This window comes from Tachysurus vachellii, chromosome 5, assembly GCF_030014155.1.
Source record: "Tachysurus vachellii isolate PV-2020 chromosome 5, HZAU_Pvac_v1, whole genome shotgun sequence".
Lineage (NCBI taxonomy): Eukaryota > Metazoa > Chordata > Actinopteri > Siluriformes > Bagridae > Tachysurus > Tachysurus vachellii.
The window spans coordinates 6,011,540-6,145,000 of NC_083464.1; the positions used below are offsets into that span (position 1 = coordinate 6,011,540).

Genomic DNA, 133,461 nt, shown 5'->3' on the forward strand with positions numbered 1-133,461 from the left:
CTGTATACAATCACGTGAAAAAATTAGGACACTCCATTAAATATTAAGTTCTTTATTAGAAATGTTAACCTGTCAGTTTTTTCTGATCTTGTTTTAATTTGTACCTGTAGATGAAAGATCTAGATCTGGGCTTTGACTTGGTCACTCCAGAATCCTCTGTTTTTTACTGTTCAGTCAGTCCTTGGTGGATTTACTGGGATGTTTTTGTCATGTTTCAGGGCCCAGTTCTGCTACAGCAGTTGTAAATATGATTTTATATGTTTAATTATATTACTCCGCCCCCGAATGAGAGTGTGTGTGCCCTGCGATGGGTTGGCACTCCGTCCAGGGTGTATCCTGCCTTGATGCCCGATGACACCTGAGATCAACCCCGTGACCCGAGGTGGTTCGGATAAGCGGTAGAAGATGAATGAATGAATTATATTACTTGCAATATTGTTAAAATGAAGATAATTGCCCATATGTTTAACTATAAAGAAATAAAATAATTTATATACATATATATATATATATATATATATATATATATATATATATATATATATAGATAGATAGATAGATAGATAGATAGATATAGATATATACTATATAATAAAATCTGTAAAAATGTAAAAATTTGTAATATAACGTTATAATATTACTAACAATAGACCATATGAACGACTGATAACGTATAGAAATAAATATAGCTATAAGGGTAATGCCTTAAATAAATAAATGTATAAAAATAGCAATGCATCTAATGACTTATGAATGTTTGTTGCCTATGTTTTATCTGTTTTTATAATCCAGGTAGGCGGCGCTTGTTGTCACACATATTAATCTCTCATATTTATCAGGATTGATGCACTACAGTAAATATCAAATAAAAGTGTAATGTTTCACACACATTGTATGTTCATATTTAATTTCAGTATGGAGATATATGCAAATTTGTATTTTTTTGTTTGTTTGTTTAAAGAATAAAGCATTTGCATGTGTCAAATGCCATAACTGTAAATATAATATTTGAATATATTGATTATATAAAGAATAGAAAGCTTTATGAATGCATTATAACATGAAATGAATGTGTTGTAAATATGACTTTTGTAGAACGTCTTAAATGTTTGAAAGTGAGGAAAAAGGACGAAAACAATAAAATTTGTTTATGTAATGAGCAAAAAATAGTGACATGAATACAGTAATATGCTGTACTCTGATATTTTAATAACCTGGGGTAATTAAGTGTTACTGAGTGGTGAGAATAAAGCTGATGTTAACAAGAGATAACTAAACAAAACAGAGATATTAATAAAATAAAAGACTGATAAAAGTGTTTCAAAAATAAAAAAGATTTTGTAGTTTAATCAGGATATTTTAATCACCTGAGGTGTTATTGAGAAATGCCCATATCAGTGTACAGTGGTGTGAATTACAATAGCAGCAAAAAAAAATAATTAACAAAACACAGTAATGTTAACAAAAATAAAAAAAAGTGTTATGTGGATGATAGGGATCAGGAGCATTTCTGTATTTCAGTTTGGATATTTTAATTATTTGAGGCATTATTCGTCGGTGTGAATATTAATACTAATACTAGAAACCACTTCTGCTTGGTTACAAGATGTAGAGTGTGCAGGGGTGGATGAGGCGACTATATATTTTGCCAGTCTGCGTACACTTGCTGTATTTACTATTCACTAGAAACAGACTTGATGCCTAACAATTTATGTTAGCTGCAGGAATTGATGCTAGTGCTAAGACTCTGGCACTAGCAAAGAAAAAATGCTATCTGAGCTCAATCCAGCCTGCTAATAGTACCAAATTATGCTTTTATGAATGAAATAGGTCTTTACTTACTCCAGTGTATTGAAATATTTCACAGAGGTAGAGCACTAATCCTTGAGCTCAATACTCAATCTGATGGATTATCTATCTTCTAAAACACAAGAGTTCTGTAGCATAAGAAGGTGCTGATCATGAAAGCTTGTTTCTAAATTGATATACATGATTCAATGCTAAATCAAACCAATTTAATATATGTAGCGTATAGCCAGTGGCTACGTTCTATTGAGATCATTCATTTTCAATGAGCGCTGGTGAAATAATTAAAGCAAAAGGATCCCCTTCCAAGTATTGAATACATTTACAGTAAATGAACATACTTACATACATACATGAACATACATACAAATGGCCAACAATTCACTAAAAATGTATTTTTAATGGTCTTATGAAGTATTACATTTTTTGAGCTAGTGAATTTAATAGTAAATAGAATAGAAATAGTGTTTTGTTAATAAAAGTTTTTGTTAAATATGAGCCAAAATCATCACAATTAAATAAACCAAAGACTTAAACTACTTCATTCTGTGTGTACTGAATTTATATAATACACAAGTTTCACTATTTGAGTTGAATCACTAAAATAAATGAAATTTTCCACGACATTCTAATTTATTGAGCTGCACCTGTATCTATCTATCTATCTATCTATCTATCTATCTATCTATCTATCTATCTACCTATATACATATACTGTGTATATATATATATATAATAGATAAGAATATAATAGACATTATTTCTGTGGTAACAAGTAGCAGAAACGTCTACTGCCGACTTCATGGTCCATCAATGGGAGACTTGTGGAGAAAAAATCACTGTGTGAAAGCAGCATAAGAGATATAAAAAAAACTTGGGGATTTCTAGCTAGTAATACAGTAGACAGTCTAGATAAAAATGTAAAAACATTTCTTGAAGATGCAGTTAAGTCAAAATATAAGTATTTATACTGTAGCCCTCAAGTAAAGTATAAATATGGCAAAAAAAAAAGTATTTAATAACATCTGTTTGAGCTTTGCATCAAGAAATTAATCACAATACATCTTTACGAGCATGGAAATTTGTTGACTACAACATCTGCTACTTATTGCTTTTCAATTGTTTATTACATCAGCATTCAGATGAGTGACTGTTCTTCAGGCGCTTCTCTGCATGTCCATAATGGATATCCAATGATCTTAATTTACATTAATTACTTCATATTTTCCAAGCTATCCTCAAAGGTACCATATTAGATTTGATTAGATTACATTAGACAGATTAATGAATGAATGGTGGCAGAATGAATCCTGAACCCTGCATCCAGCTGCAGTTTCTGCCGTAGATGTAACGTAAAATAAGGTGTGATATTTGTATTTCGGGAGATTATGATGGAAAATGTCCTGCATTGTACCTGAATGTATCAACAGCAAAAAAAAAATAATAAAAAAATCCAAATACATAACTATATATAGTGAATAATAAAATATTCTGATTGATATATGTATGATATGATATTAAAATTATAATAATCTCATTTACATGGACTCCTCTGCCACCCTAGGCCGATTATTGAGCCTCCTGCTTGAAAATGACATTCTCAAAATAAAAAGAGTATATGTCAAAAACTACAAGGTGTTTTTGAATAATTCTGGTACCAAAATACTGTAAAGTGAACACGTTAACACGTGAAATTAAAATAAGTAAATATAATATCAGGTCAGAGTAAGGAAAGATGGAAGACAGAGAAAAAAATTAAACCAACAAAAAAAAAAACGCCTGAAGAAATTTAACAGTTTTAGAGAGTATAGCTCTGTGAATTTGTTTAGACGAAGCCTAAAAACTTAAGAAATGTATTTTATAACATCTCACCATTAACTATTTAGATGTGCTGTGGGTTTAAAAACAAAATAAATTTTTTTTGTCAAAAAATCCACCTCTTCTCATGTCGTATACACAGTGTATTACGTTTTCCACCCGTTTTCAATATTAAAAAAAAAAAAAAAAACGTGATTAATTCTGTAGATAACTGCGTGTTGAATTTAAAGGTCCAAAAAATTTTAATGGGATTTAAATGTTTTTTTTTCTCCAAAAACCATTTGCTCAAGATCCCCTTGACCGAGTGTTTGACCCACCTATGGAAAGGTTTCAGCTTATACAGTAGATTCGAATGAAAAGCCCCAAATTTGCATCATTCAAAACCTAATATAATAGTAATTTTCCCACCTGTGTCTTGTTATGCCTAATGTGCTCCTCTATTTGTACCTGCCCTGTTGTATCAGTCTTTGTTTGTCATTGTTGTATATTACACTTGCGTGTCATTGTCCAGGATTATGATGTGTAGCGTTTATGCTTTTATATTATGTTGAACAGGATTTGAAGATCATCAGGAAGACGTGACAGGGAATAGCGTAAACCCCAGAAGTTTATATATATATATAATATATATATATATATATATATATATATATATATATATATATATATATATATATATATATATATATATATGTATATGTATATGTTTATATTTTTTTAATAGAGATTATGTTCTGTGACAAATTTTGCACACGTATAAAACTCAAGCATACTGTATGTACATACACTGTGTTTGATTGTATTCTTTCTAATATTTTTATTATTTCTATTTATATTATACTATTTTTTTCCTCTAACAAATATGTATAGAAATATCAAGGATATTCCATGTGCATATATTATTATTATTTTGATAGAACATTTAGAACATCACTATTTTAATGATTCTTATTTTATTGTCTGGTATTCTATTATAATGTCTATTATAGTTTTTCCTTTTCCCTTCTTTTGTAATAGAATATAAATGGTCTCTATCATTTTTACTATTTCTATTTATCTTACACTATTTTTATTTTATACTATGCTTGATGTACAGGTTTCTTTGATATACCTATTCTTATTGTGCTGCTCTACCAACTTGACTTTCCTGAACAGGGGATTAATAAATATATATCTCTAACATTTATAGATTTACAACATTTAGCAGACACCCTTATCCAGAATGACTAACAATTTATTTAACTGAGGGTTAAGGGCCTTGCACAGAGGCCCAGCAATGGCAGCTTGGTGGACCTGGGATTCAAACTCATGTCCTTCTGTTCAGTAGTCCACACCTTAACCACTAGGCTACTACATCCCCCATTTATACCTAATGATCAAGCCTGAGGTGATGGTGGTGAGGAAAAACTCCCTGAGATGATATGAGGAAGAAACCTTGAGAGGAACCAGACTCAGAAGTGAACCTCATCCTCATTTGGGTGACACTGGACACGAAATGATGTTGATTATAAATGATGTCATTTCTACAACAGTTTATAGTCGAGTGGAATTAAGCAACCAAGAGCTCCTGATGAACTAACATCATACTTCCTGCCGTAGTTTTTAAATGTTCACTGATGAAGACCTGAGCACAAAGCTGACCAAGTTCTAAATGTCCAGAATCAAAGGACAGTCTCTTGTGAGAATAAAAACCTCCTGCTCTTACCCATCTAACCAACAATCTTACAATGCCACTGTTCCTCAACTACAACACTTATGAGTAGATAATTATTTGTCATTTATCCTGTGTCTGCTATTATAGCCTGTTCCTAACCTGTTTCCTTGCCACAGTTCCTATGAACCTGGTCTTGAGGTGAAAGATTCTGTTTGTCCGTACTTAACTAAATGAGACAGTAGATGATGCAGGACATTGCGTCTCTGATGAGTGATAGCCACGTTTCTCCTCCCATCCTGTCACAGGCCATCAGCCCAAATCCAGGAGAGTTGCGTTCCAGCACAGAAATTTCAAGATTGATTGCTGTTCTTAATATTTTCTAATTTCCAATTCACTCAGGGATTTAACTGGAGCTAGACATTTTTTTCCTGAGCACCAACCGGACGCCTTTTATTTCTGCTGAGGCTAAATGGGTAGAATCTCACAGGCCATTAAGCAGCCAGGCTGTGCTGTAGAAGTGCTGGGTGGAGGAGACTCTCTCTCTCTCTCTCTCTCTCTCTCTTTCTCTCTCTCTCTCCAGTCCTCTCTCCTGCCCCCTTGTCCTAACCAACGCTCCATCTCTTATACTCTCTCTCTCTCTCTCTCTCTCTCTCTCCAGTCCTCTCTCCTTCCCCCTTGTCCTAACCATCGCTCCATCTCTTACACAACTCTCTCTCTCTCTCTCTCTCTCTCTCTCTCTCTCTCTCTCTCTCTCTCTTCTCCCTCTGTTTTTCACAGTTCTTCATTTCCAGGTCTCAGGTGTAACTCCAGCCTGTAGGTTTATCCATAATTATAAAACACTCAAGTTTCGCTTCATTGTTTCAAGCTGTGCTGATTTTCAGCGTAACAGCGCTGCTTTAAACTTCTGCCCACATGTTATTGAGAGATAATGCATTCCAAATTATTCTCATCCAAACAGCAAACAAATTTCAGCCCTTTGGGCTCCACAGTAGTGTTTATCGTGCTGAGCTAACGCCTTTATTTCTGGAGTCACTGGATGAGATTTGAAAGACTCTGAAACAAAAGTAATGGATGAAAGTAATAGATGGATAATTGTGGAAGTTAGAAGAATTTTTTTTCCCATGATTTATTTTTTTATCTTATGAAAAGCTTTATTACTAAATTGCTAAATTTCCCATTTAAGTACGTAAAGCAGCTTCACTGGATTCCACATTGAAATGTTTGATTGTTCAGCATATAAAGGAAGCATGGTCTAGTTTCCCCTTCCCCTTCTTATATACATAGTTTATATATTACATTATTATCATGCATAGATAGGTTGATATCAGAGATGGGGGACTCGAGTCATATGACTTGACTCGAGTCGAACAGTTGAGACTTGAGACTTGCTTGACAAATATTAAAAAAAGACTCGACTTGACTTTGACGTGACATTCATGACTTGAGACTTGACTCGGACTTGAGTTAAATGACTCGAAATAACTTGTTTTTCGTTTTTGTTTTTTCTTTTTTGTCTATTTTCTTTTTAAATCTGTTTTTAAACGCACACAAGAGCGTAATCTAACCACGTGACGCAGCAGACAAGCAGAGGGAGCGCGCACACTAACTACCTTAACAGTCATGACGAAACATGGAAGGCGCTACACCAAAAATAATTAAGTTCAGGTACCGAGATTTTGTGCAAGATGAGAAGAGAAAAACAGCAGAATGCGACCACATCGCTCACAATGAAGTGACAAAGTTCTATCAAATTAAAATTTTTTTGCAATCGCAATGTAGTGTAAATGGTTGGTCACTGTTTATGTGGAAATGTCAGCTTTTTTGCAATAGCACTTATAATTGGTCTTCAGTGTTAGGCTTTGAGTGAAAAGCGTATGGATCGTTTATGGGGATGCACATATATATAAAAAACATAAATATAAATATAAAAATAAAAAAATTCAGAGTTGCAAGCAGAGATATATTCTTGTCTCACATGCACACGCACACACATTCAATTTAAAGGGATAGTTCACCCAAAAATAAAAAAAAATATTTTATCCAAACCATTCATGAGCCCCATTCACTTCTATAGTATTCTTTTTCCCCACTATAGAAGTGAATGGGGCTCATGAATGGTTTGGTTACAAACAGTCCTCAAAATATCTACGTGTGTGTTCATCAAAACAAAGAAATTTATACAGGTTTGTAACATCATGAGGGTGAGAAAAAGATGACAGAATTTTCATTTTTAGGTGAACTATCCATTTAATTAATAAATTACGCTCACTCCAATCATCTCTCTCTCTCTCTCTCTCTCTCTCTCTCTCTCTCTCTCTCTCTCTCTCTCTCTCCCCTCCCATAGTTAATTCACTTCAAGGTTTGTGGGATTCAATAATTTACATTTTTTGATGTATTTTCGACTGTTATTTTCGACTAATTTAAGACTGTGTTCATGTCCCATTAAAAGGGAATGCCTGTTCAAAAAATGCCATTTGGTTGCATAGAAGCCGTTGTACTTTTATATATATATATATACTTTTCCATGGTCTTCTGCCATGTTTGAGGCATATTGAAACTTTTCATGCTTTTATGTTGGCCTTATTTTAGTTACATTTACATCTTATTCTTTGTAGTTTTGATTTTTATTCATTTTTAGATTTTTATTGTATTTACAGCAATGGACACTTATAAATGCAATAAATGCATATAATCATTTTTTTGTTGCAAATAAAACTCATAGTCCAGAAATACTGTAGATTTAACTTTGTTTAATACAGTATATACATTTAGTTAAATCATAAAAACATCTGTATGACTTGCCAGTGACTTGCTTGACTCAAGCTACGACTTGACTTGACTTGCTTGACATAAAGCAGTGACTTGACTTGACTTGACTTGACTTGACTTGACTCTCACAAAAAATGACTCGGACTTGCTTGAGACTTGGAGGTTAAGACTTGAGACTTACTTGTGACTTGCACATGTGTGACTTACTCCCACCTCTGGTTGATATGCTGTATAGACTGATGCTGAATAGAAAAATTAAAATGAATGAATTCAATACTTTAAATATTTTTCTACCTTGACTTGGGTCAGAAGGGGGGCACGGTGGCTTAGTGGTTAGCACGTTCGCCTCACACCTCCAGGGTCGGGGTTCGATTCCCGCCTCCACCTTGTGTGTGTGGAGTTTGCATGTTCTCCCCGTGCCTCGGGGGTTTCCTGCCTTGATGCCCAATGACGCCTGAGATAGGCACAGGCTCCCCGTGACCCGAGGTAGTTCGGATAAGCGGTAGAAGATGAATGAATGAATGACCTGGGTCAACTAAAATATTTGAGAGAGAGAGAGGACTGGAGAGGGATAGAGAGGAGAAAAGAGAGAGAGAGAGAGAGGGATGGAGAGGAGAAGACAGATAGATAGAGAGAGAGAGAGAAGAGGATGGGAGATAGCTGGAGAAGAGAGAGAGAGAGAGAGATGGAGAGGAGAAGGGAGAGAGGACTTGAGAGAGAGAGTAGAAGGGAGAGACACAGAGGAGGGGCAGGAGAGAGAGAGAAAGAGAGAGAGAGAGGGAACATTCTCTAGACCATTGCAAACCATCATGGAGACAAACATTCTTTTTTGGCCCAAATGCACCATGTATGTAGTAAGACTTTATTTTAAGAAACACATATAAACGGCTTTTTTCCATGTTATTTGTCACATGATCCTAAGTACAAAATAGACAATTAAGACATTTTATTTTATTGCGTTATTTTAATCTCACTAGTTCGCATTGCATTGCAAGGTTTTATCTTAGTCGTTTATTGTACATTATCAAAGCTAATAATGCACTTATTAGTTACATTTACGTACATAACACATCTCCAGTTTTAAAGCAGTACATCTTTACGGTCTCCATGAATAAAGATTAATGACTGACTAGTGAATAAAGCAATTATCTTTGATGCTTATAAACCTGACAGACTGAGTCATAGCATTCAACTCAGAGCGGGCTGAAGATACATACTTACAAAGCTAGCTGCTGAAAAGAAATAGTAATTAATAGTAAAGATATATTATAGCAATAGTAAAAAATAAAGCTAATATAGTCATTTATATTCTATCAATCATTTTACAGATAAAGAAATAGAGATAGATAGATACTTTATTGATCCCATCAGATCTACCAGCACTGCTCGACTGGTCCCACCACCATCTCTCAGGGTAAGAGGAAGGTATACATCAAGACTCTTTTCTGTTCTGGCACCGAGGTGGTGGAATAAACTTCCTCTAGATGTCCAAACAACTGAGTCACATTCTATATTCAAAAGATGGGTAAAGACCTGAAACACTTCAACTAGCACTTTTATGCTAGTTCTTCAAACTCTTTTTTTTTTTTTTTTTTTTTTTTATGTGTTAATCAATAGAGACTTAAAAGCAACGTTGTACGTCACTCTGATTAAGGACGTCTACCAAATGCCGATAACGTAAATGTAAATATGTGACGTAGCGATAATGTCAGTTCAGGATATCAGGGTTTTAAATCCTTTAGGTTCAACTTCATGTTTTCGTCTGACAATAAACCGATTAAAACGATTTGAGATACTATTCAAATAAATGAAGAAATAAATGAATAAAACATCCATGCAAATTGTGTATTCAAAATTTCTAAAACGATCCAGTGATTTCTTTTTTTTTGTTGTTTTTTTAGTCACTCTGATCTTCACCTTTAATACAGTAGGAAAGATGCATAATTTTGCATTGAATAATTATAGCAGCGTGTTTCTAGAGCTTTGGGTTTGGATCATATTCGAGTTCAAAGATTTAGTGATTTCCAGCAGGCTTGTTTATAGCGGAGGCAGGATCGACTCATCGACTCAGACAATTTAAATTCACTTTGAAGAAAAGTCCAACTCTTGGATTCGAGCCCTTGGATAGTGTAAAGTGCATGTTCACCCACTACACTGAACATGCTGTGCTGTAGGAGTGCTGGGTGTAGGAGAGTCTCTCTCTCTCTCTCTCTCTCTCTCTCTCTCTCTCTCTCTCTCTCTCTCTCTCTCTCTCTCTCTCTCTCTCTCTCTCTCTCTCTCTCTCTCTCACTTACAACAACGCTGATCTTTCCTTAAGTCACATTTCCATGGACTCCTCTTTTATTTGGCTCGGTGTAAATGAGGCATGAAGCCAGTTTTAAGTCACGCCAGGCTGAGTTGGTTTTCACCTCATTTACACTCATTTGAAATTATGATAACCTTCATTTCGTATGCTCATAGGTCCTAATCACAGAACCTCCTCATTACCATCTGTTAAAAATACATACAAAAACTTAATTACAATATTTCAAGGTTTATTAATTCAATAGTGAGTAATATTTCATTTATTGTAATTGTCTAATTGTTCTGATCCTGGTCATATACAGTACAACATACAGAGAAACAATACGGTTACAAACAAAGAGTGAGTACAGTATAAATAAAAATGAGCGTTTTGTTATTATTATTATTATTTTTAATCAATTCATATACACAGTTGTATCATGATTTACCAGATCCTGAATTCAAGACTAATTGAATTAGTAATTCAATTGAACTAGTAATATTTAGGCAATGCAAGACAGGCAATGCATATATGAGGCTTGTTAAATAAAACAAACAATACATTATTAAGCCATATTTCAAGTGGGACAAAATGAAAAATGGAGGAATGACAATTCTGGCTCATTTCTGTGTGCCGTTGTCTCCATCTGCTGTTCTGGAAATTGAGTAGCATACAAGAACAACTGCAAAACAGATATCGAGTCTATACACATATACAGTATATTCATTCATTCATTTTCTACCGCTTATCCGAACTACCTCGGGTCACGGGGGGCCTGTGCCTATCTCAGGCGTCATCGGGCATCAAGGCAGGATACACCCTGGACGGAGTGCCAACCCATCGCAGGGCACACACACACTCTCATTCACTCACGCAATGACACACTACGGGCAATTTTCCAGAGATGCCAATCAACCTACCATGCATGTCTTTGGACCGGGGGAGGAAACCGGAGTACCCGGAGGAAACCCCCGAGGCACGGGGAGAACATGCAAACTCCACACACACAAGGCGGAGGCGGGAATCGAACCCCCAACCCTGTGCATGTTAGTGCAGAGTAAAAGTGCGGATGTATGTTAGTGTCCACCGAGTTACCATTAATGTTCAAATGTTAAGTAAAATGAGTAAACACAAAGACAGTCAGACGAATCGAGACATGGATCAGGTGCAACGAGACCGAGGACAGAAGACAAAACTTGATCTGAGAGCTGCACGAGACGTGACTTACATACTAGTACTAATTAACATGAACACAGCTGTGTGAGGTGAGGGTCGTGATCTTGCGTTGTGCAAAAATATCATGAGAATTCATGAGAAAGCTTATATTAAGAATTTAGCATGTCTATTATATTCGTTATACTTATGTTCTTAGGCAGTAGCGGCTCAAGCAGTTAAGGCTCTGGGTTGGTGTTTGGTGGATCGGGGTTGAAGCCCCAGCACTGCCAAGCTGCCTCTGTTGGGCCCCTAAACAAGGCCCTTAAACTTTAAACTTTATTCTGTTTTTTTACTTATGTAAAGCTTTGAGACAATGTGCGTTGTTAAAAGTGAATTAAAAGTGAATAAAACCTCTTCATTACACTCGACCAGAGCGTAACATTAATTTCGCTTCCTGTCCACGTTGACAAATCAGGTGCACGCATGAACTTATTCCATTTTCCAGCTAATAGAAGAATTCAAATTATTTGCATGTCACATATATATTACAGCACGGGAAAAGGCTTTCTCAACATATCCCAACTTTGGGGTCAGAGCACAGGGTCAGCCATGACACAGCACCCTTGGAGCAGAGAGGGTTAAATTTTAAAATGAAGTTACTATGTACAGTACTGTGCAAAATTTTAGGCAGGTGTGAAAAAATGCTGTCAACAAAGAATGCTTTCAAAAATGGACGTGTTAAACATTTATTTTCATAAATGAACAAAATGCAGTGAATGAACAAAAGAGAAATCTAAATCAAATCAATATTTGCTGTGACCAGCCTTTGCCTTCAAAACAGCAGCAATTCTTCTAGGTACACTTGCATACGGTTTTTGAAGGAACTCGGTTGGTAGGTTGTTCCAAACATCTTGGAGAACTAACCACAGATCTTCTGTGGATGTAGGCTTTCTCACATCCTTCTGTCTCTTCATGTAATCCCAGACACACTGGATGATGTTGAGATCAGGGCTCTGTGGGGGTCGTGCCATCACTTCATGCTGGTTTGAAGGTAAAAGGTAGTAACACCAAATATTGATTTGATTTAGATTTTTCTTTTTTTTGCTCACTTTGCATTTTGTAAATTGACAGAAATAAACACTCATTATTTATATTTCTGAAAGCATTCTTTGTTTACAGCATTTTTTCACACCTGCCTAAAATTTTTTCACAGTACTGTGTCTCTAATATCTATTCCTAATGAACAAGCCAGAAGTGACGAGGAAAAACTCCCTAAGATGATCTGAGGAAGAAACCTTGAGAGGAACCAGACTCAGAAGGTAACCTCATCCTCATCAGTGACACTGGACAGGAAATAATGTCAATGTAAATAACTACAACAGTTTGTTTGTAGTTGAGTGGAATTAAGCAACCAAGAGCTCCTGAGGAACTAACCGATCAGTGTAATTTCTGAGTTCACCACAAACACAACACTAATTCCTTCCTGACGATTTCTTCAAACGATCGCTGACGAAGACCCTACCACAAAGCTGACCAACGCAAAAGTAGCTCAACTTTACTTTTCCAGTCAAGGGGCCAATAAAAGGTTTTCTGCTTCGATCGTTCTTTTAAATCCGCCGTACAAGTCATTGTCTAAGTTGTTACTACGGAAACAACCAAGAAAACACATTCTGACCAATCAGAATCGAGAATTCAGCGGCGTCAAGGTATAAAAAGCATATATTAACTGACAGGTTAACAGGCAGCTAAAAGATTTAACATAATATATATAGACAGAGGTTAACATGCAGGTCAGACAGCATGTAAAAATAAACAAGACTCAGATAATCATGTAGTGAGAGATGTTCACAGACAGGCTGTGGAGTGTGAGTGTGACCAGCACCTAATAAAGAATGAATAAAAAAAGATGTTCAATTATCACAGAGTGTGAAAAAAAGTTTTTAATAATGCTGTTATTTTTCTTTATTAGTGAAGACTCTTTTTTTATCTGCAACAAAAGTGAGGTTTTATATTAGAATATTTTAAACAGTAATAATTTTATACGTAATAATTTATAGAGATTTATATAAGATTGTGTCATATAAATTCAAATGTGATCATCTGATGAATGTGAACATACACACAGACACATACACACATATACACACACACAGCGATGAGACACACTGATGGTGTCACACACTTCTCATTACCAAAGGGCTAATAGTTTATTTAATGGGCCAGCAAGTTCTCGTGGCTGGCTGGTCAAGCCGCACGCTGCTCATTAACCAAACAAATGTTAAATTACAATGCATCATAAAGCCTGCATTATTTGTAAGGTGCTAAATACATTAGTCTTAGGAGATTTAATTTTGCACAACAATAATACATCATGTGATTAAGCTGCTCACTACGAGCACCGCTGTTGACTGCTCTTAAAGAAAAACAGAAAGAAAAATTCTGACCCGAGTTCTGCAACAAATAAATGGAACATGAGTCATTGGTCATGCTAAATGGCTTACAACGCATAATCATCGAACTAATAACGGGTCTGCCATTAGACTGGGAGAGACGGATGGTGCAAGGAAATGTAACGACTCAGGAGTGAAGAGAGAGAGAAAATCAACTACCGCCCTGTTCTAAAACCCTTAGACAAAAACGAATATTCACAAGTATATTGTCGCGGTGAGACAAAGGCGAGTGAGGATCCAAATGCAGCTCAATCTTTTATTAAGCCAAAGCAAGAAACAGGCAAACAGACGGGCAGGCAAAACACTGAGCAAACGGGAAACAGGAACATAGACACAAACATTCAACAACGACCAACACCAGGGATGTGAACAAACAGAGTAGATATAGCAAACAGGAACCAATCACAACGCAGAGACAATCAGAGACTAAGACGATACACCTGGGGGGGAGATAGAGTGCAATTAGTGTCCATGGTAACAAATGAGTGGGCGGAGCAAACAATTAACAGCAAGGCAGACAGCAGACAGAAACAGGGCAAAACACAGACAAACTCATGACATATATAGAGTTTATTGTAATAACAGATATCATCCCGAGATCAATTCATCAGGACATCCCAGAATGATCTGCTCTTGCTCTGAACAATCCCATGTATTTATACACTACCTGATTTTTTAAAATCTCCTGCTTGAAAAATTTCCCATTATGTTCAAGTTTACCTGAACTTTTTTATTTCCCGTTATTTTTGTTTTTATCATTTTTAATTCCCATTAGTTTCAGCTTTATGGCCTCTATTGTTTCCATTATTTTCTTCTCCACCACTTTTGGCATATAAAAAATCCCTCCCCAGGTAATTTACCCAACATTTTCTCTTCAGACATCGACGTGTTCACATCCTTTCTGAGCTATTCTACTTTTTTTAAATTATTTTATAATGTGTATGTATTACTTTTCTCTGTTATTCATTATTTTTGTTCAGTTTGCTGATTAAACTAATGTATCTGCATGCTTTCTGTGTTTTACCCACTGAGCTGTGTGTGTGTGAGTGTGGCCACGCATCATGTCCTGTCCTATTTATTTCTATTGAGAGATAACAATAATGTGTGTACTGTTAATGTAATCACATTTTATACTTCATATATTGTATGGCCACGTTCACACTGCAAGTCTTAATGCTCAATTCGGATATTTTGCTCAGATCTGATTTTTTTGTTTGGCTGTTCACATTGCCTTTAAAATGTGGCCTACTGTATATCAGATACCAGTGTGAACTGTTTGCTGTTTCGAACTGACCCGCATACGCAAACGAACAATAACAATGACGTCACACGCAGCGAGGTTATGGAGGAAGTAAGCATTTTCGCTTTTCTTTCTAAATGTTTGTGTAATGGCAGCACAGAGACGCAGTGTTTTGAAAATTTTTTGGATGTCGAGGGCAACTTTTGATTATTTGATCCATTTTGTAGGCGTAGTCACGTTTGTGTGCGTACTCGCCGGCGCATAATTGTGACGAACGTCGATGTAGATTGACGTAAAAGTCGCATCAAATCCGCCTCGGTTGTTCACACTGCGGCCACATTGGAAAACATCAGATTTGGGTCTGATTCAGGACCACATATGGAAGTGGTCTGAATCTGATTTGAAAAAATCAGATCTGGGCTAGATTTGAGTGTTCACACTACTCCTGAAGAAGTCTGACCTGGTCACTTGACCCCAAAAAAATCAGATTTGGGCCACTTTTACCTGCAGTGTGAACGTGGCCTATATGTCTGTTCTTTTGCAGCTTCTGTCCCTGGGTCTCTTCCTGTAGGCACAGTCATCCTGTGCTTTACAGCATTTGGCAGAGACCCTTATCCAGATCAACTTACATTTCTCAATTATACAGCTGAACTGTTAAAGGTTAAGGGCCTTGCTCAGGGACCCAGCAGTGGCAGCTTTGGCGACCCTGTGGTTTGAACTCATGACATTCCAATCAGTAGCCCAACACCTTACCCGCTGAGATACCACCTCCCAGAACAGCTTCCTGTCTATATCTACACTTTATGTTTGTCCTCTTCCTCCGTTCTTCCTCATCCTGTCCTATCCTTTCACTCTGGCCATTATCCACACATTCAGCCTGAGCAGCTCCAGCCAGGACCAAGCCACCTATTTTTTTATTAAACTGGACAAATTCTGTGTTAAGTGTTTTTATTTCCAATTTTTCATTCCCACATTAGAAGACATTTTTTAGTGTCAATAAAATCACCAAATAACAGCAATGTGATCTACTCATGGGGTTAAGTGGTTTTGTTGGCTTGCTGTTAAGACAAAGTGCAATCATTCATTCATTCATTCATCTTCTACCACTTATCCGAACTACCTCGGGTGACGGGGAGCCTATGCCTATCAAGGCAGGATACACCCTGGACGGAGTGCCAACCCATCACAGGGCACACACACACTCTCATTCACTCACACAATCACACACTACGGACAATTTTCCAGAGATGCCAATCAACCTACCATGCATGTCTTTGGACCAGGGGAGGAAACCAGAGTACCCGGAGGAAACCCCCGAGGCACGGGGAGAACATGCAAACTCCACACACACAAGGTGGAGGCGGGAATCGAACCCTGACCCTGGAGGTGTGAGGCGAACGTGCTAACCACTAAGCCACCGTGCCCCCCTAAGTGCAATCATGATTATTATAAATAAATATTCATATATACACCACAGTGCTGTTCTGTTGAGGTCTCATTGGTCAGATGTTGTACGTTTTCCCTAACAACAGCTCTAAGAGGGCAGTAATGGAGAACAAGGTGGAAGCTTCAATGCTATAGTTTTAAAAACAGGTTAACAAAATGACAAAGCAGCAAACTACAGTAGTAGCATGTGGAAAGTGAAGCAACAAAGAAACAGTGGAAAGCAGGAACTTAAATTGTGTGACTAATTAAGCAACATAAAACAAGTGAGCAAAATCAAGAGGAGAAAATGGAAAAGAAGTGCAAATGCTGCACAACGTTGCCCTCTGGTGGTTTCTAATGACAATTATTTTACAGAGATGGAAAATGAGTCATATAACAAATAAAAATGCACAAATGTTGATCTGGCATTCATAGATTTTCTGTGAAGATCCACTTGTTATGTATGCTTAGTTTGGAAGAAATATGCTCTATAATAATAATAATAATAATAATAATAATAATACCACAGACAATGCAATGCTAATAGTAACAGTATAGAAACAACCAAAACAACCAAACGATTCTATACTATATTATATAGCATAATATTGTCTCTCTCGGTTGAGGACAGTTTAGGTGGCTGAAAGACATTAGAATAGAGTTTTTAAGGGTTACCTTGTTGTTACCTTGGAGCTCCTACACCAGTGTCCAAGGCATCCAGGTCCACAGCAAAGGGGAGTGTTTGTAGGTGCTTGAGAACAAGGAGTTGATGTGAACCTCAATTCCACAGGCCAATTTACACGATAGAACTCCATCTTCTTTGGTAGGGGAAGTAAAGGTGGTGCAGAGGTTTCAAATGAAGCTGGAAAATCCTTAAAAGGTTGTAGTTCCTTGATGGTCTTGAGATTCAGGTAGATAGACAGATGGCTGGCGGAACATGTACTGTATCTCTCTGCATGTCAAACCCTGAACAGTGTCATTAACGTACACTATTACCTGTTTATCCAGAATGTAAATGAACATATAGAATACAGCTGTGTAGGCGGGAACCTGTACACACAGTATGGCAATAAATAGTTCCCTCTTCTATTGGAAAAACTTGTTTACCATTCATCACATAGATTACATTTATGGCATTTGGCAGAACATACAGAAAGCATTTGGAGGTTAAGGACCTTGCTCAGGGGCCAAGGAGTGGCAGCTTAGTGGCCCTGGGATTTAAACTCATGACCTTCTAAGTAGTAGTCTAACACCTTAACCACTGAGCTACCACTTGGATCATGTTATATGCACTACTTAATCACCCAGTGGCTGAACAACATGAGGAGCAAGCATTTTATTAAAACCGCAATAACCTATGCAAGGACTCAAGCTCCCCTTGTTCATTCTTAACCAAAAACAAAAAACGAAAACTAGTGAATTAGATAGTGAGAATAAAGATGTATATATCTATTCCTCCATAAGCTAATTTTCTTCCCATGATGGGGGATAACTATGATTGTGAGGTGGAGTGGTGCTCTTTTAGAAGCTCTATGGTGGTATCTGCCATCTGAAAAACATAGGGAATGTCATGGATATGAGCAGTATGTAACATATTATTGGCCTATAATGAGCAGACCATGTGGGGATCCGCCTTAACTGCTAGCCTGTAGTGTTGTAACCAAGGCAACCAAGGTAAGAGCTACACTATATGATTAATGTTAATGCGATTATGAGAAAGGAAACCATGTCATGGTGAACGGAGACTAATGGTAATATCTTGGATCAGTGATGTGTGTAATGGGATCTTTCCCAATAGGCTGACCGTCTATGGCTTGGACAAAGATGAAGGTTATAAGACAGTTAGTTCGTACCTTTAACTGCTTAACCAAATCTGCTGCAAGGAGGTTTAGTCATTTCACAGAAGAGAGAGATAAGGAAAAAAAAGGAAATGTTTGATTATTTGTATAATCAAATATTACCATGTGCCATATTCATTCATTTTCTACCATTTTATCAGAAGTTCTCGGGTCACGGGGAGCCTGTGCCTATATCAGGTGTCATCGGGCATCAAGGCAGGATACACCCTGGACGGAGTGCCAACCCATTGCAGGGCACACACACACTCTCATTCACTCACGCAATCACACACTATTTTCCAGAGATGCCAATCAACCAACCATGCATGTCTTTGCACCGGGGAAGGAAACCGGAGTACCCAGAGGAAACCCCAGAGGCACGGGGAGAACATGCAAACTCCACACACACAAGGTGGAGGCGGGAATCGAACCCCCAACCCTGGAGGTGTGAGGCGAACGTGCTAACCACTAAGCCACAGTGCCCCCAATGTGCCAAATTACCATTACTATTACAATAGTCAATACAGACAATTACTCTGGTGCTGAATTATAAACCATCTAATTATACAGTGGCTAAAATTATATGCAGAAACTTCAGAATCCTACAAGATGATCTGGAAACCTTTCTTATTTTAAAACCTTTAACTAAATTGTGTTTGGTTATAAAATTGAATGACTAGCACCATCGTTCTTTGCTTGTAAAACAGTCTGAATGCTAAGGCTTCTGTCTTCACCCCAAATACAGTATACAACCATGCACAGTACAAAACATAATGTAATTTTTTTAATATAGTAAAAATATGTGTCTAGTTGGGAGAGCTAATTAAGTTATTTTATACAGACGTGGATATATAAATATTTGTTCTGTTCTTCATAAATTTTTGAATACGATTGACAACTTAATCGTGCTGTTCCACACTCACGCTGTGATTTGGTAAAATTTGGGAAATGTGGTTTTCTGCCAACAATTTTTTATGTTCAGCTTGATTACTATTTTAACATTAAGTTCTTTAGTTATGGATATTTATTCGAACAATTTTCCTGTTATGCATCATACAAAATATTTTTTTTTTTTGTTCCCCAAAAATGCTCTATTCAACACAATTCAATTCTGTTCAATTTGATATTCATTCATTCATCTTCTATCGCTTATCTGAAGTACCTCGGGTCACGGGGAGCCTGTGCCTATCTCAGGCGTCATCGGGCATCAAGGCAGGATACACCCTGGACGGAGTGCCAACCCATCGCAGGGCACACACACACACTCTCATTCACTCACGCACTCACACACTACGGACAATTTTCCAGAGATGCCAATCAACCTACAATGCATGTCTTTGGACCGGGGGAAGAAACCGGAGTACCCGGAGGAAACCCCCGAGGCACGGGGAGAACATGCAAACTCCACACACACAAGGCGGAGGCGGGAATCGAACCCCGACCCTGGAGGTGTGAGGCAAACGTGCTAACCACTAAGCCACCGTGCCCCCCTCAATTTGATATTATTAAGTCTTAATGAAAATTCATAGCAGTGCAAGACAGCTCGGTGTTCCAGACACCCACTTAGCATCAGCACACATCATGAGAACCTACCCACAATGTAGAAACATTACTTTCAGGAACAAGGAAATAAGGAAATTCAATGTATATGCAAAGAGGTGAAAAACACCCCGGTGTGGACAGGAATTGTCAGGATGAACACCATAATGAAAGTACAGTACATGCATAAAAACGAAAGCAACAAAAATACCTTTTCACTCTGCACACATAAATGGACATGTGCCAAAAACTTGTACAAAGTTATCCATGCAACAAATAACTTGCTGAACTTGTAAAAGCATTGAAAATCATTTCATTCGTTGTATTTTATTTTATAATTTATTTTATCATTTGAAGGGGGCACGGTGGCTTAGTGGTTAGCACGTTCGCCTCACACCTCCAGGTACTCCGGTTTCCTCCCCCGGTCCAAAGACATGCATGGTAGGTTGATTGACACCTCTGGAAAATTGTCCGTAATGTGTGTGAGTGCGTGAGTGAATGAGAGTGTGTGTGTGCCCTGTGATGGGTTGGCACGCCGTCCAGGGTGTATCCTGCCTTGATGCCCAATGACGCCTGAGATAGGCACAGGCTCCCCGTGACCCGAGGTAGTTCGGATAAGCGGTAGAAAATGAATGAATGAATTTTATAATTTGAATATTATTTAAGGTTTAGCAATTTCCGCAACATTTTAGACAACAAGACAACACACTTAAGAGAATACGGATAATATACTTCTAAAAGGTAGGTTAGTATATACGTTAAAGTGTCCAGTGTTTGGAGCTGCAGCAATGATCAAGAGTTCAGGATTCTGGTGTCTTGGGATAAGAAGATCCTCCTTTGCTACTTAGTCCTGGCCATATGGTTGCAGTCTGGAAATCACCTCCACGGCCACATGGCTGGGACTGAGAGGCTAAAGAGGATATTCTTACCCCAAGCCATCAGAATACTGAACTCCTGATCCTAAAGCGTTTATTGTAGGTGTGTGGTACCTGCTGATGCCTTCCGCAGAGCTCACCAACATCTACAGTCATAGGCAATGCAGTTCCTGTAGCTGCAGATTTCCCCAGTAACGATGCACTGTATAGTGACCGTGTAAAAGTTCTGCATAGCTGAAGAGATCATAAAGATGTTGTCTCATATTCCTAATTGCAGTTGAACTTTGTTGAATTGTCTTGATGTTTATTTGTACATCAAGGTATAGGAACCTGCTGACTCCTCGACTCTTGTGCATTCCACAACATTTAACCCTCTGGAGTCGATGAACTCGTATACGCGTTTTGTGGCATAATCTCCAGTTAAGGCCGAAAAGAACTTAATTTACACTTTCAGTTTCGATCGTACAGACAAGTAATAACAACAAAACACTGTGCTTTTGTAGAATAAAGAAAATAAACAGAGTGTGTTCTCTGCCATCTCGGTCTCGGTCACCACTCTTCACACACACATAAATAAAACAACCCGAATCTCAGCGAATACTTGCCTCAAATACAAGATAAACATATGCAGAGAAAGCTTGAAATTTCTACATTTAAATAAACAAATTCAAGTCAAATACAAATAATCAATTTTTTTTTGCATTGTTTAATTCTATTTCGCTTTTTTATTTCTCCTGTCTTAATATAATTTTTTTTTTTTTCTATGTATTTTTTTTTTATTTTTTTTTTTTTATTAACACTTGTTATTGTACAGCACTTTGGTCAGTCCTGTGGCTGTTTTAAATGTGCTTTATAAATAAAGTGAACTGAACTAATCTATTTTTATGTAATCCGTATGACAGTAAGGAAAGTTTTCAAAAGTCTTGTGAACCGATGTTCTGTATGTGTTTTATGGCCTTATTCAAATGATTTAAAATATTTCATTTTTCACTAACCACGCATAAACATTGTTTTCTCAAAAACACAATCATGTACATACACGCTGCTCTCATATTATTGTAGTCCAGTTTGTGCTGATTACAGTGATATTAGACTTTAGCCATTTATGTCTTTATAAGTATCTGAAAAAAGCACAAATGTCAGGGTATGACAAAACTTCTCCAGGCCCTAAAAATACCCTCAGACTCCAGAGGGTTAACTGAATAACGTCCCGTCATGGATTATTTTAACATTACCACGCTACGCAGTCTGTTATGTGTTATTCAACATTCATTCATTCATTTTCTACTGCATATCCGAACTATCTCGGGTCACGGGGAGCCTGTGCCTATCTCAGGCGTCATCGGGCATCAAGGCAGGATACACCCTGGACGGAGTGCCAACCCATCGCAGGGCACACACACACTCTCATTCACTCACACAATCACACACTATGGACAATTTTCCAGAGATGCCAATCAACCTACCATGCATGTCTTTGGACCAGGGGAGGAAACCGGAGTACCCGGAGGAAACCCCCGAGGCACGGGGAGAACATGCAAACTCCACACACACAAGGCGGAGGCGGGAATTCGAACCCCGACCCTGGAGGTATGAGGCGAACGTGCTAACCACTAAGCCATAACAGCCCTGTTTGTATCACTCTGAAATTCTGTGCAGCAAAAACATAGAAAAGTAGTTACGGTAATAGTTTGTTAAAATGAAACTGTTATTTCGCTTTCTACAAGCTATCAGGAAGTCAGTTACTCAATAATACAGTTTCTTTTTCATGGAGCAATTACACAAAAGCAATATCACACTCCCAGTTGTGTTGTGTTACTGTGCTTCAGCATGGCTGTGAGTACGTGTTATTAGCAACATGGAGATCTTCAGTACAACAGCACTATTAGGTATGTGGATTCATAAAGTAATACATTAATCATCCAATACAAATGTGTTAAAAGTGTTTAACATATTACATTACAATACATTTTAATGCATTGTCATTTTTAATGAGAACATTATCATTGATAAACACATTCTTGGGTAAACTGAATTCCCATAAACACAGTTTCTCACACTTTCATTTTCACGTACTAGCTCTGGGCGATAAGCTTATAACAAAAAGAAATATGTATCCCAGTTGACAGCGACAACATACCCATCCCGGTTCTTTCTTTTGTTGCTGTATGCAAATTCTAACGTGTGCAAGCCAGTAATTCTACATTTCTAAATACATGCACGTGTCTGTCCTTCAGTCACACATACACACACACACACACACACATTCACACACACACAGACATATACACACACACACACACACACACAGACACATTCACACACACACAGACACATTCACACACACACACACACACACATTCACACACACACAGACATACACACACACACACAGACACATTCACACACACACAGACACATTCACACACACACACACACATTCACACACACACATACACACACATTCACACACACACACACACCTGCATGACTGATTTGATATTTTGCCAAGTTTACATCATTCTTTACTCTTCATGTCATGTTGTGTTATGTAGTGTGTCTGTTGAAAGCACAAAACCATGATAGTACTTTTGTTTCTGAAGAGATGTTATCTGATTATGTGAAAGAATTTGTTTTTTTTCATCTTGAAACTGCAAAACGAGTTCTTCACAAAAAAATCTAGGCTTTATGCTTTATTTCCTGTTGCTATGAAAAAACAAAACAAAACAACACACACACAAACAAACAAGTAATAAAATGCAGATAATTGATCTCATTATATTGTTACAATGGAACCTGTCAAGGATTCAGGGGTCAAATTGTGACGGCTAGACGACTGGGAAGTAGACGACTGGGAAGTTCTGGGTGTATATATATATATATATATATATATATATATATATATATATATATATATACATACTGAACAACATTACAAATGCAACACTTTTGTTTTTGCCCCCATTGTTCATGAGCTTAACTCAAAGATCTAAGACCTTTTCTATGTATACAAAAGGACAATCTCTCTCAAATACTATTCACAAATCTGTCTAAATCTGTGTTTGACGAGATAATCCATCCACCTCACAGGTGTGGCATAATCAAGATGCTGATTAGACAGCATGATTATTGCACAGGTCTGCCTTAGGCTGGCCACAATAAAAGGCCACACTAAAAAGTGCAGTTTTTATTACACAGCACAATCCCACAGATGTCAAAAGTTTTAAGGAAGCGTGCAATTGGCATGCTGACTGCAGAAATGTCCACCAGACCTGTTGCCCATGAATTGAATGTTCATTTCTCTACCATAAGCCATCTGTTTAACTTCTTAACTTGGCCTCCAAATTCCCATAGATCTCAATCCGATCAAGCATCCACAGAGGCTCCACTTCGCAACTTATAGGACTTAAAGGATCTGCTGCTAACATCTTGGTGCCAGATACTGTACCACAGCGCACCATCAGGGGTCTAGTGGAGTCCATGTCTCGACGGTTCAAGGCTGTTTTGGGAGAAAAAGTGGGATCAACACAATATTAGAAGGGTGGTCATGATGTTATGCCTGATCGGTGTATATGGAGCTGTGTAGCTGCAGAGCGGTCAGAATTCCAATCTTGCCAAAAGCACCAACAATGGGCACATGGCATGGGCATCAGAACTTGACCATGGAGCAATGGATGAAGGTGGCCTGGTCTGTTGAAACATTAATTAGTTATTATTATTATTTTTATTATTAAAAGATTTTATTATATTATCTACTAATACTGTAATTGGCCCAGTTCCAGGAACCCCAGTTTGATTCTGAGCCTGGGTTACTGTTCTGCATCCATGCATCTTCCCTTAGAGGTTTTCTGGTTTCCTCTTATCCCTCAAAATCATGCCACAAATGAGTGTACAAACACACAGACACACACAAACACACACACACACACACACACACACACACACACACACACACACACACACACACACACACACACACACTATGAACTGATAATGGACCCCTTTGATTTCCCACTGTACACAGTAAACCCAATAAACACCAGTCCAGCAGAATGCAGTACATTGAGGCATTCAATGTTAAAAATATATTATGCATATTACTGTGGATATTAATTAGCTTTAGGATTTCATCTTAATTAAACTGAATACATAATACAAAAGCATACATAACAGAATCAAAGAAAAATAAAAAAAATGCATAAGGATAAAAATACACAGACTTAACCACTACATCTTTGCTCTTGATTCAACATGATAACCTAAAACATAAAACTGCCTCTGGCAACACCGTTGAGAGATTTTATCTGTTTGCCTCCAGTGAATTATTCTCATACCATTTCTTTTAAAGTAACCATTACTCTATAGTAGTTCCTATGAATGCCAATGTAGATGTGCTTACAGGAATCACACACATTTATTCTGTAATAGGTGTGTCAGGGTTTTTTCCTATACGCCTTTAACAATTAGATTATGATTAGATGTGCAGACCGACACTGATTTTTATGTTTTGACCACTTGTTTAAAAAATGGAATTTATTTGGCATCCCCTGCTGAAAGACAATGAGAATAAAAAAAAGCAACATTAATCAGAAACATTCATTCATTCATTCATTTTCTACCACTTATCTGAACTACCTCGGGTCACGGGGAGCCTGTGCCTATCTCAGGCATCATCGGGCATCAAGGCAGGATACACCCTGGACGGAGTGCCAACCCATCGCAGGGCACACACACACTCTCATTCACACACGCAATCACACACTACGGACAATTTTCCAGAGATGCCAATCAACCTACCATGCATGTCTTTGGAGCACGTTCGCCTCACACCTCCAGGGTTGGGGGTTTGATTCCCGCCTCCGCCTTGTGAGTGTGGAGTTTGCATGTTCTCCCCGTGCCTTGGGGGTTTCCTCCGGGTACTCTGGTTTCCTCAGACAGACATGCATTTCCAGACATTTCCAAAGACATGCATGGTAGGTTGATTGGCATCTCGGGAAAATTGTCTGTAGTGTGTGATTGCGTGAGTGAATGAGAGTGTGTGTGCCCTGCGATGGGTTGGCACTCCGTCCAGGGTGTATCCTGCCTTGATGCCTGATGACGCCTAGGAGCCTAGAAGCACAGGCTCCCCGTGACCCGAGGTAGTTCAGATAAGCGGTAGAAAATGAATGAATGACTGTGGTGGGTCTCATCAGCAAGAATGAGGAGTCAGCATACAGAGAGGAGGTACAACTGCTAAATGCCTGGTGTAGAGCCAACAACCTATCTCTGACTGTATAGACCCCAACTGTATAGACTGCACTGACCTACACCAAATACATATTCTTCTGATATATATACATCCATGTACACAGAACCACCCATATTAAACTTTTACATGCTGTTTTTCCACACTGTTTTTGCTATCTTTGCACATGCTGTCTTGCACATTTCAGTCAACTGCTGTTTTGCACAATTCATTACAATAACTGATATAACTGCTGATATTATATTAAGTGGGCCCACCACCTGCAGGAGAAAACGTAAGGGGCTGGTGCAATGTGGATTGGGTGGCAGTCGAAGGCGGGAGCCTCGGCGACCCAATCCCCGGACACGGAATCTGGCTCTAGGGACATGGAATGTCACCTCGCTGGGGGGGAAGGAGCCTGAGCTGGTGCGGGAGGTCGAGAGATACCGACTAGATATAGTTGGGCTCACCTCCACGCACGGCTTGGGCTCTGGAACCCAACTCCTTGAGAGAGGCTGGGCTCTCTACTACTCTGGAGTTGCCCGCGGTGAGAGGCGGCGGGCTGGTGTGGGCTTGCTCATAGCCCCCCAGCTCAGCAGCCATGTGTTGGAGTTCACCCCGGTGAACGAGAGGGTCGTTTCCCTACGCCTTCGGGTCGGGGAGAGGTCTCTCACTGTTATTTGTGCTTACGGGCCAAATGGCAGTGTAGAGTACCCGACCTTCTTGGAGTCTCTGGGAGGGGTGCTGGAAAGTGCTCCGACCGGGGACTCCGTCATTCTACTGGGGGACTTCAACGCTCACGTGGGCAGCGACAGTGACACCTGGAGGGGCGTGATTGGGAGGAACGGCCCCCCCCGACCTGAACCCGAGTGGTGTTCTGTTATTGGACTTCTGTGCTAGTCACAGTTTGTCCATAATGAACACCATGTTCAAGCATAAGGGTGTCCATCAGTACACATGGCATCAGGACACCCTAGGTCGGAGGTCGATGATCGACTTTGTGGTTGTTTCATCTGACCTCCGGCCGTATGTCTTGGACACTCGGGTAAAGAGAGGGGCGGAGCTGTCAACTGATCACCACCTGGTGGTGAGTTGGATCCGATGGCCGGGGAGGAAGTTGGACAGACTTGGCAGACCCAAACGTACTGTGAGGGTCCGCTGGGAACGTTTGGCAGAGTCTCCGGTCAGAGAGATCTTCAACTCCCACCTCCGGCAGAGCTTCAACCAGATCCCGAGGGAGGTTGGAGACGTTGAGTCTGAGTGGACCATGTTCTCCACCTCCATTGTCGACGCGGCCGCGCGGAGCTGTGGCCGTAAGGTCTCTGGTGCCTGTCGTGGCGGCAATCCCCGAACCCGGTGGTGGACACCGGAAGTAAGGGATGCCGTCAAGCTGAAGAAGGAGTCCTATCGAGCCTGGTTGGCTCGGGGGACTCCGGAGGCAGCTGATAGGTACCGGAGGGCCAAGCGAGCTTCAGCCCGGGTGGTTGCAGAGGCAAAAACTCGGGTCTGGGAAGAGTTCGGTGAGGCCATGGAGAAGGACTATAGGTTGGCCTCGAAGAAATTCTGGCAAACCGTCCGGCGCCTCAGGAAGGGGAAGCAGTGCCCTGCTCACACTGTTTACAGTGAGAGTGGGAATCTGCTGACTTCCACTGGGGACATTCTCGGACGGTGGAAGGAGTACTTCGAGGATCTCCTCAACCCCACCGACATGTCTTCCACTGAGGAAGCAGAGGCAGAGGGCTCAGTTGAGGACTCATCGATCCCCCAAGCTGAGGTCACTGAGGTGGTTGAGAAGCTCCTCAGTGGCAAGGCACCGGGGGTGGATGAGATCCGCCCTGAGTACCTCAAGTCTCTGGATGTTGTGGGGCTGTCTTGGTTGACACGCCTCTGCAACATCGCGTGGCGGCTGGGGACAGTGCCTCTGGACTGGCAGACTGGGGTGGTGGTCCCTCTGTTTAAGAAGGGGGACCGGAGGGTGTGTTCCAACTACAGGGGTATCACACTCCTCAGCCTCCCCGGAAAAGTCTATGCCAGGGTACTGGAGAGGAGAATTCGGCCGATAGTCGAACCTCGGATTCAGGAGGAACAATGTGGGTTTTGTCCCGGTCGTGGAACACTGGACCATCTCTATACCCTCACCAGGTTGCTGGAGGGTTCATGGGAGTTTGCCCAACCAGTCCACATGTGCTTTGTGGATCTGGAGAAGGCATTCGACTGTGTCCCTCGTGGTGATCTGTGGGGGGTGCTCTGGGAGTATGGGGTCCGGGGCCCTCTGCTAAGGGCTGTTCGGTCCCTATATGACCGGAGCAGGAGTTTGGTTCGCATTGCCGGCAGTAAGTCAGACTTGTTCCCGGTGCATGTTGGACTCCGGCAGGGCTGCCCTTTGTCACCGTCCTGTTCATTATTTATATGGACAGGATTTCTAGGCGCAGTCAGGGGCCGGAGGGAGTCCGGTTTGGGGACCACGGGATTTCGTCTCTGCTTTTTGCAGATGATGTTGTCCTGTTGGCTTCTTCAAATCAGGACCTTCAGCGTGCACTGGGACGGTTTGCAGCCGAGTGTGAAGCGGCAGGGATGAGAATCAGCACCTCCAAGTCCGAGGCCATGGTTCTCAGCCGGAAAAGGGTGGCTTGTCCCCTTCGGGTTGGTGGAAAGCTCCTGCCTCAAGTGGAGGAGTTTAAGTATCTTGGGGTCTTGTTCACGAGTGAGGGAAGGATGGAGCGGGAGATCGACAGGCGGATCGGTGTATCTTCTGCAGTGATGCGGTCGATATACCGGTCTGTTGTGGTGAAGAAAGAGCTGAGCCGCAAGGCGAAGCTCTCTATTTACCAGTCGATCTACGTTCCTACCCTTACCTATGGTCATGAGCTTTGGGTCATGACCGAAAGGACAAGATCCCGGATACAGGCGGCTGAAATGAGTTTCCTCCGCAGGGTGGCTGGGCGCTCCCTTAGAGATAGGGTGAGGAGCTCGGTCACTCGGGAGGAGCTCAGAGTAGAGCCGCTGCTCCTCCACATCGAGAGGAGTCAGCTGAGGTGGCTCGGGCATCTGTTCAGGATGCCTCCTGGACGCCTCCCTGGGGAGGTGTTCCGGGCATGTCCAACCGGGAGGAGGCCCCGGGGAAGACCTAGGACACGCTGGAGGGACTATGTCTCTCGGCTGGCCTGGGAACGCCTCGGTATTCCCCCGGAGGAGCTGGAGGAAGTGTCTGGGGAGAGGGAAGTCTGGGTGTCCCTGCTCAGACTGCTGCCCCCGCGACCCGGCCCCGGATAAGCGGTAGAAGATGGATGGATGGATGGATGGATATAACTGCTGATATTATATTAAGTGTTCATTTCAATATTTTGAATAATCCACAATAAGTGACACTGAACCCACTCTGCCTTTCTTGACAGCAATCACACTCACTGTGTTGCAGTGTGTTACTGTTCCTGCTCTATCTGGACCACAACAGCATTTATGTCTGTTAAGGCATCTCAATTATGCAGAATATACATATCCTCTATAAAGAGTCAGCCAACTTCACTGATGCTAGTTCACCCGACCTTGTGAATGATCCCCTTTTTCTAACATTTTATGCTGGTGCATTGTTTTGTTGAGTGTGACGCATGCCACGAGTGTGGCAACAGCAACTGGAGTACTGGTGGGTTACACCAGGCTTCAGGGTACCTGTCTATTGTTGGCCAATGCTTCTACCAGGGTTTGCTCCATGCACAGGTCGCGGACAGCCTGCAGATAATTGATAATTTAATTTACACCATTCAGCACAGTAACAATAACAGCTGAGCTCCTATGATTTTCATGCATAACAGCCACTAAAGGTTTACAGTAACCAAACATTGTGTGATAGTTCTGCAGAATGAAATGCCTTGTTGATGACATAGGTCAGAGGAGTATGGCCGGACTTAGGGCAAGCTGTCGAGACAGGTATGGTATCTGAAACAGCAGAAAAGCATCTCAGAGAGGGCTCATCGCTATTGAAATCTTAACTCTGTAAATGGTTTATTGCTATCTAAACTAAAATTAACACCAGGAAATTCTTCCCTGAAATGATATAAGGAAGAAACATTGAGAGGAACCAGGCTCAGAAGGGAACCCATCCTCATTTGGGTGACACTGGACAAGAAATAATGTAAATGTAAATAATGTCATTTCTACAACAGTTTATAATCCGAACGCTCCTGAGGAACTAATTAAACGTTAGATTTTAGTTCAACATTCAACACAATCGTCCCTCAGCACCTGATTGAGAAGCTGAGCCTGCTGGGACTGAACACCTCCCTCTGCAATTGGATCCTGGACTTCCTGACTGGGAGACCTCAGTCATTCCGGATTGGGAACAGCATCTCCAGCACCACCACACTTAGCACTGGAGCCCCTCGGGGTGTTTATAGTTTTTTGTTTAGCTCAGACAAGTTAGTGTCTAAATAGTGAACCTTGGGTGACAACTCAATGCAGCTAGCAGACGATCGGATTAGCCTGCTTGTCTGCTCCCTGGCCCTGGCACTGGATTGTCACAGATTAACTAGGTCTGTTCTATGTGCTATGCCACAAGAAATTAGAGCAGCACCTTTCCGAGGTGGATCGGCACCGTTCCATCCTAACAGACCAGCCTTGCCCTCAAAAGTGCTCCAATTATCTATGAAGCCCACATTGTTTTCAAAGCACCCCCTGTACATTCAGCAGTTTAGCAACCATAACCAACCGTGACCGACCTGAGATCTAACTAAAATACACTTATCACAAGTAAAATGAACGCTAATGACAGAGGAAGAATTAATAAACACGCTGCAGCTCACATACTGGACAAGCTGAAAGTTTGCCATACTTAAGGATTACCTAACTTTGACGAATCAGATCGGAATATTCAATAGATCCGAAGAGCGTTTCCTCCGCTAGCTGTTTGAAACAATACAAGAAACAAAAAAGCATCTCCCGAAGAAGTTGAATAAAATTAACTGCAATGGAAAAGTAAAGAATTTAATAAAAACGAAAGCGACAATGTATTCAAGCAATTGGTATTCAAGCAATGCAATGAGGTAATAAAGTATGTGACGTCAAGGATTTCTAAACAACACCCTTTTCCTGGCATGTTCTATCTAAATGTTTCATTTCTTGGGCAACACCCACATGGTAAAGTCTGTCTATTTCCTATAACCTGGAGTGTTATTATAAACTGATGCAACAGAAAATTGTACAAAGGAACCACATTATTTTTATTAATTCACTTAGATTTTATAATTAGTTAATATAGTATTGTGCAGCTTTGCACTTCTACATAGACATCAATGTACTTCTTTATCTTACAAGAGATTTACAAAAGTTAGTGTTTTGATGCCTAGGAGAAATGAGGCAGCATTACTGCCTGCTGCTTAAATACTAAAACTATATTTTAAGCCAGTTTTCATGAGCAAATAATATTTAATTTGTAATGTATTTTGTTAAATAGAATATTTAATCTGTGAAAGTACATAGAAATGTTATAATTTCTATAAATGTGTATTTGTTTTTAATGCATTATGTTAGATTATATTATAAAAGGATTCCCTATTTGCTACAGTGATGTAACTCAGGAATAATAGCGACTTACGACAGCAACATTAATTACCTAATGAGCTGCTTCCAGTTTCATTTTCCTCCACAGAACCTCCTGACCTCTGTTGCTCTCTGGCCTTGTATCAGAATAACATCATTAAGGAAGAATGTGGGGTTTACCTGCAGTGCCTGAAGGCAGATGTAATACCTGAATTATTAGTGTAACAAAGATCTGGTCCAGCAGGAAACCACAATAATTCACAGAGACGGGTGACTCTTATGGAAATTTACATCTAAAATCTTGACTTGACTTGACTTGACTTAACTGACTCTTATATGAATGATAGATTGAATAAAGAAAGAACAAAACGAACAAATAAATTTGCAGAAAAAAAAGAATGAGAGTGAATTATGTCCTTTTACTCACCACTTATACACAAAGGAAACTCATTTATTCATGCTTTATCATAGTCTTGATGGATCATGAGCCTGTCCTGGGAATATTAGGTATAAAGTAGGAATACATCCTAGGTGGGATACAGGTGCAACATTCACAGTTTTGAGCAAATTAATCCAACCAGTTTACCTACCATGGTTGTTTTTGGAAGGCCAGAGTAAACCATGTGCAAATCTGCACAGACAGTAATCTGAATTCAAGATCAAACTGTGGACCATGGAAACTGGGGACCATGGAATCAGTAGCGTTACATGCTGCACCGGCATGTGATCAGGCATGAAGACAATGCTACAGGAAAGCCTTGAATTTAAGGCAGCTTAAGACTTTGAAAGCCTTTAACTATTGAAACATATAACACACCTTTAACTCTTTTCTCCCTGTATACTCACTCTCTTGGTGAAGTTATTTCCTCACATGGGTTCTCTTACCACTGCTATGCTGATGATACACAACTTATCTTCTCTTTCCCACCCTCAGATGTCACAGTTTCTGACCAGATCTCAGCATGTCTGGCAGAAATTTCATCATGGATGACTGCTCATCAGTTAAAGCTCAATCCTAGCAAAACTGAGCTGCTCTTCATCCCAGGTGATTCATCCCCAGGTCATGATCTTGCTATATCCTTGCACAGCGATCTGATCTCCCCTTCAGCCACAGCTCGCAACCTTGGGGTAACCATGGACAATCAACTGTCCTTTTCCTCTCATGTTGCTAATGTGACTCGCTCATGTCGGTTTCTGCTCTACAACATTAGAAGGATTCGGCCATTTCTGTCCACACAGGCTGCTCAGGTACTTGTTCAGTCTCTTGTCATTTATAGACTGGATTACTGCAATGCACTGCTGGCAGGTCTACATATGAACGCAATCCGTCCTCTGCAAATGATCCAAAATGCAGCTGCCGGGCTTGTTTTCAACCTGCCAAAGTTCTCACACACACTCCCGCTTCTGTGATCCCTCCACTGGCTTCCGGTAGCTGCACGCATCAGATTCAAAACACTGATGCTGGCCTACAAAGCCAAAAATGGACCAGCTCCCTCTTTCCTCAAAGCCCTCATAACTCCTCGCACTGCACCCCGCACCCTCCGATCTACCAGCACTGCTCGACTGGTTCCACCATCTCTCAGGGTAAGAGACAAGTATACTACAAGACTCTTCTCTGTACTGGCACCGAGGTGGTGGAACGAACTTCCCCTAGAGGTCCGGACAGCTGAGTCACTGGATATTTTCAAGCGGCGGTTGAAGACCTACTTATTCAGGAAACACTTCAACTAGCACTTCTTTCCTTATCTTTTGCATTAAAAAAAAAAAAAAAAAAAAACACCTTTGACACTTTTTCATTGTAACTCTGAACAAATGTTTTAAACTCATGGTATCTTAAGTATGTAACTTAGTGATCCAGCATTAATGTATTCAATGTTAGAGATTTAAGCACTTATGTACGTCGCTCTGGATAAGGGCTTCTGCCAAATGCTGTAAATGTAAATGTTTAACCATTTCATTGTGAGCTTTTGAAAAGGTTACCTCCGGTGTTGGAACAGTAACAAATAGGCGTGTTTTCCTGTCCCAGGACTGCAAACTGCCTTACTTCCTCTCAAGGCAAGGCGTCAAAAGGCAGTTCACGTAAGCAATTAATACACCTCCACACTTTCTACTCACGGGGACTCCCACATGGTAAACTGGAATGTGGCAAGGGAATCATCTGGTTTCATTTTGGGTAAGAAGGACAGGTGTGGTGTAACCTGCTGCAGCATCCTTTCACTATAAAAGCACTACTGCAAGGCACAGCATCACACTTTCATCTTTTACACACAGCATAGTACAAGACACCACTCCACCAAAGGTAAGCCAAAAAAAAAAATACAACTTTTAACTTTCATCTCTGAGGATTGATTTCTATGGTATCAGTGAGAGCTTTTTACAGAATATTATCTTTAAAATCAAAAGCGGTAAACTCTTCAATTCTTACTCGAGATGGCTGGACCAAACAAACGAGTTTAGTGACAGATAATACAATAACAACTACTTATAAATGAGTTCCTTTATAAGCTTTTATTTGAAAGATGTACTGGGACACCTACAAAAAAACATTTCTTTAATTCGTTCTCTTTATAAAGAGTTCTAAAAAATTCTGCCCTGATTCTGTTATTGCAAGATCATCTGACATGATATCTGATATTATCATCTATTGTTACTTTTTATTACTTACATGCAAGCATTAGATTTAAAGCTATTTGGTAAAAGTAATATTTGGAAATCTAAAATGACTTTTATTTTTTTACTGATGCACACATCATAAACATCATAGACTTTTGCACAGTGCTGCATATACACAAGGGATTGCACAATTATTCACTCTTTTGAACTGGGATTATTTTCATGATGTTATGTACTTAAAATTGAAGTTTTTGGTTGGAAACGTTTGCAAAACATAAAAAAAGTTTTCAAAATAATGTTTTGTTTATGAATAAAACTGTGTAAAAGTCGTGATTTATCTCCTGTTACTATAAAACACCTAATCACATTGTTTAGGTAAGAGACATATGTACAGCGTCAACTTGTACAGGTTCAATTGAAGATTCTTGCTATAAATTGCCCCCTAGTGGAACAACAAAGACTAGCACTTATTAATATTTACATATACATTTACGGACTTTGGCAGACGCCCTTATTCAGAGCAACGTACACAAGTGCTTTGAAATCTCTGTCAGTGAATACATTAACACTGGTTCACAAGGTCACAGATTTACCACCTAAAACTTTGTTCAGGGATATTTTCTTTTTAAATATACGCATACAACAAATAGGGAAAATGTGCTAGTTCAAGTGTTTCAGGAAGCGTTAGGTCTTCATCCGTCATTTGAAGATAGCCAGTGACTCAGCTATTCAGACATCTAGGGGAAGTTCATACTGTACCACCACCTCGGTGCCAGAACAGAAAAGAGTTGATGTATACTTGCCTCTTACCCTGAGAGATGGTGGGACCAGTCGAGCAGTGCTGGTAGTTCTGAGGGTGCGAGGTGCAGGGCGAGGAGTGATAAGGGCTTTGGGGTGAGAGGGAGATGGTCCATTTTTGGCTTTGTAGGCAAGCATCAGTGTTTTGAATCTGATTCATACAGCTAGAGGAAGCCAGTGGAGGGATCGTAGCAGTGGGGTGGTGTGAGAGAACTTAGGCAGGTCGAAAACAAGTCGTGCAGCTGCATTTTGGATCATTTGTAGAGGATGAATTACGTTCATAGGTAGACCTGACAGTAGTGAGTTGCAGTAGTCGAGTCTGACAAGAGACTGAACAAGTACCTGAGCAGCCTGTGTGAGATGAAACCGACATGAGTGTGTCACATTAGAAACAGGCTAGGAAAAGGACAGTTGATTGTCCAGGTTTACCCCAAGGTTGCAAGCTGTGACCTAAGGGGAGATCAAATAATTATGTAGAGATATTGCAGTATCCTTACCTGGGGATGAATAAACTGGGATGATCAGTTCATATCCATTGATAATTCAGAAAATGATTTTAATTGACAACAAATTATTTTGTTAGACTGGATAAAACCATCAACAGGCTGTGTGTTCAACCTGTGATCTGTCATGTAAAGCTACAGTATTTAAAATAATTCCCAATTCCACAGTGGCATCGAAGATGATCTGGATCCGGTTGTTCATCGTGAGCAGCTTGCTGGCTTTAGTACAAACTCATAAACACTGCACGCAGCTGATTAAATGGGGCAACCTCCTTCAGGCCTTAAACAGCATGGTGAATAAACACTTTTTTATGTTTGAAGATGACTTTCATTCTGAAATAGTCTGGTTTACAAAAGAATTAACCTTATGTGTGGATTTGTGTGTGTTTAACAGAGCAGCGGGATATCTGAAACATGTGCTCATCACTATAACAAGAACAGACTTTGTGATCCATCGCAACTGCTACATCAGGTAAAGTATTAACACTAGTTCTTCATAAATCTGGAGCTTAAATCATTCACATTTACATTTATGGTATTTGGCAGACATCCTTATCCAGAGCGATTTAAATTTATCTCAATTATACAGCTGAGCAATTAAGGGTTAGGAGCCTTGCTCAGGGGCCCAGGAGCGGCAGCTTAGTGGCCCTGGGATTTGAACTCACAATCTTCCAATCAGTAGTCCTTAACCACTGAGCTACCACATCCCAAAATAAAAAAATATGGTACCTGAAATTAAATTAAATTAAATTAAATTACTAAATTAATCCTACTAACAGAACGTTATATAATTTAGTACTGTACATGTTCCAAAAACAATGTGCCTGCAACATTCTTAAAACATTTGATTCTGAATCATTTGCTTCAGTAACGGTATGAAGACATGAGTGTTAATACAGCTACATTTAAAAAAATGTTGTAGCAATGTTGCTGGAATGTTTACATGGCAACATGATGAAGAAAACAACAAGAACAAAAACAGGAAACCAAAATTCCATAGTACCCAATGTTCAGAAATTAGTCTTTTTATCTATATTATTATAACTTACAAAAAGCACCGGCATATTCAGCACAAAGATCTTTCCAAATAATATAGTAAAATATTTAAAATTTTAAATACATTTCAATTAATTATACAATCAAAAGGTTCTCAAGGAAGACAACAAAAACTCACATTTAAATGTGTAGATTTCTTTATGAGTTTGTGTTATTTGTTATTAATTAATTTATATAATCTGTATATTTGCTATCACTTTTATGATATATATATATATATATATATATATATATATATATATATATATATATATATATATATATATATATATATATATGTCACTTTTACTCTGGGGAGTATTTACTATATATTTATTACAAACATGTTTTTATTTATTTATTTATTTATTTATTTATTTATTTATTGTAAATATACACAGTAAATACCCCCTAAAGTGACATACCACACTATATGCATATTTTAAAGGCATGCATACTTTTAATTAATTTCTTTTTATTTAGTTAATTGGTTAGAAAAATGTTGCATGAGGAGAAAAGCTAAATCAAAAAGTTTCATTAAAATATCCAGCTGATGTATTGAATGATTTTGATGAACCCAGGTGGAGCTCAATGCCATGCTGCTGTCTGAAGTCATGAAGGAAGCAGAATTCATTTACAGTGAAAATCCAAACCCTGAGCACTTCATCCACCTGCTTCAACACGCACAACTCACTCTAACCCCATGTGTAAGTTAACATGAACCTCAGAGTATGTGCATTTCAACACACACCAAAAAATAACCAACCCAAACTAACTAACTAACTAACTAACTAAATAAATAAACCAATAAATAATAAAACAGTCCATATTAACTGACTGATTAATATTGGCAAACAGGTATATAGATAGATAGATAGATAGATAGATAGATAGATAGATAGATAGATAGATAGATAGATAGATAGATAGATAGATTTTCATAAACAAAGTACTGTATATAGCATGTGAAAAGAATTTGAATTCTCAAATCTGATTGGTCAAAGGGTTTAGGACTAACAACTAATAAGACTAACAAACAAATAAAAAAAATGTATATAATCATTGATTTGGTAATTATTTAGTTGTTGGTTGTTGTTGTTGATGTTGAAGGCCATTTATTTAACATTTATGGAAAGAGCCTCAGGTTCTTTATAACAGTTATGGTGCTGTTTATGATTTTTGAGGCATCTCAGCAAAATGGGTGAATTTCTGTCTGAAACAGAGAGAGAGACAGAGAGAGAGAGAGAGAGAGAGAGAGAGAGAGAGAGAGAGAGAGAGATAAGAGAAGTAACATACTGTAACATAAGGTGTTCAAATGTTCCACGACATTAAATCTAAGTATATTCCATTAAAAATTAAAATGTATGATAAATCAAGTATTAATAAATGAAACATTGTAGAACAAATGGGTTATTTGTTCTATATCTGCCCTGGCTGGAATCTGTTATTCCTCAATTTATTATATTATATTATATTATATTATATTATATTATATTATATTATATTATATTATATTATATTATATTATATTCAGGACTTATAGGGTTTTATTTCTGACCTCTTTCCTACAAGGATCCATGTAAAGCTTCGAAACACTAAACAAGTTCTGCCGTTTTGTGAAATGTGTCCGTACAATATGTATTAACATTAATAATACTGTTATACATACGCTGTTTTCCAGACTCATCACTCCAGGAACATCGATCACAAGCCTGTAGCTAGGTGCTTTAACAAACTGAATGCTTTTATTCAGGAAAATATGGTAATCCTTTTCATATATTAGAAATGATTAATGACACATGATTGAACAGCCTCTAACTTCATCATGTTAAATAATAGAACGTGTTGGAACGCAGCATGCTCAATCTCTCTTCTTCTCTCTCTTTGTTTTCAGTCTCATAAGAGCTGCGCGTGGGAGATAGTAAATGTGACAATGAGGGAAATCCTTCAGCGACTGGAGAAGCGCATGCACCACAAACGACGCTGAGCTCATATGTTATCTTTCTTTCTTTCTTTCTTTCTTTCTTTCTTACTTTCTTTCTTTCTTCCTTTCTTTCTTTCTTTCTAAGCAATATCGATGTCTGCACTTTATCGATATCTTTGCATTGATTCAGCTTTAATATTTAAACAAATGTTTCTCATATGTGCAAAATAATAATTATTACACTAATGTGATAACTTTTAAATAAAAGATGTTTTTTTATTAAACACTTCTGGACGGTGCGTCTTCTGCTCTTTGCTTCTCTTAAAATTGAGTTCAAACCGTGTAATAAAGTTTGAACAGAAACTTATTTAGCCCTTAAGGGCAAATGGGAGAAACTTCTAGAAAATGTTAATTCTTATATTAAGACATCTAGTTTGGTCTAATGCCCCTTGCACCAAAAAGAACCGGGTGCTGGTTCAGAGCTAGCAATGGTGCTGGTTCAAAGTTGGTTCCACTGGTGAACCTTCTAAGAACCGGTTTGCCTTTCCATCGGTTAGAGAGCCGTCACAGAGCCGAGTCTGACGTCACTGTATACGTGTCACGTGTCCCAGCAATTTTAGCGCAGCAGAGGCAAACACAAAGACATCAACAATGGCGGATGTTGCCTTACTGTTACTGCTCATGGCTTTGTGAACCTACATTAACACCCAAACGCGGCGAATCCAACGTGTACGTGCAGCTCCATGTAATCTGTATAAACGGAGGTTGTTATCGAGAAAGTACATAACGTTATTTTATCATTAACACAGAAAAAAGTTAGCCTTAGCATGTAGCTACTTACTATCATGTGTGCTGATAATTGATCATATTGCGGTAAAGTAAAAGTGTATTAAACATTAGTATACTTAAGGTACATTATCAAATGCGCTAACAGTAGCCCCGCCCACAGCCCCTGACACAAGCGGTTCTTAAGTCTAGACCAGCAGCGTTTTTGTGCTACTTAAGAACCACTTTTCCTGGTTCAGAGCCGGTGCTTTGGCTGTCGAAAAAGAAAGAACTGGTTCTAAATTAGGCTCCAAACCAGCACTCAAACTGCCTCGGTGGAAAAGGGGCATAGGAGTGAGTCATTTAGCACTAAAAGCAGCTCATACTTGTGAAAACGTGCACATCGGATGCTGCTGGAGATTTACATTATTGTGATGTTATTAATATTATTATAGTAGAAGAAAATAATATAAAACTGACCTCAGATACTCCATGGTTTTATGGTCAGTGATTACTGTAAAAGAAGAAGAAAGCTCCCAAGTCAGTGTGTCCATTCCTTGAGGACAGCGGAGTCCAATCTTACCCAGATGTGAGTTTTCATTCCAGTCAATCAGAAGCCACATCTCAAAGTATTTTAAAAGCCAAGATCAAGTACTTATAAAGGTGGAATCATGTTTTGCCCCTGCTTGATTGGAATGAAATCCTGCTCCAACACCTTTCTGGATTAGATTAGACATCCTAGTGTAAGGGCAATTTACTCTCTCTCTCTCACTCATTTTCTACCGCTTATCTGAACTATTCTCGGGTCATGGGGAGCCTGTGCCTATCTCAGACGTCATCGGGCATCAAGGCAGGAGTGCCAAACCATCATAGGGCACACACACACACACTCATACACTACGGACAATTTTCCAATCAACCTACCATGCATATCTTTGGACCGGGGGAGGAAACCAGAGTACCCGGAGGAAACCCCCGAGACACGGGGAGAACATGCAAACTCCACACACACAAGGTGGAGGCGGGAATCGAACCCCCAACCCTGGAGGCAAACGTACTAACCACTAAGCCACCGTGCCCCTCTTAGTCTAAGGGCTGTTTAATTTCTTGGAATTCCCTGATACCTAATTGCATTGATCATAATTTATTTCTACTAGTTTTAATATCTAATAATATTTAGCCTACAATATTTGAGTTTCTCACTGAAGAGCTGAGAGAGAATGGAACTTACTCTGGTGTCTGATGCATCCAGAGTTTCATTGAATCAGGATGTTTTTGGATTTCTAGATCAATCATTTTGGTCCTTTCTTCAACAAAGCAGACAGAAGTGTATATGGTAGGGCAATGGAGCTGAAGCCCAAGAATCGCTTAAAATGAGCTAGATGGAAGTAGAGGCGGTTAACACAGCAGGGGCTTGGAGACATGATTTAAGACACTGAGCTGACCAGCTTGTGAGTTATGTGTCTGTCCATGAGATGTGCTTCTGCAGCCAGGAGAAACCAAGCACAAAGAGATACTTGGCCTTGACAGGGATTAATTATGAGATCGTTTCCTAGGTGGAGAGATCGTGCACAACCTGTGGGTGATGGACTGAGGTTGAGCTCGACTCGGCTGATTTGCATATCCTCCACTAGCATATTCTCGGCTTTGTTGAATCACAATAAAGTGTAATTTTGGTATTAAAATCCTGAGAACCTGAGAGGCTCCTTGGGAGAAGAATTGTCAATGACAAGTCAAGCTGTGTATATCATTAATTTGTTGACTGTGAACATGACGTGTGGATTTTGTGGTCCATATTGTTGGCGTGGACATGACCCTGTTATTTCACCTGTATTAGCAGTAATATAAACCTGTGGCCTACTTGTGTTCCAGTGACAGGATCCTGTGCTCTCTTTGCTGCGGCCTGGGTTCGATTCCCAGGCTGGGAGTTAACGCAGCATTTGGTGTAAGACCAGAGCCAAATAAAATACGTGAACTAGATGATCTGCAGTAGTGACCCCAAACAGGAAGAACAACAACATTAATATAAACCCGTGATTTGCAATAAATACAAATTCTCTGATTAACATCAGATAGGTTGCACTGACAATTTCTCTACAACCATCATGTAGAGCAGGGGTGTCAAACTCAGGCCCGCAAGTATTGTATCGAGGTGTATTTATATTTGGCCTGCGAGATCATATCAAATGTGCATTACAGCTGGCTAGCCGCATGCTCCGCTAATACTACAAATCCCAGAATGCCTTGCCACTTTATTGACGCGTAGTCACGAACAGCAAGCGCCCCTCGTTCTCTGTTGACAGTCGTTAACAACCATGTTACAGTCACATCGGGCAAATTAACTCCACCCTCCACAAAAATGGCCAAACGAAGGATGGACAATAGGAGCTTTTAAGACAGGAGGGAGGCAGATGATCTGTTCACGAATATAAAGGACAGACCTGTTTGTCTTGTGTGCTAACGGAGCTAACGTGTCTGTAACGAAAGAATATGACGTAAGAAGACACTAGTCGAAAAGTTGGATTTTCATTGAATGAAATGATTATTTTTGGTTGTTTTGTTGTTGGTTTTGAAAAAGATCCACTTCAAAAAGGAACTTAAAATGATCCAGTGAGAGGCATCATTTATTTATTTATTTAAATAAGAAACGAACACCACTGATGTGTCTTTTATTTCAAATTTAATTTCTTATGTGTTTGTAATATCAAGCTCTGGTTGTTCCAAATCCTGTGTTCAAGCAAAACTAAAGTTTGTTTCCGTATGAAAAAGGTTGAACATTACGTATCAGTTGCAGTTCATTTTTCAATAAATATTCAGTTTGGCCCGTGACTTTATCTCAGTTCTATATTTTGTCCCACTGTGAATTAGAGTTTGACACCCCTGATGTAGAGTATTTGAGCATGAGCATTTTTTCATGTATGAAATCAGCATCGTTTTCATTTTGTGATGAATTTTGTATGAATGTGTGAATTTTGATTTCATTAATTGAACATTAAGTGAATATCGTCAGCAGCAAGGCTAATTCCTCTTTTACTTTTTGTTTCATAATTAGCAAACATTTCATTTAGCGGTTTTGTGAACAGGTTTTAAGTAGAATCATAGTTAAGAACTTTTCATGGCACTTAGGAGAACTTTATGGTAAGTTAAGATGGTGTACGAATCCCAATGTCTCATCAAAGTGGTCCATAAAGTTGGATTTCAAATGCTCAGCTTTATGCCTGGCTCGGATTCTTCTATAGTTTTTGGTCTCTTTAGATCAGGGGCGGTTCTAGAGGCGGGGCCACTGGGTCCCTGGCCCCGGCTGAAATCTGATTGGCCCCTGATTGGCCTCCGTTCCATGAATTGTCAACGAGAAGAGCAACCGGAGAATTTTTCACAACGATCACAGATGCAATTCCACCCCCAAACAACTGGCGGCACTCGAGCTTTTGAAAAATGAATGACTGCCGAAATGTATTTGCACCGTACTGAATAAATTATTTTGTGTGCTTGAATGTACTCTGTACTTGGCCCCTGAATGTAACATGTGGCCCCTTAATGGCCCCTGTTACAGAAAAATCCTAGAACCGCCACTGCTTTAATGAACTTTCTATAAGATGAACAGTGATATTGGTGAACATTTAAGATGGAATAAAAGAGTTTTGCTTCCACACTGTGGAGACTGTCGGAACTGCAGTGTTTATAGACTGCAACTGGTGGAGACGTTATAATTCCTAATCATATAAAATAATTATATATCTCACAGTTCAAATTATACAAATTTAAGGTGCATCCCAAATCCCATATGTTCCAGCAAGACAAAAATCCCAACAAGATAAAGTTCACTTCAAGTACCATGGTGATGAACTTATTTTTGGACGAAAAAAAAAATTCAAGATGGCCGACGGCACTCGGGTGGACAAGACGTCTTACAAATGTCTTTTATTTAGCTCACACTGGTTGATTTATCTTTCATCATTGTAAAGGTTCCCCATAGTGGCAGCACATTAGCAATCGACTAGAAAACGTATTATGCTTCCTAAAAAAAAAAAAAAAACCACAGTATTCCAATTGAGACGATACTAGCAATGTAGAATTCATATGCTAGACTACATAGCACATATTTTAGAATGTGTAGTACGTCATTAGAGACGCCACTTTAGAGATCTTGAAATGTACAATGTACAAAATGGTGCATTCGATTGAAATCATAGGGTTTAATTTTTTTTATTTATTAACTAAAGTATTTATTTGTCCATTCCTCGACAGGTCTGAGCTGGGTCAAGTGATTAAGGCTCTGGATTGTTAATTATAGGATTAGGTTTCAAGCCCCAGCACTTCCAAGCTGCCACTGTTGGGTCGTTGGGCAAGGTCCTTAACCCTCTCTGCTTCAGAGTTGAGATACATGAAGTAAGAATTTCACTGTGCTATGATAACATATATGTGACAAGTAAATGCTTTTAAATTATCACCTAATAGCGCTTACAGCCGAATGGGTTCTGGTCGTTCCTCTTTTTCCTTCAAGTGGCAGAACCTATGTTTGACGTTTTAATGTTCTGCAGCTGTTCATCTCGTATGATCACGAACCAGCGGGAATCTGATATTAGCCGTTTCCAGTAGAGGTATTAAATGATTTGTTACCTATTACGAAGCACACAGGGTCGGTTTACATGCTGCACTCCTGCTGAGTGTACAAACTGAAAGACAAGCTTTATTACAGCTGACCAAACACTTCACACTGAGACCAATAATATCATATTCATTACATTTCTTATGATCAAGAGCGTAAACCTTAAAACTCTCATCTCTAAAGCCCTTTTTTGGACTAGATTAGTTTTACATGTCAAGGCATGTGCATGAATCTTTTTTCCCAAAAGGTAAACCAACATTGAAAGATCAGGTGTGAAATATAAGTACACTTATAAAAATATGTACACAAATAACATCAAATAAAAACACCTCCCTATTATTATGCATATTAAGTCCTTCTTGTGCAACCAAAACAGCTGTGATCTGTCAAGGCTCGGACTCCACATGACCTCTGAAGGTGTGCTGTGGTATCTGGCACCTAGATGTTAGCAGCAGATCCTTTAAGTCCTGTAAGTTGGGAGTTGGAGCCTCTGTGGATCGGACTTTTTTGTCCAGCACATCTCACAGATGTTCGATCGGATTGAGATCTGGGGAATTTGGAGACCAAGTCAACACCATGAACTCATGTTTCTCAAAACACTCCTGAACATTTACCATACTGTTACCACGATGAAGTGCAACTCGGTCTGCAACAATGTTTAGGTAGGTGGTGCGTGTCAGAGTGACATCAACATGAACACCAGGACCCAAGATTTCCCAGCAGAACATTACCAAAGCACAACACTGCCATTTCATTTTATACAAAAGTGTACTTCTCTTCCTTAAAATTCAGCCTTAGTTAACCTAATCATGTATTTCTGTGCATTTCCTCTATTTCAAGAGAAAAAAATATCCACTTTTTAATATTTATTTGACCAATTGTACCATTTAATAGGCCTAAACTGAAATGTAGTCACATTTATAATATAGTGAGTATAAATGTTATAACACATTAATTGATGCTGTATGTAATTAGAGCCAATTACTAGTTATGAGACTACGTCATGTGACTAAGCGCACACAGAGAAGGTAGAGAAATAGCACAGCGCTGACGACAGTTCTGATGACACCAAAAGGAGGATCTTTGGATGTTTGAAGTCTAACAGGTGGCTCGAGACTTTAAATAAGAACAGCAAACATTTCAGACATACTTAAGTTACTAATTTAGTCGAATCAGTAGTGTTTGTGTTGAACCTCATTAAAACCACTCTACAGTACAAGCACTCACAACAAATGTGTTCAAAGAACAATTACACTATATTAACTGGAATTAAGGCTCTTTAAGTGAGTCAATTGTCTCAGCTTAAAGTGACTCTTTTGCCTCACAAATAACTACTTGATTCCACAAGTACTTGTTTAGTCCCTTGTCATTTCAAGCTTGGACTACTGCAACTCACCGCTGTATGGTCTGCCTATGAACGCAATTCATCCAATACAAATGATCCAAAATGCAGCTACACAACTTGTTTTCAACCTGCATAAGTTCTCTCACACCACCCCACTGCTGAGATCCCTCCAGTGGCTTTCAAAACACAGACGCTTACTTACAAACCCAAAAATGGACCATCTCCCTCTCACCTCAAAGCCCTTATCACTCCTCGCCCTGCACCTCGCACCCTCAGCTCTACCAGCACTGCTCGACTGGTCCCACCATCTCTCAGGGTGAGAGGTAAGAATACGTCAAGACTCTTTTCTGTTCTGGCACCGAGGTGGTGGTATGAACTTCCTCTAGATGTCCGAACAGCTGAGTCACTGGATATCTTCAAACAACAGGTGAAGACCTTCATCTTCCTGAAACACTTAAATTAGCACTTTTTTTTAGGTTGATGTTAGGTATCCTATATCTGTGAACTAGCGAATCAGTGTTGATGTATTTATCGACTGCACTTTTATAGTTGTTAAATTGTTATTTTATGCCATGCCCCATCTTTTACTGGGTGAATTTCAGTCCCAATTATTCATAGTTAACAGTATTACAGAATCGTATATATACATGATATACACATAAATGCTGATGAATTTTCAACAAAAGGATGAAGGCATCTATCTCTTGCAAGTTTTACCAAGAAGAGTCGGCTCAAAGAGTCGACTCAAACGGCTCAAAGAGTCGATTCATTCGTGAACGAGAAAGCACTGTTTTGTTAGTTTTGCAAAACCACAGATTTACAAAATACATACTGTATACAATTTATTTCATTCTAGCATAAGAAATATAATCCATATAAGTTGTGTTTTAAGTGCATTAGGTGTCTAGTGTGTTTTTTTTTATTTTATTTTTTTTTACGAATGTCATTATATGGCATTAAAAAGGGTTTCATTCATAATGTCACCTTATCTGATGATTCTGTGACTTTATAAAACATAAAGCGTTTATTTCAACAGAAAATCTAAATGAGATGCAGCACGTTCCACCATCATGATAAGATATCCCGCCCACACCATGTTACCCTATGTGGAAGCATCCCGAATATGACCGTTCTGATTGGTGGAAGAGATTAAACGTCATCCATGATGTGCGACGCCATTGGGCAACATCTCGATCTGTCCCGTTATGCTAATAAGCACTTGCTCAGTTAGCGGACGTGCCAAAGCGGTACACCGGAGAGACAGGAAAGGGGCTGAGTGTCTCTCAACCGGCACAATTTTAACCACTTTGTTTTTCTTAAGTACATTTCTGTGGAGCGAAAATGTCGAAGCCTGACACCAAGAAGTTTTTTGAGAATCTCTCCGGAGCTGAAAAAGCCATTGCGGTGCTGACGAGTGGAGGAGATGCTCAAGGTACCGTGTCTCGAGCTGTGGGCTGTGTTCCAAATACAGATCTAGTCCCTACACGCGCGCACTTTCTAGGCTACGTCTTAACGTCGCGTCTGTACAGTACGTAGTGCACTAGGCTCGATTTGAGATGCAGCCAGAGTTACAGAACGCTCTCCGTGACATTGTAAAGGACAAATTAAACACCAGAGGCAGCAGTATTTCCGTCATGGCAGTATAAACACGGTCTAACCGGCTATTAAATGTAATCTTAGTCCTAATTTAGACCTAAAACAGAACTGCTAATGTTCTGATGCCTTTAAATATACTTAAATGTACATGTATCGTGCGCACGAGCACAGTGTGCAATAAACACGTTGTGAAACAGGTCGCGGATCAGTATATAGTGTTTATATTTATTTACCTGATGATTAGATGATTAGAAATTGCACTGCATTGCGGGAGTCGTGAACATCACGTAGGCTGCGTTGGAAAAACGCATATTAATAGCCGAGGGGATAAAGGCTGAGATGCGCGAGGTAACGTCGCCATGGCAACCCCATTAACGAACACAGCGTTATATAATAACTTTGTTTGTTTAGTTTTTTCCCCCGTTGTCTGTTTGTTTTCACGCCTTTAACTCCAAACCAGGAAGTCGTCCTATTTTAGCTCAGTCCAACCCTTTATCACGTATCTACACTTTATAAATGTTTTATTGGATGTTACGGCGTAAATAGTAGCGGAAATGACGCCACGAAGGAGGCTACGTGATAAACTGCAGTTACCTGTATAAGGTTAGGTTGCCATGTCAGTTTGTTTTGTGTTGCCATCATTGTCGAGGGTTAAGTATAACACATGTCTATACCAACACACATACACACACACACACTCGAGACCGCGTTTCTTCTTCTGGTGTAGTAAAAATAGACGTTTAAAAATCCGTACGTGTTAAAAGCCCCAATCTGGCATCCCAAATGCCCGGCGGAAACGTACAGTCATGCGTGTAGTTTCTCTATTCGGCGCACGAGAATGAAGGCACGTCACCCTGCGGTGGGAAACACACATACACACACAGAGACAAACCCACAAACACACAGAAACACACACACTCACTCAGACACATGCATACATATACACACATTTACTCAGACACACACACACACATACACACATACACACTCACTCAGACACACACAGACACAAACACACACACACACAGAAACACACACAGTATGACTTAGTCTTTTCAAACCATTCTTATGATCTTCTTCTTCTTAATCACAATTCTACTTCCTACTTCAAAGACTGAATATTAGTTTTTCCTCCATAATCATCGTCTCTGACCAGTCTCGGAGCCTCCATATGTCAGCTTTAACAGAAACAATTTGAAGATCATTTTGCTGTCTTTCGATCTTACCGTGTCTAGACTTTCACTGATGATACAGCAGCACGTTTCGAACGAACAAATAAATAAAGGCCAAAAAAGGCTGTTCAGGATCTAGTCCAGTTTTATACTTGCTCTGATTTGGTTCCTTCAGACCAGACGTCATCAACCGAGGAGTCATGAGCCAGCATGAAGTTACTTATACAGTTGGGGTCACTCACTACATTCTGATTGGTTGCATTCATTTACTTTACAAATTCACATTTAAGATGGATTTTCTGTGTTAATATTCTGAAATGTTACCTGGAGTCATTCAGACAAGCCACATTTAAATCAATACACGATATTTTCTAAGTATCTCTCGTTGTCGGCACACGAACCGGCGAAGTTCCGTCTACCTCGGCTCAACAAATCAGCGCTGCGTCTCAAACTGAAATAAAACCTACGTATTATCGTAGCCTGTTAGTGACTACTAACACTAGCTGGTTTTCCTATTATGTATAGAGTTTGAATATTAAAACACTTTTGCTTGGCACATTTCTGGATTTTTTTAAATGAATAATAAATACTTTGGATACTTAAATACTTAGCAGATCATGGCAACAATCACCACGATGACAAAGTTTTCTGAGCTCTTCTGTGTGTTTAACATTTCTGTATATAAAATTATTATACTAAACATTATACACTTTGACTTGGAAACCTGATGAACGTATCGGGTCTGATCTTACTTAACTTACACATATGTATGTTACTGACATAATACAATTATAAGTAGTCCTATAATATAAATCCCCAATTATAAAAATGTAGGGTAATCAAAACTCGGGGTGGTTTGACTTTCCTGTTAGATGTTTTAATCTTCCCGAGTCAAACTACAAGATTTATGGAATACTATGCAATGTGGTATGGAATTGTACGATGCTCTACAAGTAACAACAGATCTTGTTGGATTTTTTTGGCCCATTGCTCATCCTGAAGTCATCAAACGCTGGTGTATTGCATATTTCCAAACATGACTCCAGACCAAACTATACGGGTAAACAGTTCAGCCCGTTTGTCACTGGTTCTCAGCCCTTCACGCACTCAGGATCGTCTTTTCACACCGGACGTCCATCACGTCCAACACTACGGACTGTTCAGTCGTAAAAAAAAAAAAAAAAAAAAACAAGCCGGCTGGAACTGAACTGTGTGTAGATCCGAGAGGTTAAGACTGGATTTTGCACACCAGCGAACGGTTTTAGACGACAGTGCTTTGAGATTAGACTCAAACCAGGATACATATTAGCCTCACAATCAGCTTGAATTATCTTCTAGCGTCTTAGGGCCTTTTTACACCTGGTCACTTCATGTGTTTTCTCTGATCCGATAGCTATCTGATTTGTTAAAACCGTTCCATTTACATTAGGCCACATAAATGCGTCTCGGCGAATCGGATATCGATCCGATCTTTCTACTCCCGCCCAAAATGTAAATATATTATACCTCATTTCCGGGGTAATTGAAATGGAGCACGTTTTGGTGTATGCGGTTTTCAGAATGCAATCAAAAAGAAGACGAAAAAACTCGTTACGACGGTTATGCTACAAAAAACAGCACTTACTGTTTGCTGCATTGTCGCTGACAGCAGCAGCGCATTTTAAGCCCCAACGAGACACCTGGGTGAAAGATCACTTGCGAGTGACGTACTTCAGTTTTGGAGGAGTATAGCGCTGACGTATGTGGCTTGAACAACCACATTCATTTACACCTGTCCAGTTTCATCTAAAATATCCCAGACCACCTCCTGAAGTGGTTTGAACCATCGGATTTATATCCGTCTTGATAACGTTTCGGAGGGCATTTAGACCTGGTCTTTTTACCATCGGATAGCTATCTGATCACAGAAAACGCATGAAGTGACCAGGTGTAAAAAGCCCCTAAGATGTGTGTCTTAGACCTAGTTTACATCTGGATGTTTGATGAGTTTTGTGTTTGGCTTGTGACAGATTAGACTTGATGTCAAAGCACTTAGGAGTCTGAACTATGAATTCTGTCTAATATTTACTGTGCCTTATTCCGACTGGATTCGTTTTTCAGACAAATGGTGTGTGGTGTATTTTTACATAAGCATTTTTGTTGCATCTGAGAAACCATCAACATCCTTTAACCCCTGTATAAAATTCCTTAAGAATTCACACATATTCAGGTAGAAATATCATTTAGACTCTATCCATGAATGAAGCTCGTGATTATCATTAAGCTCGTATTGCAGGAACACAACAGGTATGAAATTAAACACTTGAGTGCATGATATTCTAAGATGATTATCAACAGCATGGTTGTGTGATGTGGGCTAACGTGAGATGGAGTCACAGTTAGAAGGAGTGTTTATTTGTCATGTATACATACAGTAACTGCACAGGGAGCTTAGTCATTCGGGGTCAGAACACAGGGTCAGCCATGAAACCACACCCCAGAACTAAGAGATCTCAACCGTGCCAGCTCGGCAGCGCTGGGGTTCGAACCCCCAACCTTCCGAGCACTAACCCAGAGCCTTAGCTATTTGAACTACCAGGAACTTATACGTTTGTGGACACCTGATCATCACGCTCGTACGTGCTTTTTAAACATCCCATTGCAGATGTAGTCCCCTCTCTTTTGGTTATAATAACCTCTACTCTTCTGGGAAGGTCTTAAAGTATTCGTGATGTCAAGTAAGTCAAGGCCTGGGGTGAAGAAGGCATTTCAGTTTAACCCAAAGGTGTTCAGTGGGGTTGAGGTCAGGGCTCTCTCCAGGCCACTCGGGATTTTTTTCCAGTCCAACCTTGGCACACCGTGTCTTCACGAGATCACTGTATGTAATAGAGTTGTTCATCCACAGCTGTTCTCTACACAAACATTCTCTACAAATCTCTAATTAAAATATTAACACTGAAATATTTGCAGTTGAGGAAAATACTCCCAAGTGTGAAATGAAGGCTCTGACCTGTTAAAGGTGACACAAGGAGAATTTAGGTCTGAAGAGGTCATAACAATTCATCTGGAATATTACGGGAGAGTCATTGACATATTTAGATGACCGCTGCTCCTGTTGCTCTTACTGACAAAACCCTAAAATAGACTAGAGACAAATAACCAGTCTCTACATTTCGGAATTGCTTTCCCTCCGTCCATAATTGTATATGTAGTCATTTATTTATTCAGTTTGATCCGCTGACATCAACGATTTAACAATTTTAACAAATTGGTTCACAGATGTGTCCTGTAATTTTTTTTTTTCAATACCTCACACACTGACAGTTGTTTATTATATATATGTTCTTACATGTAATACACAAGTCCAGCTTTAAAATTCAACAGTAAAAAAAATAAACAGCAGCACATGGCAACACATGGCAAATTTGGAAGTAAAGAAAGAAACGAACAGGTGAGTGAGTTGCCAGCGGTGTCACTACCAGGGTATGAGAACTCTGTCAGCCTGTTAGCTGGAATATTGCTGATCAGAGAACATGAGATAATGTCGAATGGAGTAACCTGACAGGTATCTCACACAACGCTTTACTCAGCCGGTCTCTCTTAACGCAGCCAGACAAAAAACAAAATCACTGACGGTCTTCACTTAATCGCTTAAGTGTCATAATAGAACACATAATAGATTTCTGTTGACTATGTAATGTAACAGCTGACAGTAGCGTAAATATCAGCTTTGCAGTATAAACCGTATCGTCTAGTGCAGGGGTCGGCGACCCGCAGCTCCGCAGCCGCAAGTGGCTCTTTCATCCCTCTGCTGTGGCTCCCTGTAGATTTGGAAAATAAATTTTTAATTTAAATTTATTTTATTTTAGTTAGTTTTTTTTAAAAAAAAATGTAATTCTAAATTCTAAGCTTATGATGCTCTTGTAACATTAAAATAAACCGCGTTTAATTTTTTTGTCGCTCAAAATATGCGTCATACAGTAACCGCCGACTGGTGAAATCCGACACACAGAAGCAGACGCAGTTTTGGTTCACTGCAGCCCGCAGGTTGAAATTTTGATGTCATGAATACGAAGAGGACTCGATTAGACATTGAACATTTTATTCGAAAGTAACCTTCAACCCAGCGTCTTTTTTGTTAAGGTTAGTTCAAACCGTTCAAAATATTTTTGTTTGCCTGCAGAAATAAAATTTTGTTTACTCGGTAGCAGTTCATTGATTTCATAAATGCAACACACTACGTTTTTTTCTATACTTTCCATAAAGGTAAAAAACGATATATGCAGTGTTATCTTCATTTTAGATGTCAAAAGGGTTTTGTGGCTCCCTTTTGTGGCTTTTTTTTTCTGTGGGAAACTGGTCCAAATGTGAGTGTTTAAGGTTGCCGACCCCTGGTCTGGTGTCTCCCTGAAGAGAAGTCTGTATCTTCCCATTCATGCCGTTTTTAAATCAGCCACGCAGCAGCGCAGTGTACAAAAACATGCAGGTTAAGAGTTTAGGTTAAAGTTAACAGAACATCAGTATCAAGAAAAATCTGTATGTCATTGACAAATACATTTTTGGCACTGGGTTGAGTTCAGGTTCAGCTATTCCCAATAACATTCTTGGCAGATGGTAGTCAAACACAGTAGGCAACATTTACACTGTCAACACAATTTAATAAGACCTGCAGCTTATTTTTTTCCCCTGCAGTCTCAGTTTTTCACCAGTAGGATCAGGTGATGAGTATTGATTTAAACCCTCTGGAGGTTTGGTGATGATGTCGCCGAAGGACACAAGAAGGTCTGCACAGGCTCAAATGCACGTCACTGGGATAGAAAACACGGAAGCTGTAAGGGCAAGACAACACGGGAACGTCATGTCTATCACCAGGGAAGAGAATCTCCACAATCACAGGTTGAGCGGCTTTGGATATCAGAATAAGGACATCTACTCATAACAGGAGGTTGAAGTCGAGTTCTTTCTTATCACAGCACATCCTGAACACAACAGCTTGCCCGTGAAGCAAAGCTATTGCCTGTTATCACTTATGTTACAGCAGCTACAAACAGTTGTTCCCTCAACAGCCTTTTGAATAATTTTCCGAAATCTTCCAGCTACAGCTTTATGTTTGACTCCATAATTAGAGACTCCATCACAGAAAACATCACCATATCAACCAAATACACATCACTTATGTGGAGTCATGCAAGTCTCTTGAAAGGATGTCATATTAGACACGTTATCTGCCTGAACTCCAACTCCTGACCATCGGAATTGAGAAGTCAGCGCTTTGGTATCTTAGTGGTTAAGGTGTTGGACTATTGATCGAAAGGATTCAAGTTCAAATCCCTGCTCCACCATCAATTGCTCAGCTGTATAAAATGAGATAAAAATGTTTCTCTGCATAAGGGCATCTGCTAAATGTCCTAAACCACTACACACCTGTCAGACCTCCTGTACGTATTCGTAAACCCTGCCTTAACCTTCTGATTCACACATTTGTGGCGTCAGCAACCATGACGATGAATACGGCTTGTCTCACGCTTTCTCATCAGTGAGATAAAATGATGCTGTGTCAATCCTCTTTGGCTGTTTTAAGTCCCCGTGAAATGCTCAAAGTCAAGAAAATGAGATTCTCAAACTTCTGTATACACAACACACAAGGGTTTCTGTGGCTTGTCCGAATGATATGCGCTGGTCAGTTCTGATTGGTGTCTGTTGCTAAGCATCGAATGTTATTATTCAAAGCTATATACCTTCACCATCATGCAGGGATAACACCACAAAAGCATGATGCCAACCCTGTTTCAGAGGAGACTTTCATAACCCCGATGTGAAATGCCAACATGTCTCATCTAATTGTTCAGCTAATTTGAATGTGCCTCCTAAAACAGTTAGTGTTTACAGACAAAACACCTCCATACTGTAGCTGCTGAGAAATGGCCCTAGTGTTTGGTCACCGTTTGACTTGCTGCTTAGCACCAGAATTACATTATAAATCAAAAGAAAATGTGAAGAGTGAAAACAACTGTGAAGATTGAATATAACGGAAAAAAATGTTCATTCAATAGAACTCATAGGAGTTGTAAAGAGTTGTATGGACTATGTCTCAGTTCCACATAAGGAATTTGAGTGGCTTATCTCCAAACCTCAAAAAAGACTGAGGGAGTGTGAGGAATCGTGACACACTCAGCTTTTACCAAACATGGCAGTGAACGAGAGAGAGAGAGAGCACACACACACATACACACACACAATGAGAGAATTCAGCACAGTGCAATGCATCAAAACCCAGTTAGTACTTTATCTAATAGCCTTGTGCAATTAATGTAATACTTACAAATATTTACCATAAAAAAATTAAATTTTTATGTTTCATACACAAAGTCAGAAAATATAATCAGAAAAATATATAAACAAAAAAATAGAACACAATCAGAAAAATATATTAAAAAAAATATATAAACAGAAAATAGAAAACATAATCAGAAAATATAAACAGAAAATAGAAAACAATCAGAAAAATATAAACAGAAAATAGAAAACATAATCAGAAAAATAGAATCAATAACTATATACAGAAAATATAAAATATAATCAGATAAATATATATGTAAATAGAAAACAGAGAAAAATAGAATCAATAATTATATACAGAAAATAGAAAATATAATCAGAAAAATAGAATCAGAAAATCATAATGCAGTTTTTTTGGTATTCTTTTCATAACTGTTACAGCATTGATATCCATCCAGCAGATGAAAAATCTGAGATGTGTGTGTGTGTGTGTGTGTGTGTGTTACAGGTATGAATGCAGCCGTAAGGGCCGTGGTGCGAATGGGAATCTATGTGGGAGCCAAAGTCTACTTCATACGTGAGGTACGTCAATCAATCTACGAGGTGATGCGAGGACACTCCAGTCATAGCACGCTGTTGTGATTGTGCAACTCAACACTAACGCTTGTGGTTTTCTGTATTGCAGAATATTCAACATTTTTTTTCTTATATCATAGTAAATTGGGTAAAACTTCATTGGAAGAGTGCCTAAGAAGACAAAGACTCCACATCCAGCCCTGAAAGAACAATCTTATTTATAGTTTTCTAAAATGTTTTTAGAAGTGTAAAAATCCTGGTGTTGTGTATGTTTTCATAATATATATTTACATTTAGCTGACGCCCTTATCCAGAGCGACTTACATTTTATCTCATTTTTATATAACTGAGAAATTGAGGGTTAAGGGACTTGCTCAGGGGCCCAACAGTGGATTAGATTTCAACTGTAGCAAAATATAATCAAATTGATGAAAGAATTATAGTAAAAAGGACATAAAAAGGACATAAAAGGATATGGGACATGAAAGGTTAATTTTGTGTGTGTGTGTGTGTGTGTGTGTGTGTTTGTGTGTTTTACAGGGATATCAGGGTATGGTGGATGGAGGTGATAACATAAAAGAGGCCACATGGGAGAGTGTGTCCAGCATGCTGCAAGTGGTGGGTGTTGGGGATAAGTGCACACACACACACACACACACATAATAATAATAATAATAATAATAATAATAATAATAATAATAATAATAATAATAATAGTAAATTGTTGGTGTCATATATTTAGTTCAATTTGTAATAAATGTGTATTCTAAGCCTTAATGCACAAATTGAACCAAATGACAGAGCTCTAGAACTGTATAACGGTTAAGCACCATATTCTTCCTAGGGAGTCTGTACTGTAGCCCACAGAATGTGTCATGTTCTTTTTGTTGTCATATTTTAAGCCTTATGTGGCAGTTTATTTATTTGTACTATTCCATTTCACATGTCATTTGAGTTGAAATATTTTCCTCTGCTCCTTCATCAGGGTGGCACTGTGATCGGAAGTGCGCGGTGTAAAGAGTTCAGGGCACGTGAAGGACGTCTGAAGGCGGCCCATAACCTGGTGCAGCATGGCATCTCTAATCTGTGTGTCATTGGCGGAGACGGCAGTCTGACAGGCGCCAACCTCTTCAGGGAGGAGTGGAGCGGCCTGCTGGCTGAGCTCGTCCAGCAGGGTATGCAGTGCACGCTATGAGTGTGTGTGTGTGTTTGTGTGATAGTGTTTGCATGTGTGGGTGCATATTTTGCCCTTCGTGAGGATCAAAAAGAACTAGATATCATGTCAGTATCAAATGTCCTCACAATGACATGTCAGTGTCAGATGTCCTCACAGAGACATGGAAGTATCAGATGTCCTCACAATGACATGTCAGTGTCAGATGTCCTCACAGAGACATGGAAGTATCAGATGTCCTCACAATGACATGTCAGTGTCAGATGTCCTCACAGAGACATGGAAGTATCAGATGTCCTCACAATGACATGTCAGTGTCAGATGTCCTCACAGAGACATGGAAGTATCAGATGTCCTCACAATGACATGTCAGTGTCAGATGTCCTCACAGAGACATGGTAGTATCAAATGTCCTCACAATGACATGTCAGTGTCAGATGTCCTCACAGAGACATGGCAGTATCAGATGTCCTCACAATGACATGTCAGTGTCAAATGTCCTCACAGTGAGGTCAGTATTAAATGTCCTCACAATGACATGTCAGTGTCAAATGTCCTCACAGTGACATATCAGCATCAAATGTCCTCACAGTGACATGTCAGTATCAAATGTCCTTACAATGACATATCAGAAGTCAAATGTCCTTACAATGACATATCAGTATCAAATGTCCTTACAATGACATGTCAGTGTCAAATGTCCTCACAGTGACATATCAGTATCAAATGTCCTCACAGTGACATGTCAGTATCAAATGTCCTCACAATGACATGTCAGTATCAAATGTCCTCACAATGACATGTCAGTATCAAATGTCCTCACAGTGACATGTCAGTATCAAATGTCCTCACAATGACATATCAGTGTCAAATGTCCTCACAATGACATGTCAGTATCAAATGTCCTCACAATGACATGTCAGTATCAAATGTCCTCACAGTGACATGTCAGTATCAAATGTCCTCACAATGACATATCAGTATCAAATGTCCTTACAATGACATGTCAGTGTCAAATGTCCTCACAGTGACATATCAGTATCAAATGTCCTCACAGTGACATGTCAGTATCAAATGTCCTCACAATGACATGTCAGTGTCAAATGTCCTCACAATGACGTCAGTGTCAAATGTCCTCACAGTGACATGTCAGTATCATATGTCCTCACAATGACATGTCAGTATCAAATGTCCTCAAACTGACATGTCAGTATCAAATGTCCTCACAATGACATGTCAGTGTCAAATGTCCTCACAATGACGTCAGTGTCAAATGTCCTCACAGTGACATGTCAGTATCAAATGTCCTCACAGTGACATGTCAGATATCAGCATCAAATGTCCTCACAGTGACATATCAGTATGTGTGTGTTTGTGTGTGTGTGTGTAAGGTGTGTGTGTGGGTGTCTGTGTGTGTGTTTTTATAGAGTGGAAGATAAGGTTAAATATTTGGGTATTAGATTAGAGCCATACTGATCTGTCATCACTGTAGTTGTGTGTGTGTGTGTGTGTGTGTGTGTGTGTGTGTGTGTGTGTGTAAGTATATTTATACTGGATAATCTTCTCAGATGAATTACATTAATACAGTAGTGTTATTTGTAACATTAAGGCTAATAGATCTGTGATAGAATTAAAGGTGTACTCTATACTCATCCCAAGTAATCCTCTGTACACTTATTTGTGTATGTGTGTAATATTTAACACATTTCCCTGCACTGAGAAAAGGTCAGCAAACCTGTTTACTCCTCATACCGTCATGATGGAAGCGTAAGGACAGACGTTAGAAGTTTAAGAGCAAATATTAAAATGACATGACTGTATTATGCAGATTAAAAGCCACACCCACTACAAATACTACAAATACACCACTAATAATAATAATAATAATAATAATAATAATAATAATAATAAAATGCACTTATTATTTCTTAAAGTTTAGAAAGATCATTCATTTCTGTGCTTTTCTTGTACATTCTGACATGTCCCGTCAGGTCTGATCGATGACGAGGCTCTACAGAGATATTCAGCCCTGCACATCGTGGGAATGGTGGGCTCCATCGACAACGACTTCTGCGGCACAGACATGACCATCGGCACGGACTCGGCTCTCCACAGAATCATCGAGGTGGTGGACGCCATCATGACCACTGCTCAGAGGTTAGAGCCGAAAAATCGCAGCCTCTAAAGCACGCTGCTGCATCCATAACAATTATTAGCAGTATAAACAACATTTATAATATTTTTTAAATACAGAGATTCAGATATACTGTAGATGTTGAGTTAAACAAGACTAAAAAATTTTATTTTTACGTTAAATTAAATAAACCTTAACATTAATTATATTTTAACTAATTAATCAGTTAATCACTTCATATGCAGTGAATATTTTATTGTGTTAGGATATTTAGTTTTTTTTATGTTTTATATAATATAATAATAATAATAATAATAATAATAATAATAATAATAATAATAATAATAACTTATTTTAATTTTTATTAGTTTTTCTTTTTTCTTATCATATTAAAATGTTAGTGTTATATTTATTAAGTGCTTCTCCATATGCATCAAGGCAAAGTGAGTAAAAACAATCTTAATAATAATAATAATAATAATAATAATAATAATAATAATAATAATAATAATAACACTAATAATAATAATACTAATAGTAATAATAATAATAATAATAATAATAATTATTATTATTATTATTATTATTATTATTATTATTATTATTAATAATAGTAATAATAATAATAATAATAATAATTATTATTATTATTATTATTATTATTATTATTATTATTGTTATTATTATTATTATTATTATTATTATTATTATAACTATTATTATTATTAGAAGTTATGTTAAAACAGACATGAAATAATGCCCATCTTTTAGTGATCTTTTAGTGGTTCCACTGATGGTAAAAATTAAAAGAACAAACAGATTACATGAATTAGTCAATCAATCATTTAATACAGGGGGGCACACACCTCCAGGGTCGGGGTTCGATTCCCGCCTCCACCTTGTGTGTGTGGAGTTTGCATGTTCTCCCCGTGCCTCGGGGGTTTCCTCCGGGTACTCCGGTTTCCTCCCTCAGTCCAAAGACATGCATGGTAGGTTGATTGGCATCTCTGGAAAATTGTCCCTAGTGTGTGATTGCGTGAGTGAATGAGAGTGTGTGTGTGCCCTGCGATGGGTTGGCACTCCGTCCAGGGTGTATCCTGCCTTGATGCCCGATGACGCCTGAGATAGGCACAGGCTCCCCGTGACCCGAGGTAGTTTGGATAAGCGGTAGAAGATGAATGAATGAATGAATCATTTAATACATTTTTAATCTTTAAAACTATTGTCTACAAACTAGTTTTGAACTAATTGGAATTACTGCGTGTAATTTTCAGCCACCAGAGGACTTTTGTGCTGGAGGTGATGGGTCGACACTGTGGGTAAGAAGAACCAGTCATCTTTCATAAAATCTGATCATCCTCTTTGTGTTATCAGATGACTGACACATTCATGTTGATGTTCAGATTAACAAAACTTTACTGTAAAGTGGATGATGTTATTCGACTGTTTCTCTGCAGCTACCTGGCACTGGTGAGCGCGTTGGCCTGCGGTGCCGACTGGGTTCTGATTCCTGAGATGCCTCCAGAGGACGGATGGGAGGAGAAGATGTGTGAGAAACTCTCTGCGGTAAAACAAACTCGAGCGCTTCCTCAACTACAGATGTTTTTATATACTTGTGAAAAGTTTATTCTTTAGTTGATTGTTGCATATTTTTATGTTGGTAAACAGACAGATAGATAGATAGATAGATAGATAGATAGATAGATAGATAGATAGATAGATAGATAGATAGATAGGGACAAGCAGACTGAGATAGATAGATAGATAGATAGATAGATAGATAGATAGATAGATAGATAGATAGATAGATAGACGGACGGATAGACAGATAAATGGACGAATGGATGGACAGACGGAAGGATAAATAGATAGGTATAGATAGATATATAGATTGATAGATAGATAGATAGATAGATAGATAGATAGATAGATAGATAGATAGATAGATAGATAGACATAGACAGACAGATAGATGGACGAATGGACGGACAGACGGAAAGATAAATAGATAGATATAGGTAGGTAGACAGACAGACAGACAGACAGACAGACAGACAGACAAAATGAATTTTATTAGCATCTACAGTCCAAACGAAACAAAAGGAGGCCCAGACTGTTCATATCCACGATGTGACAGACTGTGACACTGTGACAGACTGATTTATTGTTTAGATCATTAGTTTGGTCTTAATTGTGTTTATCATTTATAAATTCTAAGCAGCTTGAGTGATTATGGGCTTATATATCCTGTTTATTTTAAAGGTCTCATTTGTAATGTTTATAAATGTTTTTGTTCTAGTAATTAAAATATAATAATTTATTTACAATATAATTAACGAATATGACTATGGTTATAATTGCAAAAGCTAATACTAGTTGCAGTTCATGTTCTAGACTGCAGATGGCTCCAGAATGACAAACCGCTCCTTTAAACTATCCACAGTAAACCGATTCCATTCCTTAACCGTTACATAACTGTGATGTAACTCATCGGCAAAGTAACTGCGATCTCTTTTTATTCCTTATCATACATACTTTATTTCAGGGGAGTTTTTTCTGGAAACGATTTCCACTGACGTTGTCTTTCTCACTTGTTTTGTGTCCGTGTTAATTTCGAAATGTGCTCATGACCCCAGACTCGATCCAGAGGTTCGAGGCTGAATATTATCATAGTTGCAGAAGGAGCCCTTGACAGACATGGGAAAGCAATTACGTCTAGTTTGGTGAAGGATGTGAGTACTGGATCATGCAGCCAGGGCAGACCAAACACATGGAGACCTGAAAGAAGGCAGCTTCAGGAACTAAAATTCACATTTGGTCCTTACGCACAAACAAAACAATAAAATAAAGAAATAACAAACAGCTGAACTGCTCTCCATATGGTCTCCAGCTTTGGGACCCCCTCGGCGCTTCCTTTTCTTTTTTTCGTTTTTTTGTAACGTGTCTCTCGTCACCTCATAGAATCGGGCGGGAAGAAAAAGGCTGAATATCATAATAGTAGCCGAGGGCGCCATTGATTGTAGCAACAAGCCTATAACCACAGATCGTGTGAAAGATGTAAGTACATGAGGCTTGTTGGCAGCACGACTCCTGCATTGACCTGACCTTTGACCTTTCTGTGTGGCTTCACTGTGTGGCTTTGTGACCTTTTTGGGAATCTGTGTGGTAAGATAACAGTAGTACGCTAACTCCGCTAACCAGCAAGTCATACGCTCTCCTCTCATCCCTTATCGTCCATCACGTAATAACGGCGCAAGTGTTATACAGGAGACGACGCAGTTTATAGATAGGTCAGTCAGTCCATTTGTAGTGTAGTTGTAGTGCATATGTTTAGCAATAACATCATTTGACTGCATTTGATCTGAGAAGCCACCTTGATGGGTATCATGTATAAAGAACGCAGCCTCACTACGGTTAACTACGGACCGTAGAAACCGTAGTGAAGTAGGGATGGGGTTAAGTGGTGTTGGACCAATCAGAAGGTCATGAGTTTGAATCCCAGGCTCTCCAAACTGCCACTGCTGGGCCCCTGAGCAAGGCCCTTAACCCTCATTTGCTCAGTTGTATAAAAACGTAAGTCGCTCTGGATAAAAGCATCTGCCAAACACCGTAAACGTAGACTAGTTTAACTACATAAGCTGTGACATCACTAGTGCATTTGAACAACAGAGTGACTTCAAACTATAAACACAAATGATTTTAAAAGACAATTATAGACCTATTTCTCGACAGAAACGTCTTTTTTTTCCGTCAAATTTCAACTCGCATAAAAATCTGGCGCGAAAAACAAAAGGCTTATGGACAGAGAGTCCTGCAAATGGTTTTATTCAATTCCATTCAGTTTTACTTGGATAGAACTTTTAGGATAGAATTTCTACATTTTAAAATTAAATCGGCAAATCACCTAGGAAGCTGTGTTCTGATTGGACGATGATTTGCAGGGCTAATAAATAACGTATTAACCGAAAATATCTATATTATTTTCTGTATATTCTATTATATATTCTATATTATATGGAATATACACAAGCTATTCGATTATTCATCCTATTTCTAGACATTTGTTAATTTTTTTTTTATTTTTAGAATTTGCTTAGATGATTTTTTTTTTTTTTTTTTTTTTTTTTTCGTATGGTTAATCTGATTTATTAAGTAAATGATAATGTTCAGGAACAATTTTTGTGTGAGGTATTTTCCCGTTTTCCAAAACCTTTACAGGCGCTGTAGTCAAGTGACAGATTAATGTACAGTATAAGTCTGTAGATGAGGATTTGGACTATTTTAGCCTCCAGTGGAAAAGGAAAGGATCAGCAGGAGTAACAGGAAGATCAGGTCATAGCGGGCCGTGGTCCCAGTTAAACAGGTCTTGCAGGAGTTGAGCTTGTGCTCGCTCCTCTCATGCGCTTGGTGAAAGTAAACATGCTCTGTGTTTCTGTTTGCTGTTAATGACTTGCACGTGCATGGCAGCGCTTCAGTGAACGTCTGCTAACGCTAACGCATGCCACAATCGCTTAAACGCTTTCATTCCTGCCTAGTGCTGATCAAATCTTTTCCTCATTAAAGCATTACACCATAAAGCATACTGTTCCCTCGCCTCGGTTTCAGATTTAATTGCGTAGAGTTTTTTTTTGTTGTTTTTTTTTTCTTAAGAAACATTCATTACTGGGAAGTCTGTTTAATGTTTTTTTTTTCTTTTTGTTTCATTCTCCTCTACAGCTAGTGGTCCGACAACTGGGCTTCGATACGCGTGTAACTATCCTGGGTCACGTCCAGAGAGGAGGAACACCTTCAGCCTTCGACAGAATCCTGGTGAGAGAGCAAACCGTGCGACGGAGGGTGTGATCCCTGCTCGTACGCACTCGTACCTGGAGCTTAAGTCTAAGCACGTTAACGGATTTGTGTTTTATCTCCGTCATGAAGAGTAGAGAATGTGAACTGACAGACAGGATTTTTTGTATTGATTCATTATTTTTTTATGTATTAGTTTTAGTACTTCAGGACGAGGAAGGCCTTGAGGAAGACGTGTCTCAGATAATTTGATCAGTTCATTGTGGTGTTAATTGCACAGAAGAAATCTTTATTTTATTTTTGCAAAATTAAAGATCTTTAATATAGGCAGATTATTTTTGTTACATATTTATGGTTATTATTTTACAATAAATTAGAGAAATCTACAGTAGTCTTAAGAGGCTATTAACTATTCTTTTTTTTTTTTTTTTTTTAGTTTTCACAATATAATGACTTAATTGACTTAATTTCCTCAGACAGACAGCGATCATACATGATGCTGCATTTCTACGCTTTTTCCCGCCTCTAGAACAAGCTCTTATACCGAGATCACTAGAAAACTAAGTAGTGATAATTGAGAAAACAAGACAGATAATAAATGGAATAACGCATGGCCTCTTAGGACTTTAATCAAGATATTGTCTTCAGCTAACCATTTTTTGCAGCGTGTTTTTTTTTTCCTAATATTATTTATTGCTTGATTTAAGACTTTATTCAGAATCATAACTTGATATGATCATTTTAATATGATTATGGAGCAATTACTTAACAGTTAATAATAGAAATATCAGGAAAACTGAAACATTGGAGTGCTACCTGTTACTATAAACCTTTTACATAAAAGGATCTTTTTTATCACGACCTTAATAATGTTCAACAGCATTAATATGCCATTTTCAACTAAATTGATTATCTTTAATATTGGCCAACTATTTAATTCTTATTATAGATATTATAGCTGTATTATGTTTAATAATAATAATAATAATAATAATAATAATAATAATAATAATAATAATAATAATGGGGGCATGGTGGCTTAGTGGTTAGCATGTTCGTCTCACACCTCCAGGGTTGGGGGTTCGATTCCCGCCTCTGCCTTGTGTGTGTGGAGTTTGCATGTTCTCCCCGTGCCTCAGGGGTTTCCTCCGGGTACTCCGGTTTCCTCCCCCGGTCCAAAGACATGCATGGTAGGTTGATTGGCATCTCTGGAAAATTGTCCGTAGTGTGTGATTGTGTGAGTGAATGAGTGTGTGTGTGTGTGTGTGCCCTGCGATGGGTGGCACTCCGTCCAGGGTGTATCCTGCCTTGATGCCCGATGATGCCTGAGATAGGCACAGGCTCCCCGTGACCCGAGGTAGTTCGGATAAGCGGTAGAAAATGAACGAATGAATAATAATAATAATAATAATAATAATAATAATAATAATAATAATAATAAGTATTATTATTATTATTATAGAAATAATAATAATAATAATAATAATAATAATAATTATTATTATTATTATTGTTATTATTATTATTATTATTATTATTATTATTATACTAATAATAATTTAGGCTTAATAATTTTTTTCTATTATATTAATAGAATCTACCAATAACATCATTTCAGGCTTGAAATCATTAAATACATCTAGATAAGTGGGTTTGATAATCATATTTTTGTTGAACATTAATATCATGAGAAAAAAGACACAGTTACAGTAGCTGATGGGATGTGGAAACTGATTTTCTACCAAATATTTGAGTTTCTCTCATGTTTCGAGTAAAACCAGTTAAAAATTAATCAATAATAATAAAGCATGTTACTTGTTAATTACTCGTTCCTGTATCATATTCCTGTATCTACATTTTTAAATAATATGCTGCAAAAAATAGTTAGAAAGTGAAAATATCTTGCTGATTGCTTCCTATTATACGATTATAATAAATCTAATATATGATTATTCTATAATCATTAATATACTGTATTTTAAATAGAAGGCCCTTAATCATGGCTACTTATTTATATTTTTTGACGCTTCACTCTTGACAGACTGATAAAAATAACACTCTTTCGAGGTTACTTTCGTTGCTATGGTTACGTGTCGCCATCGTCATACTGTTCTTAAAACGTTCTCAGTCTATTAACGCTAACATGAACTCGAATGTGTTCGTGTTTTGCAGCGAGGTAGAAAAGTGGATTTAGCTTGTCACGACCGTTGTCATGGTTACACTCTAAGATGCTTGGAAATTGAAGTATCACATGTAGGACCATGTTACAGGCATTACTGTGTGATAAGAAAACAGCAGCAGAAAAGACCCGTGTTTACTGTGGATATGGTATAAGGGTTTTTTTTAAGTCTGTGTGTGTGTGTGTGTGTGTGTGTGTGTGTGTGTTATGTTTAGGCCAGTCGTATGGGCGTGGAGGCAGTATTGGCTCTGCTGGAGACTACGGCTAACACACCGGCCTGCGTTGTCTCACTGTGTGGAAACCAGGCTGTGAGGCTGCCTCTCATGGAGTGTGTGCAGATGGTGCGTACTAAGATGCATGCCAAGCTGTGTTTGTGTGTGTGTGTACGTGTGTGTGTATGCGTGTGTGTGTATATGTTTCTGTTTGTGTGTGTGTGTGTTTGTATGTGTGCACGTGTGTGTACGTGTGTGTAAGTGTATGTAAGTGTATGTGTGTGTGTATGTGTATGTATGTGTTTGTGTGTACGTGTGTGTAAGTGTGTGTATGTATGTGTATGTGTGTGTATGTGTGTGTCTCTGTGTGTATGTATGTACAGTATGTTTGTGTGTATGTATGTGTATGTGTGTGTCTCTGTGTGTATGTATGTATATATTTGTGTGTATGTATGTGTATGTGTGTGTCTCTGTGTGTATGTATGTATATGTTTGTGTGTATGTATGTGTGTGTATGTGTGTGTCTCTGTGTGTATGTATGTATATGTTTGTGTGTATGTATGTGTATGTGTGTGTATGTGTGTGTCTCTGTGTGTATGTATGTATATGTTTGTGTGTATGTGTGTGTATGTGTGTGTATGTGTCTCTGTTTGTATGTGTGTGTACATGTGTACGTGTGTGCAAGTGTGTGTATGTATGTATATGTTTGTGTGTATGTGTATGTGTGTGTATGTGTGTCTCTGTGTGTATGTATGTATATGTTTGTGTGTATGTATGTGTATGTGTGTGTATGTGTGTGTCTCTGTGTGTATGTATGTATATGTTTGTGTGTACATGTGTGTATGTGTGTGTATGTGTCTCTGTTTGTATGTGTGTGTACATGTGTACGTGTGCAAGCGTGTGTATGTATGTATATGTTTGTGTGTATGTGTATGTGTGTGTATGTGTGTGTCTCTGTGTGTATGTATGTATGTGTATGTGTGTGTATGTGTGTGTATGTGTGTGTATGTGTGTGTCTCTGTGTGTATGTGTGTGTGAGACATTCAGCCATTTTTCCAAAAAGGGACAAATGCCCACATACTCACCTGGTGGAGATAGTAAAAGATAAAATAAATAACTAAAGGAAAGAAATAATTTAATTATATGTATTTTGATTGTATTGTTATGTGGTGTAGTGACATCCTTCTCCACCTGCCTCACTTCACTACAATAAAAAAACAGTTTATAACATTAGCTACTAAGCCAACATGGATTATATCTGTAACACATAATGTTTACGTTAATGCTGCATGTATTTAATGAACAGGATTTATTTTAATGGGATGTTTAATGTAGACAGAAGTCTCCGACTTTGTGTCTTTCTTCTCGAAGCCTTCTACACTGACACTGAATTTTACACCCAGCGTTGCTTTTTTTTTTTGCCTTTTTTTGCTGTAGGAAACACTTGAGCAGAGGTGACATAATATTACACACTTCCTGCATAAAGAGTAGTTCACATATTACACTGTTTAATCCTACACAAGTCCTCTGACTTTGCCCTAACAGACCCAGGAGGTACAGAAGGCCATGGACGAGAAGAAGTTTGAAGAAGCCGTAAAGCTTCGTGGCAGGTAGAGTGATGAAAAAACAGGTAGATGATGGAAAATCTGTACAACCTGAAATCCTGATATGCATTTCCTGTTTCTTTTTAGGAGTTTCGAGAACAATCTAAAGACCTACAAGCTCCTTGCTCACCGCAAACCGGAATCTGAACTTCCATGTGTGAGCTTTCCTGTGATTCATTACTCACAAACAAAGGGTTGCATATTCATTAGTCACAAGTGTCATGTCTACATTTCCCAGCAGCAGGAAGGCGTAATCGTATCTGCACAACTTTTTTCTGGTGTTTGTTGTTCTCGTGGCTCATATTGCACCTGCAAACAGGTTTGGGAGGGTTGTGGTGGGGGTGGGGGTGGGGGTGGGTGTGGGTGTGGGGGTGAGCTTCAATGGTTGACAAATAGAATTATAGGAAATTGTTTTGGTCAGAATCTCTCTCTTTCTCTCTCTCTCTCTCTCTCTCTCTCTCTCTCTCTCTCTCACCCATCACTCTTTCTACCCTCTCTCTCTCTCTCTCTCTCTCTCTCACCCATCACTCTTTCTACCCTCTCTCTCTCTCTCTCTCTCTCTCTCTCTCTCTCTCTCTCTCTCTCTCTCTCTCTCTCTCTCTCTCTCTCTCTCTCTCTCTCTCTCTCTCTCTCACACACCCCTCTCTCTTTCTACCTCCCCTCTTTTTTCTCTCTATCTCACCCTTCTCTTTTTCTACCCCCTTTCTCTCTCTCACACCCCTCACTCTTTCTACCTCTCTCTCTCTCTCTCTCTCTCTCTCTCTCTCTCTCTCTCTCTCTCTCTCACACCCATCTCTCTTTCTACCCCCTCTCTCTCTCTCTCTCTCTTTCTCTCTCTCTCTCTCTCTCTCTCTCTTCTCACACACCCCTCATTCTTTCTACCCCTTTCTTTTCTCTCTCTCTCTCTCTCTCTCTCTCGCTCGCTCTCTCTCTCTCTCTCTCTCCCCTCTCTCTTTCTACCCCCCTCTCTCTCTCTCTCTCTCTCTCTTTCTACCCCCTCTCTCTCTCTCTTTCTCTCTCTCTTCTCACATAAACTTATCATTTTGTATCCTCATTTCTCTCTCTCTCTCTCTCTCTCTCTCTCTCTCTCTCTCTCTCTCTCTCTCTCTCTCTCTACACCCCCCCTTTATCTTTCTCTCTCGTGAAGAGGGTAATAATATGTCAGCTAATAGCAGGCCTGTGTGATTTTTGTTATTATTAGCTCAGCGTTTAAAATAACCTAATGTCACAGTGAAGGACTTCACCAGACACGCAGGTTTATGGGAAGCATCTGAGATACAGGTCCCAGTGTAACAGTTACTATAGAAACAATGACGTATTAGAATCAGTCCAATAATCTATTATAAACCTCTGATTTGTCGTACAGTCAGCTGTACTGTCACCCATGTTAGCCAGTTTCCATAACATCTTATACATTAATCTAACGTATATAAGTCTATATTTAGTTCTATAACTGTTATATCGGCCAGTATTTTCTTTCCCGTGGTTTTGTTGGGTTTGTGATTTAGTCAGAACTGAAAAGCTAAAGAAGAAAAAAGTTTTTGTGTCAGAGAAATAATATGAACACCAAATTAATTACGTACCGTATGTAAGTCAAGTCAGAGCAGACAAAATAAATTCATAAATATGAATCATTGTTCATTAAGTTCATTAATTAATCATTAAGTCATTGCATCATTAAGTTCCTGACTCTGACTCACATCCTCCAGATGTTTGAACAAGCATCCAGAAATGAACAAACACTAATACAGTATGTTTATAGGTTTTATGGAGATTTAATAGATGTAGAAAAATGGAGAGACCCAAAATTGGATCACAGCAAGATTATTACTACAAATTATGTTTTGATGACGATGTGATAATAATCTCATCTGATGTAAATGATCAAACCAAAGTTTTCCATGTTTATCATTCTGGCTATTTTATTCGTCCTGTTTCTCTTTAGAGTAACTTCAACGTGGCGGTCTTGAACGTCGGTGCTCCGGCGGCGGGCATGAACGCGGCCGTGCGCTCTGCCGTCAGAGTCGGAATTTCCGAGGGTCACAAAATGTTCGCCATCAGCGACGGCTTCGAGGGCTTCTATAAGGGACAGGTACACACACACACACACACACACACACACATCATAAATCTGCATGTGAATTCTTTAAATGAATAAAACATATGGTTACAATAATATATCATGTGATGGACTTTACCTATAAACTTCATTTGTCCCAGGACAGTGTCCCAGTGTGCTGACACTTAAGCCTTAAACTATAGATACTTAAATAAAGATACCTTACTATATGTCTGTCTTTACAAACAAGTTTAACTGATCTTACGACACAAAATTTTTCCTCCATGGGTTTTTATTTTCGTTCCTTTCGACGGTTTGCGTAGATCAGACCGAAGTGCCGTTTCTCCAGGACCGTAGTGCAACACGTATCAGTACGCAAGCCTGCGTAAAGTTTAAACGATTCACAGCAGCATGAGCCCAGAGCAGGACAATAAATATACAGAACACAGGCTGAAAGCTGTAAACTGTATTTAGACGTGCAGCATTGTGTAGCAGCACTAAAAATGAGTCATGCCCTTTTTTTCCTCGAACATCATTACAGAGAAGTTTTGTTTTTACAGCAGATGTGACATACACAGAGGGGACGTGTGTGTTTTAAACTAAAACTTTAAAGCGATGTTAAAATTATGCTATTTGGCACAACTATTCATTTTTAAACCTGCAAACAAGGCTGTAACGATAGAGTTTTTGTTTCAGCGGTGCAACCAGGCGATGGTTTATAAAGCCCCTGTTTTGAAGTTCACTGAGCTTTTAGTATAACTGTTTCACACAACAAATACTGTACAGAGCTTATAGAAAGCAAATAAAAGCTTCAAAGCATTGTCTGGTTTTAAGAGTAAAAAGTGTGTTTAATAATGTACTGATGCAAGTAAAATATGAAGACTAGATGGCATCAACGTGCTGCAGAAAATCCTGTAAATGTCTCAGTCAAATGCCGTACGAATGGGTCAGGGTTAGCGGGGTCACAGCTCAACAACAGGATAAATGCCAAAGCTGCTGCGCCGTGCCATTTGACCCTGACACTCATGATCTTTTGCTGCGTCAGACAGATTACACGGATTATCGGATTAGTTTAAACCAATAAAGCTCACCGGATAGGCTGCAGTACCGCTTTGCACAGAGAGGGGGCAGCAAGTGCCAGTGACAACCTGCAAACTGTTAGGGTCATACAGATAAACATGTCCAAAGTAATTATTTAGTGATCGCATTAATTACTTTTGTCAATGGAGTAGATAAAATCTTAATCCACCATGAATCTGGACGCGGACGGCCAATCGAAACCAGAATTAAGAGCGCTTGGAGATTAAGCGAGTCCTCACATTAACTACCAGTTCCAACTTTCCATCCAATATCGATCTGGGTATTGATCCAGCAAGCGTGGATAATGTTGGTTTGACCCAGTCACGGATGAATTCAGCCAGCTGAACGCCGTCAATTAGCTAGTTTGATGCAATTCCCCATTACCACACACTCTCTGCCCTGAACATGTGTTTTCTGTGTCGTTTCAATTTAGAGCAGAGGTTACAAGCATACTGCCCACATGGACTGGGCTGTTTTCTACCCGGCACAACAAGTGAATTTATCACACTTTAGAGTTCTGAACTTTAACTGACCTGTTGCCTGATTATTGAAGATTATTATAACTACGTATTATATTATTACGAAGCAAATTAGAGAAAAACTCTCATTAATTCAACTACTGACAAAATACACTAATACTGTCTAACTGCAGTTACACCTGTCATAGGACGTGGTCTGGCCAGGCAGGACGATGGCGATGATGTGCTTCCTCAGAGACATGTGCATACCTGCAAACTAGTCGCTTTTCGGCGAAATTCGCCGTTTTTAATCAAAATATGTCATTTGTATGAATAGTGTAGATCTGAAGAGTTTTAGTTGGGGTTGGGGGGGTTGGGGCTTCTTTCAACTGCGTCCGAAACCGCTTACCTCTATCCAATTATTAGGCGAAGTAGTGCTTAGGCGGCGGTTTTGGACGCAGCGTAGTAAACCATCTATCAACCTGATGCCTCTACTTCTAATGACTTTTTATGGCGGATGGCAAACCAACTTTTGGTGCATTCACCGCCACCAACTGGACTGGAGTATGAAGCACTAGTAAGCAGATGACGCCTCACGTCTCAATCATCCTCGCGTCTTTTGACCAATCAGCATTCAGAAGCAAGATAAGGCAATCACCTATTTCGTCCCTCACTTCAAGCCGCAGAGGACGAACAAAAAGCAATAAAGAGACACATTGATAAACAACGAAAACGGGCACTTGAAAGGCTTGTGGCGGCCAAAACACAAAAGAAATAGCAATATTTGTGTTCATCAATTTATTAAGGTTCCAAGGCACTCAAATTGTACAGAGAAAAATTATTTACAAGAAATTTTGGTAAAAATAGGATTAATTAAGTGCTTTGTCTTTTCCCTTTATGTTCTTGTCAGAGTGCTTCATTTTAAGTTCTTATTTTTTAAGTTCTCATTTTAATTTTTCCTCGGGTGGGGGGTGGGGGGGGGGGATTTTTATTTCGAACCTTGTCACCTTTTTCACCTCTTGTGAGTTTGCAGGTATGCATGTGAAAGCACTTCTCTAACTGTAACCAGAAGCAGAAGAAGAAGGCTTTATTTGATATATACACAATACAGCACAGTACAGATGGGGTCAGCGCCCAGCATCAGCCATGATAGGAGCAGATAGGGTTTAAGGGCCTTGCTCGAGGGCCCAGCAGAGGTAGTTTGGTGGTGCTGTGGATTGAACCCTGGCCTTTTGATCAACAACCCAGAGTCCTTTTACAGACTCTCACAGATGGAAAGCCATCTTCTGCATGCACAAGCTAAGAAGACGCCCACTATCGGCTAGTGCCACCGTGATTGATAGAGGAGAGAATTCCATCCTTGCCACCCAGAGGACACATCAGTGTTACTTTCTCAGAATCTGTACAATTTCAGTTCCACAGTGTTTTTGTTGGGTACAAATATGCATATATTATATAGATTTTATTATAGATAAATGCTGTCGTGCCTTTTGGTGGTGCAGTGGAAGGATCCCGTGCTTTCGTTACTGTGGTCCAGTCTAATATATAGACCATGTGATCAGCTGTGGTGACCCCAAACTGGGAGCAGCTTCAGCACTGAGATCAACAACATTGATCAATCCTATCATGTGTTAATTTATTACCTATTCTTTTTGTTCTGGCTCACACGATATTAGACCTAACACCAATTATTTACTCAAGCATACTAGATTTGCTAAGCGTCATTCTTTGTGTCTCGAACCACAACGTCTTTACATCACGGTATATTAATTGACACGTTTTAAATGTGTTTTTCTACAGATCCTGATGGATAAGGAAACAGTATCGGGGCTGTTATTGCATCACAGTTTCATTTAGATAAATCAAACTGCCCTCTACTTTATTATTAACATCGCTAATCATTTCATAGCAGATTTCTTTCATTAGAAGCAGCAGGATCTGGCTCGGAAGCCCGCCGGTGCCGCTGTTAATAGCTTCTTTGCTTTTGTGTTCGGGTCTGTCCTCTCAATTTCGTAATTTAAACCTGTTTCATTCTGTCCTTGTCTCAGATAAAAGAGATTAAATGGGGAGATGTAGGGGGCTGGACGGGCCAGGGAGGATCTCTGCTAGGAACCAAAAGGTAATCATTACACCATGCAGACATTTATCGTGCCCGTGACGAGGCGATTTTGATCAAATTAACGCTCTGTAAATGTACCTGAGTCTATGTCTTGCCTTCTTTTCAGGACGCTACCTGCCAAGCACGTTAAAGAAATCGCCGAGCAGATGAGGAAATATAACATAAACGCGCTGCTGGTCATCGGAGGATTCGAGGTACGTGGTAAAGGACACAGAACATTGCGTAAAAACCACGTTATATTTCAAATGCTTCTAGGATTTATTCATGTTTGATAAGATTATTAAATCGCAGAATATTTGGCTAACACTTTATAATAATGATAGTTCTAAGTCTTATTTGGCAATTATTTACATTATTTAAGCATTAACGAACGACACGCAGTATTTTCTTATCCGTTTTTGTCACATTACTGAAAATCCAGAAACCTTAAATACCTCCGTTTGGAAGAATTTTCAGTAAACGAATAAAGAAGCTTTCTTTCTTTCCTCATGAAGCAGCAGATTCCTTACATAAAGACTCAAGAATTGTCTCCTCCAAAAAAAAGAAAAAAAGAAAAAAACCACACAAGACCAACAACAACCTAAATTCTTTATGTTAACATAATTCAATTAATTTTATTGTTTACTGGACTGAAAAGCGTGCCTGTCCCTGTGAGTGCGCTGTTACTATAGAAACAATTACATATGAGATTATTGAACACAGGTTTTTTTTCACTCGCTTAACATAACATGACATTTAAACAATTACGATAAACAGAGCATGTTTAGCCAAGCAATGAGATTAGCTCATTATACGCTAAAAGCTTACATACGTTGTATAATTTCTCATGATTAGAAAGTGTTAGATCATAAGCAGGATCTGTTAGTCCTGCGTTTTAGACTGGGCAGTTCTATTATAAAGGAGTGCTGTATATAGCACTGATAACACTGAGATGTTTCTCTTCTTCATGTGTGAGCTGACGGTTTCTTCAAGTGTTTAACGCACGTTTTATTCTGTCCTCATTGGTTCATCAGTTTGTAAAGGTTTAAACGTCGCAACACTTTCTTTTCTGCGATTTAAATATCGGGGCCCGTATTCATAAAGATTCCAAGAACGATCTCAGAAAGCTTCTAATTTACTTACAAATATCTAGCTAGGAATCTTATCTTAAGAGTGATTCAGGACCAATCTCAGAGCAAGGGAAAAAAAACGGTTACTAGGTATATTGTTATACGAGACTATGTCGTGTAGGGATTACGACCGTGACCCATCACATTAGAGAGGTTCTAACATCTGTACTGTATGTTATAAATGTAATAAATGTAATGTAAATGTAAACATGAGATGTTGTTGAGCGTATCTTTAAATAACATATATATATATATATATATATATATATATATATATATATATATATATATATATATATGACACTTCTGTGCTGTGTCAGATGTTATTTTCTCCTCTGCTAAAGAAACTCTTAAGCCTCTTAAAAGACTTTTTGACCTTATGAGCTCTTTTATTGGTTAAGATGCTTTATGAATAACTTTTATCTTTACTAGGATCTTCTCTTTATCTTTAAGGGGAAACGTCCACATTCCTAATAATTTTCTAAGAATTTCGTCACTAGGAGAAAGATTTTCATGAATACGGGCCCAGATATGAGAAAGGAACCGTGAGCAGAAGATCTCAAGTGAACAACTGTACAGTCTTTAATGTCTTTTGTTTAAAGAACATTTTCCAGACAGACCTACAACCTGTATGTGTATGTGCGTGTCCACACATTAGAATGTCTGAATGAAGATTTTGTATGAACATTGCTCTGATTTCCTGTGGTTGGAGTGGTACCCTTGTCCATCCCATGCTGTCCGTGGTGACGGACTTCGGCTCTCCTCTCGGCTCCGTCCCATTCCGCCTTCTCTCTCCCTTTCCACTCCTTCCCCTGCACACTTCCCTAACACACTTCATCTCCCTCCACATGACCCCCCCTCACAGCAACACTAAAGCCGTGGCTCTGCCGTACCCCGCAGGCCTACCTGGGGATCTTGGAGTTGTTAGCAGCTCGTGGAACATGTGAGGAGTTGTGTGTGCCCATGGTCATGGTGCCAGCCACAGTCTCCAACAATGTGCCGGGCTCAGACCTCAGCATTGGTGCAGACACCGCTCTGAACGCCATCACTCATGTAAGTGCGGCTGGTCGGCCTGCCCACGTTCACACTAGCCAGACAATTTAGCATCTCCGTGACTTAGTTTACCTCCTTTATGCTAATCATCTCTCGTAAAGCAAATGTAGCTCGATTCGTTGCATGATGGAATTTAAAAACTCTACTTAAATTAATTAATTGATTAATTTGCTCGATTGACTGATTAAATGACTAACCAATTATTTTAGCTAATTGACTATTGACTTATTTTAGCTAAGTAACAGATCAATCAATCAGTTGATTCATTTATAAAATAACAAAATTATCTAAAATAAATAATGGCTGAATAATAGTTCATTAGTAAATTAATTAATTATAATTCATCAGTCATCAAAACTTAATCAATTTAAATAAATATAAATATAATAAAATCAATACAAAATAATATCGAATAAAATATAAATAATATAAAAGTAAATTTATACTTAAATATTAATTAATTTGATCACATCAGTCAAAAATGAAAACATTTAAACAGATAAAAATTAAATAAAATGTAAAACTTGATCATTTTTGTATTCCTCAATATCTCTCTCTCTCTCTCTCTCTCTCTCTCTCTCTCTCTAGCTCTCTTTCTAGCTCTCTCTCTCTAGCTCTCTCGCTCTCTCTCTCTAGCTTTCTTTCTAGCTCTCTCTCTCTCTAGCTCTCTCGCTCTCTCTCTCTCTAGCTCTCTTTCTCTCTCTCTCTCTCTCTCTCTCTCTCTAGCTCTCTCTCTATCTATCTATCTATCTATCTATCTATCTATCTATCTCTATTTCTCTCACTCTATCTATCTATCTATCTATCTATCTATCTATCTATCTATCTATCTATCTATCTATCTATCTATCTATCTATCTATCTATCTATCACCCCCTTATCTGTATACTTGGCTCACGGATCAGCTTCCACATCTTAAACTTTCATGTTAATTCCACTCTTGATCAGTCGAGACCCCGCCCTCACTCAGCGTATACCCGTGTTGCATTGTGGGACATCGAATCCAGCGTTCATCACAATATTTCCTGGACTTATTAATACGTCGTTAAACATGGTTGAAAAAAAAATTAGTGAGAAATGAAGCTCTTCCTCTTTTGCATTTTGAACCTAGAGAGAGAACCACAAACCTCTCGCAGAAATAAGTCAAATAAAGATAAACTGGTGTTGTAATCTGCCTGTGGATTGCAAGTCGACCCATCAGACATTTTCAGTCAGTATAAGCAAATAAATAATTTTTTTGCTGCGAGTCTGATCTAAAATGAGTCAGGACTCTGTTGACTTTCGGTATGTTTTAGACGTGTGTCGTTAAGATAAGCTTATACAGAATTTTAGTGGTTGAAGTTGAACAAGCACTCGGGGCATCTCGGAGAGCAGAAATGGGTTTGGTACCACCCCCTGTATTGCCCCCTATTAGGCTAGGTAAAAACAGAAATACTTCTGAAAAGCCCTAAGCGTCTAATTATTTGTACAAGGCATCAACCACAAGCGTGAAGTGTGACATGACAAAGCAATTCAAAGCTGAAAATACAACTCAGAACACTAAATCTCGGGTTCTGACTCTGACTTTAAGGTTCCACACCGTAGGCTAGTTGTCAGATGAAATCGGATCCGATTCGGCTGACGGATACGAACATAATAATCGAGTCAGTTATTATTAACCTGTGGGCTCGTGTTACGATGAGGTATAGATCTCTGTTTGAACACGCAGAATCAATGGATGGTGCGATTCAAAAGACTGATTATAGGCATTAACAGCAGGATTCCATTTATCTTCCATAAACACACGGTAAATTTCACACTCCATGCTGAGCCTTAACGGCCCGCTGATCGTTACCGCGAGCCGGCGCTAATCACAAAGCCGTTAGCCATTCCTGATCATTAAACCATAAGTGTAGCAGTATCAGAGATTTAGCTGCTGTCAGAGACTGCAGGCTGGGACGCTTAAAGGCCACTGGTAGCTCACAGGTAAGTGATGATGATGATGATGATGATCATAATGATGATGCATGCAGACACGCTGTCGGGTCCTGTGCATGGCGTCTCGTTCTTTGACAGCAAACGCACCGCATTCAGCCTCAGTAGATCGCAGGTTCGCCGAGTCTGAATTACAGCCTAACAGCTCGAACCATCAGAGAGGAATTCAACACGATCCCTCGTTTAACTCAATTCACAGAGCACTTACTCCTAATTCACCTTTAATGCACTTAGGATCAGGACGGAGCCGAGCGAGCAGCTCTGTAATGTAAACGGTGTCGATTAACCTCGTCACACCGCAGGAAGCCTGCCAAAATCTTGATTGGGTTTTAATTTTCAGCTCTCAATTCGTAATCAAGCGTTGACACGCCGCAAACATTTGCATCAATAATCAAGCTGAGTCATGGCTGTGCTTTTAAAAAGACATTTGAAAAAAAAAAAAGAACACAAAATGTTTGAGTGTTTTTAGACAGATTGCAGTACAGTACCATACAGCACCGTGTACAGTTAAGCAGAATTAAATATAGATCAGAAAACGAACGGGGATCGATAGATCAGCACAAACTCTGTCTTCCACTCTACATCCTGCTGCTGTTGTCATGGCAACAAGTGCTCGCTGGTTTGTATGTTTTCCCACCCCGATCTGTCTTTTAGCGTCACGTTAATAGAGCCCATCTCACACAGTGTGCACTTGTGTGTATGCATGCACCGACCCATGTGCATGCATGATGTTTTTTGCACACCCCTCCACCTACCCCAACCCTACCCCACCCTCTATCTCTAAGGCCAATGGGAAGCCGGCGCTGCTATCACACGGTCAGTGTGTGATCGACGGGGTCCACTCCTGCACCAGATCTCTCCTCAGCTGGTCTGACATGTGCACTGCAATGTGCTGTGTTGTGTGTGTGTGTGTGTGTGTGTGTGCATGGGCTCATCTCAGGCGCTTGAGTGTCTGCTGCAGCTCTATGAGGCTCGCAACCACTATGAGGAGTTTTGCATCCCGCTGTGTATGCTGCCTGCTACCATTAGTAACAATGTGCCCGGCACTGACCTTAGTATCGGGGCAGATACTGCCCTTAATGCCATCGTGGAGGTAAGAGAGAAAACCACGCCACATTCATACTAGAAAATCATTTATACAAGAGAAAGCTTGACCTTTATCAACACCTCAAGTCTTTTTTTTTTTTTGTTCTAATTCTACAAATTCTCATTTTGAAATGCTACAAATAATAATAGCTAAGCTTACAAAAGCAGCTATTTTTAATTGATTTGTCAGTCAATTTTATCTTAATATTTTATCCTAATTATTTTCAATAAAAAAAAAAAAATACCTGACCTTTTTTATTTGGTAAATTTTAAAAATCGAAACAAATGTTTGATGATTACATAAATAAATAAATATATAAATAAATAAATAAATAAATAAATAAATAAATAAATGAAGATCATTTTTAAAAAATAATAAAAACGGATTGAACAACAAATAATTTATTTGTTAAAAATAACTATATACTATATTATAACTATATAAATATTATAAAATAATTATTTATAAAAAAAAAGTATATACAAACAAACGAGGATCAAGCACAAAAAAAGTATTTGTTGCTATGTATAATTTATGTATATTATTATTATGTATAAATATTTTAAATTCTATTCATATTTGATTTAATTTAAACTTTGATTTAATTTAAACTTTTGTTCTGTATTTACAGTGTTGCAGTGTAAAGCTTTGTTTCCCTTTTACTATGTTTTTATTTTATTTTATTTTATTTTACATTTTTTGCAAGCAGCTTTCAAACGAGAGAAATTAAAGACATTTATGTTTACACTCACATTTAAATCATCGAATTTTCTTCAGACACATTCTTGAATCAAGTGAAAATGAAACTAGAGTTACATTATTTAAATAATGATTAAAAAAACAGAGCAATTTCATTCATTTTGACAACTGGCTTATTTATTTGTTTGTTAAAACAGTGCAGTAGGTCTACTCAGTTGTCTAGATTTACTAGTCGATTAAGATTAATTTATCGTAGCTGAAAATGAAAATGATATCTGACATCGAGTGTGAAGCTAAAGTATGAAGCTATAATGTATCGTCCCTCAGCAGAAAGTTTTTTCTTTCGAGATCCTAAGAACAGAGGGCGTTAATGCAGAGCGCTCAGTTTTCCTGATTATTGTTATTTAGTTATTTCCACATAACACATGGCAGGGAGTCAGTAGGAACAGTGAGCAGATTATATACACCGCATTAATGCAGGACCTGGTGACAAAATCTCTTTCTGTGTGTGTGTGTGTGTGTGTGTGTGTGTGTGTGTGTGTGTGTGTGTGTGTGTGTGTGTCAGACATGTGACCGTATCAAGCAGTCAGCCAGCGGGACAAAGCGGCGTGTGTTTATCATCGAAACGATGGGAGGCTACTGTGGTTATCTGGCCAGCGTAGGCGGTCTGGCAGCGGGTGCTGACGCCGCTTACATTTATGAAGAACCCTTCGACATCCGAGACCTGCAGGTACACATCATACACACCAGTTACCGCTAGCAGCAGGAACAAAAACATGAGTCTGATGTTAGTCATCAGTTAACATGCTGCCTCGGGTAAGGAGTAAAACTCTAGGGGTGCGTCCCTAATCGCATGCTCACGCACAGAAATCCAAACAAATAAGTTATGTGTAATACAATGGAATAAAAGTATTGAACACACTTACTAAAATATATTTAATACTTAATACTTAGTGATTTTGGCCAAATTTTTCCACACAAACAGTCTTCAAGGGTTTCAAGTCAGATGATTTCCTGGGCCATTCTAGCGGTTTATTTTCCTTCTCTGAAACCAGTTGTGTTTCTTTGGCTGTGTGTTTGGGATCATTGTCTTGCTGAAATGTTCACCCTCGTTTCATCTCCATCCTGCTAGATGGCAGCAGATTTTTATCAAGAATGTCTCGGTACATTTTTTCCATTCATCCTTCCTTCAAATATATAAAGTTTGACAGTGCAGTACGCTGAAGAACAGCCCCACACTGTGATGTTCCCATCTCCAAACTTCACTGTTGGTTTGGTGTTTTTGGGAAGATGTGCAGTGCCATTTGACCTCCAAACATGGTGTGTATTACATGGTCTCATCTGACCAAGCTATATTCTCCCAGTGTTTCACAGGCTTGGCTAAATATTCTGCAGCAAACTTTAAACAAGCTTCATTACGCTTTTTCTTCAGAAATCTTGGAGTCTTGTATGGTGAGTGTGGATACGGGCCACAATGGAGTGCATTACTTATTGTTTTCTTTGAAACAATTGTACCTGCAAATTCCAGGTCTTTCTAAAACTCTCCACAAGAGGTCCTTGGCTCTTGAACAACTCTTCTGATGTTTTTGTTCCTCTGTCAGAAATCTTGCGAGGATCACCTGGTCGAGGCCGGTTTATGGTGAAATGATGTTCATTCTACTTCCGGATGATGGCCCCAACATTACTCACTAGAACCTTCAGAAGTTCCAGTGAGAGAAATCCTTCTGTAACCAATGCCATCAGTCTGTTTCGCAACAATACGGTTGAAAAAATATTCAGAAAGCTCTTTGCTTTTGCCCATCCTGAGATGTTTCTTGTGTGACACCGTGGTAATGAGACACCTTTTTATAGGCCATCAGTTGGGACTGAACCAGCCGATATTAATTTCCACTGACAAGGGGCAGGATTGCTTTCCTACTACTGATAGATTTCAGCTGGTGTCTTTTTGCACCTCCCTTTCTTCATGTGTTCAGTACTTTTCCTTGTGACATTCCAGTTTATAACACATAACTTAATTTCTGAACTTATTTGTACGGTTTTCTTTGGATGCATGGAGAACTTGGGTTGTTACCGACATCCGGTGAAAAATTCATTTCGAAAGCACCTTTAGAAATATATTTACTGAGAAAAATGGCGATCAAACGGTGTTCAGTACTTATTTTACCTGCTGAAACTCAAGCATAGACGACTAACATCCTCTTCAGGAAGTGCAAGTTTACAGTTACGTAAGAACTAACGTGTTGTGTGTGTTATTTCCCAGTCTAACGTGGAGCATTTAACAGAGAAGATGAAGACCAGCATTCAGAGAGGACTCGTGCTCAGGTAACAGTTTCTTTTAACACTGAGCCGAACACCCAACATTGACACCAATAGAACTTCAGAATTTAAATTAGTCATCAGTGTTATTGTGTGTGTGTGTGTGTGTGTGTGTGTGTGCGTGCGTGTGCGTGTGTGTGCATGTGTGCGTGTTTGTGTGTGCGCGTGCGTGTGTGCGTGTTTGTGTGTGCGCGTGCGTGTGTGCGTGCGTGTGTGTGCGCGTGTGTGTGCGTGTGTGCGTGTGCGTGCATGTGTGTGTGTGTGGGAGGTGGGGGCTGTCTCACCTCATAAACTGAACTGGAACCAGAATGTGTGTTCAGTTTGTCCCTGAATATTTTAACCACCTCTCAGATCACATCACGTTACCTGGTGATATTTTTGGGCCACTTTTGATTGGCACCCCAAGACTTGCGGTTTATCACACGCATTCCTCTGTACTCTGTGTGTGTGTGTGCGTGTGTGTGTGTGCGTGTGTGTGCGTGTGTCATGTGTGATCCTTCAGGAATGAGAACAGCAGCGAGAACTACACAACAGATTTTATTTATCAGCTCTACTCAGAGGAGGGTAAAGGCGTGTTTGACTGCAGGAAGAACGTACTTGGCCATATGCAGCAGGTACACACGCATGCACACACACACACATACACTTTTTTGTAACACTATAAGGGGTATTTCGATATTCGATAACCCTATAAGGGCTATTTTGATAAAAACATACCTCTCTGCCTCCACATGACCATTGTAATATGTCCTGCTTCACAGCTGCTCCATCATATAGACTTATTTGCTTTTATATCTTCAAACGTTTTAGAGTGTAATCATGTGATGTTCTCATGTAAACACTGTCTCTCTCTCTCTCTCTCTCTCTCTCTCTCTCTCTCTCTCTCTCCATCTTTCTCTCTCTCTCCCCAGGGAGGCGCTCCATCCCCATTCGACCGCAACTTTGGGACTAAAATCTCAGCCAAGGCCATGCAGTGGATCTCGAAGAAGCTGAACGAGTGCTACAGGCAGGGTAAGTGAACAGAACAGAGAGAGAGCTGACAGACTCTAACATGCCGAGACAGTCTTCTGACGAGAGACGGACCGAGACACGCGGCAGTGACGCGGCATCATACAGACCACAGACAGCCCAAGACACCTACACAACTAAATAAATACCTCTTGTGGGTGCTGAGGCTATTGATGGGTTTGAGGTTAGATGTAGGAATAACAGTACACAGTGTCTTGCAAAAGTATTTACCCCCTTGTGAACTAGGGTTAGTACCTGCAACTGAAATGGACTTAACAGGGATTATATTCTGTTAAAACAGCACAATATGATTTTTTTATGTTTCCAAGACAATTCAACACTCTATACACAATCCCCTGTACATAATAATAAGAAAAATAATTGTAAAAAAATATTTTTCAAAGATTTTTGTGAATTTATTTGTGAATTTTTATTTTTTCTTTTAGTATCATTGGAATATTTATTTATACTCTTATGACATTTCAAATTAAGTTACTGTTTATCTCTTATGTTTATATCTTATAATATCTAACATTAATACCTTTATATAATATTTCATTTATTATATAATTTCAGTAGGTCAAATGTTCTATACACCATGATAACAGTCTGGAAATTCTATGCTTGGAATTCCAGGCTTCTGATTGGTTAATTGTGATCATTACGAGTTAATTAGGAGTGCACTTGTGGCTGTATTTCCCGGCTTCTTTTGAGTGCTCAGTATTTGAGTTCTCAGTATTTGAGTGTTCAGTATTTGAGTTGAGTATTTGAGTGCTCAGTATTTGAGTGCTCAGTATTTGAGTGCTCAGTATTTGAGTGCTCAGTATTTGAGTGCTCAGTATTTGAGCGCTCAGTATTTGAGTGCTCAGTATTTGAGCGCTCAGTATTTGAGTGCTCGGTATTTGAGTTGAGTATTTGAGTGCTCAGTATTTGAGTTGAGTATTTGAGTGCTCAGTATTTGAGCACTCAGTATTTGAGTGCTCAGTATTTGAGTGCTCAGTATTTGAGTTGAGTATTTGAGTTGAGTATTTGAGTGCTCAGTATTTGAGTGCTCAGTATTTGAGTGCTAAGTATTTGAGTTGAGTATTTGAGTGCTCAGTATTTGAGCGCTCTGTATTTGAGTGCTCAGTATTTGAGTTGAGTATTTGAGTTGAGTATTTGAGCGCTCAGTATTTGAGTGCTCAGTATTTGAGTGCTCAGTATTTGAGTGCTCAGTATTTGAGTTGAGTATTTGAGTGCTCAGTATTTGAGTGCTCAGTATTTGAGTTGAGTATTTGAGTGCTCAGTATTTGAGTGCTCAGTATTTGAGTGCTCAGTATTTGAGTGCTCAGTATTTGAGTTGAGTATTTGAGTGCTCAGTATTTGAGCGCTCAGTATTTGAGTGCTCAGTATTTGAGTTGAGTATTTGAGTGCTCAGTAATTGAACGCTCAGTATTTGAGTGCTCAGTATTTGAGTGCTCAGTATTTGAGTTGAGTATTTGAGTGCTCAGTATTTGAGTGCTCAGTATTTGAGTGCTCAGTATTTGAGTGCTCAGTATTTGAGTGCTGAGTATTTGAGTGCTCAGTATTTGAGTGCTCAGTATTTGAGTTGAGTATTTGAGTGCTCAGTATTTGAGCGCTCAGTATTTGAGTGCTCAGTATTTGAGTGCTCAGTATTTGAGTTGAGTATTTGAGTTGAGTATTTGAGTGCTCAGTATTTGAGTGCTCAGTATTTGAGTGCTAAGTATTTGAGTTGAGTATTTGAGTGCTCAGTATTTGAGCACTCAGTATTTGAGTGCTCAGTATTTGAGTGCTCAGTATTTGAGTTGAGTATTTGAGTTGAGTATTTGAGTGCTCAGTATTTGAGTGCTCAGTATTTGAGTGCTAAGTATTTGAGTTGAGTATTTGAGTGCTCAGTATTTGAGCGCTCTGTATTTGAGTGCTCAGTATTTGAGTTGAGTATTTGAGTTGAGTATTTGAGCGCTCAGTATTTGAGTGCTCAGTATTTGAGTGCTCAGTATTTGAGTGCTCAGTATTTGAGTTGAGTATTTGAGTGCTCAGTATTTGAGTGCTCAGTATTTGAGTTGAGTATTTGAGTGCTCAGTATTTGAGCGCTCTGTATTTGAGTGCTCAGTATTTGAGTTGAGTATTTGAGTGCTCAGTATTTGAGTGCTCAGTATTTGAGTGCTCAGTATTTGAGTTGAGTATTTGAGTGCTCAGTATTTGAGCGCTCAGTATTTGAGTGCTCAGTATTTGAGTTGAGTATTTGAGTGCTCAGTAATTGAACGCTCAGTATTTGAGTGCTCAGTATTTGAGTGCTCAGTATTTGAGTTGAGTATTTGAGTGCTCAGTATTTGAGTGCTCAGTATTTGAGTTGAGTATTTGAGTGCTCAGTATTTGAGTGCTCAGTATTTGAGTGCTCAGTATTTGAGTTGAGTATTTGAGTGCTCAGTATTTGAGCGCTCAGTATTTGAGTGCTCAGTATTTGAGTTGAGTATTTGAGTGCTCAGTAATTGAACGCTCAGTATTTGAGTGCTCAGTATTTGAGTGCTCAGTATTTGAGTTGAGTATTTGAGTGCTCAGTATTTGAGTGCTCAGTATTTGAGTTGAGTATTTGAGTGCTCAGTATTTGAGTGCTCAGTATTTGAGTTGAGTATTTGAGTGCTCAGTATTTGAGCGCTCAGTATTTGAGTGCTCAGTATTTGAGTTGAGTATTTGAGTGCTCAGTAATTGAACGCTCAGTATTTGAGTGCTCAGTATTTGAGTGCTCAGTATTTGAGTTGAGTATTTGAGTGCTCAGTATTTGAGTGCTCAGTATTTGAGTGCTCAGTATTTGAGTGCTCAGTATTTGAGTTGAGTATTTGAGTGCTCAGTATTTGAGCGCTCAGTATTTGAGTTGAGTATTTGAGTGCTCAGTATTTGAGTGCTCAGTATTTGAGTTGAGTATTTGAGTGTTCAATATTTGAGTTGAGTATTTGAGTGCTCAGTATTTGAGTGCTCAGTATTTGAGTGCTCAGTATTTGAGCGCTCAGTATTTGAGTGCTCAGTATTTGAGCGCTCAGTATTTGAGTTGAGTATTTGAGTGCTCAGTATTTGAGTGCTCAGTATTTGAGTTGAGAATTTGAGTGCTCAGTATTTGAGTTGAGTATTTGAGTGCTCAGTATTTGAGTGCTCAGTATTTGAGTAAACCAAAGCCAGACCTGAATCCCTTGTAAATGTGGACTGAGCTGTAAAAAATAAATAAATAACATTAAGTATTGTGTGAAGTTTGTGGAAGACCACACCAAGTGTTGGACTAATGTCCATGCCATTCAAAGGCAACACAAACAAAGTGCATGTGAACATTTGGCCCACTGAAAGTCAGATACAGTAAATAAAAGCTGAAATAAATCTGTCTCAGCTATTATTGTGAAACAACCTCTTATGTAAATAAAGTACATTTCCTAACTAACTTAACACAGTGACGTTAAAAAGCAAAAATAGCTTTCATGCTAATCTCAGTGTGAAACACCGTTTAGTGCATGTAATGATGTGGTGCTGTGATGATGCTTGTAAACACGGTGTTCTCTAAAGGTCTAGAGATAAAGATGGTGCAGTAGCCTAGTGGTTAAGATGTTGGGCTACCAAACGTAAGGTTGTGAGTTCGATTCCTATGTCTACCAAGCTGCCACTGCTGGGCCCCTGAGCAAGGCCCTTAACCCTCAATTGCTCATTTTTGTATAAAAATGACATAAAATGTAAGTCGCTCTGGATAAGGGCGTCTGCTTAATGCTGTAAATGTAATGATGCATCTCATTAATATGCATGATTATACCATTGGTATTGGGTTTGATTTGTGTGTTTCTGCCTCTTTTGCCCTGCGTACGGCCGACTACAGACGAAGGTAACACTTTGCTCACATTTACACAGATTTCACATGTATTGCTTGCATGATGATAATATACTATATACTGTATCGTGCTCATATAGTGTGAAGTGAATGAAAGTCTTATTGCATTCTCTGCTGCTTGTGTTGTGTTTCTGCTCTTACAGGAAAGTCATCAAAGATTTAACATCACGTCACGAAGCGTTTTATTCCTCTAATACCAAAAAAGGGTGTCATGATTTTTGTCCGTTTATATCTACATTTAGAGTTGATTTAGAGCAGCTATAAGCAGTCGCATCGGGAGCCTCTATTTATCTCATAACTTAAATAAAATTATATATAAAAGAAACACATATATCATGTTACTAGGAAGCCTGAAAGAAATCCCAAAAATGCAAATTAGATCCTTCACGATATCAACAATTCTATAACAGCAGTTTTTCTGATCCTTTTTTGTTTTTCTGAATCTTTTTTTTTGCCATCAGACTTGGATTACGAATTATTCGCTGCTATAGTAAGGATGTATTAGCATGATGTATTAGAGCAAAAAAAAAAAAAAAACACTTTCTGACTAATCAAAATTTGAGAATTTATCAAGGCATTAATATAAATCTGCTTATTGCCGATAACTCAATATAATATAACTCTATCTCAAGATAGAACTCACTCCAGACGGCTCTAATGCCTTACACATCCGTTTGTGTGCGTTTGCTTTGCAGGGAGAGTGTTTGCTAACACCGAGGACTCTGCCTGTTTGCTGGGGATGCGGCGTCGTAACCTCATCTTCCAACCGGTGGTTCAGCTGAAAGACGACACAGACTTTGTGTACGTATGTCGCTGATTCTTGTCCCACACGAAACTGAACAGAAGAACCTTTATTTTGTCACATATACATAACGGCACAATGAACTTCTTTCTTCACATATCCCAACCTTGGAGGTTGGAGTCAGGACACAGAGCTATAATACAGAGAAGGTTAAGGGCCTTGCTCAGGGGCCCAACAGTGGCAGATTGGCAATGCTGGGGCTTGAACCTTGATCAGACCAGAGCCTTAACCACTTGAGCTAAAACTGTTCCATACAGCATATTTGTAGACACTCAGAAATTCAGTAGCCAACACTATGATTGTTCCACTACTTAAACTTGTGTTTAAAACCTTCTCCATGCTTTTTCAGAGCTGTTATAACTCATTACAGATGACGGATCACTGTCATAATATTTAAATAGTTAATGAAGTCGGCTCTAAAATTATTGCCGTCCATAATATTAAGGATAAATGTCTTGAATTGGAAGTGAGCTTATTCTACCAATCTGTGTTCTGATAGAGTTGAATGCTTCATATCCAACATTTTTCTTTTACTTGTACTTATGAAACGCTTTATAAAGCTTACCGTATCGCAGCATGACTTCTGAAGCCATTTTATAAACGTTGCCGATCGCATCGGCTGCTTTGTAGGTTTAATGATTGATAGACGGTTTTTCAGCCCAAATTTTCATTGTACATCAAGGGAAATGGGCCACCGCTCAGTTCTTTATACAGGAGTGACACTGATGTGTGTGTGTGTGTGTGTGTGTGTGTGTGTGTGTGTGTGTGTGTGTGTTACATGTGAGTCTCAGCACGGTTGGGGCCATTTTATTCTGTTAGATTGAGATATATTAGCCACTTGATTTAATTATGTTATTATGTTCTTAGTGTCTCCTTAGGGATGTTTTTTGTTGTTTTGTTGTTGTTGTTTTTTTAGTATATAACCATTTTCTGGATTGAAAACATGATTTTGATCCATCTGGAAAAGCATTAGTCTTTGCAGTAGATGACTGTCAGAACAAATTTCACAGTTCATCACATTTCACAGTTTCACATAATCAAAGGCAAAAATATATACATATATATAAGAAATCTACAGTCAGCTCAGTGATTATTACCACCCTCAGTAAAGACAAGTTAAGAAAATGAAACAGGTTATAAAATGACAGAAAGTCTGAAATGTAATTGGCTTCATCTCATACTGAAACTATGGAAAAAAAAATCTAACCTTTAATAGAAGTCCATTTATACGAGCGGAGGCACGGTGGCTTAGTGGTTAGCACGTTCGCCTCACACCTCCAGGGTTGGGGGTTCGAATTCCCACCTCCACCTTGTGTGTGTGGAGTTTGCATGTTCTCCCCGTGCCTCGGGGGTTTCCTCTGGGTACTCCGTTTTCCTCACCGGGCCAAAGACATGCATGGTAGGTTGATTGGCATCTCTGGAAAATTGTCCGTAGTGTGTGATTGTGTGAGTGAATGAGAGTGTGTGTGTGTGTGTGCCCTGCGATGGGTTGGCACTCCGTCCAGGGTGTATCCTGCCTTGATGCCCGATGACCCCTGAGATAGGCACAGGCTCCCCGTGACCCGAGGTAGTTCGGATAAGCGATAGGAAATGAGTGAGAGAGAGTGAGAGTAATTTATACGAACAAAAGAGAAATAATCATTCTGGAGGAGACTGATTAATATCTGTGTGGACTGGTGATGCTTAATTGCCTCTAGATGTGTGTGTGTGTAATGCAATGCTCTTTAATAGACTGTATTAGTATGGTATGTGTTATAGTTTATTCCTAATAAAGTGGCCAAACCATAAATAAATACCATAAATCTTTTTATTATCATATGAGGTTAGTGGCTATTGTTGCAAATACAGTAAAACAGTGGTGTGTGTGTGTGTGTGTGTGTGTGTGTGTGTGTTATGCCCTATGATAGATAAACTGGCCAGTGAGTGCATATTATAAAAGTATTTTTCTCCATGTAAGGTTAGTGGTTATTGTGACAAATGAAGTTAAACAATAATGTGTGCGTGTGTGTGTGTGTGTGTGTGTGTGTGTGTGTTCAGTCACAGGATTCCTAAGGAGCAGTGGTGGCTGAAACTTCGTCCTCTGATGAAGATCTTGGCCAAATACAAGACGAGCTACGACGTGTCAGACTCGGGCCAGCTGGAGCACGTGGTGCGCAGCCGAGGCAAGGAAAGTGACGTCACCGCCGCCATCTGAAGTCACAAGGTGGCTTCAAGGCACAACAGTGTTCTGTTTATCTTCATCGTGAACCATCGGCTTTTCGTCTCGTCGTCAAACCCTGCTCGTCCCTCCCTCCTTCGGTCGTGTACTGAATGTGTTAAACGGAGTGTTTTCATCAAGAGTTCGGTCACATCCTCAGCTTATAGTTCGTGCCCCTGATGTAATCCACTGTCTGCTGACTCAAACTTTCTACTCAGTGATCCTCTCTGTTAAGACGGAGCTCTAATGTAGATCCACGCGTTAGTATCCAGATGCTGTAACTGAGTCCAGTGCAATCTCTCGAGCACAGTTTAGTGGATGTGTGACTATCATGTTCTTAAACCAATAAACCTTCACCTGCTTGTTGAACTGTTTGAAGATTCGTGTGAGTTATTTGGACATTTTACTTCTCACTAACTTTAACTCTGTAACCTTAACCTTTAATATTATGCTGTGTTCAAGAACATCTTAAGAAGTTAAGAACGCTTTGTTTCTTTAACAAGTTATTTTACTTCTCATAATTTCTAGAAAACTGAAGTGAAGGGGAAAGGGGAAGTCGTGGCCTAATGGTTAGAGAGTTTGACTCCTAACCCTAAGGTTGTGGCTTCGAGTCTCGGGCCGGCAATACCACGACTGAGGTGCTCTTGAGCAAGGCACTGAAATCCCCCACCAACTGCTCCCCGGGCGCCGCAGCATAAATGGCTGCCCACTGCTCCGGGTGTATGTTCATGGTGTGTGTTCACTGCTGTGTGTGTGTGTTCACTGCTGTGTGTGTGCACTTTGGATGGGTTAAATGCAAAGAACGAATTCTGAGGATGGGTGACCGTACTTAGCCGTATGTCACGTCTCGTGGTCTCGTCGTGAAATTTGCTTAGCAATAATACACTGGAAAAGCATTTCGGAAAAAAAATAAGGTAAAATGACTGACAAAAAAGAAATAAATCAAAATAAATCATAAATAAAAAGTCTCTAAAAATCATCACAAACTTCAGATAAAACATTAAATACAATACAAAAATTTAAATATTTACAAGACTTTCAGAGTTTCAATTAAAGTGGGTTTGGGAATTTGATTTGTAATAAAGTTCACACCACTATTGATTCTAAAACACTTTTATTTCTGTCAATTTAAAATATCATCCACCTTTTCACAAATAGTTCTTTATAGAACACAGTGAAGAATTGAAAAAGTAAAAATGGTTGTTCTCCATGTTGTCTCCATCCTGTCAGTTACGGTTACTGTCATGAGGAGGTCATGAATTCATCACTGAAACAGGTGGAAAAAGCAAGTGCGCATTTTTTAGTGTGTTTTTCCAATTCAGAAATATTTAAAAAAAACTACTACACTTTAATCTATTAATAAAGATGACACACTAATATTTACCAAAATGTCATAGTAAAAAAAAGTCAGATTTCACCCCCACATATTCCTTGAAAGAAGCTTAAACAAACTTTATTAAAATGTCTTTAATTTGAATTGAAATCATCTGTACCAACTTTTGTCATTATGAAACTTTCTAGCAATGTGAACACAGTACTGTCAGTTTTGAGAATCCTAGCAGTTTAATGTGTACCAATTTAAACATGGACATTATATATGACTTATCACTCCACTCAGAAAAATGTTTATCTATTAGCAGCACTGAAATGTCTTACAAATGTACTTTTGATGAGATCACCGAAGTACTTGAAATTGAAGGAATGTGTTAGATTAGCAGTTAAATTGTTGGACTACTGATCGGAAGGTTGTGAGTTTAAATCCCAGGTCCACAAATCTGCCACTTCTGGGCCCATGAGCAAGGCCCTTAACCCTCATTTGTATAAAATGAGGTTCACAAGGCGTCCATAACTCAACTCTGTACATGATGATGTCAATAACATTTTAGGGTCTCAGAGTTCTGAATTATGCCAGTTAACATCCACTTCTGCGTTAGGTTCCAGTGAGGTTCGAGTGAGGTTCCATACAGTAAGAGTTGACATGAGGAAAGGAAACACTTTAAACACCACGTATCAAAGACAGATAGAAAACATTTAAAGACTTGGCAAATACATAAATGCAAGACAGCATCATACACTATAAAGCTTTCCACAATAACACAACACAGAACTTACACATGACTAAAGTTTCACACTGACATGCTAGCCCATGTGCTTTTTACTGTATAACAGGAAGTGGGTGACGTAATCGAACAGAATATTAGAACACAGAGGATGGCATCCTTTTGTAAAACATTACTCTGGCCATTAGCATACATAAAGTCATCTATTAATACAGTTGTTTAATGAAGCTTAATGAGCTGAATCAGCAAATAATATCAGCAGTAGCTCATGCTTCAGGCATTTTATTATCTTAACTACAATTCATCTTAAACATGCCTATTTATCAGAAGAACTATTTTCATCCATCTTGAAATGTCTTTTTAAGGTTAAGAACAAGATGACCAGTGTTGTTGAAGTTGGTGGAATGGGAGGAAAACCTTTCAATTTTAATGGCATGGATGATGGATCCTTGTTGAAAAAGATCAAGGTTTGGGAAGGTGATTTGGAGATAAAACCTGTGAAGGTGTGGCTTACTGATGACCGGTCCGAGGTGTTCCTGATGGGAATCTGAAAGAGTTTACATTTGTTGATGAAGAGATATTCGCCTCCCTTTCACTTTGGCCAAAACAAGCTGGTACACATCTGGGTGCCATCAAATTCACGACAAGCAGCTCCCGGGAGTTCTATGCATGCGTGAGAAGTGGTCTGCTGCAATCAGAACTAGTAGTTGATGTTGAATCTGGGAAATGCCCTGGAATCCAAGGACGTTCTGAGGCTGACACTGATCGCTTCGGCTTCATGATGCTCAAGAAGAAATCTGCTGCTTAGCTTACCAATGTGGTGTATCCCACCGTTTCTATAGTCTCACCCAAAGTGACCCAAAAAGACCAAAATCTTTTGACATTTTCAGATTATAATCTGTTATAATTTCCATCAATAAAAACAGTCTTAATTGAAACTAAGCTTCTGACTTGTTTTTTTTCCATAATTATGTATTATTCTAGATTCTTCCTGAGCACTACCACAAGTCCCAGTCTTCCCAGTAAAATGTTTCTATGTGTTGGAGTAAACAAACACTCATACAATAATTGAGCCCTTTAAACTAATTCATATTATTATTTTGACTTAAGTATTTTTTTTTCTATATTTCTACACTTTCTCCACTATAATTATTATCTATTCCTTTAGACTTTGTCCACTTTGGCCATAACATCTACTACATAACACACTGTTCCATAATGTACACGTCAATATTAGTGACACGTTACTGGTAGCTACTTAACCTTATCCAAGTTCTCTGTAGCTGTTTAATATACAGTACAGGACACCTGGACATCACAGCCATGTGTACAGTATGTCCCCAAAGTGTTCCAGCAAAACTGATGAACACAGTGAGCTCCTTTTTCTCTGTACTGGTCCCTGAAGCATATGTACCTTCAACATTAATAGTTAATTCATATCTTGATGCTGGTAGAACATGGATTTAATTTCTCCAACAGCCACTTTGGGTATCACATCAGGAATAGTGGGATACACAACATTGGTAAGATCAGCAGTGAGATGAATAAACCAAGTACAAGCCCATTTCTATAATAAAATACCAGCGGAATTCAATGACATTAAATAAAATAAAACCAGTCATTGTTAACATTGTTCAATTAATGTGTTCACACCTAATGAGGATTTTACATTACAGTATTCACACCTCAGAAGTAAGAAGTTATCAACTTTAATGCTACAGTGACTTACTTTACCAGTACTAACAAATTTTATTTATTAATGATTAATGCACTGACAAACCACACTGTAATAGAAAATGATCAGAATTAAGCTTTCATAATATGAGTTAAACATTATCATATACAGTAACTATAATGCTGTAATACTATAATCTACATACACAGTTAATAACCTACATAATGTAATATAACAAATAAAGAGGGTGGTCCTGAGCCTTACACCACACTTCCAAGTAACAAGTGTGTGTGTGTGTGTGTGTGTGTGTGTGTGTCCACGCTGTTATTTGGAAATCAGATTTCACAAGCTTTTCACCCCTCAGTGAGTCATTTCCTTAAACTGTCAGAAAGCAAGATAATATGGTTTAATATTTAGTAAACGTTCCTTTGTGTCACTCAACCTCGTGATGACATCTTAACACAGAATCATGTTTTCTGTAACAGATACAGTTAAATTTTTCTCCAACCTACAAAACTTTCATTCTGTTTATAATAAAGCATCAAAAATCTACAATGTCTTCTCTACTGCATTAGATTGAAGCTCTATAGGCTTTAGATCAGGGTTTTGGGAATGTTCTATCAAAAAGCATCTGTATATGAAAGTAACTATACATTTTTCGACCTCATAAAACATTTTGTAATGATGGAAAATCCTACAGAGCATCTTACATTTAGATGGACAAGGTGAAAGATTTACATCCATAGTGATTACGTACCTTGGTTGAATAAGGGCTGAATCCAGGCTTCAGAATTCTTGATTCACTGGCGTTATTGACAACAAGATGGATAATCAGACTCAATAAATGCAGTGAGAACTAATGATAAGAAAATAAGACAAATGCAAAATACAAAAAACAAAGGACATTATTATTATTGAACAGAAACACAAACAGAAATACAAAAAAAATCACATGTATCATTAACAGAACTTACTCCATTGGCCGCTTATTACAACAGTAGAATATCTGAAAACTGTCCAAGATGCTACATTTCTTATCTCATTGTACCACATGTTATCAGGTAATCATCGTGCCAAGTAGTTCATAAATTAGCTTATAATATATCGTCGCTGTCGGGCGGAAACCTCGTATGTCCAAATTTGGTCAATTTCATATTTTTTCACATATCGATGCTATTGGTCAGTCCCAACATGGGTCTGTTATTTTTACAAGTTATTAACCAATCTAAAGTCTTGAAAATAGCTTGAGCGCAAATCTCATAACTCCATTGGACACTTCAACTGTCCACCTCTTCCTCACTCCGCGGGAGAGCTTCGCAGCATATTTCTCCTCAAGAAGAGTCGCAACGAATCAACACGTCTTCTGAGGTAAATGTCTTTGTTACTCCCCTCGAGTTGAATAAAAGGCTCAGGTCGTTCTTGGTTTTTAACAGACATTTATTTTGGACAAGTCTTCAACATGTCTTGTAGCCTTATGCTCCAATAATGCCAATAATGCCGATAGTGTCGAAATTCCAAAGATGCGAAAATTCCCAAATGCCCAAATGCCGTCAGAACTACAGAAGGACATACATAACTTAAATAAAGTGCACATTCAACAAGTCAGAAAATACACTTAAATTGGCTAATTACACAAACACATACCTCATTGGCCTCTCTAACTCAAGAGGAATAAACTTGAAGGTTATAGTTTCTTCTTCTTTAACCCAAAGAGCAGCAATAAACTTAACACTTCTTTCAATTGCAACTTGTATGCACATTAGCGCGTACCTCGTGCGTCTTTTCTGCATTTAGCGCCCCCCGGAAGTGATAGCAACAATTAAATAATTCCCTAGTGAAACAAAATTATATGTTCCCTCTCACCCTTCTATGGTTTTAACTAAGAACATAAATAAACTAACAGAAACAACAATATATTCCTGTTTTATTCTAATTATTATTTGAACATTTTAACCATTTATTTACTTAAAACTGTAAAGTGCATATTATGAACTGAATGCATATATAATGAGAGTTGCCTCTAGCGGCAGCTACACTCCCACCAAATCACTTGTGATTTCCAAAATGAACTTATGAACTGTCCTAATCTGCTTCTAACAATGTGACAGTCTTGTGGATTGGTCTTACTAGATGAACTGGTTTACTTAGTCTCTTCCCATGGTCATCTAATGCAGAGTCACTGATTAGCAACTGCACCTTTCGTACGCATCCATCTTGACTTGGGTAGACAGCAGTAACTTTAGCCAGTTTCCAATCATTTCTGTGTGTTGTATCATCTTGTATAATCACTACGTCATTGACCTTCGCATTTCTGTTTGTCTTGTGCCACTTCTGCCTTTGTTGTAAGCTCAACAGATACTCCTTTCTCCATCTTTGCCAAAATTCATTGGCTAGATACTGCACTCTACGCCATCTTCTACGGAGGTAAAGGTCTTCCTTTACAAAATCTCCTGGTGGAGGCAGTATTATTGATGATTTCATTGTCAAGAGAAGGTTGGGTGTAAGTGGCTGAGGTCCAGTAGGATCGTTGAGCAGGTGTGCTGTTATAGGTCGGCTGTTTACGATTGCCATGACTTCATACAGGTAGGTTCTTAAGGATGAATCGTCAAGTGTTCGGGATGACTGATCCAGGATGGATGTTAACACACTCCTGATTGTTCGGATTTGCCTTTCCCAAGCTCCACCCATATGGCTAGCAGAGGGTGGGTTCATGACAAACTCGCAGCCTAGTTGTTTCAGGGATTCTTGATCCATTTCTTTTACTGTTTCCAAGAACTCACGTCTTGCTCCAACAAAATTGGTGCCTTGGTCTGATTGCAGTTGACGGATGTTTCCGCGTAGAGCAATGAAAGCACGAAGTGAGTTGAGGAATGCATCAGTAGATAAATCATCAAGTAACTCTATGTGTACTGCACGAGAACACAAACAAGTGAACAGCAGTCCATAGCGTTTTAGTTCCTTTCTTCCCTCCTTAGTATAGAACGGGCCGAAACAGTCCATCCCACAGTAAGTAAAGGGAGGAGTTGTCTCCATTCTTTCACTAGGCAGGTCTGCCATCTTTTGTTCCTCTGTTCGACGTCTGAATTTCCTGCATTTGACACAGTTGTAGATAAACGATGATACTGCTCGACTACAGCCAAGAATCCATATGCCATTAGATCTTAGTTGGTTTATGGTCATGCCACGCCCTTGATGTCTCACTTGCTGATGATAGTGATCAATCAGTAACTTGGTGATGTGGCTGGTTTTTGGCAAGATTACTGGATGCTTGATGTGTGGATGTAAAGTTGCATGCTCTAATCTACCTCCTACTCTAAGGATGCCCTTGTCGTCCAGGAAGGGATTGAGTCGATACAATCTGCTTGCCTTGTCTTTAGTAGTTAACTCCTTTTGGGACTGAAGTTCTTTGATTTCTTTAGAGAAAACAGATCTTTGGACAATGGTAATGATTGTAAGTTCAGCTTCTTGCCTTTCATCGAGACTTGTAGCTTCGTTAGTCCTCTTCATTGAACCTTTAAACTCCTTTACAAATCTGGTAAGTCTTGTAATAGCTTTAATTAGCCTTGTCCAGCTGGAGAATTTCAGGAAGCGTTCTACCAAAGAATCTACTGTTGTTAAAGTGTGGTAAACAAGAACTTTGCGTATTTCTGGGTCCTCCGTGTCAAGTTCTCCCACCTTAATCTCTCCACTGGGAAGTTGATCTTGCCAGAGAAAACTTGGACCGCTAAACCAGTTGGAAGCAATGAGCCCTTCAGATTTGAGTCCTCGAGACGCATGGTCTGCGGGGTTGTCTTCTGATGTGACATACTTCCATTGTGTTGGTTTAGTACTTTCCTTGATGCGCTGGATACGGTTCGCAACAAAGACATGAAAACGCCTAGCTTCATTGTTTATATACCCTAAGACAACTTGCGAATCCGTCCAGAAGAATTCTTGGACATTTTTCAACTCCAGTTCTCCCTTGAGCATGTCACTTACACGTACTGCTACTACTGCAGCAGACAATTCCAGTCTTGGCACAGTGGTTACCTTGGTGGGTGATACTCTGGACTTGGCAATGACAAGTGAGCAGTGGATTTGTCCTAATTTACTGATTGATCTTAAATAGGTACAAACACCATATCCTGTAACACTTGCATCTGAAAAATGGTGGAGTTCATATCTCTGAACTTCTTGAAAATCTGCTGGAAGATAGCAGCGATCAATTTTGACATGAGCGAGGTTCTTTAGATCTAGAAGCCAGGACTCCCACCGTGGCTTGAGTTCTTTTGAGAGTGGTTCATCCCAGTCTGACTTGTCACGACACATTTGCTGTAATATTTGCTTGCCAAGTAGAACGAAAGGTGCCACAAACCCAAGTGGGTCATAGACGGAGGCTACAGTTGACAAGACTCCACGTCTGGAAAGTGGACGTTCATTCACAACTATTCGAAACTGAAGCTGGTCTGAGGTGACCTCCCATTTAACTCCTAGGGCTCTTTCAATCTGTTGCTCACCCAGGGCTAGGTCTTGGTTTCTTACCATCTCTACACAATCTTCTTTAGGAAGAGAGTCCAGAACTTGTGAACTGTTGGAAACGAACTTGTGCAGTCGCAATTTTCCAGTACTGCAGAGTTGTTTCGCTTCATGGACTAGACTAATAGCCTCTTCTGCTGAGAAGAAACTAATAAGGCCATCATCCACATAAAAGTTTCTTTCTATGAATCTTATAGTTGCTTCACTGAACTTGCCTTGACCTTGTGCTGCGATGTACTTGAGACCAAAGTTTGCGCAGGCTGGCGAAGAGGCAGCTCCAAACAAATGAACTCGCATTCGGTAGACTGATGGACTTGAGTGAAAATCTCCTTTGTCCCACCACAGGAAGCGAAAGTAATCTTGATCTTCAGCTCTGACTCTGAATTGATGAAACATACGTTCTATGTCACACATCACAGCTACGGGACCTTTGCGAAACCGACACAATACACCTATCAGGGTGTTGGTTAGCTCTGGGCCTGTGAGCAGGTAATCGTTTAATGACACTCCCTTATACTTTGCTGAGCAATCACACACTACTCTTATTTTTCCAGGCTTTTGAGGGTGATATACCCCATGGTGCGGAATGTACCAGGCAGGGCTTTTGTTCAATTCTTTAGGTGGGACCCTTTCTGCATCTCCACGCTCTATTGTTTCGTTCATGAAGGTTGTATAGTCGTTGTGATATTGTTTGTCCCTTTCAAGTCTTTTCTTAAGACATTTGAGTCGGTGTTCTGCACAGCTCTTATTGTCTTCCAGAATTGGCCGGTCTTCTTTGAATGGCAAAGGTAGCTCACAATGGCCATCTGCTTTCATTTTTACACCTTCTTCCATTATAGAAATAAAGCGCAGATCCTCTTGGGAGAAGTGAGAATCTTCCACCTTTCTTTCGTTGAAGTCTGACTCCAGGACTTTAATCACATCTTGTGGTGTGACTATTTCTTTGACTTGTGTATGACAAATGTAATGGACTTCATTTGGCAACTGGTCTGATGACTGACTAGGTGTCACTTCCTTGACAATGATCCTGTGGCTGCTTCCAATTGCATCACCATAGTCAACGCAAGGGTCGGCACCACCAACTATTGTCCAGCCCAGGTCTGTTCTTTGCGCAAATGGCTCATTGTCCTTTCCTGACACAACCTCTCTGGGTAACAGAGCTTGTGAGCAGTTGTAACCTATGAGCAGGCCAACATCGCATTCTATGAGAGGGGCGATCTCTTCTGCAAGGTGCTCTAGGTGCGGCCATGCTCTTGCTGTCTTGGGAGTGGAGATGTGATTGAAATTAGCAGGAATAAACTCTCTTGTATAAGTTACAGGAAGAGGGATTCTTCTCGAAGAATTGAAGCCTCTGACTTGTAGACCAGACAGCTTTTCACTTGGAATGACCGTATCTCTGGTTGATAACGTAGAAAGTTTTAACTGTATATTTTTCCTTTCAGAGTCTAGAGCATCTGCCTTTTCTTGTAGAATGAATGTGCTGTCGCTCTGGCTGTCTAAAAGGGCATACAGCAGGATTTCGTGTTCTGGGTTGCTTATCGTGGATAACCAAACTGGAATGATTGTGGATGTGAGGTCACTACTGTCATTTTGGACTACACGGTGTGATATTGTCTCATTTGGTGCTTCTTTACTTTGTTTGATTTCCTTTGCATCCTTTATGCTTTTGCTTTCTTTATTCTTTATGCTTTCTGTGTCCCGTTCCTCATGTAAACAGGTTGGGTGTTTTCCTTTGCATGCGTCACAAACACTTCTCTTTCTACATTTCTTTGAATGGTGTCCAAAGTTAAGGCATCCAAAACACAATCCCTTTGTTTGTATAAACTTGACTCTTTCGGTTATTGGTTTGTCCATGAACCTTCGACATATGTGAATATCATGGTTTAATCTCTCGCAAAAGACACATTTCTTTGAATTTGGTTTCTCTTCTGCACTGCTTGTCAGCACCTTAGCTCCGACGCTGCGAATCTTTGTAGGCTTAACCTTCTCTGAGTCACCTCCCTTGAGTGCATGGAGTGACGTTACTGGGTTGCATGCTATCCTGGCTTCTCTTGTGACAAAGTTGACAAAGTTACTGAATGTTGGAAAAGAACCGTACTGCTCTTCAATCTCAATGACTTTCCTATTCCATCTTGCTGTCAGCCAATCAGGAAGCTTGCTTAGCATTTTCTGATTTTCGCTGCAATCATTTAGGATTTCCAGACTCTTGATTTGTAGCATAGCAGCTTCACAGCCTCTGAGAAAGTCTGAGAACTCTTGTAACTCAGTACTGTCCTTTGCACCTATCCTTGGCCATGATGCTAGCTTATCTCTGAAGGCTTTGGCGATTACAAATGAACTTCCATATCTCTCCTCCAGAGTGTCCCATGCTGCATAGTATGCTGCATCTGTACCCAGCAGAAAGTAACACTCAACAGCTCTTCTGGCTTGTCCGCCAACATACTTGCGGAGGTAGTAGATCTTTTCATTCAGTGGAATGTTTTTCCGGTCTATTAGTGTCTGAAAGGACATTTTCCAATCCCTATATTTGAGAGGGTCGCCACTGAAAACAGCAGGCTCTGGCACTGGTAGACGGCTTATATTAATGGACTCTGCTAAAGCTCTAGCAAGTGCTGTAATGCTATCTTCTTGTGTAGCATTGGTTGTAAGTTGTGACCTTGTGATCTGTTGTGGAGTAGAAAACTGTTGCAGATTTGCAGTGGGTTGTGAGGGTGTGAACTGATGTTCAGGCAGACTTACTGGCTTTGAAACAGGTTTCCTTTGATTAGCATTATCATGCAAGAGTTCTGAGATTTCTTCGTCTGAGTTTTGCTCATACACGTTTAGTCGTGCTTTGGCAGCATTCATCTTCCTTATAGTTTCTAGACGTTCTAGCTCTCTTCTCTTCTGTTCTAATGCCTTTAGCCTTTCAGCATTTTCTGCTTCTTGCTTTGCTAACCTTTGTCGGTTTTCTACTTCAAGATTTTCAAGCTTGTTTCTTTCACGATCCATTTCCTCCATAACTTTCAGAGCGGCTTCAGTTGCGGCTAGTTCAGCGGCTGCTTCTTGTTTCTTTACAGACAACCTGCTTAAACTTGAATATGTACTCCGTGAACCTTCGGATCTATGAGAGGATGCTGTATTTCTTGAGCATTTAGATTTTTGGGATGCTGCTGAGCTGAACACTGAACCAGCTTCACTACAGCGAGTTGATCTCTTTGCTGAACCTTTTACATTTTCACCTTCTACCAGACATTCTTGAACTTGTTGTATGAGCTTTTGAGAAACAGCATCACAAGTATCCATTCTGCGACGAGTGTCTCCGTCAGGAGTTTCATGACTGCGCAGCTTGTCATAGGCTTGTTTGACTTCTGCTGAGGTATATTGGATCCGAACATGGTGATCATATAACTTTGTACTGACAGGTGCATCAAGTGCTCCTTTAACCTGTTTAGCAGTGACTTTCCATTCATCATAGCTTGCCTTAAAGCACATTTTAAGCTTATTTGCCTTTTCTTCATGCAGTGCTTGGCCCTTTTCAGTGAGTTTCCGAACTCTTTGGCTTTTCCTCAAGCTCTCTTCTTTAGCAGCTTGACTTGTGCTTGGCTCTTGTGGGCTTGTGTCCAGAGCTTCCTCATCAGGACTTACTTGTTGCTGTAACTCCACAGCTTCAGTATCACAGTCTTCTCGATCAGCCATGTCACTACTCTAGTGTACTTTAAACTTTGTTACTTGTGACTTTAACTTAACGAAGTACTATCCTGCTCTTAAATGTACTTATGAACTTAAAGTACTTCACTCTTTAAAGATAAACTTAAATGTGTGTCAAACACCATAAATCAAAATTAGAAATTAGAGCTTTCACTTGTTAGAAAATAAAAAGACAAATGACCTTCAATATCAAAAATGAAACAGTAAACACTTAACATTTGAATACCTTGCTGTACCCTTAAATTAGCAAAATGCTAGAAGTTAACTTGAAATAAGCTTAGCAACAATCACCTTATGTTAAACAAGCAATAAATTAAGCTTTTTTACCACAGCACAGTACTCATTTAAATTCTTAGTAACAGAGTCCCCTTAAAAGTTAGCAAGGTTAATCTTCTTCACATTTAACTTGTTTTAAATGCGTTACTTCTTAGCTTAACCACGCTGTACTCTTGGACCCGGATAACGCTGGTTTGGTGCTTGTGTGCATGCAGTCCGTCTTTTCTTTTGATGCTTGAGAGCGACGTCACCACTTTAACGAGTTTAACGAGCGCTCGTTTACAGCTCCACTGCGACTGACACGGCTTTGCTCTCCTCCAGCACAAACAGGCTGAGTTCTGACTGTTACTCCCCTCGAGTTGAATAAAAGGCTCAGGTCGTTCTTGGTTTTTAACAGACATTTATTTTGGACAAGTCTTCAACATGTCTTGTAGCCTTATGCTCCAATAATGCCAATAATGCCGATAGTGTCGAAATTCCAAAGATGCGAAAATTCCCAAATGCCCAAATGCCGTCAGAACTACAGAAGGACATACATAACTTAAATAAAGTGCACATTCAACAAGTCAGAAAATACACTTAAATTGGCTAATTACACAAACACATACCTCATTGGCCTCTCTAACTCAAGAGGAATAAACTTGAAGGTTATAGTTTCTTCTTCTTTAACCCAAAGAGCAGCAATAAACTTAACACTTCTTTCAATTGCAACTTGTATGCACATTAGCGCGTACCTCGTGCGTCTTTTCTGCATTTAGCGCCCCCCGGAAGTGATAGCAACAATTAAATAATTCCCTAGTGAAACAAAATTATATGTTCCCTCTCACCCTTCTATGGTTTTAACTAAGAACATAAATAAACTAACAGAAACAAAAATATATTCCTGTTTTATTCTAATTATTATTTGAACATTTTAACCATTTATTTACTTAAAACTGTAAAGTGCATATTATGAACTGAATGCATATATAATGAGAGTTGCCTCTAGCGGCAGCTACAGTCTTCAAAACACTGGGCTCAAAGAAAAAAAAAATCTTGACCCCCGCTAGTTCTGGTGCTCGTCTGTGGACAGGAATTTAGCGCAAGACAATCCACTGCAACGCGGACTAAACCCTGTGCACTGCAGATAAGGTATGGCGTTTTTTTTAATTTCTTGAAAAATAACGGTTTTGGAGATACGAGAATTCCGCCTGACAGCGACGATATGCAGTTTAATGTGTACCAATTTAAACATGGACATTATATATGACATCACTACACTCAGAAAAATGTTTATCTATTAGCAGCACTGAAATGTCTTACAAATGTACTTTTGATGAGATCACTGAAGTAATTGTCTATTGAAGGGATGTGTTAGATTAGCAGTTAAGGTGTTGGACTACTGATCGGAAGGTTGTGAGTTTAAATCCCAATCTGCCACTTCTGCCACCTTAACCCTCATTTGTATAAAATGAGGTTAAATGCCAGTTGCTCTGGATAAGGGCATCTACCAAATGCCAAATGCGTCTACCATCTGGCAAATAAAGTACTTAAAATATTTTAACTAATTGTTAAGAGTGTGTGGTGACCTCACCCCTCTGTGAGTAACTGGAAATGATCCAGTCACACACTCAAAGCTATTTTTGGTTTCATTCAGTTCCTTAAGACCACTTTGTTACAGTAACTATAACGCTGCAATACTATAATCTACATACACAGTAATCTACATACACAGTTAATATATACAATATACTGTAACAGATAAAAAGGGTGGTCCTGGACCTTACACCACACTTCCAAGTAACAAGTGTGTGTGTGTGTCCACACTGTTAAACGTTCCTTTGTGTCACTCAACCTCGTGATGACATAACACAGAATCATGTTTTCTGTAACAGATACAGTTAAATTTTTCTCCAAACCACAAAACTTTCATTCTGTTTATAATAAAGCATCAAAAATGTACAATGTCTTTTCTATTGCATTAGATTGAAGCTCTATAGGCTTTAGATCAGGGTTTTGGGAATGTTCTATCAAAAAGCATCTGGTCTGCATTGGATCATTTTCCTGCTTAAAAAAAAATCACAATTCATCAATAAAACACAACCTGACCAACATCAATGTAGTAGTAAGAAGTAAAAGAAGTAAAAGTTGATGTTGAATCTGGGAAATGCGTAGGAATCCAAGGACGTTCTGGGTCTGACATGGATCGCTTTGGCTTCATTGTTGTCAAAAAGCCATGTGCTTAGCTTACCAATGTGGTGTATCACACCGTTTCTGTAGTCTCACCCAAAGTGACTAATCTTTTGACATTTTCAGATTATAATCTGTTATAATTTCCATCAATAAAATCAGTCTCACTTGAAACTAAGCTTCTGACTTGTTTTTTCATAATTATGTATTATTCTAGATTCACTACCACAAATCCCAGTCTTCCCAGTAAAATGGTACTATATCTTGGAGTAAACAAACACATACACTATTTTTTATTGTAGATTTTTGATGCTTTATTATAAACAGGATGAAAGTTTTGTGGTTTGGAGAAAAATTTAACTGTATCTGTTACAGAAACCATGATTCAGTGTTAAAATGTCATCACAAGGTTGAGTGACACAAAGGAACGTTTACTAAATATTAAACCATATTATTGTGCTTTCTGATAGTTTAAGGAAATTAATCACTGAGGGTTGACAAGCTTATGAAATCTGATTTCCAAATAACAGCATGGACACACAAACACACACACACACACACACACACACACACACACTTGCTCCTTGGAAGTGTGGTGTAAGGTCCAGGACCACCCTCTTTATCTGGTATAAATACGAGAGCACGAAGCTTCTGTCTCATCCACAAACTTGCATCCTTCACAAGACGTCTTTTAAAGAAGGCATTTTTTGCTACCTGCTTCATCAGTTACTTGTAAGTGTGCAGTTTATTCTTGATTACATTATGTAGGTTATTAACTGTGTATGTAGATTAGAGTATTACAGCATTATAGACACTGTATATGATAATGTTTAACTCATATTATGAAAGCTTAATTCTGATCATTTTCTACTACAGTGTGGTTTGTCAGTGCATTAATCATTAATAAATAAAATGTGTTAGTACTGGTAAAGTAAATTGGTGTGGCATAAGAGACATAAAGCTCTGTAGGACTCCACTTTATCACATTACACCTTGTTTATTAGTTTATATTTTATACTGAATACTGATTTATGAAATTTCAGTATTAAATTCTCACAAGGCGTCCATAACTCAACTCTGTACATGATGATGTCAATAAAATCTTAGGGTCTCAGAGTTCTGAATTATGCCAGTTAACATCCACTTCTGTGTTAATAATAATAATAATAATAATAATAATAATAATAATAATAATAATTAAAAAAAAAAAAAACAGGTCTGTTGATCCCAAAGTTAAATGTTAGTGATGGTGTAACATAGGGGTCTCAGACACAGAGTGAGGTTCCATACAGTAAGAGTTGACCTGAGGAAAGGAAACACTTTAAACACCACGTATCAAAGACAGATAGAAAACATTTAAAGACTTGCCAAATACATTAAGGCAAGACAGCGTCATACACTATAAAGCTTTCCACAATAACACAACACAGAACTTACACATGTCTAAAGTTTCACACTGACATGCTAGCCCATGTGCTTTTTACTGTATAACAGGAAGTGGGTGATGTAATCGAAGAGGTCATTAGAACACAGAGGATGGCATCCTTTTGTAAAACATTAATCTGGCCATTAGCGTACATAAAGTCATCTAATAATACAGTTGTTTTATGAAGCTTAATGAGCTGAATCAGCAAATAATATCAGCAGTAGCTCATGCTTCAGGCATTTTATTATCTTAACTACAATTCATCTTAAACATGCCTATTTATCAGAAGAACAATTTTCGTCCATCTTGAAATGTTTGTCTTTTTAAGGTTAAGAACAAGATGACCAGTGTTGTTGAAGTTGGTGGAACGGGAGGACAACCATTCAATTTTAATGGTATAGAAACTGGATCCTTGTTGAAAAAGATCAAGGTTTGGGAAGGTGATTTGGAGATAAACGCTGTGGAGGTGTGGCTTAATGATGACCGGTCCAAACTGTGTGGTCTTCCTGATGGGATTCAGCAAGAGTTTACATTTAACAAAGATGAGATATTCGACTCCCTTTCACTTTGGCCAAATAAAGATGGTACACATCTGGGTGCCATCAAATTCAAGACAAGCAGCTTGCGGGAGTTCTATGCAAGCGTGACAAGTGGTCTGCTGCAAGAAGAAGTAAAAGTTGATGTTGAATCTGGGAAATGCGTAGGAATCCAAGGACGTTCTGGGTCTAACATTAATCTCTTCGGCTTCATTGTTGTTAAAAAGCCATGTGCTTAGCTTACCAATGTGGTGTATCCCACCGTTTCTGTAGTCTCCCCCAAAGTGAATCTTTTGACATTTTCAGATTATAATCTGTTATAATTTCCATCAATAAAATCAGTCTCACTTGAAACTAAGCTTCTGACTTGTTTTTTCATAATTATGTATTATTCTAGATTCACTACCACAAATCCCAGTCTTCCCAGTAAAATGTTATTATATCTTGGAGTAAACAAACACACACACCATTTTAGCACATTTAAATTAATTCATATTATTATTTTGACTTAAGTACATTTTCTCTATATTTCTCCACTTTCTCCACTATAATTGAGCATCTCAATGCTCCTGTGTACAAAGCCAGTTCCATGAAGATCTCCATGATGTGTTGGAGGTTGGAGTGGAAGATCTCGAGTGTCCTGTAAAGAGCCCCGACTCTGAATGAGTGAATCTTTTGGTTGATTTTTTCCTCCCAATCTCTGTGCACATCCCTGTGCTTTGACAACAGGGTAATAAAACCGAACAATATTCAAAAAATGTGGCTTTGCACCATTGGAAGACCAGCAGAATAATTAAAATCACATTTTTTTTATTGGTTTACAGATTAGGAAAAAAACAACAAAAAAAAAAAAACACCCATTCCACCAAATGCAGGATAAACATGAACATGCAAGATCATATGTGTCACGCTGAGACACAGACACAAATGAGTGTGTTGGGCAAACAATTAACAGCAAGGCAGACAGCAGACAGAAACAGGGCAAAACACAGACAGACTCCTTACAGGAACCCCCCACCCCCACGAGCGGCTTCCAGACGCTCCCAAGGCCGCAGAAAACTAGTCCAGGAGGGTGGAGCGAAAGCTTCCCCTTTGAGTTTGTGTTGTGGTGAAGCCGGCCGAGCAGGTGGCCAGGGCGGAGCCGGCAGAGCAGGTGGCCAGGGCGGAGCCGGCAGAGCAGGTGGCCAGGGCGGAGCAGAAGGCCAGGGCGGAGCTGAGGACAGGACCCAAGACCAGAGCTGAGTGCGCGGCCCGGGAGGTACAGCATGCAGCGCCAGAGACCATAGCAGGACTGGAGACCAGGGTGGTGCCACAGGCAGAGCCAGAGACCAGAGCAGGACTGAAGACCAGGGCAGAGCCAGAGACCCTAGCGGAGTTGGCGGCCAGGGTGGTGCTGCAGGTAGGACCAAAGACCCAAGCATAACTGCAGACCAGGGCAGAGCTGCAGATGTAATCAGTGAACTGGTCAGGATCGCAACCCATGGTGTTGCTGGAGATGCTCTGGGCCTGTAAATAGGGACAGGAGAGGGAGAGACTGACAGAGACAGGGAGACAAAACTAGGGACAGACAGAGCAGATAGGCGGGGCAGTTCAGACACAATCATTTTTGACCAGGCAGAGAGTTCACAGTAATCCATCCCGGACAGGGCAGAGAGTTCGGAACCAACCCCTTCAGGCAGGGCAGTAAGTCCATGAGAGTCATGTAAAGCCGCCTCGGCAAGGGCAGAGGGTCTATGGAGCTTGGGCGCAACCATACTCGCTGAATTACCCGACTCCGTCATTCCGGGTGACCCAGCCGACGCGATCGATCCGGTCAAGCCGGTAGGCTCCAAAGACCCGGTCGACCCAATTGGCCCGGCTGGTTCCATCGACCCGGTCGGCCCGGCTGGTTCCGTCGGCCGGATCGGTCCGGCTGGTTCCGTCAGGCCCGATCGGTCCGGCTGGTTCCGTCGGGCCCGATCGGTCCGGCTGGTTCCGTCGGGCCCGATCGGTCCGGCTGGTTCCGTCGAGCACGATCGGTCCGGCTGGTTCCGTTGGCACGATCGGTCCGGCTGGTGAAGCAGGTGCCGTAGGGATGCCGGCCGCCCGAACCGACACCATCGGGGTATCCGCCAGGTTGGAGATCAGCCGGTTCACATGGGCCTCAACTGAGCTTTCTGGTCTAGCAGCCATGTGTACAGGCTCGGTCACAGGCGTACACAGGACTGGGCTGGACAGAGGTACTGTAGAGCCTTCGGGCAGACAGGCAGGCAAGACAAGGCAGAACACTGAGCAGACAGGAAACAGAAACATAGACACACACATTCAACAACGACCAACACCAGGGAAGAGAACAAACAGAGTAGATATAACAAACAGGAACCAATCACAACGCAGAGACAATCAGAGACTAAGGCGACACACCTGAGGGGAGATAGAGTTCACTTGGGGTCCATGGTAACAAATGAGTGGGCGGAGCAAACAATTAACAGCAATGCAGTCAGCAGACAGAAACAGGGCAAATTGGCACAGACAGACTCATTACAATATGTCACAGCTGGACACCAGTGTTCCACACACACAGCTCCAGTCAGCAAGAACTTTACTGAGATACTGAGTACAGTGATACATAATGCACTAAATACGTCCCATACATCTGTAACATTGATTATTTAACATTTAAAATATTATTTAAAATATGAGTACACATTTTGTAGTTAAAATATTTATATAATTGAATTCAAAGCTTGTTAGGCTGCACCAAGCATTTTGCTTGATTCCTTCACAACCACTTTTCCATCAGAGTAAGCGACACCCTTGTAGGTTCCACGGTTTTACCTACAGGAACTTTAACAGGAAATGAGAAGAGCTCCATTTTCTCTGTACTGATGTCTGAAGCATATGTACCCTCAACTCCAATTTTTAATTCATATGTTGTTTCCCCCCTGCAAGACATGGAATTCCTGCACTTACTTTCAGGCTCACTGTGAACTCCATATTGCCCTTAACAGACCAGGAGGATACTTTGGTGATTTTTTTGGAGGTCTCAATTGTAAATTCTTGAGGTTCAGAAGGGTTGTTCTTGTAGAACATGGATTTGATTTCTCCAACAGCCACTTTGGGTATCACATTTATCAGGTGACTTTATGCTTGCTAATAACCAGGGCATAGAGTTTGATAAAAAATCATTCATTATTTATATTTATGGTTATTCTTTCCAAAAAAGTTTCCTTTAACTGAAGTTAACTAACACAAATAAACCATGTTTAACCCCATTGCTATAATAAAACACAAGCGGATTTCACTTACATGAAAAAAGTCGGTCATGTTAACATTGTTCAGTTAATGTGTTCACACCCAATGAGGATTTCACATGACAGGAAATGTTCAGAATCGAGCTTTCATAATATGAGTTAAAGAAACCTTTAAATAAAGCATTAACACATACAGTAATTATAAAGCTATAATACTCTCATCTACATACACAGTTAATAACCTACATAATGTAATCAAGAACATACAACACAGGTTAATTACCTTAAAATGTCAGAACATCTAAGAAACCACAATGAAGTGATTTATTATTTAATCCACATTTCTTTGTCTCACAGTAACTTTTTATAAGACCTTGGAAGGGAATCATAGTTTCTGTAACTGTCATGATTAAGTTTTTCTCCAACTGACAAAACTTTCAATCTGTTTATAATCGAGCATCAAACAATCATCACACTCCAAGTTACCAGATGGTGCCATCCTTGGTGTTTTAATCACCTATTTGGTTACATCACCCAGTTCCTGTTTGCACCACATAAAAAGCAGATGTGTCTGTGTGTTTTTTTAGTTTGCTTGATGTTTGTGTAAATTCTGAGTCATGTTTTTTATGGAAAACATGAAAATTGGCATTTCAGTGATTCGGTTCCAAAAAAAAAAAACTCGCCATTATTTTGAGCAGCCTGAAGGAATCTGTTTGGTGGATTTTGCTCAAAAGATTCACAAGTTATGATCGTGGGAATTTTTCGATTGGCGTCAATGGGAATTTTGGCCAATTTGAGCTTCTTATCATAAAAACGTCATAACTCAACTTTCCAGCATGATATGATGCCTCATTCATGGGTCTACATTTGTGGGGCAACGGTGCAGGACTAGTTATGAGACAAGTTTTTTTATTTAATAATAATAATAATAATAATAATAATAATAATAATAATAATAATAATAATAATAATAACAATAATAATGATAATGATAATAGCAATAATAATAATAATAATAATAATAATAATAATAATAATAATAATAACAATAATAATGATGATAATGATAATAACAATAATAATAACAATAATAATAATAATAATAAGAAGAAGAAGAAGAAGAAGAAGAAGAAGAAGAAGAACATGAGACAGTAATAGTGTGCTTTGCTTCACAAGCACCACTAATTAATCAACAAGGTCTGGCTGGATGCAGGAAAGGAAGAGGATTAGCGCAATACAGTACTGCACTTAGATTAGATTAAATTGGTTTAGACTAAACTTTTTTACAAAGTCCATGTACAGAACCAATGAAATGAACTTAGCATCTAACTGATCATTAAAGGTGGGGTGCACGATGTTTGAAAAATGCTTCAGAAAACTGCGTCAGGCCGACAAACAAAACAAACGTGTAACCAATGAGCAGAAAGAGGCGTGTCTTGTCAATATATGGCGGAGAGTGTGTTCAGTGCGCATGTCTGACATTAGCAGAAAGCCATTGAAACATTGACATGGCGGATACCTGCCTTTACCTCTGTCTCGGGTTCTAGGTGTTGAACGCCGTCTTCCGCGTGAAACGGAGCTAAACCTTTCACGGTACAACACACAGTACTACAAAAACACACTTGTATTACCATAGTATTACTCATTGTGTTCATTTATTGATAAAAATAGCGATATTATTGATATCCCCTCGTCCTGCATCACTCTCTGTCACAATTTTCATAATAAAAGTCTTTTGCCTTTCAATAAGTTTCTATAGGAAAAGTATTCAAACAAAAATCATCATAACAATAAAGAAACCCATTTAAATAAAATAAACTGCGTTCGATTTTCTGCGTTATTTTCTTTCCTTTTTTTGTGAATAATATCTGGCTACTGCTCTTTATCCCACTTTTTTTTTTTTAAAAAAGTTTCACTTTCCTGCTGCAGTTAATGTATTTGGAGAAGGCTTTTGTTTTGTTTTCTCAGTTTTCTCTGATGATTTGAAAGCTTCAAGTGATCCAGCTTTATCTAAACATCTGAGTTGTAGAAAGTGGAAAGCAAAAAAACATCATGTAAAATGTATACAAAGTGTGTGAAAGTCATTTTAGGAGATTTTCAAATATTCTGAATATTATCTTCAGTCAAACCCAAGAAATGACAAGACCGAGGATTTTCATTCCTTTTTAAGAGGTGTTCACAACTAAGGGCAACTTTTTGCTGGACCCAAAGTTTTAGTGATACGGTGTTAAGAACCCGAGTGAAAAGGAACTTAGTGAATAAGTTTAATCAAGTTACAAGGAAACATAATTAGAATAGTGATAAAGAGCACATCCAGCCATGTAGACATTATGCTTCACCAGAGGTTTTCCTGTGTTAGCCTTGTTAAGACACGGTTCACTGGGACGCTGGGCTTCAGGAAGCATCTAGAGCAGTCCATGAGTCAAAGCATTAGTTTCTATTGAGAAGGGTTTTAGTGATTGAAATCCTAACAGATTATAATCTTCCTGATAAGTAAAAGGAATTAAATACAAATCTTACAGCAAAAAAATGAAATGTTTTGTAAAGAATGTTTTATTAATCAAAAATGTGGGTTTCCAACTACTGGATTAGACTAGTGGAATAAATCAAATCACTGTTTTCACTGGTTTACAGATTTTACAGATTTTAAGAAAAAATAAAATAAAATCTCCCATCCCACCCCATACAGGATACACGTTAACATGCAATATTGTAGAAGTCACCGCTGATTACAAATATGAGTACACACATTGTAGAAAGAAATACAGAGAACTCGGAGAAATGGATAAGTTTTCTCTAGTAATATTTGTCACTGATATTGACATAAGTATGGTGTGGAACACTGTGTTACACTTCATAGTCAAAGTAGACAAAGTTTTCAAAAATTTACATTAATAATTTTAAATATGCTGAAGTAGTGTAACCACCTAACACACACACACAAACATCTAGTCAGCAAGACCTTGAGATACTGAGTACAGTGATATATAATGCACAATATATTTTTCATGCATCTCTAACATTGAGGATTAAACATGATCAGATTTAAGTAGACATGTGGTTAACATTTTGTGGTTGAAATATTTATAGAATGTAATTTAAAGCTTGTTAGACTGCTAAAATCTTTTTATTTTTCATTAACAGCCACTTGTACATCAGAGTAAGCGACACCCTTGTAGATTCCACTGGTTTTAAGCTCCAGCACTTCATCATTACAGCAGGTAATCTTGATGATGCCAGTAAATGGGAGATTGACTTTAGCTTCACTAATTATTATGCTCACATTCACGGTTTTATGTTTAGGAACTTTAAGAGGAAATGAGATTCTCTCTGTTTTCTCTTTAGTGGTCTCTGAAGCATATGAACCCTCAACTCCAACTTTAAATTCAAATCCACCACTGCCTTTCACAAGCATTGGAATTTCTGCTTCTATGTTCAGGTTGACTGATAATTCTAATCTGACATTAACAGACCAGGAGGATTTTTGTATGATTGTTTTGGAGGTCTCAATTGTGTAGTCTTGAGCTTCAGAAGTGTTGTTCTTGTAGGAAATGGATTTAATTACTTCTTCAGACACTTTGGGTTTCATACCCAAAGCTTTGGTGTTATACACAACAGTGGAAAGCTCAGCAGACTTGATGTTGTCGATGAACATAAAGCCTAAGGAAAATAAAAGTTTATCTTCTTTTCCTTTGATTCCCAAACAGACCCCAGAAGCCACATCCACATCAACTTCACCTTCTGGTTCTGGTTGCTTGATTTTCATTCCTGCATAGAACTCGCGGGGGAGATTTGTCTGGAATTTGATTCCACCCAGACGTTTTTTATCGTTATCTGGCCAAAGTGAAAGGGAGGTGAAATGCTCTCCATCTTTAAATGTAAACTTAGACCGACGCCCACTAGACTCACCAAACTGTTTTGGCTTTCCATTAGTAAGCCACACCTTAATGCCTTTCACCTTCCTGTCACTGACCCAAACATGGATCTTTCTCAAGATGCTTCCAGATTTACTGCCTTCAAAACTAAATGCTTTTCCTTCATTCCCTCCAACCTCTTCAGTTTCTGCCAGGTACGACATGCTCTTGCTCTATACCTTCAGACAACCAATCAAAAAAGACAATCAAACATTTAAAATTAAAATTAAAAATTATAGGAATTAAAAAGTTAAAATGGAAATCAATACTTCTGCTAAATTGACATGTTTAAGATTTACATTCATGTTTAAGATTTACATTCATAGTGATTATATACCTTGGTTGAATAAGGAATGAATCCGACGTGGATTTCCTCAGCTTGCTGTCTTAACACTGAAAGCAAAAGCGTTCAAGACACTGCAGTAGGGCAGAGAATACACACAAAATAATCAATATGTGGCCTGATTCCAGTACTGATTACAGTATTTTTCTTGCCTGAAAACACCCCCACCACCACCACCACACACACACACACACACACACACACACACACACCTCCAGTCAGCAAGACCTTTACTGAGATACTGAGTACAGTGATACATAATGCACTATATATTTTTCATACATCTCTAACATTGAGGATTAAACATGATCAGATATGAGTTCACGTAGTTAACATTTTGTGGTTGAAATATTTATAGAATGTAATTTAAAGCTTGTTAGACTGCTAAAATGTTTTTATTTTTCATTAACAACCACTTTTACACCAGAGTAAGCGACACCCTTTTAGATTCCACTGGTTTTAAGCTCCAGCACGAGTCATTACAGCAGGTAATCTTGATGAGGCCAGTAAATGGGAGATCGACATTAGCTTTATTAATTATGATGCACACATTCACGGTTTTACATTGAGGGACTTTAAGAGGAAATGAGATGCTCTCTGTTTTCTCTTTAGTGGTCTCTGACGCATATGTATGGAAATCAATACTTCTGCTAAACGGACATGTTTAAGTAGAATTTTGGTTATGATAATAAAATGCCAGAAGAATGAATGACTGCTGATATTTATCATTATCAGCCAATTGTTTTATTAAATGAAGTTTTTTTTTATTCATTTTTATTATTAGATGATTTTATGTTTGCTAATGTGTACATGAGCATGTTTGTTCAATAAAAAGCTGGAAAGTGAAAGTAAATTAAAGCTCTTTTGTTAGGGAGTTTGAACTCATCTGCCTCCCGCATCCTTGTTTCTCTCCCTGAATTCTCTCCATAATTCTGTTAAAGAGGTATGTTTAAAACCTGTAATTCATTATTTATACAACGTAATGCTTTACAATAAGTTTTTCTTAATTTAAATTAACTAACATGAATAAACCATATGCAAATTTCTCATATCAGTATTCAAACCTCAGATGTAACTAATCGACCCTAATGCCTTTAGAATTTGCATTACCAGTGCTAACAAATTTTTATTGAATTAAGACTTACACACCATCCAAGACATGTGGTACTAGAAAATAATCATAATTAAGCATTCAGGGGTGCAGTGACATATTTAATAGGAGTCAAAGCTTTAACATATACAGTAAGAGGAAGATTATTGTAACTAGCCATAATCTACATACACAGTTAAAAACTTACATAATGTAAACAAGAATCACAGGCAGACTTACAAGGAAGTAGTCAAAAGCATGTAGTGAAAAAGTGCCTTCTTTAAATGACGTCTTGTTAAGGAAGCAAGTTTATGGATAAGACAGAAACTGCACACAATCACATTTATACTATATGGGTTGTCTTTGACCTTGGACACACCCCTTTGTGGGATGAACATAAGAAAAGTGATATTACTGATATATGAAAATTTAATTACTCTGTTTTAACTTGTTTTACTTCATATATTGTGTGTCTTTTTTTTCACAGCTTCTGGCATTGGGTCTTGCTGTTGACATAAGTGCGGTGACCCATATGGTTTTCATCATCTGCTGGCAAGCATATCTATTTTTTCATTCTCCGTTATCCACACCATATCCTGTCCTTTCACTCTGACAATCCAGACATTCAGCCTGAGCAGACACAGTTGGGCCCAATTGAGGCTATTTCATTATTTAACTGTACTTTTATGTTTATTTCCAATTTTTCATTCCCACATTAAAAGTCCACCACCTTTAACCAGTATAAATAAAAATAAACATGCAGCTTCTGTCTTATCTGTAAACTGACATCTGTCACAAAATGTCTCTTTTACATTTTTAACCACTTCACTGATTAAACTCTGTAACAGTAGCACGGCCGACACAGAAACTTGGCACATTTTAACTGTTTAATAAAACACACGTGTAGCTCACCTGGCTCACCCGTGTGTTGCACAGCCAGAGGGTGAGTGCTACAGCGGCGCTCCTGATTGGCTCTCAGCTTTTCGGCGGGAATTCTGCTGCCCCGCCTTGCACGCTGAATCCTTTTTAGCGCTTTCTCAGCGGTGCTGTCCACGGTGCTTAATCGCCGCCTTTTTAGCGCTTTTTGGGGGCGAGGAACGGTATCTTGGCTGTGGTCACAATATATATATATATATATATATATATATATATATATATATATATATATATATATATATATATATATATATATATAAATATATATATATTAGCGTTCTGTTTCCAAGTGCTGAATACAGTATACTGAATTAAGTTGGTTCATGTATGCAAAGCATTACTCTATATTGTATTATTGGCATCTATAAGCATCTATCTGTATTATTGGATGACTATTTATTTATTTATTATTTTTATTAGGTGTTTTTTTTTGTTTGTTTGCTAATGGCCAGTGCATACTCTTTGATTAAAATCATTTATTACTTATTTCTCCAGAGTATGAAAGTTTAGAGTTTGCTTAATGTAGGAACATATTCCTATGGGTCCGAAACAGAGGCCGATTCTTCCAAAACCGGTGCATTGTAGAGAAATGTGCTAATGCTGTCAAAGAAATTAATCCAGCTTATTAAGCCAATAAGACACACATTTAATATCTTCTATTACTAAAGAATGATGGAATCTCATTGGAAATATGTAATCTGCCCAATATTGGTTTGATTTCAAGTTCATGCTAATGCTGTCAAAGAAATGAATCCAGTTTATTTTAAAAAATCTGATGGTGAAGGATGGTGAGACAGACAGCCATGTTAAACAATCTGTTTATTGAATGATCTTTTTAGAGAAACCAGATGCAAGCTTTTGATCAAAGTCGCTCCACTCGAGTCTCGGTCCGGTCCAGCTGCATAAAACACATTGGATCAGGATTAGAGCTCAGGGTTTACTTTTCTGTGCTGATGATTTGACTGCATCCAGTTTTTTATTTATTTATTTATTTTTTTTGTGTGTGCACAGAGATTGAAATGTCATAGTAAAAAAAAAGTCAGATTTCACCCCCACATATTCCTTTAAAGAAACTTAAACAAACTTCATTAAAATGTCTTTAATTTGAATTGAAATCATCTGTACCAACTTTTGTCATTATGAAACTTTCTAGCAATGTGAACACAGTACTGTCAGTTTTGACATGGACATTACTGTCAGTACTGTCAGTTTTACACATGGACATTATATATGACTTATCACTCCACTCAGAAAAATGTTTATCTATTAGCAGCACTGAAATGTCTTACAAATGTACTTTTGATGAGATCACTGAAGTAAATGTCATTGAAGGAACATGTTAGATTAGCAGTTAAGGTGTTGGACTACTGATCGGAAGGTTGTGAGTTTAAATCCCAGGTCCACCAATCTGCCACTTCTGGGCCCACTTCTGGTTAAATGCCAGCCGCTCTGGATAAGGGCATCTACCAATTGCCAAATAAAGTACTTAAAATATTTAATCTAATTGTTAAGAGTGTGTGGTGACCTCACCCATCTTTGGTAACTAAAAATGATCCACATCCTCTATGTTTCAGACACACACAGCAATTTTTGGTTTCACTCAGTTCCTTAAGTCCTTTCACTTCTCACAATTTCTAGAAAACTCAAGTGAAATTTGCTTAGCAGTACTACACTGGGAAAGCATTTCGAAGAAAATAAGGTAAAATGACTGACATAAGAAAGAAATAAAAATAAATAACAATGAAAAAAAGTCTCTAAAAAGCATCTAAAACTTTAGATAAAACATTAAATATAATACAAAATTAAAATATCTACAAGACTTTCACAGTTTTGGGTGGGTTTGGGAATTTGATTTGTAATAAAGTTCACACACCTACTGATTCTAAAACACTTTTATTTCTGTCAATTTAAAATTTCTCCATGTGTCTATCCTGTCAGTTAAGTTTACTATCCTGAGGAAATTATGATTTCATAATTGAAACAGGTGGAAAAAGCAAGTGTGTGTTTTTTTTTAGTATTTTTCCAATTCAGATATGTTTTAAAAACTACTACACTTTTAATTAATTTTAATCTATTAATAAAGATGACAAAATTATATTTTGACTGAAATGTCATAGATTTCCTCCCCACATATTCCTTTAAAGAAACTTAAACAAACTTCATTAAAATTTATTTAATTTGAATTGAAATCATCTGTACCAACTTTTGTCATTATGAAACTTTCTAGCAATGTGAACACGGTACTGTCAGTTTTGAGAATCCTAGCAGTTTAATGTGTACCAATTTAAACATGGACATTATATATGACTTATCACTCCACTCAGAAAAATGTTTATCTATTAGCAGCACTGAAATGTCTTACAAATGTACTTTTGATGAGATCACTGAAGTACTTGACATTAAAGGGATGTGTTAGATTAGCAGTTAAGGTGTTGGACTACTGATCGGAAGGTTGTTAGTTTAAATCCCAGGTTCACCAATCTGCCACTTGGGCCCATGAGCAAGGCCCTTAACCCTCATTTGTATAAAATGAGGTTAAATGCCAGTCGTCCTTGATAAGGGCATCTACCAAAAGAAAAATGTGTCTACCAACTGGCAAATAAAGTACTTAAAATATTTAAACTAATTGTTAAGAGCATGTAGTGACCTCACCCCTCTGTGAGTAACTGGAAATGATCCAAATCCTCTATGTTTGTCACACACACACACACAGCTATTTATGGTTTCACTTATTTCCGTAAGAATGCTTTGTTTCTTTAACAAGTTATTTTACTTCTCATAATTTCTAGAAAACTGAAGTGAAAGGGAAAGGGGAAGTCGTGGCCTAATGGTTAGAGAGTTTGACTCCTAACCCTAAGGTTGTGGCTTCGAGTCTCGGGACGGCAATACCACAACTGAGGTGCCCTTGAGCAAGGCACTGAAATCCCCCACCAACTGCTCCCCGGGCGCCGCAGCATAAATGGCTGCCCACTGCTCCGGGTGTATGTTCATGGTGTGTGTTCACTGCTGTGTGTGTGTGTTCACTGCTGTGTGTGTGCACTTTGGATGGGTTAAATGCAAAGAACGAATTCTGAGGATGGGTGACCGTACTTAGCCGTATGTCACGTCTCGTGGTCTCGTCGTGAAATTTGCTTAGCAATAATACACTGGAAAAGCATTTCGGAAAAAAAATAAGGTAAAATGACTGACAAAAAAAGAAATAAATCAAAATAAATCATAAATAAAAAGTCTCTAAAAATCATCTCAAGATTTAGTTAAAACATTAAATATAATACAAAATTAAAATATCTACAAGACTTTCACAGTTTCAATTAAAGTGGGTTTGGGGATTTGATTTGTAAAAGTTTGCACCACTATTGATTCTAAAACACTTTTATTTATGTCAATTTAAAATATCATCCACCTTTTCACAAACAGTTCTTTAGAGAACACAGTGAAGAATTAAAAAAGTAAAAATGGTATTTCTCCATGTGTCTATCCTGTCAGTTAAGGTTACTGTCATGAGGAGGTCATCATGTGAAACAAGTAAAAAAAGCGACAAATTGTGCCATTGAGCTGAGAGTGTGTGTACTGTGTGTTTTTTGTGATTGTACTTACTGTTTACATACTTAATACTACTTAATACAACCTTACAATTACAATGTAAGGTTTCTAAAAAGTGCATAAAATGAATTCATATACTGCTTCTCCTTTACCTCGCTCTCCCTCCAGAACTACAGTAGTGGTAAGAAAGCTGTCAAAAGTGAAAGGCTAGTTGCACCAATGATGTTACTATGAGCAAGCAGTAGCTAAGTACTGTTTAGTGGTAGTGCTCAGGAAGAATCTAGAATAATACATAATTATGGAAAAAACAAGTTAGAAGCTTAGTTTCAATTAAGACTCATTTTATTGATGGAAATTATACATTATAATCTTCTGAAGATGTAAAAAGAAAAGAATCAAATTGTTACACTACAGTCGAACTAAATATAAAAAACATGAATTTAGATGTTTTATTTCCTTTTGCAGCACGGAATCCTCGCCTTTGTTTCGGCGTTCCTTCCTTTTTTACAGAGTAACGTCAAATCAACATGGCCGCTGTATAAAATCTCCATCGTCTACATTTATTCGTTTATTACATTATAGGCTTTACAATAATTAATATACAGACCTGCATAGACAGTACTTGGTTAAATGTACAGTATACCAACAACCTTAATAATTAGCTGGCTAGCTTGTTGCTAAGGCACTCGCGTGTTGCTATGCTACTTGCTATAATCTGCAGTCATTGCATGAAAGTTCACTACAGGACAACAGAACCTACAGAAACTCGGGCGTCTATGTTTTTTTTTCCACATCACACGTCAAACATCCCAATGACCAATTAAAAGGTACCATGAACACAGCATTAATCTATAAATCCATAATTTAAAAACATTCATTGTATTTTTCATTGCTTTTTTCGAGTATGACTTTTAAAATGGTCATCAATTTTATCCAGCATGAAAAATATTCAGATTAAGATATTTCCAGTAGGGAAAGAGCTTGAATTGCAATATGTATGTATTTGGGGGGAAAAAAAAAACTTTCTACTTTCAAACAATTTCTAATATTTAAAGCTATTGTATAAATCATCTATTCATACAGGAGATGAACTTTAAACACATTTCCCTGCGTAATTATTCCAATGCCTCCTCCTTATGAATGCTTCAAATTCTGGTCTTTCTAGAAACTGTCTTGCAGTTTACACAATATATCAAACAAATGAAGGTTTGTTAAAGAAAAATAGCAAGATTGCACCCAACGGAGATTCTATCAAGTAATAACTCCAGGGTTGGGGGGTCGATTCCCGCCTCCGACTTGTGTGTGTGGAGTTTGCATGTTCTCCCCGTGCCTCGGGGGTTTCCTCCAGGTACTCCGGTTTCCTCCCCCGGTCCAAAGACATGCATGGTAGGTTGATTGGCATCTCTGGAAAAATTGTCCGTAGTGTGTGATTGCGTGAGTGAATGAGAGTGTGTGTGTGCGATGGGTTGGCACTCCGTCCAGGGTATATCCTGCCTTGATGCCCGATGACGCCCCTGTGACCCGAGGTATTTCGGATAAGCGGTAGAAAATGTGTGAATGAGTTTCCAAGATTTGGCTTCATTCATCTTGCCCATCTTATAACATGATGCCACCACCACCGTGCTTCACTGGGGGGGGTGAAGTGTTCAGCATAATTGAGTACACATCAACTATGCCATGACTCTGGTCTCATCACAGCAGAGAACCTTTTCTCAGGTTTTGTTGAGTCCCCAATTGGCATATATCTTTATTCTTTATATATTTTTTCTCTTTTCACTTCAGTACGTCTGGATAATTTGTTTTTTTTCTTTTTCCAAAGTTCAAAAGTCCAAAGTTCAGAATATGGTAAATACTCATGCAAGGCACTGCACATGCATGTCAGATATGGATTTCATTTTGGTTGAAATTATCTATCAATTTTCTAATTGGGATTATTAAAAACATATTAAATTCATATTAGGCTGTTTGGAATGAGGTAATTATGATAATCGTGTTTCGGTGGTTGTGGTTAAATGAATGTTTTTACTGACGATTCTACAAGTCTCTGGACAACACCAAGGTTTCGTAAAGATATTTCTTCAGCCGGTGTTTCGATCATGGTGGAGCAGAGCAGTGTCTCAAAACCTCACTCTCATATGTGTTTATTCAGATTGAGATCTGATGAGATCTACATTGTTTTCATCCTCCAAAACATTCCATGAACCCTTTGATCTGTGGATGTGGGCGGGGTTATCCAAAGGAGACCACGCCCTTTAGGACAGGATTGGCTGGGATCACTGAGAAGATCTTTGTATTGATTTGCAGTGATGCTTTACTCTCAAACCATTCATTCATTCATTCATTCATTCATTCATTCATTCATCTTCTACCGCTTATCCGAACTACCTTGGGTCACGGGGAGCCTGTGCCTATCTCAGGCGTCATCGGGCATCAAGGCAGGATACACCCTGGACGGAGTGCCAACCCATCGCAGGGCACACACACACACTCTCATTCACTCACACAATCACACACTACGGACAATTTTCCAGAGATGCCAATCAACCTACCATGCATGTCTTTGGACCGGGGGAGGAAACCGGAGTACCCGGAGGAAACCCCCAAGGCACGGGGAGAACATGCAAACTCCACACACACAAGGCGGAGGCGGGAATCGAACCCCAACCCTGGAGGTGTGAGGCGAACGTGTTAACCACTAAGCCAACGTGCCCCCCACTCTCAAACCAGGACTGCTAAAAAAGTGAATAAATAAATACCCCCCACACCCTCACCACCCCAATTATTTCAGTCAGTGCCTGTTTGTAGTTTCTATTGCAATTCTATTGTGTGCAGTAAGCATAGAAAATGAAACCTATGTATTGTATACTGTATATTTGCATATTTTGTAGCTTATACATTGCTACAGAGCCGAATTACCAGTATGGGCTGATTGAGTTCTCCAGTAGAGGGCGTCAGAGTTCTGTCAGAGTGATGGACTCTGCACGTGCTCTGCAGCATGGACCTGCCATGCTTTTGCAGCATGCTTTATAATCTGCAATGCCTCATTTCTCACTTTCTGCCAAATTTCCTGACTGCTGACTGCAATGGAAATACGCTTACTCTTAGAATAAGTGTGTGTGTGTGTGTGTGTGTGTGTGTTTGTGTGTTTTTGTGTGTGTTTTATATATTTGGCATACGTTGTGTCCTTTAACAGAGTCATTTTTTCATCCTTCTTTTTTAACATCCCAAGGGGCTTGTTGTGTCAGTTTATGCTTGTAATTGAAGCAAAGCGTCTCACTTAAATGGATTTACTCAGCACGTATATGCCGATCTGAATCATAAGCGGTTACATCTGCTAGCTGTGTGGTGTCGATGAGATGAGGAAAAAGAAAAAGAAAAAAGAACGCATGACCCTGTGGACATCACATTACCATTTGAGGTGGATTTCGGAAGAAAAATGCTCAAACTCTGGGATCACTGGGATAAATATGGCAAGGTGTGTGTGTGTGTGTGTGTGTGTGTGGTGTTTTTTTCATGGTGGTATTTCATAGCAGCGTCCCTGACGGCACGCGGCGCATGAAAAAGAATTAGCAAATCCAATCATTTGAGTTGATTTAAGAATGCTAAGCAGGCCTACGGGGTCATATGCACATAGGGAATCAATAGTAATTACCATTTCATCTCTCCCCTCGCTCTTTCTTACCCTCTCTTAAATCAGACTCTGATCTGATCTCATCAGATTGATTAGGGCTTGTAAATGAAGGCACTGGTTGTGGTTACATTGCTGAGCCAGATGTGTGCTTCCTCAACTTTATCTTCATTTAATACCTCAGTCACCTTAAGCGCCGCACCAATTAAACCTCAAAGCCGGTAAGCATTCAAATGGCTTGGCAAAGCGACTATTTTCCATTAAACAGACTCTTAATTCGGGGCTGCGTGTGAGCCGTTTGAGGCGTGTGAGCTGAGAATGCTTGGTGTTGCAGATTTCAGCCTTTGATTCCGCATGTATGGATTTTCAGAGAAAGATGTATGATCTTGGACCATACCAGACTGCACTAAATGCTGGATACCCATAGCGGTAAAAAAAAAAAAAAAAAAAAAAAAGTACTTGAAAGCTATTGCAATAACAATGGTAACGAGAGACGATAAATCTTCGCCTGGGATATTACAAAAGCAATATTTCTCTTTCAAATAAATCATGTGTGTGTGTGTGTGTGTGTGTGTGTGTGTGTAACCGAGACGTTGTGACTGGGTGACACATGTACAGTAAAGAAAGAATGAATATTTATGATGGTATATATCCATAGGCAAGATAAAACAGCGCAACAGTGCAGCGACTCAATAGGTATGGCTGTGATGGATGTGAGTTTCTCTCACTTTTCCTCTCGAACAGATTGAACGAATCTGTACAGTATTGTACAGTGTGCGCAGTATCTGACTCTCGATTTCCCTCATTGATTAAAGGCTGCCGAGTCGCTCGCTTTCACTCGCCGGTATTGGAGATAGCATCAGAAGCAGCACTTTCCCTTAAACCCAGAACCACGCTATGAGTAAAAAGAGCTCTGTTTTACACATTCTCAAAAATCACCAAATATCTGACAGAACTTTATTCATATCTTTCGTTCTTTTCTACAAAATCCACCTGAGAAACCAAAGGCACTGTCCTTAAAATGCTCCACGCTGCTTCGACGTTCATCCCAAGAGCCCCGAGGTGCAGTTTTACAGACGCACACACACTCTCTCAGCTCTCACAGTGAAACGGGTTTTAGGGTGGAATTTAAACACCTGGAAAGGTCATTTAAAGGCCATACGATTGCAGGTTCTATATAAGGATTATTTTAACCGGAACATTAAAGAGCTGCCGCAATTATAACGTAAGACTTGACAACCCTGTGACACACGTGCCTCTGGGCTATATCTGAGGATGTGTTTGAAACGACAACCGGTGCACACGACTCGTACGACACACGCTGTCTGAAAGCAGTGTGTGCTCTAGCATGCAGTATGTTATTATAAATGATTCCCGGAGCCCAAGGTTGCTCTATAAGCCACAATACAATCTAGTCAGTTCACTTTACAAATAAAATCCTGCAGCAATTTCTGTACACATGTTCTGTACACTATATGCAAAAGAAAAAAAAAAAAAAAAAAAACAGACTGTAAATTTAGCAGGAATGTTAACGAAGAACTATTAGTGACTGCTAAATAAGCTTGTTAAGCTGCTTTCACACTTTTTTTTTCAGCTGCCAGATGAGTTGCTCATGTGGTAATCCTTTGGAAAGCAGATTTTAAAAACTGCTTCTGTCAGCATTTTTTGGTCACGGCAGAATTTCCAAAAAAAAAAGAAAAGCACCGACTAACATCAAACGACTTTTTACTTCCTGACCGATCAGCTTGCGAGTTAAGGGGCAAGCATGAAAAACAAAAGGACAGAGTGACATTGAATTAAATAAAAAAGGCATTTCTAATGATTCATTGTGGTAAAAACACTTGTTTATTTTAGTGACATTCACATGCGCTTGATGACATCGTCATTTAACTGTAATCACACGAACAGCTCTTTCTGTTGATTAATTCTCTTGACTTTCTGCTTCTGAAGCTACAACAAAGGCACCTTTATCACTGATAATAATAAATCGAATTTAAATAGCGGTCTACGCTGGTTCACTCGTTCCGGAACTGGAATAGAGCCTTTACTTCACCATTTGTTGTTGTAATTATGTCTTAATACTAGCATTTTCTGTGAAAAGAGTTTCTGATTGGTCGTAATGGCTCGATACAGAATGAAAAAAAAACTAGCCGTTTATGCTAGCTGTGTAGTTTACACCGCACTCCTACACTACTTTTAATGTTAAAGCAGACTCAAACTGGTTTAAAGTCTAGATGTGTTAGCTTTCTTGCACTAATTGCACAATTTTTGACCTTAATCATTGATATATAATATTTTAAAAGTACATGACATAAAGCAGTCTGAGGTGATTCTGAAGGAACTGGCAGCTGGTCAAGATTTTACTGGTCATTTTACTGCAAATACATTTTACAGGAATAGTATAACATGTGGAGTGTGTAGTAGTGAGGTACTCCATGTTTTAAACCTCACCGGTGTCTCTTTTCTTCCCAGCTTTGCTCCATTACAGCAGCTGGAACATTGTAAAATGTTCAGAACTGTGCAGACCTCAGATTTGATCCATTGGAGTTAATTTGTCACAGACACATCCCAGAACCGATTTTCATCTGCAGTTTCGTCCTTACTTTTGGGTCCTGCTTTTGACAAATGACCTTGGGCATCCATTACTCTCTGGCTCTTTCATCTTAGCAGAGGAAAGAAGACCTGCTGTGCCGGCGCCACAGAGGAAAAACTTTCAGTTGTTGTCATGGGGGAGCGACAAGGGCGCAAATGGACGGCAGCGTTAATGGAATTGACATTAATTTGACGGAGTGCTGGCTAACATGTGAAGTCAGTGGCAGTTCATAAGAATAATATTATGCTAGAATTAGCATGCAAGAGCTTGTCTTGAAAAAAAGCCTGGTTATTTTGGGTGAGAGGTAGAAATGTGAGAATGCATGGTCATACAGGACAGAATGCAGCTCGATACTGGTGTGTGCTGAAACTAAGGTGTGAGCAAGCATGCAACTGGGTTTCATTGCTCAGATTCTTTGAATGACCGTCTTAGTCGTATTGCATAGTCCAAATAACTTGGAGATGAGCCTCGAGGATGCAGTGAATAGTCAAACAATCTAGCATCAAACAAGGCTATCTGAGGATTACCTAACTGTGGATCTTTTCTGCATACATATCAGATATGGGAGTGGATGATGGTTGATGGATAACTTGCACTTATGACAGGTAATTACTATCCATGCCAGAATGGGCCAGTAATCTTTATATAGAACACAATTACCTACACTTCTCTACACAATACGGACAGTTGAGACCTCAGTTATAAACTTGAAGTGGAAGAATAAGCATATTTATCTTTATCCGTTGTCTTTAAACACTTTGTTTTCACCAATAACAAGCCCTGATTGGACATGCTTGGACACTTTAATTCCAGTCAAGGCAAACTACAATGCTGCAACGTACAGTACAAAGATATTGTCTATAATAGTCCCTTGCCTGACCATGTTATGGTTTGTTCATGTATTTATTGTGTTATTCTCTTGCGGGTGATGTCATATGCGCTATTCTGTATATGTTTGTCCTGTTGTCTTGATTATATGTTGTCTTGATTGTATTCTGTATGTCACTATTAGTTCTACTTGACCTTAGTGCTGCATTCGACACTATAGATCACAACATTCTCCTAGATCGCTTACAAAATTACACAGGTATTCATGGACAGGCTTTAAGTTGGTTTAGATCCTACCTGTCTGATCGATACCATTTTGTAGAATTAAATGGTGAATCCTCCAGTTTATTACCAGTTAATTATGGGGTCCCTCAAGGATCAGTTCTAGGACCTCTGCTTTTCTCGATATACATGCTTCCATTAGGGAACATTATTAGAAGACATGGGATTAGCTTCCATTGCTATGCTGACGACACACAGTTATACATCTCATCAAAACCAGATGAAATAACTAAATTGTCGAAATTAACTCAATGCCTTAGAGAGATAAAAGACTGGATGAGCTGTAACTTTCTGTTGTTAAACTCTGATAAGACAGAAATACTACTTATAGGCCCAAAGACTAGTACACAGAAACTCTCACAACTTAATTTCCAATTAGAGGGATGTACTGTTACTAGTAGCTCGACAGTGAAAGACCTGTGTGTTATATTAGACAGTAACTTGTCTTTTGAAAATCATATCGCCCAAACCACAAAAACAGCCTTCTTCCACCTCAGAAATATTGCCAAGCTGAGAAACATCCTGTCTGTATGATGCTGAGAAGCTAGTTCATGCTTTCATGACCTCTAGACTGGACTATTGTAATGCATTACTAGGTGGTTGTCCTGCATCTTTAATAAATAGGCTACAGTTAGTCCAAAATGCAGCGGCCAGAGTTCTCACTAGGACAAGAAAGTATGACCATATAACCCCAATTTTATCATCTCTACACTGGCTACCTGTTAAGTTTAGAATTGATTACAAACTGCTGCTACTTACGTACAAGGCTCTTAATGGTTTAGCTCCCATGTATCTAACTAGTCTTCTAACACGTTACAACCCTTCACGCTCTCTGAGATCACAAAACTCAGGACTCCTGGTAGTCCCCAGAATATCTAAGTCTACTAAAGGCGGAAGAGCGTTTTCTTATTTAGCTCCCAAACTCTGGAATAGTCTTCCTGATAGTGTTCGGGGCTCAGACAAACTTTCACAGTTTAAATGTAGATTGAAAACTCATCTCTTTAGTCAGGCGTACACATAATACATCCCATAATATTGTGCACTATCACACTAGACTTGTACATTCTTATGAACAGCAGATATGTTAATCCCTCTGCACTGCTCTTCTCTTCTCTTTTTCTACCCATGCTGAGACACCCATGCTATGATCGTCTTCCGTGCGTTGAAATTTTTGGACCTCCACTGAGACAAGGCTGACTCTGTGAGAACCCTGAGACATCTACAGATCTACCGGCTCCAGTTGGACTCTGTGAGACTTGTATATTTGTAACCACACCATCTAGTGTCACCCATATGAGGATGGGTTCCCCTTGAGTCTGGTTCCTCTCAAGGTTTCTTCCTTTACCAATCTAAGGGAGTTTTTCCTTGCCACTGTTGCCTGAGCCCTCAGACTTGCTCATTGGTGACAAATACACATACACACATACATACATACATACATACACACTGTGAACTGTATATATCTTGAATTTTTATTATATTAATTCTTTATACATCTCTTTATGTTTATCTTTTGTTCTATGTTTATGTTCTGTAAAGCTGCTTTGTGACAATGTCCATTGTAAAAAGCGCTATACAAATAAACTTGAATTGAATTGAATTGAATTGATTATGGTCAGTCATAATTTGTGATATTACGATGTAATGTTGTGTCTGAGACATAAGGCCTGACGCTGTGTTATCCAGGTTCTTATGCCAGTTATGTTTTGTTTAGATCATTTATGTTTCCATGTTACAGTTATGATTCGTTTTTTGTTATGTTTCAAGTAAGTTGTGTTAGGCTTGTGTGTTAAATAAAAGCAGTGCGCAGACAGAATCCTGCCATTGGGTCTGAACTGCTAAATGTGGGAGATTGACACAACCACACAGATTCGGGTTTCGTCCCCACTTCCGACGGCGTCCGTAAACTTTACAGATATTATAAACAATTGTGTGCTTCTAATTTTGTGCCAACAGAAAATTCTTTTGGAAAGAACCACACATGGATTTGATCGTCATGTGTCCACATTACATTACTTTACAGATGGGAAATAGTTCCCTTGGGTAATTATAAGCTTCAGGTAAACAGAATCCTGGGTAATCCTGGGTAATCACATTTCACACTGATCATAATTTATCCAGAGTTAACAAATAATCATGTCATAATCTGACATTTCAAACTGTACTGTACATTCCTAAACTCTGGCTTAACCTTCTTAACTTATTCATTTGCATATTTGTGGCATCACCGACCATGACTGAATAAATACAGCAAGCGATTAGTTTAATTAACACACAATTGCAGCAGTGAGAAAAACTGGCTCTGGACTTGGCCGATCTTTGAAGAATTGTGTCTAAAATTTGAATCAGATTTTCATTCGGTTCCTGAAATACTTGGTTATTTTTATCCTGTTACATACCGAACAGACTATTTTGACCCTAACTATAAAAAATAAAACTGTCTTCTCTTCACTTTAATTGACATGTTTTCCATCACTACTTGACATTTTTTCTTTTCATCAAATGTTGCAACTACTGTTTAAACAACACACAGGATTTCTAGGGCTGAATAAAACCTACAAGGTTCAGGTTCTGATTGGGTATCTGTTGCTAAGCAACGAGCCATAACATTCTAACACTGCATGGTTTTACACTGTACATATTTGGAACGACGATGTACAGTAGAGTTAACGCATGCTAATAACCCTGGGTATAAAGCCATGCAAATTACAAGTGTGAAACTTTCTTTTACCCTGGGGTTAAATGCAAGGTTTAGAAAGATGATAATCTGGGGTTAAATGCATGTGTTTAAAACGTGTAAAAGTAACATTTATAAGGATGAAGATGCAACTATTTTAGATCTTAAAAGAAAGAACTTAAAACTAGGCAAAAAAAGATGGATATTTAGGTGGCATGTAAATGCTGCATTAGAACTGAGCAAAATGTGACCAATGATGATGCATTTGTGTGTCAAGTCTAAGTCCTGTGTCCTAAGCCCTAAGTGGATGGTCTTTGGTGACTCACTGCTCACATTGATGCAGTTTGGGATGTACTGTACTGTCGCTAAATCTGTTTAAGTGGTTGATTCAGCATCATGTTCAATTTTACACTGATGAAGACTGATTAGTGCCAGTAATTTGAGTTAAACAACAAGAACTGCAGCCAAAAAAAATCCACTACTGCATTCCCACTAGTTTTGTGCCCTTGAGAAAAGTAATTAGGTGTGTGCATTCACAACAACAAACAACATCCACATCACTTTCTCCTTGCTGTTTAAGCATGAACGTTCTTGTACCAGCCAAAGGCCATTACCAATTCTCATTAACCCTAATCAAAAAGCACTTGTGTTAAGAGCCGAGGGGTCCGACATCAAACAGCACTTACATTGTTAATGACCCGTCCTGTACACTGGGTCGCTTCGGCTCTCGATCTCAGCCCAGAGAAAGAGGTAAAGGTATGTTGTTTTCTGAAGAAAAAAAAAATCCTGAGATTACAAAACCTCTCAGACTGTTTATCCATTTAGTAGCTTAAGAACAGATTGGATTGTTTTCCACACTGTATTCAAGTCAATCCAGTTGTATTTGGATAACACTTTTAACAATAGACATTGTCACAAAGCAGCTTTACAGAAATCCGGATGCAGATTTAGATCCCTAATAAACAAGCCAAAGAAAATCCTTGTGATACAGAATGAGAACTTTTGAAAGGAACCAGGAGAGGAACAGGACAGTCTTGTGTGTTTATGTAGATACTACTGTGTGGGTTTGTGTGTGTGTGTGTGTGTGTGTGTGTGTGTGTGTGAAAATTTTGCTATCATGAAGCAGCTCGTCCCCAGTGAGATGCCATGTTGGTTATAAAGAATCTTTACACATGGAGCTGATTTCCTGTCAAAGCTTATCAGGCGTCAGTGCAAAGGCGAAATCAGTCTGCAGTTGATAAATCTGGAATGTGTGACATGATATCCGCTGGTGACATTTATGAATTGGTTTACCAGTTTACGTGCAGATCTTTACCAGTGTCAGTTGGACCGTGTAAAATATATATGATCGCTTCTACTCATTATGTTTGTATGTCACATGGACTTGATTTGAATATAAGCTCCTTTCAATGTCATTAAGAATCCTTTTAAATACACGTAGATCGGATACTTAATTGTAAAGATGTGAATACGTGTGTGATTGTGTGTACATGGTGCCCTGTGATGGACTGGTGTCCCATCCATGGCGTTTTCCCTCGACAGACCCACTGCAACCCTGACTGGGATAAAGCCGTTATTTATGATGATTAACTAAAAGAATCTTGTAACACAAGATACATCCATGTGACGTAAATTATGATTAATAACTATGGACTTCGGGGGCACGGTGGCCTAGTGGTTAGCACGTTCGCCTCACACCTCCAGGGTGAGGGTTCGATTCCCGCCTCCACCTTGTGTGTGTGGAGTTTGCATGTTCTCCCCGTGCCTCGGGGGTTTCCTCCGGGTACTCCGGTTTCCTCCCCGGTCCAAAGATATGCATGGTAGGTTGATTGGCATCTCTGGAAAATTGTCCGTAGTGTGTGATTGTGTGAGTGAATGAGAGTGTGTGTGTGTGCCCTGCGATGGGTTGGCACTCCGTCCAGGGTGTATCCTGCCTTGATGCCCGATGACGCCTGAGATAGGCACAGGCTCCCCGTGACCCGAGGTAGTTCGGATAAGCGGTAGAAGATGAATGAATGAATGAACTATGGAATTCACAATGTAAAGATTCTCTTACAATTTCCCTTAAACTTTTAACACAATAATTACATCCTTACTAAACTATTAACTGTTGCGTTTACATTGAAAACTAAAAGCCTTTTGAGCAGTAAATTACTCCATATTCAACTCCAGACTGCACATGACTCATAATGCCAGTGTTTCTATCTCAGACTGGATAAGTATGTGTGAAAAAGTGTGAATAAAACAGTGGTTCTTTCCAATCAGCACAGATTGGTAGTATTTCAGCCAAGTGCACTAACTCTACACACTTTAAACCAACAGTTCTTCAGTGGAGTGTCCATAGCCCATGCAGCTGAGGACATTATGTTGACTGGAAAGGGAATTACAGATTAAAAGCCCTCAAAATGAATTAACCAGGAGTTAAAGTCCTGTACCCATCCATAATTCAATTTAGGTGACATCCTCAATATCCTGTGTAAAGACCTCGGGACAAAAATGCACATATATTTGAATCAAAAGCTCATATACTCCTGCCCTCGGCTGCATTTGTTTACTCGGATCTCAGTAGCCAAAAACGGTGCGGCGCTTTAGTTGAGTTCCGTCGCTACAACTCAAAATTACACATTCAAGGTTTGATACAAAGGCAGATGAAAGCACATTTGAACATTCAAAAGAGAGCATTCCTAAAATTAATTTCATCTCCAGGGTTCATGCATTTTTAATAGTGAGAGCTCCGATATCACAGGGTAATGCAAACTCAACAAGCTCGCAGTCAACAGAGAATGCGAAAGAGAGAGAGAGAGAGAGAGGAGAGAGAGAGAAAGAGAGAGAGAGCGCCTGGTTGTTGTCGTGAGTAATATTCCTTCGTGGTGCAGGGAGGCTTTGAAGGAAGAACAGAGTGTGTATGGTCGGGGTTAAACAGCACACAGCTCCACTGACTGCACCGTTTGGTCTTCTGAGACCCCAACACACAGGCAGGAAAGCACACACACACACACACACACACACACACACACACACACACACTCACAATGCTGTGACAGTAATTGACAAGCCCTGTGGACACAATCCCCAGAGAGCCTCCTGGCTTCAGTCATATAAACAATGCACCAAATCACCAGGGACACACAGATACACACATAGACACACAGTGTGTTATATTCACTATTTGATAGAACACACACACTTTGTTACATACACAATCCAATAGACCACGGTCACGCATTCTTTGCATACTCACAGTCTATTGAATCACAAAAAATGCATGTGCATACACTCAGTACTGTGTTCCATATACAGTCATGTTATTTTCAAGGTTTTTAATCCACCTACAGAACTATCCATATTCTGACTGAGAACCTTGTGGCCTCATAAGAGCACCCATGAAAATAGAAAGAGTGACGATAGGATTTGAAGGATTTGAAATTTAATATGAATGTCATGTCTGAAAAAGGAATGGTATTTATTGTCAGCACTGTATTGTGAGGACACAGTACAAGGACACAGTGCACTGTGGGGACACCCTATTACAAGGACAGGCTGCACTGTGGGGTTACAATGTAGGGACAGGCTGCACTGTGGGGTTACAATATAAGGACAGGCTGCACTGTGGGGTTACAATGTAGGGACAGGCTGCACTGTGGAGTTACAATATAAGGACAGGCTGCACTGTGGAGTTACAATGTAGGGACAAGCTGCACTGTGGAGTTACAATATAAGGACTGGCTGCACTGTACGTTACAATACTGTATAAGGACAAGCTGCACTGTGCAGTTACTGTACAACATAGGGACTGGCTGCACGGTAGGGTTATAATATAATGACAGGCTGCATTGTGCAGTTACACTATAAGGACATGCTGAACTGTGGCCCTGACAGAAGACAAGCTTCTCTGTGTAGACAAACCTGAGTACAGAGTTCAACACTGCAGGGAGACAATACTTTATACATACATTTTTAGATTTATGGCATTTGGCAGATTACCTTATTTAGAGTGAAATGCATTTGTTGCATTTATACAACTGAGTATTTGATTGTTAAAGGCATTGCTCAAGGGTCCAGCAGAGGTAGGTTGGTGGTTCTGGAATATAAACAGATTCTTAAAACATGTCTTAAGCACTGAGCTTTACTACCAGTGTGGGGGGACACTGAACTGTGGGGACACAATAAAAGGACAGGCTGCACTGTGTGGACACAATGAAAGGACAGGCTATGCTGTGGGGACACGATCAAAGGAAAGGCTGCACTGTGTGGACACAATGAAAGGACAGGCTGTGCTGTGGGGACACAATGAAAGGACAGGCTGCACTGTGTGGACACAATGAAAGGACAGGCTGTGCTGTGGGGACACAATCAAAGGAAAGGCTGCACTGTGTGGACAGAATGAAAGGACAGGCTGTGCTGTGGGGACACAATCAAAGGAAAGGCTGCACTGTGTGGACAGAATGAAAGGACTGGCTGTGCTGTGGGGACACAATGAAAGGACAGGCTGCACTGTGTGGACACAATGCAGGGAAAAATGCATTGTGGGGATGCACTGATGCTAAGCAGTGCAATATATAAACACACTGCTAGAAGACACTGCAGTGTAAGAACATGCTTAACTGAAGGGGCACACTGCAGGCACACACTGAATTGTGGGGACACACTACAAGGACACTTTGGATTGCAGGGACACGACAATGCAAAGTATGCAGGGAAATGTTGGAAGGGCAACTGAATTAAACAAGGTACTGAACTACACAAACACACTATCATAGACAGACCCAGTTTATGACAAATAACATTAGTGCACACACACCCACACACACTCTGATGTAGACAGATATGATTTGTTAAACTCACAGTCCAATAGGCCACTCGCCCACATACACATAAAGACAAACTGTGTATCAGTCAGAAGGAATAATAGCCTTGTAAACTTGCATATCAGCACTATGTCAGGTCATATGTCCCTAATTCCAGCCCGTCCACACATTTGCATGTCCTCTCTGACAGCGGTGTGTGTTCTACACCCCCCCTCCTCTCTAGTCTGTGCCAATGCTGATTGTGTATTCTTTGCACATGTGAAAAATGAGCCATGAAACAGCGTTGTCAAGCTGAACAGAATTTTAATTACTGAATGAGGCTGTGCTCAGCGAGAGGATGCTCCGCCGGCTCGGAAATCACAGAGAAGAGCATTGGCACTGATACACAGTCCTCTGTTGCTAACACATTGCAGAATTACAGTTCTGGGGCACAATTCAGAGACACTGTTCAGTTGTGAGAGGGCACACTGTGTATACAAACAGCATGGATATGCTACAGAGAAAAAATGTGAA

At 39.1% G+C, this 133,461-nt stretch overlaps 2 protein-coding genes across 6 annotated transcripts; one reads left to right on the top strand and one right to left on the bottom strand.

Annotated features, from left to right (window-relative positions):
* The first annotated feature begins 46,414 nt into the window (after positions 1–46,414).
* pfkpa (phosphofructokinase, platelet a) lies at positions 46,415–89,100 on the top strand. Of its 5 annotated transcripts, XM_060869571.1 has the most exons (23): positions 46,415–46,636; positions 54,739–54,812; positions 55,347–55,424; positions 55,792–55,981; positions 57,972–58,137; positions 59,389–59,433; positions 59,572–59,680; positions 61,076–61,171; positions 62,831–62,923; positions 65,297–65,422; positions 66,839–66,903; positions 66,985–67,054; positions 68,843–68,989; positions 72,543–72,613; positions 72,720–72,807; positions 74,623–74,775; positions 77,690–77,842; positions 79,101–79,265; positions 80,796–80,857; positions 81,354–81,465; positions 81,763–81,862; positions 86,423–86,528; positions 88,567–89,100. In XM_060869571.1, the coding sequence occupies exons 1-23, from the start codon at positions 46,546–46,548 to the stop codon at positions 88,721–88,723; spliced, it is 2,517 nt and encodes an 838-aa protein (XP_060725554.1). In that variant the 5' UTR covers positions 46,415–46,545; the 3' UTR covers positions 88,724–89,100. The 5 variants fall into 5 exon arrangements, with proteins under 5 accessions (XP_060725554.1, XP_060725553.1, XP_060725552.1 ...); XM_060869570.1 differs by lacking the exons at positions 61,076–61,171; positions 77,690–77,842 and adding an exon at positions 60,751–60,846; XM_060869569.1 differs by lacking the exons at positions 61,076–61,171; positions 74,623–74,775 and adding an exon at positions 60,751–60,846.
* Positions 89,101–110,841: 21,741 nt separating this feature from the next.
* LOC132845243 (aerolysin-like protein) lies at positions 110,842–112,384 on the bottom strand. The gene has a single exon (XM_060869161.1). It carries the CDS (start codon positions 112,382–112,384, stop codon positions 111,434–111,436), a length of 951 nt encoding a protein of 316 aa, XP_060725144.1. The 3' UTR covers positions 110,842–111,433.
* Positions 112,385–133,461: the final 21,077 nt, after the last annotated feature.

What these genes read in the sequence shown, in the direction of transcription:
- pfkpa (XM_060869571.1), top strand. Translation starts at nt 46,546, where the DNA reads ATGTCGAAGCCTGACACCAAGAAGTTTTTTGAGAATCTCTCCGGAGCT. An exon ending in ATCATGACCACTGCTCAGAG is followed by an intron (nt 58,138 to 59,388) that starts GTTAGAGCCGAA and finishes TGTAATTTTCAG; the next exon opens with CCACCAGAGGACTTTTGTGC. An exon ending in TCATGGAGTGTGTGCAGATG is followed by an intron (nt 65,423 to 66,838) that starts GTGCGTACTAAG and finishes TTGCCCTAACAG; the next exon opens with ACCCAGGAGGTACAGAAGGC.
- LOC132845243 (XM_060869161.1), bottom strand. Translation starts at nt 112,384, where the DNA reads ATGTCGTACCTGGCAGAAACTGAAGAGGTTGGAGGGAATGAAGGAAAA.